The sequence below is a fragment of the Mesoplodon bidens genome (genome assembly GCF_964165515.1).
Source record: "Mesoplodon bidens genome assembly, chromosome: 8".
NCBI lineage: Eukaryota > Metazoa > Chordata > Mammalia > Artiodactyla > Ziphiidae > Mesoplodon > Mesoplodon bidens.
In genome coordinates this window covers 65,995,408-66,139,586 of record NC_138165.1, presented here as the reverse complement: position 1 = coordinate 66,139,586, position 144,179 = coordinate 65,995,408, and the positions used below count along the sequence as shown (strand labels likewise).

Genomic DNA, 144,179 nt, shown 5'->3' with positions numbered 1-144,179 from the left:
TCAGTAGCCACATATGGCTAATGGCTACCATATTGAACAGTACAGCTCTACCCAATTACACTCAACAAATATTTATTGTACTGCATATTAGGAACTCTACTAGGTGATTTTTTTAATAAATTGAATCATATGAATTGCCAATATTTTTTCATCTACAAATATAGCAATTTCATATGGATCAATCTAATACTTTATATCATATCCTTTGTGCTCTTGAAGGCAGAAACCACATCTTATTCTTTTTATAAATATCCATATAGTAGGAAATTTTTTAAATGTTTAAATTTGATCCTATATATTAATTTTGAAAAATTATATTTCCTACTAAAATAAAATATTTCTATACCTCATATTTAAAAGACGTTTTAGCTACTCAATGTTGAGAAAATCCTTTGTGCACAAATATTCAAAGAAAGTATGTCTCAATAATGTTGAAATTTATCATTTAAATGAAAGTTTGAAAATTAAAGTAATTCAAAGAAAGCTATAAACAATTATTCAATAATATTATGTAAAGTATGTACATAAGTGTGGAGAAGAAGGTAGTGAAGCAGAAGCATTTTGAACATCATTCATAGATTATTTTCTAAAACAAATCTGGAAACAATTATTTGTGCCCTAGTGTTGCATACAAGAAACCCGAGATTCTCTTTTATTTTTGAAGACCTATAAAGATGATTACATAGGATTTTTTTATAAAGATATCAGTTTTTGAACACTGAATATTATTTTCCATCACCCAAACAAATGCTTCCCAGTAAAACCTGGCTTCATTACCTAATGGTTTTTCCTAAATACAATGTCTAGGAAATGCCATCTTGTCCCTTTCTCAATTAAATATTTATGGATAAAATAAAAGCTGCATTTAGGAAAATTTTTTAAATACCCACCACAAAGATATAATAAACATTTTATTTTCTCTTTTCTTTTTTGACCTTGTATTTATGTATACCTAATAGTCTGTGGGAATTCTGTGTTCTGCTTTTGTCACACACTGTTACTTTATATTTTCAGTGCTATGTAGTCTCTCTCATTCAAGTCATCAGTGAATATTAAACTATGATATACCATGATAGTGTATGGTATATCATAATTTATTTAACATTCTTCCATTTTAGGCATTTAATTTACTTCTGACTACCTGTTATATTCTTTGTAAATGAAACTTTTTCTTCTCTCAATTATTTGTGTCGCCTGAAGTCTCATTAACTGGATCTTGCAGTAAAACTATTATTTTTTTACTGAGATATAATTGACATATAACATTATATTAGTTTTGGGTAAAACTTAATGATTCAATGTAAGTATATATTGCAAAATGATCAACACAATTAATCCAGTTAACATCCATTACCACACAGTTACAATTTTTTTTTCTTGAGATGAGAATTTTTAAGATTTATTCTCTTAGCAACCTTCAAATATGCAGCAGAGTACTATTAACTATAGTCACCATGCTGTACATTATGTCCCCATGACTTATTTATTTTATAAGTGGAAGTCTGTACCTTTTGACCACCTTCAGCCATTTCTCCTACCTCCTAGCCGTCCCCTGGCCCAACATCTGGCAACCATCAATCTGTTCTCTGTATCTGTGAGTTCGAGTTTTTTTTCCTTTTTAAGTATTAATATTTTTATGTCAGTCACCCATAGGTATTGCTTTATAGCAATACTTTTGCTGATTTATGATTTCAGCAGTATATCAATTTTCTGCTAGCTTTGCTTTTTGGATTCATGTTTTAGGCATATTTAACCATATTACTTAAGCATAAAATGGAAGACATTAACAGCATATTTAAGTCTCCAAAGAAAATAAAGATACATGGAAATATTTTGAAAAGCTAATAATATTTCTATAATATTAGAAAAAAAGACTAAGTCACACAAAGTGGGAAAAAATAACAGATACAAAGTTCGTAGTAATCTATTCATTCCTAGTAAATTAAGTAAGAAAATAGTTTTCATTCTTCCATACATCTAACATACCCTTAGGATCTAAAGTGCCCTGAAATAACTTTTTCAAATAAAAAGAGAAAATAACATAAGGCAAACAAGATGTAACATTCTATTTATTTATTACCTTTTATTTAGATTTATTCTGTGTCTGCACCTCATTTTGATTTTAACTCACTTTTCTTTTGATATTAATGAGATTGAACATCTGTTGACTTTAATATTTGTACAACATGTGTAAATTAAACTTTGGCTATTTATTTATTGGGATAAAACTACACACTCTTCCTAAATATAGGGATTACCCCTCTTTGCAAATGTTTTCCTAATGTCATAATTCTTTTTTATATGGTTTCATTAAATTTTGTTTTATATATATGTATATGGATTTTTGTGTGTTGCTAAATCTGACCATTTTTACTTTTATGTATATTGTTTTGGTACTTTGAAAGTTGTCTATCTTCCATAGTATTTTAGAGATTTTTTTTCTGCTAGGTTTTCTATTTTATTTTTATTCTTCTTTATAGCATCCATGTGTAGTTGTATTGATATAAATTGGAGGTTGGTATTTGGTTTGAAGTAATTTAATTTTCTCCATATTTCTACCTAGTTATCTCAATAACAGCTATTAAATAGTGCTTCTTTTCATCCTTGTTTCATAATTTTTATAGTGAGTTTTGTTTTTTTATAATACATTATGATATCTGATAAGGTTAGCTGTCTTACTCTCCTTTATGAAAGAATATTCTTTTATAGTCTCATACATTAATTTTTCCAAATTAATTTCAGAAGATTTTGTTTCTCCCTTTTATTCTCCAATTCATGTTATACCACATAGAACAGTTTGTAGCCAGCTCCTCTTATGAAGTTTTATGTTTCAGTATTTCTGCTGCTCTAGAGAATCTTTATCCCCCAAAGCACAGTCTTCTGTCTTCATTTTCCTCCTCATTTCTATAGGGAGCAGATGTTTCTGTGTCTCTGTGACAAATAGCCCTCATCCTCCAAAGTAATGATTAATTAAAATATGATATCCTCCCACATTCCACCTGCCATGCCACCTCAGACAAGGAACAGAGATTTCTGTATTGAAATGTAACTGTGATGTTTTCAGTATTGTTAATGTTTAATTGGTAATCTTTTTAGGGAAAACGGAGCTTTTCATTATCTTGCAAATGATTTTTTAATCTCTATGTATTAAAGAATATATAAAATGAATAGAACTCAAGGGACCAACAACAGCTGGCATTTAAATTATGTTAAAAAGAGGGAAAGAAGAGGGGCATGGGAATGGGCCAGAGAAAAAAGGAATCTAAGATGCCTTGATCAAAACTATATGCACTTAGTACACCATTTCTTAGAAGGACAGCAGGATGGAGAAAATTCAGAATTCAAAGACTGTGTATCCCAAATGTATAGGCAGTATAGTTCCTAACAGATTGTCCTGAGGAATACTGACCAAATCTATGAAGAATGTGGCTACCGAGACACTTGTGGGGACGTAAAACTAAGGAAAATAAGCGCAACTGTGTCTTCATCTCTCATTATCTATTTACTAATTTATTCATCTAACAAATGTTAATTACACTAACTACTCGAATCTCTCTTCTCCTTTCTGTATTTGTGCCCATTTCTTTTAATACTCCTGTATGATGATAAATATTTGTTTATGAACAAGAGAACAGATCAAAATGTAAGAGATGATTATAACACCAATCCAAGGAGGAACACTGTCATATAATTAATCTGAAACCTTTATAATGCACTGGTTACACTGACTCTTTTCAGTAACAGGAAAACAAGAGATAACTTCTATTCTTTTTATAAATGACTCTTTTCTGACCTTTTGGCTCTGAAAGGAATACGAAAAGTGGTAAATGTCAGTGTAATAATTCAATCTTTCTGATATTTGGGGAAAAAATCCTAACTTTCCGCCTAAGTTGTTTCTTTGTCTCCAATTTGCCACTGAATTTTAATACTTTGGAATTTATCGTTAGCTGCTTTGCGATTAGGTCTTGTGGAAAGAGAAATCAGCAACTTGCTTCGAGGGATACATCGAGTTCAAACTCCCCAACAAGGAAGGAACAATGAAAATGCACAGATTGAAGAAGATGGTTACATTAAACAGAAGGAAATTAGTTCAGATGATATATGCTCTATTTGTCAAGAAGTACTTTTAGAGAAAAAGCTTCCTGTCACCTTTTGCAGGTGACGTGATTTTTCTTTGGATTCTGGAAACTTATGAAAAAATTCTAGTTCAATATATTTGTAATATGTTATGAAACATGTTGATAGAAAAATAATACATATTTAAACAATTATACTTAATTGGCCTTCTTTTATTTCCTAACATGTTGTGAGAGGTCCTATGCTAACTCTAAATATTTCTGGGCTACATTTTAAAGGATGAAAGTTAAAAAATAACTCCACTTTATTTACTTTTTCACTTTAAGCTATTAAAGTAGATAATTTTCATGTTTCTGTTTTATACACATGAATAAATGCCACGGCTTAGAGTAGTTACAAACAGTTTTTCTGAAAGTGAAGATTATTTTACTTTAAAATGATAAAAATTCTCTTCAGCTTTTCTAAATTTTATCTTTAAATAATTCAAAATATCACTTATACATAAATGTTTATTGAGAGTATTGTACTTAACCATTCTTCAAAGGCACTGTAAATTTGGACTTGGAAAATTTGGGCAACCATTTGGTATTGAACTTTTCAATTCTTTTTTTTTTCCTGATTATTTACCAAAATTTTCATCCACATGTATTTTTTTCACATAGCTGCTTCTTTTGCATATTTTAAAATTACTATTTCCCCAAATATTATTTCTCTCAGCAGATATTTATTGGGTACAACCACATTCATATTGTGTGACTTCTAGAAAAATAAGGTGACACCCCTGCTCTCAGTGATGCTTCTTGTTTAAAAACAATAATTATTGTTATAATTTTCCTTTTTGTTAAGACTATATGCATTCTCACTTTAAAAATAAAAATATTATAATGATGCAAAATTTTTTACCACCATTTCACTGAAATGGAAAAGATTTTGTTTGGAATTCTGATGTACTAAATTAAATATGATAGATTAGATTAGATAGATAAAATAGTGTTTATGTGTGTAATCAAGCTATATCTGGAGAATCAGTTCAGAATCTATTTTTATAGGAAATAAATATGGTAGCACAGAAAAAAAATATATATATATATATAACTTTGCTGTATACAAATGGTAAAACTGGATTTTATTTCTAACAGGTTTGGCTGTGGCAACAGTGTTCATATAAAATGCATGAAGATCTTAGCTGAATATCAGGATAAGATATCACACACTTCCATGTTGAAATGTCCCTTGTGTAGGAAAGACTTTGCACCATTAAAACTTATTTTAGAGGAATTCAAAAACTCTAGCAAACTTGTGGCTACAGTTGAGAAAGAGCGACTAGACAAACACCTTGGAATTCCCTGTAATAACTGTCAACAATTTCCAGTTGAAGGGAAGTGTTATAAGTAAGTATCAATCAGTAATATTATAAATTTGTAGTCTAACTTTTTTTTAAATTTTAGGAAACTTTGAACATTAGAGTACTAGTCATTTAGGCTTCTTCTTTTCCTCCTCTATATAGTGTGTTTGCCTTAAAGATGGCTACTTATTTAGGATTTTCAGACTAGTGATCTGTGTCAGCCCAGTACCTTAAGAATTTCAGTTGTTTTATTTTCTTTACTCACACAGAGTATTGGCTTTGCATTCCAGTCTAGATTGAGAGTCTGAAGTAGCATTCTTTCTTGGAAGCTCTGAACACAGGCTTTGTAGTTTGGCCTAAATGAGTTTCCAAGATCAGAGCCCTGCTAGATAGACCTCTCACCCCCTGTAACTTTCTTTGAACCACCAATGAGGTCATTGCCAAAAACTCCTAGGACTGAGCCAGAGGGATATTGACTAGATCAACTGAACTCGAGTTCCCCAACTCCAAACTGCAATGATGCATGTTTTGTTTTCTTTCACATCTTATACCTTAACAAAAACAAGATACTTATTAGAGAGAGAAATTTTCATTACTTTTTGAGTATTCCTCAAACTTTCCCACAATTCCACACTAAAACATCAATTAATTGCTGTGCTTGGCATATTGTGCTTTCTTAATTGAAATCTTAACTGTATGTTAAGAAGAAAATATTTTGCTTCAGTCTTTGTTAAACTTTTTTCTAAAATGCATCAGTTTACTTTTCACTCTTCCTGGAATTACATTATGATGAGTCTAATTAATATTTTTAAAACCCTCTCATAAAAACATAAACCTGTTTTTAATCACCCCCAATGGTGAATGATACCTTTCTCCTTTAAACTGTTTTAGTCCTTTGTTTTCTCAATGTGTCACATAGAAGTAAATCAACCAGAGCACCATTAGCAAAAGTCTTTATTGAAAACAGCAAGCCTGAGAAAGCTCACTTGAGGAAGAAGGGCAGAATTTTTATAAGGTTTAGCAGGAGGTGTTCAGCTAGTTTCAGGAATGTTGGCTAAAGAGAATTCTAGAAAAAGGAAAGACGATATTTGGCATTAGCAGCCATTTTGGGGGCAATCTGAATTTTTTCAAGAGGGGTGGGTAAGAACAATAAGGGGCTAAGGTAACGTGTGGAAAGGTGGGTTGGGAGGAACAGCTGGGGGTGACAAGGACAGGTGAAAGCCACGGTGTAAAATTTTCAGTTTTTATAGTGCTGTATTCCTCAAATTGTTAATGCGTGGGTGGCTTTGGTAAATGATCTCAAATCTTGCTTTTAAGTATTTTGTTAATGACAATGCTCTCCTCTGTCCCTCTGACTGCTATTTCTGTCCCCAAGGGTGATTCTTCCTACTACCCCTCAATACAGGCATTCTCCACTGTTCTGCTCCCTGCCTGCTGCTCTGCACTCTGCTTTCAGAGTAACTTCTCTACACATTTGGCTCACAATTATTCACATCCATATCTCCTTCCACTCCCTCAGATGCTAACATTTCAGCCATTAGCCTGAAAAAACTATTTCTGGGAGTTTTAGTAATGGTTTGAGTAGGAGATAAGGTAAACTAGTAAGCTTTTCAGTTCCTCTTCATTAAAGTTTCATAATATAGCTACTTACCTTTTAAGAAGTTAATTCCAAAACTATCATATATATATATTAAAATATAGAGATACTTAACTTTTTGTAGCCCAGCATAATTTGATGTATTGAATAAACCGCACCATTGCTTTGATTGGTTGATGTTAATTATTAAGAATCTTCCATGTATGTATAAACAATAATAATGAATAAATTAATACTTGCTGCTTCTAAGATGTCTGAAGGATATATTTTCCCAGATTTCTCTTAGAAATAGTCTTCTAATTCTTTGATAACTTGAGTAAGAAAATAACTTTATTTGCTTGAAATGTTATTTTTGGTGAATATTGCTGAAAGTAAATTAAAATTCTCTGCTTGTGGCAAAATTTTTATAAGTGATACATGTTTAGATTGAGCTTTGTGGAAAATGAAGTTTTTTAGTATATCAATGATTTTTATTGCAAACTTTTTATACATATACCTTTTTCTATTTTGTGAGGACAGAGAAGGAATATAGTACAATTCCTGTTTTCAAGAACTATTCTGCTAAGTATAACTCTAGTATTCATGAAATATAGGAAAACACTGGGTAATCAAATGATAGAATGTCCAATAGACTGTACATCCTAAAGGAACTTAGAAAAAGAGATAAAGGAAAGATAAAGCATTCCAGGAAGACATCATGGTAGGGATATGTGGTAGGCAAAATAATGCCCTCCCAAATATATCCACATCCTCATGCCCAGAACCTGTATGTTAGGTTACATGTTGTAGGGGGATTAAGGTTGCAGATGAAATTCAGGTTGCTAATCATCTGACCTTGAAATAAGGAGGTTATCTTGGATTGCCTGGGCTCAGTGTATAATCACAAGAGTTCTTAAAAGTGGAAGAGGGCAACAAAGAAGAGAGTCAAAGGGATATGTGAATATGGAAGAAAGGCACAGAGAGATTCTGCATTGCTTGCTTTGAAGATGGAGGAAAGTGCCACAAGCTAAGCTAAGGAAGGTGGGCAGCCTCTAGAAGAAAAGGCAAAGAAACAGATCTCTATAACCTCCAAAAAGAAATGCCATTCTCTGGACCCCTTGATTTTAAACCCATTGAGACCCATGTCAGACTTCTGACCTACAAAACTGTAAGATAATAAAGTGTTGTTTAAGCTGCTAAATTTGTTGTAATTTGTTTCAGTAGCAACAGGAAGCTAATATGGGGTGAGATTTAAGATGGGCCTTGTCATATCTGCATAGTTCCCAGCAAATCTTGGCCAGAATTTTTCACCAAAAACAATCAAAATAATTGGATTTTTTCTTGTATGTTTTGGTGTTTTGCATTTTTAGGTGTACCGAATGTATAGAATATCACTTATGCCAGGATTGTTTTGATAGCTGCTGCCATCTTTCTCACTCATTTACATTTCGTGAGGTACAGTATCCATCTTGAACTTCATATAGTGTTTGTATTTTCCTATTGTAAATCTAAGTAAAATCTAAGAATAGGTAACCCTCTGGAATAGAGCTGACTGTGCTTGAATAAAAACCAAAGACCATAATTTTTGGAGAATTCTTTTTCATAAGGATTTATAGGCAATCAGTTCTTATATTGGTAATTTATAAAATCCAACACAATAACAAATATGTAATGATATCACACATAAATCTTAAGGACAGAAATTACAGCCATCAAGCTTGAAAATTCATTTTAAAAAAGATCTCAACACTACAAAATGACTTATAATGCTACTGACAATGATTTACGGTTTTAAAATTTCTTACATCATGGAATTTTATTGCTATCATTTGAATCTAACAAGTAAATAAGTATCTACTGATGCTGAGTAATAATGCTACCTTCTACTTACTACACAAGATAAAACATCCACAATTACCATTATTGATTAATAGATAAATATTTTTACCTTAAAAAGTAATGTTATAGGAGCTGTGCAACAGTATATTAGACTCACTAATAATTTGCAAATTCTTTAATGTGTTAAAAAGCTATCTTTTAAAATGATGAGTATTTATTTACATTATTTTGTTATTGATACACAGCCTACTGATTTAATGCACAAGATAAAAGCTTCCACAATTTGCAAAATAACATTTACCTTTTACCTATTACAGAAGAGAAATCAAAAATGGAGATCGTTGGAAAAAAGATCAGATGAAACTGTAAAATATATAGATATTAAAAATGAGATAGAAAAGATGCCACATTTTCAAGAAAAGCAAGGGTGAGATTCTCAGTGAAATTCATATTTCTTGGGATATTTAAATAATTTTTCAGTTCTGATAAGTTTTATTCATTTCTTTATTCAATAAATATGTATTGAGTACTTATTATATATACTAGGTGACATGGTATTCAAGTGAAGAGCAAGGCTCTGGAGTCAGAATGCTTAAATCCAATCCTAGTACAACCATAGGTTGGCTATGCAACTTTTGGGCTAGTTACTTCACTTCTCCTTGCCACATTTTTATCTTTAAAATGGGGATAATTATAAAAACCAGTCTCAGGAATTTTGTGCATATGAAATGAATTAATATACACAGTAAATATTCAAATAATGCTGTCTATTATTATTATTAATTCTACCAGAGATTGTACTAGGTATTAGGGATATCTAATTTCCTCAGCAATTAAGTGATCATCTAAATAAATGTAAAATTAAAACTGATATATGTTATGTAAAGGAAAAATACAGGGAGCTTTGAGATTTGCTTTGACGTAAATGACCTCTATGGGAAGGAAGGCTTTCTTTCCTTATTGCCCTCTATTCCACCCCGAGGGAAGGAGAATGCTAAGGGGATTGGTTGTATTTCAAAACTCTGACTAGTGGACAGTCATCCAGACCTTTTGCCATACTTCGTATCAATTAAAGAAAATTAAACATACCGTGTATAATTAACATATTAGGTACACTATAAAATATATACAAAGCTCATTTTAATAGGATGGGATAAAATTGAAATATTTTTTAAGGGACCATTTCAATGAATTAACCAAACAAAAATTGTGCTTGTTTATACATATGTATGTGTGTATATATGTATTTCTATCCCACATATATATAGTAGATAGGTAGATAGATAGATAGATAGATAGATTTCTGTCCAACCCAGTGGATATCTAGCCCATGCCCTGTGGGTGCTCCACACACTTCAGAGACCACAACTCTTGTGGAGCATAAAATGCTTTGTGGGTATGAAAGGAGCCTATACAAAGTCTCTCCATCTCCATTTCCCTTGGCCCTGGCTGGGTATCACACTTCAACCTATTAGAATGATATACTGTATAACTAATGGTTTAGGAGGTATTGTGGGAGGAGACAAGAGAATATTAGGGATAGAAGGACATTCTAGGCAGAGAAAATGGAATAAGTAAAAGGAGAGAGTTTCAAGATTTTTTTTAAAGTGATTAACAACCTGAAATAATAGAAACACACAGATTCTTTTTAGTTGACAATTAAATGACCTTGGTAGAAGCAATTTTTGTAGCATGATGAAAGTTTGTCTGAAGAGTAATGAGAAGTATAACGTTTTCTACAGAATATATTTGAACTTTATTCTGAATGACTTTTGAATAATAGGAATGCATCTAACCTTTTAACCAAGATTTTGTTTTTTAATATTGTTTTATCAGTTGCTAGTGGCATCATATTTACATTGTGTAATCTTAGTTATGTTTGTTGGTACTTTTGGTACAAAAATGGGGTTGGTATCTTTAGAGTTCATTAACGTGGTCTAACAATACAGAAGTAATAAGCATATACCCCAAGTGAAATGTCTCCTCATAGATTATGACCTACCAGTTTATAATAGTAGCCTGGAATATTTAATATGTTTTACCACGTATCTTACTTCCTACCAGATGACAGAGTGAATTGGGTTGTATTTTTCTAAACACAAACCTGTGTGTTGGCTCAATCTGAAATAATTTGAGTATATGGTTCTCACCAAAATTATGTTCTGGTTTCATTGATGTTAAAAAGTACAAATCAAAAAAATTCAGGTTAGTATTTTTATTTGAAATGACTAAATTAAATTTTGTTCCTTATGAAGTTGATGTTGAAGTTGGATCCATCTTGTTCAAGGTCAATACAATAGATTTTGTAACTTTATAATGTACGAGATTTATTATCTTCAGTTCTAGAAAGCACTGGGTTCATTCGCATTATTTATTTGGAGGTTATTACCTGTACTATTGATTACTTCCTTATCTACAATCACATATGACCATTCATGTCTCTCTGTTTATTCTCATTTAGCCAAGTTTACACACCAAAACACGTGGTAAGGTCACTGCCTCTCTTACTGATCACAAAGAATAATAAGCTGCTTGCTCCAGGCTACCAGTGTCGACTTTGTTTGAAGGCATTTCATCCTGGTCAGCATACAAGATTGCTACCATGTACTCACAAGGTAGAAGTCACATCATTTTAGTCTGACTTTCCCTGTAGGGCCAGTTTTCACAAATGAAGTGGCAATTTAAGTCTCTCCTTTTACTTTTTAGTTGAATTATGAGCAGAGATGTTCAAATTGAACAGTGTGTGCAGAAAGCTAGAGCGGAGACTATTGAGAAGGCAGCTCTGTCCCCCAAGGATGGATTCCTATTAATTAGGATTCATTTCTGTATAAACTATTGAGGAAAGATAAAATGGCACTTTAAGTTAGATTCTCTTATCTACTTTAGTTACCTGTAAAAGGAAAAGGCTTATAGAATACTAACTTTTTAATGTTATTTTTATGATTCTTTAGATGAAACAGAAATGCTTAATTTGACATAGTTTATTATTATTTCAAATGAACTTACTGGAATCAAAGTCTAAAGTTGCTGAATCACTATGTAGTGGTAACCAGGTTTTTTCTGAGATAAAGTTGTTTTAATAAATAAACTTTTATAGCTTTAGAGTCACCCTTACTTATAATGACTGATAATTTGTTTTCTTCCCTAGAAGGTGATTTGTCACGTTATGTCTTACCATCATCATATCAATTTTCAACTCTAGTTGGCTATGACATTTTTATTACTTAATCATTTTCATTCATTAGAAAGCAACAGTGAAATTAATGTCTTGAATAAGTAGTGAGTTTTTAATGAAATTGCAAAAATGGTATCCATAGAAGGCTTTTCATTTTAATGTGGAAAATGAAGATCAGTCTCTAACCAATTACATTTTTAAGAGAACTTCAAAATATTTCCATAAAACTTGATGAATTTTATTACCTTCCAATATTATGAAACAGTGTTAAAAGTAACACAATAATGAAAGTGGGGAAATTTTACATGGATAGTATACATTATAAACAAGATAATATATCTCTGATTAACATAACTTTTTTTTAAGTTTCATAGGAAGTGTATTGACAGTTGGTTACTCCACAAGTGCAATTCATGCCCTATTGATGGACAAGTTATATATAACCCTTTAATCTGGAAAGATAGAGCAGTGAATGGACATGCACATCAATCTGTTTCAAACACAAACATCATTCATCTGTCAAAACAGAAAGAACCAGAACTTTTTATTCCTGGTACTGGATTAGTATTAAAACAAAATGGACTTGGAATTTTACCTATCATACCTCAGCATAATTCTGAAAAGTTGACTACGCCTCAAAGTCCAATAGATACTTATCAGAATATAACAATAGATGATCTGTATTCTGTCAAAGTAGATGATTCAAATTCAAGAAAAACAATCTATGAATATAAAATTAGCCAACATTTCGCCAGCTATCTCCAAGATTTACCCACTGGATCCTTTGGAAAAATATCATCTGAAATGTTTTTTCCTTCTGTTGATCACAAGAATATTATATATCCAGCTGGAGAGGAAAACCCATGTATCAGTAAAAAACACCACGCCGGTCAAAGCCAGAAGATAAACAAGGACTGTAAACGTGTTAACCACAATTCAAAGAAGACTCTTGGTAATAAAATAAGAGAGGACAACACGAGACCAAATACTTTGCTTCCAGAAGATTTAAATCTTATTGTCAATTGGGGTACAACTAAGCTTGGTTTGTCTAAGAGGTATAATAATTGTATGGGGAAAATTAGACCAAATTGTAGTCATCTATCCAGAAGGCGTATATCTCACCCTTTAAGTACAAAAAGTACTGAGCTATCTTTAATATTGGAAGGAGTTCAGTTATAAAAATGTATTTTATTAAAATCAGAAAATATTTGAATATTTAACATAAAAATTTTTTTGTAGAACATAAAAATGCTATATACTCTTGACAAATATTCTCTGTTGTTATTTTGCCGACTTGTCTATGAATAATGACCTACAGCTAAAGGGAATGGCCTCATTCCTTATAAGACTTAAAGAATTAGGTATCTTAATGAGTATGTTCAGTATGTTATGAATTACAAATAATTTTTAGAACTTTCACATATGACTTTACACTAATTAAAATAATTGTTTTTAATTAAGGAAATAGATTTTCCATGCCCTGAGTCACTATTTTCAAACATTTCACTTGATGACATGTAACATACAGGGATTCTTTCCAGGTATTTTTACATTTTCTTGCACTAATAATCACCACAAACCTATAGGAAAATCCAGATGGTGGTTTTCTTTTTTACTTTATTCCTTAAAGGAGGTTTCTTGTAAAGGAAATGAAATAAAATATCCTTATAATGCTATAAGCTATGCCACATTTATAGTGGTTTTACTGGGGGTTTTTTTCATCAAGAAATATATAAGTACTACCAAATTCCCCCTTTCTTATTGAAGTATAGTTTATTTATAATATTGTGTTAGTTTCAGGTGTACAGCCTAGTGATTCAGTATTTTTGCAGATTATATTCCAGAATAGGTTGTTGTAAGATAATGAGTATAATTCCCTGTGCTATTCCATTATAGATTATTACAAGATAATGGGTATAACTCCCAAGTATAGCCTTGTTGCTTATCTATTTTATATATAGTAATTTGTATTTGTTAATCCCATATCCCTAATTTGTCCCACCCTGCTTCCTCCCCCCTTTGGTCACCACAGTTTGTTTTCTATATCTGTGAGTCTGTTTCTATTTTGTATATATATTCATTTTATTAGTTTTTAGATTCCACATATAAGTGATATCATGTAGTATTTTTCTTCTCTAACTTATTTCACTAAGCATAATATTCTCTAGGTCCATCCAGATTGCTGCAAATGGCAATATTTCATTCTTTTTTATGGCTGAGTAATATTGCATTTTATATATATACAGACACACACACACACACACACATACCATCTCTTATTTATCCAGTCATCTGTTGATGGGCACTTAGACTGCTTCCATGTCTTAGCTATTGTACATAGTGCTGCTCTGAACATTGGGAAGCATGTATCTTTTCAAGTGTTTTAATTTTTTCTGGATATATACATAGGAGTGGGATTGCTGGATCATATGGTAGTTCTATTTTTAGTTTTCTAAGGAATCTCTTCCACAGTGGCAGCACCAATTTACATTCCATCAAGTGTACAAGGGTTCCCTTTTCTCCACATCCTCTCCAACATTTGTTGTTTGTAGACTTTTTGATGACAGCCATTCTGACAGGTCTGAGGTGATACCTAATTGTGGTTTTGATTTGTATTTCTCTAATAATTAACAATGTTGAGCATCTTTTCATGTGCCTGTTACCCATCTGTATGTCTTCTTTGGAAAAAATGTCTATTCAAGTCTTCTGCAGATTTTCTGATTGGATTATTGGTTTTTTGATACTGAGTTGTATGAGCTGTTTACATATTTGGATATTAACCCCTTGTTGGTCATATCATTTGCAAATATTTTCTCCCATTCCTTAGGTTGTCTTTTCATTCAGTCAGTAGTTTTCTTTGCCATGCAAAAGCTTTTAAGTTTAGTTGGGTCATATTTGTTTGTTTGTTGTTGGATTTTTTGGATTGATGAATTGAATTTTATTTTGTTGGAGTAAAAAACTTTCCTTTGAAAGCATTTGCTTTTTGTTCAACATGCATTTGTCAAGTTTTCTTTTAATGTAAGATGTTGGAGTAGAAGGACTTGAGCTCACCTCCTTCCATGAAAACAACAAAATCACAACTAACTGCTGAACAACCATCAGTAAAAATGATTGGAACCTGCCAAAAAAGATGTTCTACATCGAAAGACAAAGAAGAAGCTACAACGAGACGGTAGGAGAGGCCCATTTGCAATAAAATCAAATCCCATACCTTCTGGATCGGCAATGCACAAACTGGAAAATAATTATATTGCAGAGGTTCTCCCACAGGACTAAGAGTTCTGAGCCCCACATCAGGCTCCCCAGCCTGGGGGTCTGGCATTGGAAGGAGGAGGAGAATCCAGAGCATTGAGCTTTGAAGGCAAGTGGGGCTTGATCACAGGAACTCCACAGAACTGGGGGAAACAGAAACTCCATGCTTGGAGTGTGCACACAAGGTCTTGTGTGCACTGGGACCCAGAGAAAAAGCAGTGACTTCATAGGAGCCTGGACCAGACCCACCTGCTGCTCTTGGAGGGTCTCCTGGGGAGGCGGGGGCAGGTATGGCTCACTGTGGGACAAGGACACTGGTGGTGGAGGTACCATGGAGTACTCATTAGCATGGGCTCTCCTGGGGGCCATGATTTTGACACCAAGACCTGGCCCCACCCAATAGACTATAGGCTCCAGTGCTGGGACACTTCAGGCCAAACAACCAATAGGGCAGGAAAAGAGCCCCATCCTTCAGCAGACAGGCTGCCTAAAATCTTCCTGAGTCCACAGCCATCTCAACACACCCCTTGACACGGCCCTGCCCACCAGAGGCATAAGACCCAGCTCCACCCACAAGGGGACAGATACCAGAAGCAAGAGGAGCTATAACCTCTGAAATGGAAACCACAATCACAGAAAGTTAGACAAAATGAGATGGCAGAGGAATATGTTCCAGATAAAGGAACAAGATAAAACCCCAAATGAACAAGTAAGTGAAGTAGAAATAGGCAATCTACCTGAAAAATAATTCAGAGTAATAATAGTAACTGATCCAAGATCTCAGAAAAAGAATGGAGGCATGGACCAAGAAAATACAAGAAATGTTTAACAAAGAGCTAGAACATATAAAGAACAAACAAACAGAGATGAACAATATAATAACTAAAATGAAAAATACACTAAAAGGAATTAATAGCAGAAAATATGAGGAAGAAGAACGGATAAGTGAGCTGGAAGACAGAATGGTAGAAATGACTGCCGTGGAACAGAATAAAGAAAAAAGAATAAAAAGAAATGAGGACCATTTAAGAGACCTCTGGGACAACATTAAACACACCAACATTCACATAATAAGGGTTCCAGAAAGAGAAGAGAGAGAGAAAGGGCCTGAGAAAATATTCAAAGAGATAATAGCTGAAAATCTCCTTAACATGGGAAAGGAAACAGTCACTCAAGTCCAGGAAGTGCAGAGTCCCATACAGGATAAACCCAAGGAGGAACATGGTGAGAAACATAGTAATCAAACTGACAAAAATTAAAGACAAAGAGAAAGGACTTCCCTGGTGGTGCAGTTGTTAAGAGTCTGCCTGCCAATGCAGGGGACATGGGTTCGATCCCGATCCAAGAAGATCCCACATGCCGCAGAGCAGCTAAGCCCGTGCACCACAGCTACTGAGCTTGCACTGTAGAGCCCACGAGCCATAACAACTGAGCCCACATGCCACAACTACTGAAACCTGCATGCCTAGAGCCCGTGCTCCACAACAAGAGAAGCCCCTGCAATAAGAAGCCTACACACCACAACAAAGAATAGCCTCTGCTCGCTGCAACTAGAGAAAGCCCACACACAACAACAAAGACCCAATGCAGCCAATAAATAAATAAATAAATAAATAAAATTTTTAAATGCCAATCAAGATATTTTTTTAAAAAGACAAAGAGAAAATATTAAAAGCAACAAGGGAAAAGCAACAAATAACATAAAAGGAAATCCCCATAACGTTATCAGCTGATTTTTCAGCAGAAACTCTGTAGGCCAGAAGGGAGTGGCACAATATATTTAAAGTGATGAAAGGGAAAAACCTACAACCAAGAATACTCTACACAGCAAGGCTCTTGTTCAGGTTCAACAGAGAAATCAAAAGCTTTAAAGACAAGCAAAAGCTAAGAGAATTCAGCACCACCAAACCAGCTTTACAACAAACGCTAAAGGAACTTCTCTAGGCAGAAAAGAAAAGCCCACAACTAGAAACAAAAAAATTACAAACGTGAAAGCTCGCCAGTAAAAGCAACCATACGGTAAAGGTAGGAAATCATCCACACACAAATATGATATCAAACCTAGCAATTGTGAGAAGAGGAGAGTACAAATGCAGAATATTAGAAATGCATTTGAAATTTAAAAACCAGAAACTTAAAACAATCTTGTATATATAGAGACTGCTATATCAAAACCTCATAGTAACTGCAAACTGAAAATCTACAATATATACACACCAAAAAAAGAAAAAGGAATCCAAACACAACCAATTTGTTTGGTTTTGCTTTTATTTCTTTTGCCTTAGGAGACTGATCCAAGAAAATATTGCTACAATGTATGTCAAAGAATGTTCCACCTATGCTCTCTTCTAGGAGTTTTATGGTTTCAAATCTTAAATTTAGGACTTTAAACCATTTTGAGCTTATTTTTGTATATGGTGTGAGGAAATATTCTAATCTCATTGTTTTACATGTAGCTGTCCAGTTTTCCCAGCATGACTTGTTCAAGAAACTGTCTTTTCTCCACTGTATATTCTTGCCCCCTTTATCATAGATTAATTGACTGTAGATGCGTGGATATATTTATGGGCTCTCCTTCTGTTCCAATGATCTGTGTGTCTGTTTTTATGCCAATATCATGCTGTTTTGATTGCTCTAGCTTTGTAGTATAGTCTGAAGCCTGGGAGAGTTATGCCTCCAGCTTTGTTTTTTTTCCCCCTCAGGATTGCTTTGGCAATTTGGGGTATTTGTGGTTCCATATAAATTTTAGGATTACTTGTTCTAGTTCTGTGAAAAATGTCATGGGTATTTTGATTGGGATTGCATTAAATCTGTAGGTGACTTTGGATAGTATGGCTATTTTAATAATATTAATACTTCCAATCCAAGAGTATGGGATATCTTTCCATTTCTTTGAATCATTTTCAATTTCCTTCATCAATGTTTTGTAGTTTTCAGAGTATAGGTCTTCCATTTTCTTGGTTAAGTTTATTCGAAGGTTTCTTTTATATGATTTTAAATAGTTTTCTTTTTACTTCCTGATATTTCATTATTAGTATATAGAGATTTCTTGTATTCTGCAACCTTGCTGAATTCATTTATTCTAATAGTTTGCAGTTGGAGCATTTAGGATTCTCTATATAGAGTATCATGTCATCTGCAAATAGTGACAGTTTTACTTCTTTCCAATTTGGATACCGTTTATTTCTTTTTCTTGTCTGACTGCTGTGACTAGGACTTCCAGTACTATGTTAAACAGAAGTGGTGAGAGTGGGCATCCTTGTCTCATTCCTGAATTTAGTGGGAAGGTTTTCAGCTTTTCACCATTGAGCATTATGTTGGCTGTGGGTTTGTCACAAATGGCCTTTATTATGTTGAGATATGTTCCCTCTATACCCACTTTGATGAGAGTTTTTATCATAAATGGATTTGAATTTTGTCAAATGCTTTTTCTTCATCTATTAAGATGATCATGTATGTGACTTTTATCCTTTCTTTTGTTAATGTGGTGTGTCCACTTTGATTGATTTGAGTATGTTGAATCATCCTTGTGACACTGGAATAAATCCAAGTTGATCCTGGTGTATGATCCTATAGTTGAATTAAGTTTACTTATAGTTTGTTGAAGATTTTTACATCCATATTCATCAGAGACATTGGCCTGTAATTTTCTTTTTTTGTAGTGTCTTTGTCTGGTATCAGGGTACTGGTGGTCTTGTAGAATGAATCTGGGAGTATTCCCCCCTCTACAGTTTTTTGGAATAGTTTGAGAAGGATAGATATAAGCTATTCTTTATATGTTTGGTCAAATCCCCCTGTGGAGCTGTCCAGTCCTGGACTTAAGTTTTCTGGGATTTTTTTTTTTAATTACAAATTCAATTTCACTTCTAGTGATTGGTCTGTTTAAATCATCTTTTCTTCTAGACTCAGTCTTGGCAGGCTGTCTTTTCCTAGAAATTTGTCTATTTTTTCTAGGTTGTTCAATTCATTGGCATATAACTGTTCATAGTATTCTTATGATTTTTTTGTATCTCTGTGGTATCAGTTATTATTGCTCCTCTTTCATTTCTTATTTTGTTTATTTGGATCCTCTGTCTTTTCTTCTTCATAAACCTGGTTAAAAGTTTATCAATTTTATCTTTTTTAAAAAACATCTTTTGGTTTCATTGATCTTTTCTATGTTTTTACCTCTATTTTATTTATTTCCTCTCTCATCTTTATTATTTCCTTCCTTCTGCTGACTTTGGGCTTTGTTTGTTCTTCTTTTTCCAATTATTTTAGGTGGTAGAGTAGGTTGTTTATTTGATATTTTTCTTGTTTCTTGAGTATCACTATGAACTTCCCTCTTCTATGCTTTTGCTGCATCCCATAGATTTTGGAAAGTTATGTTTTCATTTTTATTTCTCTTGAGGTATTTTCTGATTCCCTTTTTGATTTCATTGTTGATCCATTGATTTTCTAGTAACATGATGTTTAGTCTCCACTTTTCTGTTCTTTTCCCATTTTTCTTTCTGTAGTTGATTTCTAGTTCATACAGTTGTAGTTAAGAAAAATGCTTGATGTAATTTCTATCCTCCTAAGTTTGTTGAGGATGGTTTTGTGATCTAGAATGTGGCTTATCCTGAAGAACATTCCATGTGCACTTGAAAAGAATGTGTATCCTAGTTTTTTGTTTGCTTGTTTGTTTGTGTGGATGTAATGTCCTGTAGATATCTATTAAGTTGAACTGGTCTGTTGTGTCATCTATGAACACTGTTATCTTACTGATTTTGTGTCTGGATGATCTATTATTGATGTCAGTGGAATATTAAATTAAGTCTCCCACCACTATTATTGTGTTATTATCAGTTTCTCCCTTTATGTCTGTTCGTATTTGCTTCATGTATTCAGGTGCTCCTGTGTTGGGTGTGTGTATGTTAATGAGTATAATATCCTCTTCTTATATTGATCCCTTTATCATTATAGAATGCCCTTCTTTGTCTTTTGTTATAGCTTTTGTTTTAAAGTCTATTTTGTCTGATATGAGTATTGCTACCCCTGCTTTATTTTGTTGTTTCCATAGGTTTTTGATTGGTGGTTACCATGTTGTTCACGTATGCTAACCCATAATTATATGAACTTGCTTTAAACTGATAGTCATTTAAGTTCAAACACATTCTAAAAGATCTACATGTTTTACTCCCCTCCAGCACATTTTGTGTTTTTGATGTATCTTACATTTTCATGCTTATCCCTTTACTGTTTATTGTAGTTATAGTTGCTTTGCTATTTTTTTTTAATCTGTGTACTGGCTTATTTAAGTGACCTCAATCCTTACTAGGTATTTGCCTTTCCCATTAGGATTTTTCCCTTTCCTGTAGATTCTTATTTCTTTTCCATTTAGAGAAGACTCTTCAACCTTTCTTTTAGCATAGGCTTAGTATTGCTGAATTCTTTTAATTTTTGCTTCTCTGGGAAATTCTTTATCATTCCTTCTATTCTAAATGATAATTTTGTTGGGTAAAATATTCTAGGTTGCAGGGTTTTCCCTTTCAGGACTTTGAATATATCATGTCACTCCCTTCTGGCCTTCAAAGTTTCTACAGAGAAATCTGCTGATAGCCTTATGGGGTTCCCTTGTATATAACTCTTTGTTTTTCTCTTGCTGCCTTTATCTTTAACTTTTGCCATTTTAATTACATGTCTTGGTGTGGGTCTGTTTGGGTTCATATTGTTTGGGACCCTCTGTACTTCCACTACCTAGATATCTCTTGCTTTCTTTAGGTTTGGGAAGTTTTCAGCCACAATTTTTTCAAAAATATTTTTATTCCCTTCTCTCTGTATTCTCCTTCTGGAACCCCTATATTGTGAATGTTGGTATGTTTTATGTTATTTATGTTATTCCATAAATCTCTGTTCTCTGTTTCTTGTGCTTTTTTTCATTTGTCTTTGTCTGCTGTTCTGATTGAGTGATTTCCATTATTCTATCTTCTAGATCACATGTGCATTCTTCTGTGTCATTTAGTCTGCTATTAATTGCTTCTAGAGTGCTTTCTATCTCAGAAATTGAATTATCTATTTTTAATTAGGTCTTCTTTATAGTTTCTTATTCCTTGTTAAAACGGTCTGTGCTTAGATTCTCTTTCTTAATTCAGTTGACATTTTTATTACCTAATTTTTAAACTCATTGTCTCGTAGGCCGATTATCTCTTTCATTATTTTTTTTCAGAGTTTTTCTATTGCTTTTTCAATTGAAAAGGCAGGTAGTTCCTCTGCCTCTTCATTTTACTTAACTTCATCTGCCTTTATGAATTTAGGTGAAACAGTTATTTTTTTTGGTCCTGAAAGAGTTTTTATGTGGTAGCATCCCTCTGTAGACTGCTTGTGACTAATGACATTGGTGTGAGGGTTGGATTTGACATGGATGCCAGCCATGTCATTTCTCAAGGTGTACTGTCCACTATCACCTTGATAGGAGGTGTGGCTGGTGTTAGAGGAGCTGGAGTATGTTCTGGGTCTCAGGAGGGACTTCCTCTCTGGTCAGTGGCATTCGCCACCCTGTCAGGAGTGGGGTCTGCTCCCAAGTTGCTGGAATGGAAGCCCTGAGGGTCAAGCTTGAGCTGACTCTATTCCCTTTAAGTGTGTGTTTTTCCTTCTCCCCACATTGGGACATTTGCTGCAAAGGAGGAGAGTGCTGAAACAAGTGGGGCTTGTGCACTACAGAGTTCCAATGCACTGCCTGTATAGGCATCTGCAGCTCCACTCAGATGCAGCCCAAAGTTGCATCTTTTCCCGTTGTGGTCATCGAGTGTGAGGTTGCAGTGTAGAGTGGGTAGAGCCCGAGGATTTGCTCAGCTGAAGGTGGGATCATGGTGTGTTGGTCACAAGAGTTCAAGCAGCTGTGCTGCTTCAGAAGTCTGGGCTGCTTCTGAGGCACAGTCTGAGAAAGTGTCAACAATGGCCACAGCTGCCCAACCTGGACCACTCCCTGGCCCCCCAGGTTGCCTCTGCATCCCTAGATCAAGTCTTTTCTCAGGTCTGGCTGCCCTAGATCCAGTGCCAAGCTGTGCTGTGGAGTAAGTGGGGCCCGGGTATTTGCTCAGCTCAGATTGGGGAGTGCAGCAAAGTGGCAGCCACTAAGGCAGACCTCTTTCTGCCATATCTGGTGGCAAGCCAGCACTCACACACTTCTCACAAGTGGAGTCGAGGTTTCTCCAGCCTTTCTCTCTGTGCCAGCGGTTCCCCAAGCAGCCGAGGGTGCTTGTCTCCTCAGCATAGGGCCCCAGGACTGGGAGTCGACCCACTCACTCCTAGGGTGAGTGTCTACCCATGTGATCACCCTTTTCCTCTTAGTTCCTTTGCAGGGACACAGGTCTTGACCCAGTGCTTTTCTTCCCATCCTACACAATTATGTGGGAATCTTTCTTGCAACCTTGGTTGTATAGGAGTTCTTTTGCCAGTTTCCAGTTAGTTTTCTGTGAGAATTGTTCCACATGTAGATGTATTTTTGATGTGTTTGTCAGGGGAGGTGAGCTCCATGTCTCTTACTCTACCGTCTTGATCCCCTCCCCCCAAAAAATTTCTTATTATACAATGACTATTAAAGGATCTGTTTTTTTTAAACTGGCTCTATTTCCAAAATAATTAACTATTGTTTCAAAATGTTCATTTGAAAAATATAAGCCTTAGATTCTTTTTCATTTTTAAGTTCTGTGGCTCAGTAGCTTTTTAAATTTTTTTTTTTTTTTAAATTGATGATTTAACGTAAGGTAGATAGTTAGTGGGAAGCAGCTGCATAGCACAGGGAGATCAGATCGGTGCTTTGTGACTGCCTGGAGGGGTGGGATAAGGAGGGTGGGAGGGAGGGAGACACAAGAGGGAAGGGATATGGGAACAGATGTATATGTATAACTGATTCACTTTGTTATAAAGCAGAAATTAACACACCATTTTGAAGCAATTATACTCCAATAAAGTTGTAAAAAAAAAAGCTAATTCATAATAAACACACACACACAAATTGATGATTTCATTGATTTTATTATCTATAGCAAAGGAAAAAACCTCACATAACATTTGTCATGATGGTAATAGAATACATAGTTCTATGAAACAAATCTTGAAGAGATCAGAAAGGGAAAGTTCTTTGAAAACAGCATTTGAATTTAAAGAAATGATTGATTAAATTGAGGTTAATTACAAAAAAAGTAATTACTAAAATGTAGTTAGTCACAGTAACTAACTCTAATTAACATGAGTTAATTAGAGCATGAGCAGCATTTTTTTAAAAAATGGAAAGTTTGACTTGTTTCTGATATATAAAGGTAGGGCCAAAAATATACATTGTAAGAATTCTTTCTCACCACTGTCTCTTGAAGCCACTAGTGAGGCTACAGGGCAGTTGGCCCTCCATCCTCAATTTGTACCCACATATTCAGCCAACCCATCCAGAAACCAAGCCCAGATTTTTTTTTCTCTGTCGGCTGGTCATAGATATTAGCCAAAGGAGGGGCACTGGTCCAACATTATCTAACATTGCTGGCTAAAATGGCCGTCTGGGCCCTCTGTCATGCAGCTTGCCTTCTGATACTGCTCATGCTGTCTGGATGTACCTCTTCCATATTATGCTGGATTGCTGCTAGGCCTAACCAACTTTATGACATGATGAATCTGACCCACCCCAGTTCATGATTGGCTTTTGTGGATACATGATCAATCTATTGGTATCTCATGGTCAGGGGCTCCATCTCTATCAGGGCATGCTGTGAGTTGTTTTCCAAAAGGCAAATTTCATGCTTGTTCCAAAAACCTCAGGAACCCACATATGATTCACCCATGTGGGCTTGCCATGAGTTCCATAGGTCATCTGTATCATCACCAATACCTCTAACACCTCGAGACTGCATGGCCCTAGCAGCAGAACTGCTTACATTATACCCTAGACCTGTAGCAGAAGTCCTTCCTGCTCTAGGTCCCACCGAAGCTGGTAACCATTAGTGTCATCCAACATATGGGCCACCAGCAGTATTCTCAGGTTTGGAATAGTGGAATATGCTGCCTCCATAACTCAAAGATACTGACCAGGTTAGTTAAGCTTCCTTTTTTGTTGTGCAAAGTGCAACATGTGATAATTTGTCTTTTATTTTGGAGTGGATATCCTGACATGCCTCTGTCCATAGGAACCCTAAACGTTTTACTAATGAGAAGGCTTTGAATCTCTTTCAGTTTACCTCCCATCCTCTAGAACACATATATCTTGCCAAGGAGCATGATAGCAACATCTTGCTTATCTGCCCCAATTAATGTAATGGCATTGATGTAGTGAATCAACTAATAATGTTCTGCAGGATGTTCAAATGGTCCAGAAGGCAGGAGAACTAACATAGCCCTAGAGCAAAAGAAGAAATGTATATTATTACCTATTCCATGTAAATGAGAAGTCCTTCTGATCCTTTTTCCTCTCTGGAAGAGAAAGGATGCATTCACCATATCAATGTCTTTATATCATGAACCTGAGGACATATTGATCTTCTCTACCAAAAATATCACATCTTGGCATGGCCATGCAATTGGGATTATGACTTTGTTGAGTTTGCGGTGGCCTGCTGTCATCTTTCCAAGATTCTTCCAGTTTTGGCAAGGGTCATAATGGTGAATTAAATGGAGATTTGATAGGGACCAACACCCCTGCATCCTCTAGATTCTAAGGTTGACACTAATTTCCACCATCCCCCTTGGGATGTAACACTGTTTTTGTTTTATTATCTTGGCTGAGTTTGGGGAGCAGTTTTAGAAGCCTCTACTTGGGTGTAATTATCCTTATCCCATAGACCAAGAACTCAAAGTGGAGCTTGTGCTAATTATTTAGTATGTTATTCTCAATTATACTGTCAGGAACTGAGGAAAATAACTGCTGGATAGATTTGAAGAAATAGTGGACCCATCAAAAGCCAGATGTTTTTCAGGACTCAATTAATTACCTGACCCCCATGTGCCCTCACTCTAATAGAAGGACCATAATAGTGCTTCAAGCTTCCGGGTATCACTGTCAGTTCAGCCTGTGTCCAACAGTTCTTGAAATATTGGCTATTCCCCTTTCTGCAAGGTATAGTACTGAAGTGACCAGCTCATCCCAGCTTGCTCAGGATGTCCCAAGAAACCCCTGAATTCTGGGAAAACTGTGATTGTTAACCACTCTAACAGTCACCCAAGTGAACAATTTGGGGCAATAGTGGGGAAATCATTACTGAGCATATTTTCTGTGCTATTGCAATTTCCTTCCTATTAGGGACTTGCCTCCTCTTCAGTAGAGGGGTTCTGTGTCTGAAAACAACCTCAGATCCAGAAACTTGGCACTAGATTGTAACTTTTAATTAAGGCAATTGCCCTTGGCCTCCTGGTCATCTGTTCTTCATTTCTTACGATACTGCAAGCTGATTAGGATACCTTTGTTGGATTCCCATCTATTTTGCCCCTAGTGACAAAACAGACATTTAATCTGATTAACCATCTCCAACTATTGTGTCAGGCCTCCTAGATGCTACTTTGATGCTACCAGTTATTACAATATTTTTATCCACCTGGATTTTGGCAGTTAAGTGCTACCACCTGGACTTTATTTGGATCCAATCATCCCCATTGCTATAAGTGATCCTAATAGTAGGAGCCTATCCTACCATCAGCCTTGGATTATAGAGGAGAACCACCACTGAACTCTTAGTGATTCTAGTGCCCCACACCAACACATTATTTATGGCTTTGGTAAATAATGTATTGCCTTCCCATAGAACATAACCATCTGGTAGGGCTCCTAGACTTACAAAGTATATTCATTCCAGCATGCTGGCTTCCATGGGTTTTTTAATCCCCTATTCTATTGTCTACTACGGCATTCTGGCATATCAACTTCAATTAGCTTTAGCCATTGCTTTTTCTAGGCCTCTAGGAGTCATCTCAGTAGTGAGTATGCACCATCAGCTGGAGTCCTCACCAAACTGTTAAATCCAATATCGGTAGAAAGCTCCTAAGTAAATAAGCTCTCTTGATCAATCTTATTATCTAGTCCCCTTAATTAAGCACTCTTAGAATTCAGACCCACAGGTTCTCCTCCAGCACCTGACAATACACAATGGCTAAATTTTGTTTCTTCTTTAGGTTATTAGGTATCATTAACACCAGTGTATCACTGGCTGAGTTATGCTATGACTTAACCCTAATTATATACACTAACGGTCATAACAGAAGGTAAAGGCAAATCCTGAAAGGCAGGAGGCACATGATATTTCTTGGAGAGAGAACTCTGCTTTGCCTTCAAGCAAGGGGGGTGGGCAGGCTAGCCCTCAAGACAAAGGAAGGAAGGGTGGCTCACTTCTGCATTACAGAGTTCAGAAGAGTCTGGAGGTTCAAAATGTTCAGGATCATCCACCCAGATGTTCTCTTTCCAAATGTCAGGATCCCATTTTATCCCAGCCAGGCCCTGATCTTGTCATAACCAACCTGCCTTGATTGGGCATTTAATCTTATCTGAAGCTCTACCACTTCATTAACTCCTGGTCCTCAGCTTCTTCTGCCTTCCTGCTGCAGGAGACTGTTTTTGTAAGCTATCAGGAAGGTTGCTGCATTGACTTTCATGCTTGGTGATCAATTACCCACACCTTTCCATGATCTTTTTCTAGGGTATCAATGGGCTTAACAATAGCCATTCATTCACATTATTTTTAAAGTTTGTTTCCCAGTTCTTCTCAGAGGTCTGATACTTTACACCAGCTAATGCATACTCCCCTCCCCCAGTGGCATACATCATAATTCACCAATGGAGAGAGTTTTAATAACTGGACATCCACCTTATGTCCGGGCATGTCTGTGTTCCCCTTACCAATGACAGGGTCCTCATCGCCAGCTGGGCTGAAAGTGACCTTACTCCCAACCCTCATCTTATCATCTGTTTTCAGACCCCTCCCATTACCAACTGGCATAAGTTATTTCTTCCAAAAACAGGTGCTTAAATAGAATTTGATGTACAAGCTATTTATTAAGCATTAACACCTGTGGAAAGGAGGCGCCTGATTCTGTTTCTATTTAAAACATTGTTGTTTTGTTCATCATCTTTCCTCACCCTAGTCCCTTCCCTGGGGAAAGGAAACCAAATTTGTTGGAGAAAGAAGTAGAACTGTAAAGCCTTGGTCATACTCCTGCCACAATCAATCATGGGATGTTGCCATAGCAGGAAGGGTGTGCTCTTGGCCTAGGTCGTGCTCTGCAGCTGAGGCAGATTCGGGAGATGCTGACAGCTGCAGGCTGTCTTCTAACTGCAATCCCAGCAGCCCAGGCAACAAGTCCTTCCGGGAAGGCCGATTTGCGGGCAGTGCATCTCCTGTTTACTGTAAGTATAGATGGAGAAATTCCTGAATTAAAGAAACATTTAGAGGTTGTTGGTAAGGGAAAGGAGGAAAAGGAAGTCTAAAATAATTCTTTTTGTGGTAGATATTACTCATGCTCATCAATATCTGGTTCCTTTCTGGGCCTTTGGGAAACCTCACTCCCCAGCCCCATTGTAGTCAGGTACAGCTCTGTGACTAGCTCAGGACGAATGAAATGTGAGAAAAGCTGAAGTATATCACTGCCAGCCAGAGACAGTGAAAAGTTCCCTCACCATCCAGTCTCTCTTCCCCAGCTACTGTATTTGGGAAGCCACATATTCCAGGTGGTACAGCAACAAAAGAGTGGATCCTCCAGCAGCCTGCGTCCTTGAGGTAAGCACTTAAGTGTAAGTTTGGAGCTCAGAAGAGGTCTGGGTTGAGATTTTAAATTTAGGCGTTATAGGCATGTAGACGAAAATTGTGTGACATCTAGTGTGTCAGGATCAGCTATCAGCTAAGGAGTGAATACAGAGTAAACAGAGGTCATTGGACAGAGCTCTAGAGAGCTCCAACATTTAAAACTCAGGAGAAGACTGTAGCAAAGGAGGCTGAGAAAGAGTGAGAAATACTCTAATCTGGGATCTAATATAACTATTCTACTATTTTCATAACACTTTTGAAGACTATATGACATTACTTAATCCCTCCTCCCTTAAAATAAAAGGTACTTAGGGGCAAGGGCCTTGTTTTTTTTGCTGTTAACATGCTCAACATACAATGCTTGATATACATGGATATTCTATAATATTTGTTGAACTATTGAATTATAAAGAAAAATGGCCAGATAAGAAGTAGAGGGGAAAGAACAAATATGTGGTATTAGAAAACCAAAGAGGGCTTCCCAGGTGGTGCAGTGGTTGAGAGTCCGCCTGCCGATGCAGGGGACACAGGTTCGTGCCCCGGTCCGGGAGGATCCCACATGCTGCGGAGCGGCTGGGCCCGTGAGCCATGGCCGCTGAGCCTGCGCATCCGGAGCCTGTGCTCCGCAACAGGAGAGGCCGCGACAGTGAGAGGCCCGCGTACTGGAAAAAAACAAACAAACAAACAAACAAAGAAAATGTAGTTAGCTAGCAGGGCCTGGTCAATAAGAACAGCACTGAGAGCGATGCATTTTTGCTTTAGCCATTAGGAGGGCATTCCTGATCCTGGCTAGGAGACTTTTATTGGAGTGGTGGGAGCAAAGTCCAGGCTGGGTTGTGGTGAAGACAGAATGGCAGGTGCGGACACAGAAACAGGATGTATACATAACTATCATTATGAATAAAGGGATAAAAGTAACTGGAAGAGGGTGTTTGTTTCAGGGTTTTTTTTTAAAACTAAGACTCAAACATGTTTAAGAGTCACTGAAGATACAGCTGGTGATAATTGATACTAACGAGGATCTAGATAGAGCACAGGTGCTGGGGTAGCCTATGGTAGGATGCAGGGACGTATCCCCTATAACAGAAGGAAGATGGGGGGCAGGGGGAGGGTATTACAGATGTAGGCAGGTTTGGTTATTTGCTGGCAGGAGGTAGTAAAGTTGTAATCTAGGTCAACAGCGAGTGAGTAAAGAATGAAGAGGTTCACAGTCATCGAAAAAGATTAGAGAACCTTTTACTTTCCTCAGAGAAATAGACAGTGAACTGACTACTGACGAATGACAGAAATTCACGCGATTTTAAAGTCCTTTTAAGTTTGTTGGCTATGAATTTATATAGTTACCAATCCGACTTCCTTGGAAGATTTTTAGCTGCCAAACAATCTTTGTGCAAGCACAGAGAAGTTGAAGAGTTGGAGTCACAGTTGCAGTTTTGGTAGGCAGTTGGAATTAAAGGAAAATGGACAAGAAAGTTTGGGGCCTCAACAAGGGATTGATTGAAGAGAGAGACTCGAAATCTAAACTGGATTAGAAGAGAACCCAGAAGAAGGCTGACCCATAGGTAAAATAAATGAGTAAATGAATCCGAGGACAAAGATTGGTCAAAAAAGAGTACTTAGGCAGGCAAGCTGCAAAAATAGGAAGTTTGGACCAGAGAGGGTAATGCCTGAAGAAGAGGTTTCAGAGGTGGGGCAGGTTTGGGTGAGGTCCCAGGTGTGGCCATGGGTTGGGGGAGGTAACAGAGAGAGGGCTGCAGGGTGAAAACACAAAGGAAGCTGAGCAGCAATGGCGGTAACTGGGTCAGCCTCTTGGACATCACGTCCTTCCTGATAACAGGAGGTAGGGAGGAAAGAAAGTTTGTAAACACGTTGCCAAAACTCCTCAGTGATGGAATGTCTATAATGTCTACAGATGAGGGGATATAAACGGAGAGACATAAAAAATGGTAAACCCGGGCTTCCCTGGTGGCGCAGTGGTTGAGAGTCCGCCTGCCGATGCAGGGGACGCGGGTTCGTGCCCCGGTCCGGGAGGATCCCACATGCCGCAGAGCAGCTGGGCCCGTGAGCCATGGCCGCTGAGCCTGCGCGTACGGAGCCTGTGTTCCGCAACGGGAGAGGCCGCAACAGTGAGAGGCCCGCGTACGGCAAAAAAAAAAAAATGGTAAACCCCTCAAAGGAACTGGCTTTTTTTTTTTTTTTTTTTTGCTTACGCGGTCCTCTCACTGTTGCGGCCTCTCCCGTTGCGGAGCACAGGCTCCGTATGCGCAGGCTCAGCGGCCATGGCTCACGGGCCCAGCCGCTCTGCGGCATGTGGGATCTTTCCGGACCGGGGCACGAACCCGCGTCCCCTGCATCGGCAGGCGGACTCTCAACCACTGCGCCACCAGGGAAGCCCGGAACTAGCATTTTTATAAGAATGTCTGGAGCTGTGATCTGAAATAAGAGGAAAGAAGGTGGGACTTAACTTGAGAAGTGACGGAGAAATGGGAATTTGAGGCAGAGAGAACAGGTCATTTCAAAGATTATTAAGAGTTTTAGTCCCTGCTGGGTTGTGGCTAGGTGGAGAGATCCACAGGTGGGTGTGAGCTTTGGCACTGTATGCTCCTGACCCTCAGTCTGTCGGCAGCAAATCGTGTTGCCAAGTGTTACGGCCGAAAAACATATAGAGAGGCAGCAGGAGCCTAAGTGAACAGGAGGCAGGTGGTCAGCGGGGCTGAGCAACGGTGAAAAGGTCCAAGAGGGGATCACAGTAGGAGACTTGGGTGAAAGAAGACTGGAGGCCAGCGGCTGGCTCAAACCCTTTTCTGTGGTCTCCTGATTTCCCTTAGCCTTTTGCCAGAGTCACAGAGTTTAAGAGCTGAAAGAATTTTTGGAAATCCTGTTTTCTTTACGAGGAAAATGAAGTTTAAAAGGCTTTAATATTTTACCCAAGATAAGGAGCCAAAACTATACCCAAAAAATCCACATTTCCTTGCTCCTAGTTTGACGTTCTCTCTCTCTCAACTTTTTCCTTCTCCCTGTTTCAATCTCTCTCAGCTTTAAATTGAGGGAGTGTTGTGTTATCCCATTTTAAACTAATCTTTCTTACTATGGCTAGAGAATGTTTTCTGGAGTTTGTAAAGGCAAAATTTTGCTCTTAACAGTGGGGTGTATTTAACTTTTATAGAGTCAGTATTATAGTGAATAAATACCTTCATGAGTATTATCATGATTAGTAATTACATTATATATATATAGATGCTTGTACATATGGTAATAAATATTTTATTCAAATAAGCCATTATAATGAAATATTCAGTGACATGATTGCAGGAACATTTCAAAAAAGCAATTAGAGGATTCAAAACTGAGGGAAATGCTTTTTTCTAAGTGATGACTACTGTGAAACAAGTTCTACTTTTAATGTGTTCTTTAAAGAAGATGACCAATTTCTTTTAAGTTAAAATGTCATTATTATTGGGTGAATGACTGATCTCCCTGGAGTAGAGGAAGCATTTTCAAATTTGAATAGAAAACACTGATTCATCTAAAAGACAATTTGGCATACCACAGAGGTTTAAATCACTGAAAAGGCTCTCATGTTTAAAAGTTGGATTTCAGTTTCTAAATAAATTGTACTGTTTTGCGGCCATCTGTTTCATAATTAAAATACATTTCCAAAATGTATGCTTGTTCAAACATTAAAATCCTGAGAATAAGGACTAGAAGATGTAATACTAAGGATCAAATTGTGCTTCAGATACAACTTTAATTTAGTAGTTATGTACTAGTATATTATTCTTATAGTATAAAGGAGCAAGATAAGAAAGAAAATGTAAATTTTTTTAAGTAGTTGCTTTTATTTGAAAAATGCCAACCATGGACTAGAGGTATGTTTCAACGATAGTAATATCTGAGTAAAGCAATCAAAGTATACTAACAAAAATTCCTCTCTCCAAAAAAATACTACCATATGAGTTATAAATTTAGGAGAAACATGTTCAAGCTAGAAATAATAACATATGTTCCTTTTATACCTTATAAAAACACTAGACTATAATAGTTAATTTTCCAAAAATTTACATGCCTGTCACTGGTTAATTAAAACAGAAATAATTTGCTTATTAGTTTTTTCTAATTATTATGAATAATTAATAACTTTAAAATGATAAAATTCTAAATGTTCATTACAGAAGAAAAATAGAATAAGAATCTAATAGTTTTCAAACACAAAATTTCAAAAATCAGTTATTTTGAACAAAAGAAAATTATTAAAATGACTAGACGCTGATTATTTCAATTTGTAGTACTAATTATATAATTACTTTAAAATAAAATAATAAAACCATTATAAATGTGGCACAGATTTTGAAAATAAAATATGGAAACAGCACTAATTGGTATACTTTTGTTTATAAGAAAACTTTCAAAAAATGTAATTTAAAAAATCCCAGTTCCTGATTTTACTGTACACTGTAGACTGCTAAGGGATCATGTGTAAAAGAAAAAAACAAGAATATGATCATGATAATTCTCAAATGTAATATTTTTAACCTTCCATTGATTATTTTGGCAATAGAGAGTTTTAAAATGTATTTTTTTTGAAATACAGTCGATTGATTTACAACATTATATCAGTTTCAGATGTACAACAAAGTGATTCAATATTTTTATAGACTATAAACCTTTTAAAGTTATTATAAAATATTGGCTATGTTTCCTGTGGTATACAATATATCCTTGTAGCTTATTTATTTTATACATAGTAATTTGTACTTCTTAATCCTCTGCCCTTATCATGCCTGTCCCCTGGTTTCCTCTCCCCACTGGTAACTACTAGTTTATTCTCTATATCTGTGAGTTTTTTTCTGTTTTGTTAGATTCATTCATTCGTTTTGTTTTTTAGATTCCACATATAAGTGATAACATACAGTATTTATTTTGTCTTTCTCTGTCTGACATATTTCACTAAGTGTAATACCCTCCAGGTATTATGTGGATAGCCACATTGCTGAAAATGGCAAAATTTCATTCTTTTTTATGGCTGAGTTGTATTCCATTGTGTACATGTGTTATGTGCCATGTGGTATGTGTATCTTTATCCATTCATCTGTTGGACACTGAGGTTGTTTCCATATCTTAGCTTGGCTATTGTAAATAATGCTGCTATGAACATTGAGATGTATGTATCTTTTCAAATTAGTGTTTTCATTTTATTCAGGTATATATCCAGGAGTGAAATTTCTGGATCATACTGTAGTCTTATTTTTAGGTTTCTGAGGAATATCCATAATGTCTTCCACACTGACTGTACCAATTTATATTCCCACCAACAGTGTACTAGGGTTCCCTTTTCTCCACATCCTCACCAGCATTCATTATTTGTGTTCCTCTTGATGATAGCCATTCTGATAAATGTGAAGTGATATCTCATTGTGGTTTGATTTGCATTTCTCTGATGATTAGCGGTGTTGAGCATTTTTCATGTGCCTTTTAGCCATCTATATGTCTTCTTTGGAAAAATGTCTAGTCAGGTCTTCTGCCCATTTTTTGATTGTTTGTTTTTTTAATATTGAGTTGTGTGAGTTGTTTATATATCAAGGACATTAACACTATATTAGTTATATCATTTGCAAATCTTTTCTCCCATTCAGTAGGTTGTCTTTTCATTTTGTCGATGGTTCCCTTTGCCATGCAAGCTTTTTTCAAATTTTTTATTGAAATATAGTTGATTTACAATGTTGTGTTAGTTTCAAGTGTACAGTAAAGTGATCCAGTTATACAAATATATATTAATATATACTTTTTTACATTCTCTTTCATTATAGTTTGTTACAAGATATTGAGTATAGTTCCCTGTGCTATACAGTAGATCCTTTGTTGATTATCTATTTTATCGATAGTGTGTATATTTTAATCCCAAACTCCTAATTTAACACCCCATTTTGGTAACCATAAGTTTGTTTTCTATGTCTGTGAGTTCTTCACAACTATATGACTTATAATCTATCAGTTTATAATCTGACCTTAAGCTACTTGTTCTGCCTACATTGCCATCACTCATTTTCTCAATCAGCCTTTATTCCACTCCTGTTTAACATCTTAATATTTCCAAATATTCATTGTTCATGTTTTAGCATGTGCTACTCTCCAGGGTTTTCACTGCCCCTTTTGTTTTGTGTGTATATTTTAATCCCAAACTCCTAATTTAACACTTTCTTCTTCCCCTTTGGTAACCACAGTTTGTTTCTATGTCTGTGAGTCTATTTCTGTTTTGTAAATAAGTTCATTGGTATCCTTTTTTTAGATTCCACATAAAAGTGATATCATATGAGATTTGTCTTTGTCTGGCTTACTTCACTTAGTATGATAATCTCTAGGTCCATCCGTGTTGCTGCAAATGGCATAATTTCATTCTTTTTTATGGCTGAGTAATATTCCACTGTATATATATACCACATCTTCTTTATCCATTCATCTGTCGATGAACACTTACGTTGCTTCTGTGTCTTGGCTATTGTAAATAGTGTTGCAATGAACATTGGGGTGCATGTATATTTTCAAATTATGGTTTCCTTCTGATATATGCCCAGGAGTGGGATTGCTGGATCATATGGTAGCTCTATTTTGACTTTTTTAAGGAACATCCATACAGTTCTCCATAGTGGCTGCACCAATGTACGTTCCCACCGACAGTGTAGGAGGGCTCCTTTTTCTCTGCACCCTCTCCAGCACTTCCTTTTTGTAGACTTCTTGATGGTGGCCATCCTGACTGGTGTAAGGTGATACCTCATTATAGTTTTTTGTTTTGTTTCATTTTAATTTTTATTTATTTTTGTCTGTGTTGGGTATCCATTGCTGCACGCAGGCTTTCTCTAGTTGCAGCAAGCAAGGGCTACTCTTCATTGCTGCGTGCAGGCTTCTCATTGCAGTGGCTTCTCTTGTTGCGGAGCATGGGCTCTAGGCATGCAGGCTTCAGTAGTTGTGGCTGGTGGGCTCTAGAGCACAGGCTCAGTATTTGTGGTGCACAGGCTTAGTTGCTCCGCAACATGTGGGATCTTCCCAGACCAGGGATCAAACCCATGTTCCCTGCCTTGGCAGGCAGAGTCCTATCCACTGCACCACCAGAGAAGCCTCTCATTATAGTTTTGACTTGCGTTTCTCTAATAATTAATGACAATGAGCATATTTTCATGTGCCTTTGGCCATCTGTATGTCTTCTTTGAAGAAATGTCTTTTTAGATCTTCTCCCCATTTTTTCACTGGGTTGTTTTTTTCTTTTTTATATTGAGCTGTATGAGATGTTTGCATATTTTGGAGATCAGTCCCTTGTTAGATACATTGTTTGCAAATATTTTCTCCCATTCTGTAGGTTGTCTTTTTGTTTATGGTTCCCTTTGCTGTGCAAAAGCTTTTAAGCTTAATTAGGTCCCATTTGTTTATTTTTGCTTTTGATTCCTTTGCCTTAGGACACAGGTCCAAAAACAAAAATTGCTGCAATTTATGTCAAAGAGTGTTCTGCCTATGTTTTCTTCTAGGAGTTTTATGGTTTCCGATCTTATGTTTAGGCATTTAATTCATTTTGAGTTTATTTTTGTATATGATTGAGCAAATATTCTAACTTCATTCTTTTACATGCAGCTTTCCAGTTTTCCCAGTGCCACTTCTTGAAGAGTCTGTCTTTGCTCCATTGTATATATATATATATATAAAACATCTTTATTGGAGTACAATTGCTTAACAATGTTGTGTTAGTTTCTGCTTTATAACAAATTGAATCAGTTATACATATACATATGTTCCCATATCTCTTCCCTCTTGCATCTCCCTCCCTCCCATCCTCCTTATCCCACCCCTCCAGGTGGTCACAAAGCACCGAGCTGATCTCCCTGTGCTATGCGGCTGCTTCCCACTAGCTATCTATCTTACGTTTGGTAGTGTATATATGTCCATGCTTCTCTCTCGCTTTGTCACAGCTTACGCTTCCCCTTCCTCATATCCTCAAGTCCATTCTCAAGTAGGTCTGTGTCTTTATTCCTGTCTTACCCCTATGTTCTTCATGACATTTTTTTTCTTAAATTCCATATATATGTGTCAGCATGCAGTATTTGTCTTTCTCTTTCTGACTTACTTCACTCTGTATGACAGACTCTAGGTCTATCCACCTCATTACAAATAGCTCAATTTCGTTTCTTCTTATGGCAGAGTAATATTCCATTGTATATATGTGCCACATCTTCTTTATCCATTCATCCGATGATGGACACTTAGGTTGTTTCCATCTCTGAGCTATTGTAAATAGAGCTGCAATGAACATTTTCGTACATAACTCTTTTTGAATTATGGTTTTCTCAGAGTATATGCCTAGTAGTGGGATTGCTGGGTCATATGGTAGTTCTATTTTTAGTTTTTTAGGGAACCTCCATACTGTTCTCCATAGTGGCTGTACCAATTCACATTCCCACCAGCAGTGCAAGAGTGTTTCCTTTTCTCCACACCCTCTCCAGGATTTATTGTTTCTAGATTTTTTGATGATGGCCCTTCTGACTGGTGTGAGATGTTATCTCATTGTAGATTTGATCTGCATTTCTCTAATGATTAATGATGTTGAGCATTCTTTCATGTGTTTCTTAGCAGTCTGCATATCTTCTTTGGAGAACTGTCTATTTAGGTCTTCTACCCATTTTTAGATTGGGTTGTTTGTTTTTTTTGTTATTGAGCTGCATCAGCTGCTTATAAATTTTGGAGATTAATCCTTTGTCAGTTGCTTCATTTGCAAATATTTTCTTCCATTCTGAGGGTTGCCTTTTGGGCTTGTTTATGGTTTTCTTTGCTGTGCAAAAGCTTTGAAGTTTCATTAGATCCCATTTCTTTATTTTTGTTTTTATTTCCATTTCTCTAGGAGGTGGGTCAAAAAGGATCTTGCTGTGATTTATGTCACAGAGTGTTCTGCCTATGTTTTCCACTAAGAGTTTGATAGTGCCTGGCCTCACATTTAGGTGTTTAATACATTTTGAGTTTATTTTTGTGTATGGTGTTAGGGAGTGATCTAATCTCATACTTTTCTATGTACCTGGCCAGTTTTCCCAGCACTACATATTGAAGAAGCTGTCCTTTATCCACTGTACATTCCTGCCTCCTTTATCAAAGATAAGGTGACCATATGTGCATAGTTTTATCTCTGGGCTTTCTATCCTGTTCCATTGATCTATCTTTCTGTTTCTGTGCCAGTACCATACTGTCTTGATGACTGTAGCTTTGTAGTATAGTCTGAAGTCAGGGAGTCTGATTCCTCCTGCTCCATTTTTCGTTCTCAAGATTGCTTTGGCTATTCAGGGTCTTTTGTGTTTCTATACAAATTGTGAAATTTTTGTTCTAGTTCTGTGAAAAATGCCAGTGGTAGTTTGATAGGCATTGCATTGAATCTGTAGATAGCTTTGGGTAGCACAGTCATTTTCACAATGTCGATTCTTCCAATCCAAGAACATGGTATATCTCTCCATCTATTTCTATCATCTTTAATTTCTTTCATCAGTGTCTTACAATTTTCTGCATACAGGTCTTTTGTCTCCTTAGGCAGGTTTATTGCTAGATATTTTATTCTTTTTGTTGCAATGGTAAATGGGAGTGTTTTCTTTATTTCATTTTCACATTTTTCATCATTCGTGTATAAGAATGCCAGAGATTTCTGTGCATTAATTTTGTATCCTGCTACTTTACCAAATTCATTGATTAGCTCTAGTAGTTTTCTGGTAGCATCTTTAGGATTCTCTATGTATAGTATCATGTCATCTGCAAACAGTGACAGCTTTACTTCTTCTTTTCCGATTTTGATTACTTTTATTTCCTTTTCTTCTCTGATTTCTGTGGCTAAAACTTCCAAAACTATGTTGAATAAGAGTGGTGAGAGTGGGCAACCTTGTCTTGTTCCTGATCTTAGTGGAAATGCTTTCAGTTTTTCACCATTGAGAATGATGTTTGGCTGTGGGTTTGTCATATATGGCCTTTATTATATTGAGGAAAGTTCCCTCTATGCCTACTTTCTTGAGGGTTTTTATCATAAATGGGTGTGAATTTTGTCGAAAGCTTTCTCTGCATTTATTGAGATGATTATATGGTTTTTCTCCTTCAATTTGTTAATATGGTGTATCACGTTGATTGATTTGCGTATATTGAAGAATCCTTGCATTCCTGGAATAAACCCCACTTGATCATGGTGTATGATCCTTTTATTGTGCTGTTGTATTCTGTTTGCTACTATTTTGTTGAGGATTTTTGCATCTATGTTTATCAGTGATATTGGCCTGTAGTTTTCTTTCTTAGTGACATCCTTGTCTGGTTTTGGTATCAGGGTGATGGTGGCCTCATAGAATGAGTATGGGAGTGCTCCTCCCTCTGCTATATTTTGGAAGAGTTTGAGAAGGATAGGTGTTAGCTCTTCTCTAAATGTTTGATAGAATTCGCCTCTGAAGCCATCTGGTCCTGGGCTTTTGTTTGTTAGAAGATTTTTATTCACAGTTTCAATTTTAGTGCTTGTGATTTGTCTGTTCATATTTTCTATTTCTTCCTCATTCAGTCTTGGCACATTGTGCATTTCTAAGAATTTGTCCATTTCTTCCAGGTTGTCCATTTTATTGGCATAGAGTTGCTTGTAGTAATCTCTCATGGTCTTTTGTATATCTGCAGTGTCAGTTGGTACTTCTCCTTTTTCATTTCTAATTCTATTGATTTGAGTCTTCTCCCTTTTGTTCTTGATGGGTTTGGCTAATGATTTATCAATTTTGTTTATCTTCTCAAACAACCAGCTTTTAGTTTTATTGATCTTTGCTATCATTTCCTTCATTTCTTTTTTGTTTATTTCTGATCTGTTCATTATGATTTCTTTCCTTCTGCTAACTTTGGGGTATTTTTGTTCTTCTTTCTCTAATTGCTTTAGGTGCAAGTTTAGGTTGTTTATTCGAGATGTTTCCTGTTTCTTAAGGTAGGATTGTATTGCTGTAAACTTCCCTCTTAGAACTGCTTTTGCTGCGTCCCATAGGTTTTGGGTCATCGTGTCTCCATTGTCATTTGTTTCTACGTATTTTTTGATTTCCTCTTTGATTTCTTCAGTGATCACTTCGCTATTAAGTAGTGTATTCTTTAGCCTACATGTGTTTGTATTTTTTACAGATCTTTTCCTGTAATTGATATCTAGTCTCATAGCATTGTGGTCCGAAAAGATACTTGATACAATTTCAATTTTCTTAAATTTACCACGGCCTGATTTGTGACCCAAGATATGATCTATCCTGGAGAATGTTGCATGAGCACTTGAGAAAAATGTGTATTCTGTTGTTTTTGGATGGAATGTCCTATAAATATCAATTAAGTCCATCTTGTTTAATGTATCATTCAAAGCTTGTTTTTCCTTATTTAATTTCATTTTGGATGATCTGTACATTGGTGAAAGTGGGGTGTTAAAGTGCCCTACTATGAATGTGTTACTGTTGATTTCCCCTTTTATGGCTCTTAGTATTTGCCTTATGTATTGAGGTGCTCCTATGTTGGGTGCATAAATATTTACAATTGTTATACCTTCTTGGATCGATCCCTTGATCATTATGTAGTGTCCTACTTTGTCTCTTCTAATACTCTTTATTTTAAAATCTATTTTTTCTGATATGAGAATTACTAGTCCAGCTTTCTTTTGGTTTCCATTTGCATGGAGTATCATTTTCCATCCCCTTACTTTCAGTCTGTATGTGTCTCTAGGTCTGAAGTGAGTCTCTTGTAGACAGCATATATATGGGTCTTGTTTTTGTATCCATTCAGCCAATATGTTTCTTTTGGTTGGAGCATTTAGTCCATTTACATTTAACGTAATTATTGATACGTATGTCCCTATTCCCATTTTCTTAATTGTTTTGGGTTCGTTATTGTAGGTATTTTCCTTCTCTTGTGTTTCTTGCCTAGAGAAGTTCCTTTAGCATTTGTTGTAAAGCTGGTTTGGTGATGCTGAACTCTCTCAGCTTTTGCTTGTCTGTAAACCTTTTAATTTCTCCATCAAATCTGAATGAGATCCTTGCTGGGTAGAGTAATCTTGGTTTTAGGTTTTTCTCTCCTTCATCACTTTAAATATGTCCAGCCAGTCCCTTCTGGCTTGTAGAGTTTCTGCTGAAAGATCAGCTGTTAACCTGATGGGGATTCCCTTGTGTGTTATTTGTTGTTTTTCCCTTGTTGCTTTTAATATGTTTTCTTTGTGTTTAATTTTTGACAGTTTGATTAATATGTGTCTTGGCGTATTTCTCCTTGGATTTATTCTGTATGGGACTCTCTGTGCCTCCTGGACTTGATTAACTATTTCCTTTCCCATATTAGGGAAGTTTTCAACTCTAATCTCTTCAAATATGTTCTCAGTCCCTTTCTTTTTCTCTTCTTCTTCTGGAACCCCTATAATTCGAATGTTGGTGCGTTTAATGTTGTCCCAGATGTCTCTAAGACTGTCCTCAGTTCTTTTCTTTCTCTTTTCTTTATTCTGCTCTGAGGTAGTTATTTCCACTATTTTATCTTCCACCTCACTTATCCGTTCTTCTGCCTCTGTTATTCTGCTATTGATCCCAACTAGAGTATTTTTAATTTCATTTATCATGTTGTTCATTGTTGCTTGTTTCATCTTTAGTTTTTCTAGGTCCTTGTTAAATGTTTCTTGCATTTTGTCTATTCTATTTCCAAGATTTTGGATCATCTTTATTATCATTATTCTGAATTCTTTTTCCTTTAGACTGCCTATTTCCTCTTCATTTTTTAGGTCTGGTGGGTTTTTATCTTGCTCCTTCTCCTGCTGTGTGTTTTTCTGTCTTCTCATTTTGCTTATATTACTGTGTTTGGGGTCTCCTTTTTGCAGGCTGCAGGTTCGTAGTTCCCGTTGTTTTTGGTGTCTGTCCCCAGTGGCTAAGGTTGGTTCAGTGGGTTGTGTAGGCTTCCTGTTGGAGGGGACTAGTGCCTGTGTTCTGGTGGGTGAGGCTGGATCTTGTCTTTCTGGTGGGCAGGTCCACGTCTGGTGGTGTGCTGTGGGGTGTCTCTGGACTTATTATGATTTTAGGCAACCTCTCTACTAATGGGTGGGGTTGTGTTCTTGTCTTGCTAGTTGTTTGGCATAGTGTGTCCAGCACTGTAGCTTGCTGGTCATTGAGTGAAGCTGGGTGCTGGTGTTGAGATGGAGATCTCTGGGAGATTTTTGCTGCTTGCTATTACATGGAGCTGGGAGGTCTCTTGTGGACCAGTGTCCTGAAGTTGGCTCTCCCACCTCAGAGGCACAGCACTGACTCCTGGCTGAAGCACAAAGCCTTTCATCCACACGGCTCAGAATAAAAAGGAGAAAAAATAGAAAGTAAACATTAGTAGAAAGAAAGGAGGAAAGAATGTAGGAAAGTAGGAAGGAAAGAAAGAAGGAAAGAAGGAAAGAAAGGAGGGGGGAGGGAGGGAGGAAGGAGAGAAGGAAGGAGGGAAGGAAGGAAAAACAGAAAGAAAGAAAGAAGATAAAGTAAGATAAAATATATATAAAATAAAGTTATTAAAATAAAAATAATTATTAAAAAGAAAATCCGATGGATAGAACCCTAGGACAAATGGTGGAAGCAAAGCTATGCAGACAGAATCTCACACAGAAGCATACACATACCCACTCACAAAAAAAGGAAAAGGGAAAAAAATCATAAATCTTGCTCTCAAAGTCCACCTCCTCAATTTGGGATGATTCGTTTTCTAAAGGAGGGAAGGAAGGAAAGAAAGAAAGAAAGAAGATAAAGTAAAATAAGTAAAGTAAGATAAAATAAAATAAAGTTATTTAAATAAAAAATAATTATTAAGAAAAAAAATTTTTAAAAAAACAGACGGAAAGAACCCTAGGACAAATGGTGGAAGCAAAGCTATACAGAAAAAATCTCACACAGAAGCATACACATACACACTCACAAAAAGAGGAAAAGGGGAAAAAATCATAAATCTTTCTCTCAAAGTCCACCTCCTCAATTTAGGATGATTCGTTGTCTATTCATGTATTCCACAGATGCAGGGTACATCAAGTTGATTGTGGAGCTTTAATCCACTGCTTCTGAGGCTGCTGGGAGAGATCTCCCTTTCTCTTCTTTGTTCGCACAGCTCCCTGTGCTCAGCTTTGGATTTGGCCCCACCTCTGCGTGTAGGTCTCCGGAGGGCGTCTGTTCTTCGCTCAGACAGGATGGGGTTAAAGGAGCAGCTGATTCGGGGGCTCTGGCTCACTCAGGCCAGGGGGCGGGAGGGGTATGGAATGCGGGCAAGCCTGCGGCGGCAGAGGCTGGCATGATGTTGCACCAGCCCGAAGCGTGCCGTGCACTCTCCCGGGGAAGCCGTCCCTGGATCCCGGGACCCTGGCAGTGGCGGGCTGCACAGGCTCCCCAGAAGGGGGGCATGGACAGTGACCTGTGCTCGCACACAGGCCTCTTGGTGGCAGCAGCAACCCCAGCGTCCCATGCCCACCTCTGGGGTCCGCGCTGTTAGCCACGGCTCGCGCTCATCTCTGGCGCTCCTTTAAGCAGCGCTCTTAATCCCCTCTCCTCACACACCAAGAAAGAAAGAGGGAAGAAAAAGTCTCTTGTCTCTTTGGCAGTTCCAGACTTTTCCCAGACTCTCTCCCGGCCAGCCGTGGCGCACTAACCCCCTGCAGGCTATGTTCACGCCGACAACCCCAGTCCTCTCCCTGCGCTCTGACCAAAGCCCGAGCCTCAGCTCCCAGCCCCGCCCACCCCGGCTGGTGAGCAGACAAGCCTCTCGGCCTGGTGAGTGCCAGTCAGCACCAATCCTCTGTGCGGGTATCTCTCCACTTTGCCCTCCGCACCCCATTTGCTGCGCTCTCCTCCACGGCACCGAAGCTTTCCCCCTCTGCCACCTGCAGTCTCCACCTGTGAAGGGGCTTCCTTTCCTCCTTCATGGCTCTCTCCCACTGGTGCATGTCCCGTCCCTATCCTTTTGTCTCTGTTTATTCTTTTTTCTTTTGCCCTACCCAGGTATGTGGGGAATTTCTTGCTTTTTGGGAGGTCTGAGGTTTTCTGCCAGCATTCAGTAGGTGTTCTGTAGGAGTTGTTCCACGTATAGATGTATTTCTAGTGTACCTGTTGGGAGGAAGGTGATCTCTGCATCTTACTCTTCCGCCATCTTCCCCTCCTCCTCTGTATTTCACTCCATTGTATATTCTTGACTCCTTTTTCATAGATTAATTGGCCATAAGTACCTGAGGTTATTTCTGAGATGTATTTTCTGGTCCACTGATCTATGTGTCTGTTTTTTTGCCAGTACCATGCTGATTTGATTACTGTAGGTTTGTAGTATAATCTGAAGTCAGGGAGTATGATACCTCCAGCTTTGTTCTTTTTTCTCAAGATTGCTTTGGCAATTTGGGGTATTTTGTGATTTCATATAAATCTTAGAATTGTTTGTTCTAGTTCTGTTAAAAATGTCTTGGGTATTTTGATAGGGATTGCATTACATCTATAGATTGCTTTGGGTAGTATGGACATTTTAGAATATTAATTCTTCAAATCCATAAACACAGGATATCTTTTCATTTCTTTGTATCATCTTCAGTTTCCTTCACCAGTGTTTTATAGTTTTCAGAGTATAAGCAGTTCACCTCCTTGATTAAGTTTATTACCAGATATTTTATTCATTTTGATGCAATTTTAAACAGGATTGTTTTCTTGTTTTCTCTTTCTGATATTTCATTATTAGTGTATAGAAAAGAAACACATTTCTGATATTAATTTTGTATCCTGAGACTTTACTGAGTTCTTTTATTAATTCTAATAGTTTTGGGGTGGAGATTTTAGAGTTTTCTATATATAGTATCATGTCATCTGCAAATAGTGACAATTTTACTTCTTCCCTTCCAATTTAGATGCCTTTTATTTCTTTTTCTTGTCTACTGTGACCAGGACTTCCAATACTGTGTTAAATAGAAGTGGTGAGAGTGGGTATCCTTGCTTTTTCCTAACTTAAGAGGAAAAGCTTTCAGCTTTTTACCATTGAGTATGATGTTAGCTGTGAGTTAGACATACATGGCCTTTATCATGTTGAGATATGTTCCCTCTATACCCATTTTGATGAGAGTTTTTATCATGAATGGATGTTGAATTTTGTCAAAAGCTTTTTCTTCATCTATTGAGGGGATCATGTGATCTTCATCATTCCTTTTGTTAATGCAGTGTATCACATTGATTGATTTAAGTGTACTGAACTTTGTGTCCCTGAGATAAATCCCACTTGAATATAGTGTATGATCCTTTTTATATATTGTTGAATTTGGCTTACTAATATTTTGTTCAGGATTTTTTGCATCTAAATTCATCAGAGATATTGGCCTATAATTCTATTTTTTTTTTTTTTTTTTTTTTTTTGTGGTACGCAGGCCTCGCACTGTTGTGGCCTCTCCCGTTGTGGAGCACAGGCTCCAAACGCGCAGGCTCAGCAGCCATGGCTCACGGGACCAGCCGTTCCACAGCATGTGGAATCTTCCTGGACTGGGGCACGAACCCATGTCCGCTGCATCGGCAGGCGGACTCTCAACCACTGCGCCACCAGGGAAGCCCCTATAATTCTTTTTTTGTAGTGTCTTTGTCTAGTTTTTGTAACAGGGTAATTGTGGCCTCATAGAATGAATTTGGGAGTCTTCCCTCCTCTTCAGTTTTTTAGAATAGTATGAGAAGAGTAAGTATAAGCTCTTCTTTATATGTTTTATAGAATTCACTTGTGAATCCATCCAGTCCAGGCCTTTTGTTTATTGGGAAATTTTTTATTACTAATTCAATTTCACTACTAGTGATTGGTCTGTTCATATTATCTGTTTCTTCCTGATTCATTCATGAAAGGTTGTATATTCTAGAAATTTTTCCATGTCTTCTAGTCTGTCCGGTTTGTTAGCATATAACTGTTTGTTTTTTTTTTTGTTTTTTTTTTTTTTTTTTGCGGTAGGCGGGCCTCTCACTGTTGTGGCCTCTCCCCTTGCAGAGCACAGGCTCCGGATGCGCAGGCTCAGCAGCCATGGCTCACGGGCCTAGCCGCTCTGCGGCATGTGGGATCTTCCCAGACCGGGGCACGAACCCGTGTCCCCTGCATCGGCAGGCGGACTCTCAACCACTGCGCCACCAGGGAAGCCCTAACTGTTTGTTTTATTCTTTTATGATTTTTTGTATCTCTGTGGTATAAGCTGTATTTCTCCTCTTTCATTTCTTATTTTGTTTATTTTGGGCCTCTCTATTCTTCTTGATGATCCTGGTTAAAGGCTTATCAGTTTTGTTTATCTTTTCAAAAATCAGCTCTTGGTTTCATTGATCTTTTCTATTGTTGGGTTTTTTTGGGGGGTCTCTATTTTGTTCATTTCCTCTTTAATCTTTATTATTTCCTTCCTTCTGCTGAATTTGGGCTTTGTTTATTCTTTTTCTAATTCCTTTAGATTATATGTTAGGTTGTTTATTTGACATTTTTCTTGTTTCTTGAGAAAGGCCTGTATCATTGTAAACTTCCCTCTTAGAACGGATTTTTTTCACATACCATAGATTTTGGAAAGTTGTGTTTTTATTTTCATTGTCTCAAGTTATTTTTTGATTTCTTTATTAACCCATCACTTTTTTAGTGGCATATTGTTTAGTCTCAACATGTTTGTGTTTTTCCCTTTTTTTTTCTGTAATTGATTTTTAGTTTCATACCATTGTGGGTGAAAAGAGATGCTTGATATAATTTCTATCCTCTTAAATTTGTTGAGACTTGTTTTGTGGCCTAGCATGTGATCTATCCTGCAGGATGTTCCATGTGCACTTGAAAAGAGTGTGTATTCTGTTGTTTTGGGGTGGACTGTCATGTAGATATCTTTAAGTCCAACTGGTTTAATGTGTCATTTAAGACTACTGTTTCCTTGAATGTAAATTGATGCAACCACTATGGAGAACAGTGTGGAGCTTCCTTAAAAAACTAAAAATAGAATTACCATATGACCCAGCAATCCCACTACTGGCCATATATACAGAGAAAACCATAATTCAAAAAGACACATGCACCCCAATATTCATTGCAGCACTATTTACAATAGCCAGGTCATGGAAACCATCTAAATGCCCATTGACAGAGGAATGGATAAAGAAGATGTGGTACATATATACAATGGAATATTACTCAGCCATAAAAAGGAACAAAACTGGGTCATTTGTAGAGACATGGATGGACCTAGAGACTGTCATACAGAGTGAAGTAAGTCAGAAAGAGAAAAACAAATACTGCACATTAACATATATATGTGGAATCTAGAAAAATGGTACAGATGAACTGGTTTGCAAGGCAGAAATAGAGACACAAATGTAGAGAACAAACATATGGACACTAAGAGGGGAAAGCAGGGGGGCGGTGTGGTGGGATGAATTGGGAGATTGGGATTGACATATATACACTAATATATACACTAATAAGTATAAAATAGATAACTAATAAGAACCTGCTGTATAAAAAAATTAAATTTAATTTTAAAAAAAGACTACTGTTTCCTTGTTGATTTTCTGGCTGAATGATCTGTCCATTGACCTCAGTGGGATGTTAAAGTTTCCTATATTGTTATATTATTGTCAGTTTCTCCCTTTATATCTGTTAATATTTGCTTTATATATTTAAGTGCTCCTATATTAGGTGCATATATATTAATGAGTGTTATATCCTTTTCTTGTTTTGATCACTTTATCATTATAGAGTGCCCTTCTTTGTCTTTTTGTATAGCCTTTGTTTTAAAGTATGTTTTGTCTAATATGAATATTGCTATCCCTGCTTTCTTGTTGTTTTCATTTGCATAAAATATTTTTCCATCCCCTCACTTTTGTGTGTCTTTCTCTCTGAAGTGAATCTCTTGTAAGCAGCATATAGGATCTTGTTTTTTTTTTATCTAATCAGCCACCCTATGTCTTTTGATTGGAGCATCTAGTCCATTGACATTTAAAGTAATTACTGATAGCTTTATACTTATTGCCATTTTGTTACTCGTTCTCTTGTTTTTTTAATTCTTCTCTGTTCTTCTTTTAGTTTCTTCCCTTGTGGTTTGATTATTTTCTTTAGTGGTATGCTTCTGTTCCTTTCTCTCTGGTTTTTGTATAGCTATTTTAAGTTTTTGATGTGGTTAACATGGGCTTTATATATTTTGACATAAAACTATATTTGTTTTAAACTGGTAGTCATTTAACTTCAAGCATATTCTAAAAGATCTACATGTTTTTACTCCCTTCCCCCACGTTTTGTGGTTTTTATGTCGTATTTTACATCTTCATCTTTGTCCCTTCACTGTTTATTGTAGTTATAGTTGATTTTCAATTTTTTTGTCTTTTAATCCTTATATTAGCTTACTTAAGTAGTTGATCACAGACTTTACTGTATATTTGCCTTTTCTAGAGGGATTTTTACCCCTTATATAGATTCTTACTTCTTGTTGTAGCCTTTTCTTTTCCACTTAGATAAAACCCTTTAACCTTTCTTTTAGGGTCTGTTTTCTATTGATGAACTCTTAGTTTTCTCTTGTCTGAGAAGTTTTTTATCTCTCCTTCAATTCTGAATGATAATCTTGCCAGGTGAGTATTCTAGGTTGTAATATTTTCCCTTTTTCACTTTAAATATATCATACCACTCCCTTCTGGCCTTCAAAATTTCTGCAGAAAAATCAGCCGATACCTTCTTGGGGCTCCCTTGTATGTGACTCGTATTTCTCTTGTTGCCTTTGCAATTCTCTCTTTAACTCAGCCATTTTAATTATGAACGGTCTTGGTATGGGTTTCTTTGGGTTCATCTTGTTTGGGTCTCTCTCTGCTTCCTGTACCTGGATATCTGTTTCCTTCTTCAGGTTCAGGAACGTTTCAATCATAATTTTATCATATATATTTTCAACCCCTTTCTCTCTCTCTCTTCTCCTGGGACCCTGGTAATGCAAGTTTTGGTATGCTTGATATTGTCTCAGATATCCCTTGAACTGTTCTCATTTTTTTTTAATATGTTTTACTTTTTGCTATTCTGATTGGGTGATTTCCACTATTCTATCTTCCAGATCACTTATGTGCTTTTTTGTATCACCTAGTCTGCTGTTTATTCCTTCTGGTGTGTTTTTCATTTTGGTCATTGTATTCTTCAGCTCTGACTGATTCTTTTTCATATTTTCTAGTTCCTTATTAAAATTCTCACTGTATTTATTCTTTTCCCTGGTTCAGTTAGCATTCTTATTACTAATGCTTTGAACTCTTTATCTGGTAAATTATCTGTTTCATTAGTTGTTTTTCAGGGTTTTTTTTCTTTTTCTTTTATTTGAAACAAACTCCTTTGTCTTCTCATTTTGTTCCACCTTCTCTCTCTCCATGAGATTAGGTGAAACAGTTACCTATCCCAGTCTCAAAAGGATGTCCTTGTGTGGGTACATCCCTATACAGTCTGAAAGTGCCCAGTGTCTTTAGTGGGAGAGCTGGATCTGAAGTGAGCAAGAGACATGTCTTCCCCCAGGGTGTGCTAGTGGCTATCACCTTGTTGGGAAGTTGGGCTGGAGATGGAGGGGCTAGAGCTAGAACCAGGTGTGAGTCAGGACTTCTCCTATGCTTAGTGGCTGACACCATCCTACTGGGGACAAGGTCAGGTCCCAAGGTGGTGAAGCAGAAGCCCTGAGGGTGAGGGGCTGGCTCTGTTCCCTCTAGTTGTGTGCTCTCCCCCATCCCAACATTGGCACCTTTGCCCCAGAAGAGAGCATCATCTGGAGAAAAGGGCTGGATTGGGCACCCAGCACATGCTACTGCACATGCTGGGGTGGTCCCAGCACACCAGTCAGACTTCCAGACTGCTCCTGATCTCCTGCCTCCTAGCATGCCAGCAGTGGCCACCCCTGCCCCCTTCAGATGTACTGCCAGGTCCTAGACAGCACTGTCCCTCACAACTGAGCACTCTCATCAGCAGTGACAACCTTCACCCTAGTAGGGAGCTGCATCGTGGAGCAGGAGGGGCAAGACTGAGCACTTGACATGGGCAAGAGCATGCACTGGGGCTATCACAGGAAACTGGCCAGAGTCCCAGGCACTCTAAACCTGCTTCCTCCACCTTGTTTGGGGAACAAGCAACCATGTGTATGCTCTTTATGAATGAAGCTCATGTTGCTCAAGCACCCCTGACAATCCCACTAGTTGGCAAACTAGCCAAGGGGACTAGTTTCCTAGTGTTGAACCCCAGGGCTTGGGTACCTCATATGTGTTTCAAACTGCTCACTCCCCAGGAAGGATATCTGAGCCTGTGTAATCCCTCCTTTCTGTGTCCCCTCCTAGAGGTGCACGTCCCTACATGATCACTTCTCTTCTCTTCCTACCTGACTCCAAGTGGATATTTCTTTACAACTTTCTTTGTATAAGAGTCTTTCTCCCAGTTTCCAGTTTGCTTTCAGTAAGAATTGCTACATATGTAGATATATTTTTGATGTGGTCATGGGGGAAGGTAAGCTCAGCATCCTCCTACTCTGCCATCTTAATCTCCTCCACTAAAATATATTAACTTTATGCTGTAGCCAGTGTAAATTCACTCATATTACCTCTAGACAATTAGTATTTTATCTGATGTTTAAAGCAGTTTTAAAAACTTAAATCTGAAATGCATCATATCTGCATGTATTCTCTAACTATCCAAATGCCTTCAGTATTTTTAAAGGATGGTATAAAAATGACAATACCTGATTTCCTAGAAGCCAGGGAGTCCTGGACTTTAATGAGAGAGTATTACATAATTTAATGGGAAAGAATGTTGTCTAGAGAAAAATATAACCAAAGGAATATGCAAGAACATATCTTCAATATTCTGTATGAGAATTTAGCTATACAGTTCCTAGTAGTTCTCCACATAATCTCTAAAGATAAACTTTCTTATTTTTTCAGCTTTATTGAGATATAATTAGCAAGTAAAATTGTAAGATATTTAAAGTGTACATAATATGTTTGTCAATGTGTACGTATTGACATATACATTGTGATAGGATTCCTCCCATCTAGTAATACATACTTATATATGTATGTGTACATATATATATACACTTATGTGTATTTACCTATACACGTACATATATATATAAACATTTAAGTCCTACTCTCTTAGCAAATTTCAATTATATGATAGAGTTATCAACTATAGTCACCATAACATGTTATTTTTGAGGAACCTCCAAACTGTTTTCCATAGGGACTGCACCCGTTTAATCCGAAAACAGTGCACAGGGGTTCCTTTTCTGCCACATCCTTGCTAACACTTGTTCTCTTTTTGGTGATAGCCATTCTAATAGGTGTGAGGTGATCTCTCATTATGACATTGATTTGCATTTTCCCTGATGATTATTGATGTTGAGTCCCTTTTCATGTACCTATTGGCCATCTGTATGTACTCTTTGGAAAAATGTCTATTCAGATCCTCTGCCCATTTTTTTAATCATATTTTTTGTTTTGCTCTTGAGTTTTGTGAGTTCTTTATATATTTTGGATATTAACCTCTTATCAGATATATGATTTGCAAATATTTTCTCCCCTTTAACAGGTTGCCTTTTCATTTTATTGCTGGTTTCCTTTGGTGTGCAGAAGCATTTACTTTGATGTAATCCCACTTTTTTATTTTTGCTTTTGTTGCCTTGTCTTTGGTAGCAAATGCAAAAAAAATCATTGCCAAGATCAATGTCAAGGAGCTTACCACCTATGGTTTCTTCTAGATATTTTATGGATTCAGGTCTTATATTCAGGACTTTAATCCATTTTTGAGTTGACTTTTGTGTATGGTGAAATATGGTGTAACATAGTGGTCGAGTTTCATTCTTTTTCCCAACACCACTGATTGGAGACACTGTTATTTCCCCATTGTGTATCCTTGCTGCCTTTGTCATAAATTAATTGACAATATATGCATAGGTTTATTTCTGGGCTCTCTGTTCTGTTCCACTTATCTATGTGTCTCTTTTTATGCCAATAACAAACTGTTTTGATTACTATAGCTTTGTAATATACTTTGAAATAAGGAAGTGTGATACTCCAGATTTGTTGTTCTTTCTCAATATTGCTTTGGCTCTTCAGGGTCTTTACTGGTTTTATACAAGTTTTACAGTTATTAGTTTTATTTCTGTGAAAAAAAAATGCCGTTTAATTTTTATAGGGATTGCATTGATTCTGTAGAATATTTTGGGTAGTACGGACATTTTAACAATATCCTTCCAATCCATTTGCCTTATCTTCAGTTTCTTTCATCAGTATCTTATAGTTTTCAACATACAGGCCTTTCACCTCCTTGGTTAAATTCATTCCTAGGTATTTTATTCATTTTGATGCAATTGTAAATGGGATTGTTTTCTTAATTTCTTCTGACAGATTGTTATTAGTGTATAGAAATGCAACTGATTTTTGTATATTGATTTTGTATCCTACAACTTTACTCAATTTGGTTATTAGTTCTAACAATTTTCTGGTGGAGTCCTTAGAGTGTTTATACATAATATCATTTCATTTGCAAATTATGACAGTTTTGTTGCTTCCTTTCTGATTTTGATGCCTTTTACTTCTTGCTTAATTGCTCTGGCTAGAACTTATAATACTGTATTGAATAAAAGTGTTGAGAGTGGGCATCCTTGTCTTGTTCCTGATCTTGGAGGAAAAACTTCCAGCTTTGCATCAACAAGTGCGATGGTAGTTGTAGGCTTGTCATATATGGACTTTATGTTGAGGTATGTTGCCTATGTATCCACTTTGTTGAGAGTTTTAATCGTAAAGAATGTTGAATCTGATCAAAAGGTTTTTCTGTATCTATTGAGATGATCATATGATTTTTATCCTTCATTTTATTAATGTGATGTATCACATTGATTTTGTGGATGTTGAACCAATCTTTCAGCCCTGGAATAAACCCACTTGATCATGGTATATCATCCTTCTAATGTATTGTTGAATTCAGTTTCTTAATATTTGGTTGAGGAATTTGTATGTCTTTTGCCCAGTTTCATTGAGATATAATTGACATACAACACTGTATAAGTTTAAGGTGTACAGCATAATGATTTGACTTACATACGTGGTGAAATGATTACCACAATAAATTTTGATAACATTCATCATCTCAGATACAATAAAGGAAAGAAAAAGAAAAAATATTTTGTGCCTTGTGATGACAACTCAGAATTTACTCCCTTAACATTTTTCATATATACCATACAACGGTTAACTTTAGTCATCATGTTGTACATTATATCTCTAGTACTTTTTAATCTTATAACTGGAAATTTGTACCTTTTGACTCCTTTCATCCAGTTTCCCCTCCTCTCACCTCTGGTAACCACAAGTCTGATCTCTTTTTATGAGTTTTGTTTTTGTTTTCTTTTGATTATACACATAAGTGAGATGGCACAGTATTTGTCTTTCTCTTTTAGACTTGTTTCATTTGGCATAATGCTCTCTCTGTCCATCCATGCTGTCACAAATTGCAGGATTTTCTCTTTTATTCATGTTGGATTAATATTCTGTCATATATGTATGTGTGTGTGTATATATATATATATATATATATATATATATATATATCACAATCTCTTTATCCATTCATTTGTCAAAACACTTAGGATGGTTTCATGTCTTGAAAATTGGAAAGAATTTTCCTATAAACATAGAGGTGCATATATCTCTTCAACATAGTGTTTTTCTTTCCTTTAAGTATATTTGCAGAAATAGAATTGCTCGATCATATGGTAGTTCTATTCTTAGTTTTTTAAGGAACTTCATGCTGTTTTCTATATTGGCTGGGATTGGCCCCTTTACAATCCCTCCAACAGGCATAAGGGTTCCCCTTCTTCCCCATCCCCACCAGCCATGTTATCTCTCTTTTTTTTTTTTTATGTTATCCATTCTAGCAGGTATGAGGTGATATCTCACTGTGGTTTTCATTTGCATTTCCCTAATTTTCAGTAATGTTGAGCATCTTTTCATGTACCTGTGGGCCATTCATATATCTTATTTGGAAAAATATCAATTCATGTCCTTTGCGCATTTTAAATTTGTATTATTTGAGGGGGTTTTGCTGTTGAGTTGTGTAAGTTCTTTTTATATTTTAGATATTAAGCCCTTATCAGATATAGGCATACCCCAGAGATATTGCAGATTTGGTTCCAGACCACTGCAATAAGGCAAATATCACAATAAAGCAAATCACACAATTTTTTTGGTTTCCCAATACATATAAGAGTTATGATTATGATCCAGTAATCCCACTCCTGGGCATATACCTGGAGAAGAACATGGTTCAAAAGGATACATGTCCCCCAGTATTCACTGCAGCACTGTTTACAATAGCCAAAACACAGAAGCAACCTAAATGTCCATTGACAAAGGAATAAATAAAGAAGATGTGGTATATATATACAATGGAATATTACTCAGCCATAAAAAAGAATGAAATAATGCCATTTACAGCAGCATGAATGGAATTATCATACTAAGTGAAGTGAGTCAGACAGAAAAAGACAAATATCATATGATATCACTCATATGAGGAATCTAATTTTTTTAAAATGATACACATGAACTTATTTACAAAAGAGGAAGCAGACTTACAGATATTGAAAACAAACTTATGGTTACCAAAAGGGAAATGTGTGGGGTAAGTGTGACTCAGGAGCTTAGGATGAACATACTCACACTACTATGTATATGATAAATAACAAACAAGGATCTACTGTACACCACAGGGAACTCTACTCAATATTCTGTGACAACCTATATGAGAAAAGAATCTGAAAAAGAATGGATATATGTATATGTATAATTGAATCACTTTGCTGTACACCTAAAATTAACACAACATTGTAGATCAACTATAGTCCAATATATTGTAGTCTATTAAGTGTATAATACCATCATGTCTAAAAAAAGTATATACCTTAATTTAAAGATATCTTGCTAAAAAATACTAATCATCATGTTAGAATACAGGGTTGCCACAAACCTTCAATTTGTGAAAAAAATCCATATCTCTTAAGCATAACAAAGTGGAGTGCAATACAATAAGATATGTATGTACATGGGTTGCAAATATTTTCTTGCATTCCATAGGATGTCTTTTCATTTTGCTGATTGTTTCTTTTGCAGTGCAGAGGCTGTTTGATGTATTTCCAGTTCTTTATTTTTTATTTTGTTACTTGTGCTTTATATGTTATGTCTAAATTATCATTGCCAAAACTAATGTCAAGGAAATTTTCTTCTTTTTTTTTCTTTTTTTTTTCCTTTTTTCTTCTTTTCTACATTTTTTTCCAGGACCTTCATGGTTTTTCATCTAACATTTAAGACTTTAATCCATTTTGAGTTAATTTTTGTAAATGGTGTACAATAAGGGTCTATTCTGTTTCTTTCATGTGAATATCCAGATTTCCCAGCACCATCTATTGAAGAGACTTCTACTGAGTATTCTTGGTTCCCCTGTCAAATATTAGTTGACCATATATACATGGTCAACTAATATTGACTAATATTATTTCTGTGCTCTTAATTCTATTTAATTGGTCTATGTATCTGGTTTTGTACCATTACCATATTGTTTTGATAACTGTAGTTTTATAATATAGTTTGAAATAAGGAAGCATGATGCCTCCAGCTTTGTCTTTTCTTAGTATTGCTTTGGCTATTCAGGGACTTTTGTGATTCCATACAAGTATTAGAATTGTTTGTTTTATTTCTATGAAAAAAATATTGGAATCTTTACAGGGATTGTATTGAATATATAGATGGCTTTGTGTAGTATGAACATTTTAACAATATTAATTCTTCCAATCCATGAACATGGGGTAAATTTTTGTTAATTTTTGTCTTCTTTGATTTCTTTCATCAATGTCTTGTAGTTCTCAGTGTAAAGTTTTCACATTCTTGGTTAAATTTATTCCGAAGTATTTTATTATTTTTGATGCTCTTTTAAATGGGGTCATTTTCTTTATTTTTGTCAGATTATGTATTGTTATTATATAGAAATGCTAATGATTTTTTTTTGCTAATATTGTATCCAACAACTTTACTGAAATCACTGGGTAGATATAACACTTTTTCTGTGGAGTCCTTAGAATTTTCTCTAATAAAAATCATGTTGTCTGCACATAGACACAATTTTACTTTTTTCTTTCAAATTCTGACCTTTTTTTTATTTCTTACCTGATTAGAGGTAGGCACCCATGTCTTGTTCCTGATCTTTGCAGAAAGGCTTTCCTACTTTCACCACTAAATATGTTACCTATTGGCTTGTCGCATGTGACTTTTGTTATGTTGAGGTACATTTCTTCTATAAATAATTTTTAAGAGTTTTTACATTAACCAATCTTGAATTTTGTCAAATTTTTCTTCTGCATCTATTGAGATGATAATATAATTTTTTCATTTATTTCATTAATATGATATACATTGATTTTGTGAATGTTGAATCATCCTTACATTCCAGGGATAAATCCCACTTGATCATGGTGAATGATCTTTTAAATGTGTTGCTAAATTTGGTTTGCTAGTATTTTATTGACAATTTCGCATCTATATCCATCAGGGATACTGGCCTGTAGTTTTCTTTTCTGGTAGTGTCTTTGTCTAGTCTTGGTATCAGCTTGCCTTGTAAAATCAGTTTTGGAGTATTCCTTCCTCTTGGTGTTTTTCTATGTCTATGAGTCTGTTTCTGTTTTGTAATTAAGTTCGTTTGCATCATTTGTTTTAGATACCACATATATATGATACAAAATATCATATGATTTTTGTCTTTCTCTGTCTGACTTACTTCACTTAGTATGATCATCTCTAGGTCCATCCATATTGCTGCTAATGGCATTATTTCATTCTTTTTTAATGGCTGAGTAATATTCCATTGTGTGTGTGTGTGTGTGTGTGTGTGTGTATATACACACCACATCTTCTTTATCCATTCCTCTGTTGATGGACATTTAGGTTGCTCCCATGTCTTGGCTATTATAAATAGTGCTGCAGTGAACAGTAGGGTGTATGTTTCCTTTCTTTTTTAAAAAAATATTTATTTATTTGGCTGTGCTGGGTCTTAGTTGCGGCATGCAGGATCGTTAGTTGTGGTGTGTGGGCTCTTTTAGTTGTGACATGCGGGATCTAGTTCCCTGACTACAGATCAAACCTGGGAGCACGCAGTCCTAACCACTGGACCACAAGGGAAGACCCACATGTATCCTTTCAAACCATGTTCTCCTCTGGATATATGTCCGGGAGTGGGATTGCTGAATTAGATGATATCTCTGTTTTTAGTTTCTTAAGGAACACCCATACTGTTTTCCATAGTGGCTGTACTAATTTACATTCCCACCAACAGTGTAAGAGGGTTCCTTTTTCTCCACACCCTCTCCAGCATTTATTATTTGTAGACTTTTTTTTTTTTCTTTTTTTTTTTTTTTTGCGGTATGTGGGCCTCTCACTGTTGTGGCCTCTCCCATTGCGGAGCACAGGCTCCGGACGCACAGGCCCAGCGGCCATGGCTCACGGGCCCAGCCGCTCCGCGGCATGTGGGATCTTCCCAGACCGGGGCACGAACCCGTTTCCCCTGCATCGGCAGGCGGACTCTCAACCACTGCGCCACCAGGGAAGCCCTGTAGACTTTTTGATGTTGGCCATTCTGACCAGAATGAGGTGATACTTCATTGTAGTTTTGATTTGCATTTCTCTAATAATTAGTAATGTTGAACATCTTTTTATGTCTGTTGGACACCTGTATGTCTTCTGTGGAGAAATGTCTATTTAGATCTTCCACCCATTTTCTGATTGGATTGTTTGTTTTTTTAATATTGAGCCACAAGAGCTGTTTTTAAATTTTGGAGACTAATCCCTTGTCAGTCACATCATTTGCAAATATTTTCTCCCATTCTGTGTGTTGTCTTTTTGTTTTGTTTGTGCTTTCTTTTGATGTGCAAAAGCTTTTAAGTTTAATTAGGTCCCATTTGTGTATTTTTATTTTGATTAATCTCGGAGATGGCTCAGAAAAGATATTGATGTGATTTACGTCAAAGAGTGTTCTGCCTATGTTTTTCTCTAAGAGTTTTATAGTATCCAGTCTTACACCTAGGTCTTTAATCCATTTTGAGTTTATTTTTGTGTATGGTGTTAAAGAATGTTCTATTTGTTTTTTTACATGTAGCTGTCCAGTTTTCCCAGCACCATTTATTAAAGAGACTATCTTTCCTCCATTGTATACTCTTGCCTCCTTTGTCATAGATTAATTGACCATAGGTGATTGAATTTATTTCTGGGCATTCTATCCTGTTCCATTGATCTGTATTTCTGTTTTTGTGCCAGTACCATACTGTTTTGATGACTGTAGCTTTGTAGTATAGTCTAAACTCAGGGAACCTGATTCCTCCAGCTCTGTCTTTCTTTCTCAAGATTGATTTGGCTATTTGGGGTCTTTTGTGCCTCCATACAAAGTTTAAGATTTTTGTTCTAGTGTGAAAAATGCCATTGGTAATTTGATAGGGACTGCACTGAATCTCTAGATTGCCTTGGGTAGTATAGTCATTTTCACAATATTGAGTCTTCCAATACAAGAACATGGTATATCTTTCCATCTGTTTGCAGCATCTTGGATTTCTTTTATCAGCATCCTATAGTTTTCAGAGTACAGGTCTTTTGTCTCCTTAGGTAGGTTTATTCCTAGGTATTTTATTCTTTTTTATGTGATGGTAAATAGGATTTTGTTTTCTTTAATTCCTCTTTCTGATCTTTCATTGTTAGTGTGTGGAAATGCAACCGATTTCTGTGTACTAATTTTGTATCATGCAACTTTGCTGAATTCATTGATGAGCTCTAGTAGTTTTCTGGTAGCATCTTTAGGATTTTCTATGTATAGTATCATGTCATCTGCAAACAGTGACAGTTTTGATTCTTTCTTTCCAATTTAGATGACTTTTCTTTTTCTTCTCTGATTGCCATGACTAGACTTCCAAAACTATGTTGAATAAAAGTGGCAAGAGTGGACATCCTTATCTTGTTCCTGATCTTAGAGGAAATGCTTTCAGCTTTTCACTGCTGAGTATGATGTTAGCTGTGGGTTTGTCATATATGGCCTTTATTATGTTGAGATATGTTCCCTCTATGCCCAAATTCTGGAGAATTTTTACCATAAATGGTGTTGAACTTTGTCAGAAGCTTTTTCTGCATCTATTGAGATGATCATATGGTTTTTATTCTTCAATTTATTGATGTGGTGTATCACACTGATTGCTTTGCAGATATTGCAAAATCCTTGCATCCCTGAGATAAATCCCACTTGATCATGCAGTATAATCCTTTTAACATATTGTTGGATTTGGATTGCTAGTATTTTGTTGAGGATATTTTCATCTATGTTTATCAGTGATATTGGCCGATAATTTTCTTTTTTTGTGGTATCTTTGTCTAGTTTTGGTATCAAGATGATGGTGGCCTCATAGAATGAGTTTGGGAGTATTCCTTCCTCTGAAATTTTTTGGAATAATTTCAGAAAGAGTGGTGTTAACTCTTCTCTAAATGTTTGATAGAATTCACCTATGAAGCCATCTGGTCCTGGACTTCTGTCTGTTTGGAGTTTTTTATCACAGTTTCAGTTTCAGTACTTATTATTGGTCTGTTCATATTTTCTATTTCTTCCTGGTTCAGCCTTGGAAGGTTATACCTTTCTAAGAATTTGTCCACTTCTTCCAGATTGTCCATTTTATTGGCATGTAGTTACATGTAGTATTCTCTTATGATCCTTTGTATTTCTGTGGTGTCAGTTGTAACTTCTTTTTCATTTCTAATCTTATTTATTTGAGCTCTCTTGCTTTTTTTCTTGATGAGTCTGGCTAAAGGTTTATCAGTTTTGTTTATCTTTTCAAAGAACCAGCGTTTAGTTTCATTGATCTTTGCTACTGTTTTATTTGTCTCTGTTTCATTTATTTCTTCTCTGATCTTTATGACTTCTTTCCTTCTATAATACTAACTTTGGGTTTTGTTTGTTCTTCCCCTAGTTGCTTTAGGTGTAAGGTTAGGTTGTTTGTATGTGATTTTTCTTGTTTCTTGAGATGAGATTGTATTCCTATAAACTTTCCTCTTCAAACTGCTTTTGCCATGTGCCATAGGTTTCAGATTGTCATGCTTTTGTTTTCATTTGTCTCTATTTTTTGATTTCCTCTTTGACTTCTTCAGTGATCCATTGGTTTTTTAGTAGCATATTGTTTAGTTTCCACGTTTGTGTTTTTTACAGTTTTTTTCTTGTAGTTGATTTCTAATATCATAGTGTTGTAGTAGGAAAACATGCTTGATATTTCAGTTTTCTTAAATGTACCAAGGCTCATTTTGAGGCCTGGTAAGTGCTCAGTAGTGGAGAATGTTCCATGTGCACTTGAGAAGAATATTTTTTGGATGGAATACTCTGTAAATATCAATTAAGTTGATCTGGTCCAATTTGTTATTTAAGACCTGTGTTTCCTTAGTGATCTTCTACCTGGTTCATCTGTCCATTGATTAAAGTGTGGTGTTAAAGTCCACCACTATTATTGTGTTATGGTCTATGTCTCCTTTTATGGCTGTTAGTATTTGCCTTATATATTGGGGTGCTCCTATGTTGGGTGCATATATATTTACACTTGTTATATCTTCTTGGATTGATTCCTTGATCATTATGTTGTGTCCTTCTTTGTCTCTTGTAACAGTCTTTATTTTAATGTCTACTTTGTCTGATATGAGTATTACTACTCCAGCTTTCTTTTGATTTCCATTTGCATAGGATACCTTTTTCCATCCCCTCACTTTCAGTCTGGATGTGTCCCTAGATCTGAAGTGGGTCTCTTGTAGACCGCATATATATGGGCCTTGTTTTTGTATCCATTCAGCCAGTCTGTGTCTTTTGGTTGGAGCATTTAATCCATTTACATTTAAGGTAATTATTGATATATATGTTCCTATTGCCATTTTCTAAATTGTTTTGTTTTTTGTAGGTCTTTTTTCTTCCTTTCCTCTTTTGTTCTCTTCTCTTGTGACTTGATGGCTAACATTAGTGTTGTGTTTGGATTACTTTTTCTTTTTGTGTGTGAATATTTATTGTAGATTTTCAGTTTGTGGTTACCATGAGGTTTTGATATAGCAGTCTGTATATAAACAAGATTATTTAAAGTTGCTGGTCTATTAATTTCCAATGAATTTCCAATATCCTGAATTTGTACTCTCCTCACAGTTGCTGATTTTGATTTATTTTTGTGAAGATGATTTCCTACCTTTTTTTTTTTTTTTTTTTTTTTTTTGCGGTACGTGGGCCTCTCACTGTTGTGGCCTCTCCCGTTGCAGGGCACAGGCTCCGGACGCGCAGGCTCAGCGGCCATGGCTCACAGGCCCAGCCGCTCCGCGGCATGTGGGATCTTCCTGGACGGGGGCACGAACCGATGTCCCCTGCATCGGCAGGCGGACTCTCAACAACTGCGCCACCAGGGAAGCCCCCTACCTTTACTTTATGTTTGCCTTTACCATTGAGCTTTTCCATTCATAATTTTCTTGTTTCTAGTTCTGGCCTTTCCTTTTCCACTTAAAGAAGTTGCTCTAGCATTTGTTGCAAAGCTGGTCTGGTGGTGCTCAATTCTCTTGGCTTTTGCTTGTCTGTAATGCTTTTGATTTCTCTGCTGAATCTGAATGAGAGCCTTGCTGGGTAGAGTATTCTTGGTTGTAGGTTCTTCCCTTTCATCACTTTAAATATATTGTGCCACTCCCTTCTGGCCTGCAGAGTTTCTGCTGAGAAATCAGCTGATAATGTTATGTGAGTTCCCTTGTATGTTACTTGTTGCTTTTCCTTTGTTGCTTTTAATATTTTTTCTTTGTCTTTAATTTTTGTCAGTTTGTTTACTATGTAACTTGCTATGTTCCTCTATGGGTTATCCTGTATGGGACTCTGCTCTTCCTGGACTTCAGTGATTTTTTCCTTTCCCATGTTAGAGAAGTTTTCAGCTATTATCTCTTCAAATATTTTCTCAGGTCCTTTCTCTCTCTCTTGTCCTTCCAGAACCCCTATAATGTGAATATTTGTGCATTTAATGTTGTCCCAAAGGTCCCTTAGACCAGCAGACCCTAACCTTTTTGGCACCAGGGACTGGATTCGTGGAAGACAATTTTTCCGTGGACTGGGGCAGGGGGAATGGTTTTGAGATGATTCAAGTGCATTACACTTATTGTGCACTTTATTTCTATTATTACTACATTGTAACATATAATGAAATAATTATACAGCTCACCATGATGCAGAATCAGTGGGAGCCCTGAGCATGTTTTCACTTGCCACTCACTGATAGGGTTTTTATGTGAGTCTGCAAGCAATTGACTTATTATGGTCACTATGCAGTCAAACCTCTCTGCTAATGATAATCTGTATGTGCAGCCACTCCCCAGCACCAGCATCACTGCCTCAGCTCCACCTCCGATCATCAGGCATTAGATTCTCATAAGGAGCATGCAAACTAGATCCCTCACATGCACTGTTTACAGTAGGGTTTGTGCTTCTATGATAATCTAATGCCACCACTGATCTGACAGGAGGTGGAGCTCAGGCGGTAACACAAGCGATGGGGAGCGGCTATAAATACAGATGAAACTTCACTTGCCCACTGCTCACCTCCTGTTTTGCAGCCTGGCTCCAAACAGGCCATGGACTGGTACTTGTCCATGTCCCAGGGGTTGGGGACCCCTACCTTAGACTGTCTTCATTTCTTTTCATTCTTTTTTCTTTATTCTGTTCCATGACAGTGACTTCCACAATTCTATCTGTCTTTCAGCTCATTTATCCATTCTTCTGCCTCAGTTACTCTGCTATTGATTCCTTCTAGTGTATTCTTCATTTCAGTTATTGTATTGTTCATCTCTGTTAGTTTGTTCTTTAGTTCTTCTAGGTCTTTGTTAAATATTTCTTGCATCTTCTCGATCTGTGCGTCCATTCTTTTTCCAAGATCTTGCATCATCTTCACTATCATTACTCTGAATTATTTTTCTGATAGATTGCCTATCTCCACTTCATTTAGTTGTTCTTCTAAGGTTTTATCTTGTTTCTTCATCTGGGACCTATTCCTCTGCCATCTCATTTTGTCTAACTTTCTGTGATTGCAGCTTGCATTCAGTAGACTGCAGGATTGTATTCTTCTTGCTTCTGCTGTCTGCCCTCTGGTGGATGAGGCTGTCTAACAGGCTTGTGTAGGCTTCCTGGTTGAAGAGTTCCTCCCCACTGGTGGGTGTGGCTGGGTCTTGTCCCTTTGGTGGGCAGGGCCATGCTCAGGAAGACTTTAAGGAGCCTGTCTGATGATGGGTGGGGCTGTGTTCTCACCCTGTTGGTTGTTTTGCTTGAGGAACCCCAGCACTGGAGCCTACAGGCTGTTGGGTGGAGCTAGGTCTTGGGAAGGAAATGGCAGCCTCCGGAGGGCTCATGCCAATGAGTACTCACCAGAACTGCCACTACCAATATCTTTGTCCCCACAATGAGCCACAGTCACCCCCCACCTCCACAGAACACCCTCCAGTGCTAGCAGGTAGGTCTGGCTCAGTCTTTTATGAGGTCACTGCTTTTTTTCCCTGGGTCCTGGTGTGCACCCTCCAAGAGTGGAGTTTCTGTTTCCCCCAGTCCTATGGAATTCTTGCAGTCAAACCCAGCTGGCCTTCAAAACCAGCTTCTCTGGGGTCTCTTACTCCTGTTTCCAGAACCCCAGGCTGGGAAGCCTGATGTGAGGCTTAAGACTTTCACTCCTATGGGAGAACTTCTGTGGTATAAATATTTTCCAGTTTGTGGGTTCCCCACCCAGCAGGTATAGGATTTGATTTTATCATGGTTGTGCCCCTCATACCATCTCAATGTGGCTTCTTCTTTGTCTTTGCATGTAGGGTATTTTTTTTGGTAGGTTCCAGCGTCTTATTGTTGTCGTTGATGGTTGTTCAGCAGTTAGTTGTGATCTTAGTATTTTTGTAAGAAGGGATGATCTCACGTCCTTCTACTCCACCATCATGCTGGCCAGTGTAGCACATCTTCTTTATCCATTATGTGTTGATGTATATTTAGGTTGTTTCCATGTCTTGGCTATTGTGAATAGTGCTTCTATGAACATAGGGGTGCATGTATCTTTTTGAATTACAGTTTTGTCCAGGTCTATGCCCGTGAGTGGGATTGCTGGATCGTATGGTAGCTCTATTTTTAGTTTTCTGAAGAACCTCCAAACTGTTTTCCATAGTGGCTGTACCAACTTACATTCTCCACACCCTCTCCAGCATTTGTTATTTGTAGACTCTTAATGATGGCCATTCTGACCAGTGTGAGGTGGTATCTCATTGTAGTTCTGATTGCATTTCTCTAATAATTAGTGATGTTGAGCATATTTTCATGTACCTACTGGCCCTCTGTATGTCTTCTTTGGGGAAATGTGTCTTTAGGTCTTCTGCCCATTTTTCGATTGGGTTTTTGTTTTGTTGTTGTTGAGTTGTATGAGCTGTTTGTATATTTTGGAGATTAAGCCTCATTGGTTGCATCATTTGCAAATATTTTCTCCCATCCCATACGTTTTTTTTAATTGTTTCTTTTGCTGTGCAAAACTTGTAAGTTTTATTAGGTCCCATTTGTTTGTTTTGGTTTTATTTATATTGATTTGGGAGCAATTCCTAAGAAAACATTCATACAATTTATGTCAGAGAATATTTTGCCTATGCTCTCTTCTAGGAGTTTTATGGTGTCATGTCCTACGTTTAAGTCTTTAAACCATTTTGAATTTATTTTTGTGCATGGGGTGAGGGTGTGTTCTAACTTCATTGATTTACATGCAGCTGTCCAACTTTCCCAGCACCACTTGCTAAAGATAATGTCTTTTTTCTATTTTATATTTTTGCCTCCTTTGTCAAAGATTAATTTACTGTAAGTGTGTGGGTTTATTTCTGGGTTCTCTATTGTGTTCCATTGATCCTATGTCTGTTTTTGTACCAATACTACACTCTTTTGATTATTGTAGCTTTGCAGAATTGTCTGAAGTCTGGGATAGATATGCCTCCTGCTTTGTTGTTGTTTTTCTCTCAGGACTGTTTTAGCAATTCTGGGTCTTTTATGGTTCCATAAAAATTGGGGGATTATTTGTTTTAGTTCTGTGAAAAATGTCATGATCCCTAATTTGATAGGGATCACATTAACTCTACAGATTGCTTTGGATAATATTACCATTTTAACAATATTAATTCTTCTAGTCCCAAGAGCGTGGGATATCTTTCCATTTCTTTGCACCCTCTTTAATTTCCTTCATTAATATTTTATAGTTCTCAGCATATAAGTCTTGCCCCTTTGATCAGGTTTAGTCCTAGTTTTTTGTTTTGTTTTGTTTTGGTGCAGTTTTAAAAGGTGTTTTTTTCACATTGTCTTTCTGATATTTCATTCTTAGTGTAAAGAAATGCAACTGATTTCTGAATGTTAATCTTCTATTCTGCTACTTTGCTGAATTCATTTATCAGCTCTAGTAGTTTCTGTGTGGAATCCTTAGGATTTTCTATATATAGTATCATGTCATCAGCATATAGTGAAAATTTTACCTATTCTCTTCCAATTTGGATATCTTTTATTTCTTTTTCTTGTCTGATTGCTGTGGCTAGGGCTTCCAATACTATGTTAAATAGAAATGGTGAGTGTGGGCATCCTTGTCCTATTCCAGATTTTAGTGAGAAGGCTTTCAGCCTTTCACCATTGGGTATTATACTGGCTGTGGGTTTGTCATAAATGGCTTTTATTATGTTGAGATATGTTCCCTCTATACCCACTATGGTTAAGAGTTTTTATCATAAATGGATGTGAATGTTGTCAAATGCTTTTTTCTGCATCTATTGAGGTGATCATATGGTTTTTGACTTTTCTTTTTTAATGTGGTGTATTACATTGATTGATTTGCATATTTTGAACCATTCTTGTGAACTTAGGATGAATCCCACTTGGCCGTGGTGTATGATCCTTTTTATGTGCCATTGGATTCAGTTTGCTAATATTTTGTTGAGAATTTTTGCATCTATATTCATAAAAGATATTGGCCTGTAATTTCCTTTTTTAGTGGTATCTTTGTCTGGTTTTCATATCAGGGTGATGCTGGCTTCATAAAATGTCTTTGGGTGTGTTCCCTCCTCTTCAGCCTTTTGGAAGAGTTTCAGAAGGATTGGTATAAATTCTTCTTTGTATGTTTTGTAGAATTCGACTGTGAAGCCATCTTGTCCTGGACTTTTGTTTGTAAGGAGTTTTTTTGTTTGTTTGTTCATTACAGATTCTGTTTCACTTCTAGTGATTGGTCTGTTCAAATTATCTATTTCTTTTTTATTCCATTTTGGTGGGCTATATGTTTCTAGGAAGTTGTCCATTTCTTCTAGGTTGTCAAATTTGTTGGCGTATAATTGTTCATATTATTCTCTAATGGTTTTTGTATTTCTGTGGTATCAGTTGAGATTTTTCCTTTTTCATTTCATTTATTCATTTTCATTTATTTTGTTTATTTGGATTCTCTCGCTTTTCTCCTTGGTGAGCCTGGCCAGAGTTTTGTCAACTTTGTTTAGCCTTTCAAAGAACCAACTCTTTGTTTTTTTGATTTTTTTTCTATTTTTTTTACTCTCTATTTTATTTATTTCCTCTCTGATCTTATTATTTCCTTCCTTCTGCTGAATTTAGGTTTTATTTGCTCTTCTTCTTCTAATTCTTTAAGGTGGTGGGTTAGGTTGTTTATTTGAGATTTTTCTTCTTTTTGAGGAAGGCCTCTATCACTATTAACTTCCCTGTACAAACTGCTTTTGCTACATCCCATAGATTTTGTATGGTTGTGTTTTCATTGTCATTTGTCTCAAGGTATTATTTAATTTCCTTTTTGATTTCCTCCTTGACCCATTGGTTTTTTAGTAGCATGTTGTTTAGCCTCCATGTAATCGTTTTTTCTTATTTTTCTTCCTGTGGTTGATTTCTAGTTTCATGCCGTTGTGGTCAGAGAAGATGCTTAAAATCATTATATACTCTTAAATTTGTTGAGGTTACTTTTGTGCCCTAGTATGTGGTCAATCCTAGAGAATGTTCCATGTGCACTTGAAAAGTATTCTGGGGTTTTTTCAATGAAATGTTGTGAAAATATCAATTAAGTATAACTGTTCTATTGTATCATTCAGGATCTCTGTTGCCTTACTGATTTTCCATCTAGAAGATCTGTCCAATGATGTGAGTGGGGTGTTAGTCCCCTACTGTTATTGTATTCCCATCAATTTCTCCCTTTTTGTCTGTTAGTATTTTTTTTATGTATTTGGGTGCTCCTCTGTTAGGTTCATATATGTTGACGAATGTAATATCCTCTTCTTTTATTGATCCTCTTGTCATTATATAGTGTCTTTCTTTATTTTTCTTTATGGCCTTTGTTTTAAAGTCTATTTTGTCTGTTATGGGTATTGTAACTCCCACTTTATTGTGATTTCCATTTGCATGAAATATCTTTTTCCATCCTTTCATGTCTAATCTATGTGTGTCCTTTGCCCTAAGGTGGGTCTCTTCTGGGCAGCATATTGCAGCCACTTTTTTTTTTTTTAACATCTTTATTGGAGTATAATTGCTTTACAATGGTGTGTTAGTTTCTGCTTTATAACAAAGTGAATCAGTTATACATATACATATGTTCCCATATCTCTTCTCTCTTGCATCTCCCTCCCATCCACCCTCCCTATCCCACCCCTCTAGGTGGTCACAAACCACCTAGCTGATCTCCCTGTGCTATGCAGCTGCTTCCCACTAGCTATTTATTTTACCTTTGGTAGTGTATATATGTCCATGTCACTCTTTCACTTTGTCACAGCTTACCCTTCCCCCTCCCCATATCCTCACGTCCATGCTCTAGTAGGTCTGTGTCTTTATTCCCATCTTACCCCTAGGTACTTCATGACTTTTTTTTTTCTTAGATTCCATATATATGTGTTAGCATACGGTATTTGTTTTTCTCTTTCTGACTTACTTCACTCTGTATGACAGACTCTAGGTCCATCCACATCACTACAAATATCTCAGTTTTGTTTCTTTTTATGGCGAGTAATATTCCATTGTATATATGTGCCACATCTTCTTTATCCATTCATCTGTTGATGGACACTTAGGTTGCTTCCATGTCCTGGCTATTCTAAATAGAGCTGCAATGAACATTTTGGTACATGACTCTTTTTGAATTATGGTTTTCTCAGGGTATATGCCCAGTAGTGGGATTGTTGGGTCATATGGTAGTTCTATTTTTAGTTTTTTAAGGAACCTCCATACTGTCCTCCATAGTGGCTGTATCAATTTACATTCCCAACAACAGTGCAAGAGTGTTCCCTTTTCTCCACACCTCTCTAGCATTTATTGTTTGTGGATTTTTTGATGATGGCCATTCTGACCGGTGTGAGATGATATCTCATTGTAGTTTTGATTTGCATTTCTCTAATGATTAATGATGTTGAGCATTCTTTCATGTGTTTGTTGGCAATCTGTATATCTTCTATGGAGAAATGTCTATTTAGGCCTTCTGCCCATTTTTGGATTGGGTTTTTTGGTTTTTTGTTATTGAGCTGCATGAGCTGCTTATAAATTTTGGAGATTAATCCTTTGTCAGTTGCTTCATTTTCAAATATTTTCTCCCATTCTGAGGGTTGTCTTTTGGTTTTGTTTATGGTTTCCTTTCCTGTACAAAAGCTTTTACATTTCTTTAGGTCCAATTTGTTTATTTTTGTTTTTATTTCCATTTCTCTAGGAGGTGGGTCAAAAAGGATCTTGCTGTGATTTATGTCATAGAGTGTTCTGCATATGTTTTCCTCTAAGAGTTTGATAGTTTCTGGCCTTACATTTAGGTCTTTAATCCATTTTGAGCTTATTTTTGTGTATGGTGTTAGGGAGTGATCTAATTTCATACTTTTCTATGTACCTGTCCAGTTTTCCCAGCACCACTTATTGAAAAGGCTGTCTTTTCTCCACTGTATATTCTTGGCTCCTTTATCAAAGATAAGCTGACCATATGTGTGTGGGTTTATCTATAGGATTTTTATCCTGTTCCATTGATCTATATTTCTGTTTTTGTGCAAGTACCATGCTGTCTTGATTACTGTAGCTTTGTAGTATAGTCTGAAGTCAGGGAGCCTGATTCCTCCAGCTCCGTTTTTCGTTCTCAAGATTGCTTTGGCTGTTTGGGGTCTTTTGTGTTTCCATACAAATTGTGAAATTTTTGTTCTAGTTCTGTGAAAAATGCCAGTGGTAGTTTGATAGGGATTGCATTGAATCTGTAGATTGCTTTGAGTAGCAGAGTCATTTTTGCAATGTTGATTCTTCCAATCCAAGAGCATGGTATATCTCTCCATCTATTTCTATCATCTTTAATTTCTTTCATCAGTGTCTTATAATTTTCTGCATACAGGTCTTTTGTCTCCTTAGGCAGGTTTATTGCTAGATATTTTATTCTTTTTCTTGCAGTGGTAAATGGGAGTGTTTTCTTAATTTCACTTTCAGATTTTTCATCATTAGTGTATAAAAATGCCAGAGATTTCTGTGCATTAATTTTGTATCCTGCAACTTTACCAAATTCATTGTTTAGCTCTAGTAGTTTTCTGGTAGCATCTTTAGGATTTTCTATGTATAGTATCATGTCATCTGCTAACAGTGACAGCTTTATTTCTTCCTTTCCGATTTGGATTCCTTTTATTTCTTTTTCTTCTCTGATTGCTGTGGCTAAAACTTCCAAAACTATGTTGAATAAGAGTGGTGAGAGTGGGCAACCTTGTCTTGTTCCTGATCTTAGTGGCAATGCTTTCAGTTTTTCACCATTGAGGACGATGTTGCAGCCTCTTTTTTTATTGTCAGCCAGTCTGTCTTTTGTTTTTTTTTTGTTTTTTGGCTGTGCCACGTGGCTTGTGGGATCTTAGTTCCCTGATCAGGGAGTCAACCCATGCCCACTGCAGTGGAAGTGCAGAGTCCTAACCACTGGACTGTCAGGGAGTTCCCCACTCTATGTCTTTTGATTGAAGCATTCAGTCCATTGACATTTAAGGTAATTATTGATACATATGTATTTATTGGTATTTCAAACCTTGTTTTCCAGTTGATTCTATGTTTATTCTTTGTTTTTTTTGTGGTTTGATGATTTCCTTTTATTTTATGCTTGTGTTCTCTTATTTTTCGTTTCCGTGAATCTATTGCATGTTTTTGATTTGTGGTTGCCCTGTTTTTCAAGTATGTTAATCCCTTCCTATATCTCCTTGCTTTAGACTGATAGTCATATAGGCTCAAACACATTCTAAAAAAAGGAATCTATATTTTCATACTCTCCTTCCCCACACTTTGATTTTGATGTCATTTTTTCCCTCCTTATATTACTTCTTTTGCTGTTCCTTGTGTTTATCATCACTTTCACAAATGATTTTGTTTTGTTTTGTTTTTCTGATCTGTATACAGGCTTATTCAAATGATTTACTTTCCAACTGTGATTTCCTCCTTCCTATATCTTCTTGCTTCTTTTCTATTTAGAGAAGACATTTCAATATTTCAACAGTAAACCTATTAAGATAGGTTTAGTATTGTTGTATGTTTTTTAGTTTTTGCTTACCTGAGAAATTCTTTATTTCTCCTCCTATTATATTCTAAATGATAATCTTGCTGGGTAGAGTATTCTAAGTTGAAAATTTTTCCCTTTCAAGACTTTGAATATATTTTGCCATTCCCTTCTGGCCTGCAGTGTTTCTGTAGATAAATCAGCTGATAACTTTATGGGGGTTCCCTTGTAATTAACTCTTTGTTTTTCCCTTGCTGCCTTTAGAGTCATCTATCCTTAACTTTCGCCATTTTTATTATATGTCTAGGTGTAGGTCTGTTTGGATTCATCTTGATTGGGACTCTCTGTGCTTCCTGTATCTGGATATCTGTTTCCTTCTTTAGGTTTGGGTAGTTTTCAGCCAAAATTTCTTCAAATACATTTTAAATCCCCTTTTCTCTTTCTCCTCCTTCTGAAATCCCTGTTATGCATAGATTGGCATACTTTATGTTATCCCATAGGTCTCTTATATGGCTTTCATTTTTTTCATTTGGCTTTCTATTTGCTGTTTTGATTGGGTAATTTCCATTATTCTATCTTATGGATCACTTATTTCTTCTGCATTATTCATTCTGCTATTCATTGCCTTTAGCTCAGCTTTCATCTCAGCAAATGAATTTTCTAATTTTTCTTGGCTCCTCCTTTTAGTTTCTAGTTCCTTTTTACATTTCTGTTGATAGCCTTTCTTAATTTCTTCAGTATTTTCATTACCTCCTTTTTGAAATCGGTGTCTATTAGATTGAAGAGATCTGTTTCACTGTTTGTTCCTTCAGGGGAATTTTCTTGGTCTTTCATCTGGGAGTGCTTCCTCTGCTTCTTCATTTTGCTTATATTTCTTGTACTCTATGAGCTTAGGAGAAACAATTATCTACTGTAGTCTTATGGGCTATTTATATATGGGAGCATCCCTGCCTAACTTGTGTGGGTTTAATATTTTTTTCGCATGAGGGCTGTTTTTGGTTTGGATGCTGGCTGTCTCTTTCCTTAGCATTATTCCTTTGATAGGGACTGTGCAGGTGAGTGGCCTGTGCCTGCCCCCGGGAAGGTGGGGGCAGCAAGTGACACCTACTCACAGGACCCTTGGCAGTGGCAGCAGTCTGCACCCACCTCTGGAGTCTGAGATGGCAGCGGTGTCTTGCACTCACCCCTGGAGCTTGTGTAGGCAGTGCCTTCCTGCCCGAGAGTGCACACACACAGAGAAAGAAGCTCTTATGGTCGTCCCACCCCTCTCCTTGCACACCCTCCTCTCCTTGCCTCTCTGGAGGGCCCAGGCTTCTTCCCATACTCTCTTGGTTGGGGTTCATCGTACCCCAGGCCCCTCAGGCTGTCTCCACACAGCCAACCCCAGTCCTCTCCCCTGGTCTGACCTCCACAGCCCGAGCTTCAACCCCCAGCCCCCAGCCCCCACCCACCCCAGTAGATGAGCAAGCATCTCAGGCCAGGGAGTACTAGGCAGTGGCACAGACCGTCTCTGCAAGTCTCTTTCCCCTTTGCCTTCTGCAAACTGGTTGCTGCACCCTCCTCCGAAACTCCAAAGCTCCCCCTCTGTCCTGGCTGTTATCCCCACCAGTGAGGCAACTTCTCAGTGTGCAGAAACCTTTCCTCTTTCACAGCTCCCTTCCAGGGGTACAGGTCCCATCACGATTCCTTTCTTTTTTTTTTTTTTTTTTTCTTTTTTCTTTTGTCCTACCCAGTTTCATGAAGATTTTCTTGCCCTTTTGGAAGTCTGAGGTCTTTTGCCAGTATTCAGTAGATGTTCTGTGAGAATTGTTCCACGTGTAGATTTTTTTGTTTTTGTTTTTGTTTTGTTTTGTTTTTTGCGGTATGTGGGCCTCTCACTGTTGTGGCCTCTCCCGTTGAGGAGCACAGGCTCTGGACGCACAGGCTGAGTGGCCATGGCTCACGGGCCCAGCCGCTCCATGGCATGTGGGATATTCCCAGACTGGGGCACAAACCCACGTCCCCTGCATCAGCAGATGGACTCTCAACCACTGCACCACCAGGGAAGCCCCTGTAGATGTATTTTTGATGTATCTGTGGGAGAAGGTGAGCTCCATGTCCCACTCCTCTGCCATCTTGACCTGATCCAAAAAAGGATTCTTATTCCCACCTCATTTGGTGGCATCACAATGCCATCTCCCACAGTGCTTTCCCCCCACTTGCACTAGGACAGGACAGCAATCCAATCATAGAAAGAGATGTCTATGTCCCCTTATTGTAGGTACCCCCAAACTTCACTGGTGATCCTCTTGTCCTCCCACTGAAACTTCTGGGAGGAGTATCAGTAAAGTGCTCCTTTCACCACCACAGGGGGTGAGGTGAGGGGTAGCTCCCTTCAATGACAACCTCTCCCCAGAAAGGACACTTCTCTGCTTCCTCATCTTCCTCTTACATTAATGAAATGGAGGCAGGGGGGCTGAAGTTAGCATCAATTCTGCAAAAAAGCTGCTCTCAACAGACTCTTTGAAGAGATGGTTGACCTGATAACTGAGGGTTCTCTGGACTGAAAAATATTTTCTACATAAAACAAAAAAACTTTATTTTCCAGACTGAAATATGGGGATATATAAAATAAAAATTATTTTGAGATATCTACTGCACATTGCTTAATAGCTACAATTCTACTTTTCAATACAGTATTTAGGAAATGTTCTTAACAAAGATGTTCAAGTGTAATAAGGCCAGAGACTCCTGGGAATGTAATGATCTGGTTTGTTTTGAATTAGAATGTCTGCAGTTAGCCTAGTGTTTTAATAAGGTGTATAGGGATTAGAACTAGTCAACATATGAATTATGAAACTTCTAGTCAACCTGAAGAATATAAGTAGAAAAAAAAAGACTAAATCATTTGGAAAACTGGAGTATCCCTACCAGACTGTGGAATATTATTTACAATTGTAACAAGTGTAGGTTTGAAAACCAGGAAATATAGGGTTCAACCAAGAAGAGTTTTGCCACCAAAGGTTAAAAAAAATACCATATGCTTCTTCTCAACATGTGAACTTTCCCAACAGAAACAGGCAGATATTCATCTACTATAGCAAACACAAAGTGGAGAAAAGTTTTACTGCAGTGTTTTGACAAACACCACAGGTAATTTTAAAATGTGATCTTTAAGCTTAGCTATCTTAGGAAGAAGTACTTATCAAGAAAAATAGTTATTTTTCCCTTAAAACATTTTTCATATATATCTAATGCAAATGTTTCTCCATCATTTGTAATTGAGTTAACTTTTGGTATTTAACATTATAAATTGTGATTGTCTAGAAATCAATTTTTCTTTTTTTTTAATTTTATTTATTTTTGGCTGCATTGGGTCTTCATTGCTGCACGTGGGTTTTCTCTAGTTGCAGCAAGCAGGGGCTACTCTTCGCTGCGATGTGGGCTTCTCATTGTGGTGGCTTCTCTTGTTGCAGAGCATGGGCTCTAGGCACATGGGCTTCAGTAGTTGCAGCACATGGACTCAGTAGTTGTGGCTCACAGGCTCAGTAGTTGTGGCTCATGGGCTCTAGAGCTCCGCCTCAGTAGTTGTGGTGCATGGGCTTAGTTGCTCCGTGGCATGTGGGATCTTCCCGGACCAGGGATGGAACTCAGGTCCCCTGCATTGGCAGGTGGATTCTTAACCACTGCACCACGAAGGAAGTCCTAGAAATCAATTTTTATCTAGTCAAACTGAAAATGTTTTTATAACGAAAAAATACTAAGTCAATGGTGAGAAGTGCACAGTCCCAAATTAGAGGCCCAAAATAAAGGAAAAAGATAAGAAAACAAGTCAAAGGGAAAATATTTATTTATTTATTTATATAAATTTATTTTATTTATTTATTTTTGGCTGCGTTGGGTCTTCATTGCTGCGTGTGGGTTTTCTCTAGTTGCGGTGAGCGGGGACTACTCTTTGTTGTGGTGCGCGGGCTTGCAGTGGCTTCTCTTGTAGTGGAGCACGGGCTCTAGGCACATGGGCTTCAGTAGTTGTGGCTCACGGGCTCTAGAGTGCAGGCTCAGTAGTTGTGGTACATGGGCTTAGTTGCTCCGCGGCATGTGGGATCTTCCCAGACCAGGGCTCGAACCTGTGTCCTCTGCATTGGCAGGCGGATACTTAACCACTGCACCACCAGGGAAGCCCCCAAAAATATTTATTTTGATGGAGAAAACATATCCAGATCTAAGACAATAGAGCTGATTTTGCAAAAGAAATTAACAATTTATTTAGAAGGAGCTTACCATTGGAATTAAGCTATCTCACTGTAGCTTATGATAAAGAAATCCATCTATAAAAAGGCCAAAAGATGATTTTATGAAGTCTAGATAGACCAACACTACCATATAGTTTTAACATTTTTCCAGCAAAGGAAGGGTCCCTGATTAGCTGTCACAATTATCAAGAACTGATGAGTGAAGACTTTTGATAAACTTTTAAAAATACCTACTAACTCTATTCACTTTTTTTCCTGTAGTTCCTACATATCCATCTTCCCATATTAATTTCCCCTGAGAATGTGATGAACAGCTCATCAACTTCAATCTGTTTGGAAGCTAAATTTCTGATTGTGATTTATGAAATCTCTTTTCTGTTACAACCAATTCCATGTGAGTTTGGGTCCTGCATGACTCTTCCAGGGGCTGCATCATTTCTATTAAGACTCCAGACTCTCCTAGATGGAGACCAGGCCCTGACAAAGGTGGCCATAGCCTGGCTTGCACTTAGGGATCCAAACGGAAGTGTCTATTTCAACACCAGTGTTGAGGGTCATAATCTCCACTGTGTTTGTGAGTGGATTCAGAGCCCAATTCCCATTAGAACTGACCACAGGTATTTCTAGTACCGTATTTATTTATGTAAGTTGTACAAAATGTCTAAAAACATGGAAGTCAGGATAATCATTCTAAAAGATATTCTAAAGCCCCAAAATACAGACTGCATGAACTTGGGCATCGTTCAATTAACTGAGCAGAAGGGCTCCTGAAGGAGATCTAACTCTCTAAGCGTAAACAGCCTTTGTGTCATCATTTAGTCTTTGGTTTAAAGTCAAAAGAAATTTTTTTGCAGGGGCTGTGGGAGGGTGTATTGTATCATTTCTCCTTTAGAATATAAAACTGCAACTACCTAAATACCTATCAGGTTATCTTGAAAAGTATTCTCATTGAATGGAAAAATAATGTCTATACTCAGCTTTAGTAGTAAAAATGTGAACCTTGGAGAACGTGAAATACAAAGAGAAATCAAGTTCATTATATAAACAAAGGGTATTCAAATGTTTATTTTATTATGGGGAGTGTAATAAAGAAAAAAATTGAATATCCGCTAGAATAAACAACAGTTTAGGGAGGAATGTTTCATAGTTTACCCAAAATAAAACAATGCATCAAGTACATTTTTAGATTTATTTTATTATCTTTACTGAACTATGTTTAACATTTTTCAAATCTTCAGATTGTTAAGTTTTAAGCAGTAAATATCCTAGTAATGGCACTAAGTACACTGAAATGTGAGATTCCTCTGCTGAAAGAATACAAAAGATAGAAACACTTGGAAACAAGAGAGCAAAATGTCAACTCCAGGTCTGAGATGGATATTAACATAGTCAAATTCTTTACAACTCTAGTACATGGAGAAATTAGTACTTCATTCCCTATAAATGAATACGTAACTTTGAGCTTCACCTTCCTGGGAAGTTTTGAGGGACACAATTTGACCCACAGATCCCTAAAACTCTATACTATGTATTGATACCAGAGGATTCAAACACATAGAAAGTGATCTGAAAATGACTGCCAAAGCAAATAAGTGCTTTTATTCCTCAGTATTTGTGACCTTCGTGGTATACTGTGTATTATAAAAGGGCGTAATCCCTATACAACTGCATAAATGTCATAAAAATGGATTTTATAAATTCAAGATCATAATATGTATTCAAAAATACATATAGCTGTGCTTTAGTAAATGAATCCATCAGCTAATTAAGGGATAATTTTGCCTTTAAGATATATCCAAAGTATATATAAAGGATCCACAGATGTTAACAATTTGTGACCAAAATTCTCAAGGTTTTCATTTGCAAAAAACTGTTGGTTTTCAATTTAAAAATTTTAAGAAAGTTGTGAATATTGCAGGTTTATTATCACTTGGGTTAAGAAAAAGTAGATGGCTTCAGCTTTTTAACAGGAAATTTGTGGACTTTTTACAAATGAGAAGTTACACATTTTGGATCATTAGAAAAGATAAATTGCCTATACTTCCCAATTGAGAACAGAATGTGCAGTGTATAAAAAAATAAGATTTTATTCTGAAACCAAAAAAAGTATTTCTAGAAAAGCCCTTGGGGATACATCTTCTCATTTCCTTTACACAAGAATAGTAAGTGGCATACCTGAATGGTACACCCTTATATCAGTGTGTGTATTCCATTACCAAGATAAGAGATTAAACATTTTTAAGGGTGGGGAAAATATACACTTAAAATATTGAAGTGCAATATATTACTATATAGTTTCTAACTTCATTCCAACATAAACAGTGTATCAATATAAACTGGATTCAAAAAAGAAACACACAAAGATGTCACTGGCATGCAAAATTCATTGTTCCAACGTGAAACTCGAGGTCTATATTTTTAATTAATAAAAACTGCACATCTGTTTAATTTGGCTAACAGAAAGAAAATGCACATTTAAGAAAGATGTTATCATATCCTTCTAATAAAGCAAGTCTATATCAAAGGCACTTCAGCAGAGCACTAACTCCTTAACCTTTTCCAAATCATTTTCACTTATGCCGCTTTTACTACATCTTTCTGTGTAAACCAATAAGAAGCCGCTTCTAATTTTGGACCTTATCACTCCCCCCCAAAAAAATGTAAATCTAGATATTATCCAAAACATTTATATCTTTCATGGATTGGAGTAGAATATAGCAAACTTCTGCCTAGGTCTTACTTTGGGTTAATACAGAAAGGTAGGAGTGTTATCTGACAGGTTAGATGCTTCAGAAAAAACTGGCTGAAGTCTACTGTCTTGGGAAAAAGCTGTTGTCTTTTGTTGTATATCTATATAATTTGACTGAAGCTAATGTGGCTAATTTTAGTTCTTTCAACTTGTTTATGTGCCTTGGGTCTCTATGTTGCTTCCAAGTTAATTAGTAGGGCATGAGAAATAAAGCAATTTAGTTTCATTTTTTTCCCCAGGGGAAAGGGGAAGCTGCTTCAGACATCTGTCTTTATGGAAATTAAGAAAAATGGGATGAGCTGATTTTAATTAACAAAGAGCTTCATTTTTAGGACATATGAATGATAATTCGGAGTTGAAAACACATAATTAAAAACAGATGTTGAATGTGTTCACACTGAATTCTTTGCTATGATGAAAAGAATATGAATATATGATTTCCAAACTTGGAAAAAATGTTACATTTAAATAACTTAAAGCATTTAAGTGATTTAAGAAAAATCTTTTACTTTTCCCATGAAATTGAAACTGTTTTTCCCAAACATTTTTTATGAATGTCAACCGAAAAAAGAGATCTGGATATACACCTAGTATCATGAAGGTATTTTTGAGTCTCAGGGAAATGGCATTTTTTTTTTCTGCTTGACATTTCAGAAAATATTGAAATATTTACTTCCTTTAGCTCCACATATTTTAATTTTGAGTGTTCATAAGAAACTTTCAATTCATTGATTTTTAAAATCAAGTTTAATAGTGTTTAAGTGACTAAATTTTTTTAAATAGAAGAAATATCTTAAAACTGATTTTAGCCTACATTTATCAGTGAGTCTTAAACTAAAAATTGGGGAGGAGGAGGAATGTTTGGGTTTTTTTTTTTTTAGATTGGTAAAAAGTTTTCCTTGACAGCTAAGTTCACTTCACTTCTGGTGATGGGGAAGGGGTTAAGAAATTTTTAAATAAAAATTCAGTATCAGGGCATTCATTTCTCAGATTTCTAAATAAACTAACACCTTTCTATTCTGTGACAGTGTATCCAAAAACAACCAAAGAGCTGGCATTTCCCTCTCTAACAACCAAGTAGCTTCTTGCCCATCTTATGTGAGTATGGAATTTACTTTTGGGTTGATAACAATATACATGCTGTTTAAAAAAGAAAGAAAATGAGGTTTGGCCTTTGAACTCTAGAATAACATCAATCCAGAATATTTATCAAGTTATTTTCAAGTATAGGCAGTGGAGAACATAATAGTAACATATTTCACAAGAATATGATGCCTGAAGAATACAGTTTCATTTCTAAACATTTCACAGGGGTAGTCATCAAAGCAGAAGCAACATTTTTGGAAGCAACTTTAGGAGTACACTTTTCACTGTTATTCTTCAGAGTCAGGACTCAAATTGCTGACTGAGCAACATTTTTGGATAACTAACATCTTGAAGTTATTTTACATTTTGAATGCTTGGATACTTCAAATTCATCACCCAAAAATAAATGAAAAGAATAGGCCAGAAAAAGCATTCCTTGGTATCTTTCTCTCACTCCTGAATTACCATTTTACTATTTACTCTGCTTGAGACATGTCCAGGGACCATGAGATTGCTCAGTCTCAACTTCTGCAGAAGTTCATACGGCAGTTTACAACAACAAGCAAGAATAAACAGCACGAGACAGCAGAGACACAACCACTCTTGGTGTTAATTGATGGGAAGCAGTGGGCGTTCCTCTCGCTTCTTCCAGATATTAGTCTTGCTATCTTTTTTGACTAGTGGTGGTCTTCCCCTTTTTTTAGTGGGGGATATATTGGCTTCAAAATCTTCCACTGTGCTTTTTCTTCCTGGGGACTCTTCCCCAGGGTGCTCCATGATGGCTCCACTCCCTCCATCTAGGAAGTGCCTTAAAGCTGGGTCCTCGGGAGAGCAGACAGTGGTTCCACTCTCACTACTGCTCAGGTCTAAATCTTCTAAGTAAAGGATCTTAGGCTGATGCATACTTTTGATGAACGTTTTTTCCCTCTCCAGTTTTCTGCTTGAGTGGTGCTCATTCATGTCCACCCCAGAGTCCAGACTCGTGTCGTTGCTCTGGGCTCTCTTGCCCTTTTTCAGGTCTATGAAGGAGTGCCTCACTTGTGCGACTGGCTTTCCATCAAGAGACACAAACCAGGCTCTGGGATGGGGGGAGGGCTTTCCTTTGGACAGTTCTAGGAGGGTCTGTTCTGAAATTCCTTGAAGCTCTGATGAAAAGGGAGTCATTACAACAGCTTCATTTAGTGTTCCAGGAACAGAAACAGATTCTAGTAGGCTGTTTGAGTACCGGCTCCAATCTGAAGTTTGGGATGGCAAGCTCTGTTGACCTTCGAGCGGGATATTCTCTTCCCTGGCATCTGGAGGCTGTACATGAGAATGCATTGGCATTTTGGGCAATGTCTGTGTAAAGTTCTCTCTATTTACTGGTTCCATCAATTGGCCATAGACTAACTGTCCCTTTCTTGGCAAAGTAGCTGACTTGGCAGTATGTAACTGCTCTGGAGTGGAGAAGAGGTCAGATGTTTGCAGGATGGCGATGGGCTGGCTGTAGATATGCATAAGCTGCTCTGGAATGTGAGAATGCCCAAACACATCTTCACTACCAGTGAGATACCTCTTTTCCTCTTGGGCATCACCCAGAGATGAAGATATATTGTTGTTAATATGTTTAGGTTGTTTGGACCCTACATTGGGCTCCAAAGACTGAGCTGGGTTTCTTGAGTAATTATTTTGATTGACTGACAGAAATGAAACATCTTCATTGTAGATTTTTAAACTGTCCCGAGTTTTCACCATGGAAACTCTTTCTTCTGCTTCTACCTTTGATGGTTCCTTTTTCTGAGGGTTGTACGAGGAGCTTTTGGCACTGAATAACTGTGACTTGTCCTCAGTTTTTAATGCAACTTTGACTGAACTGATGTGATTTATGTGAGTTGTTGAAGTTGTCTGGTCTCTCTTGAGGACCTCAAGTTTAGTGATATTTCTTTCTCTTTTCTGTGGAGTACCACACTTATCCCTAGAGTAGAAGAGAAGGCAAACAAATGTTTAAAACTTATCTAGAAGGTTTCATTTAAAAAAATCATCTCATGTTTATTATATATGCAATGCTACCCTAAGGATATATCCATTTTTATTTTAATCTACATGTTTTAAAGATCAAACCATTGATTTCTACTAGCATTGTAATACACAGAACTGACATGATATTATAATCTGATAGTTTCTGTGTTCATACACATTAACATTGTTCTTACCTGCAATAACAAAGAAGTACAGCAAAAAATCCAATGACAATGACTATTGTTCCTCCTAATATGGCTGAAAGAAACACTGTGTGGTAGGCAGTTATGTCCTTTGAATCTCCATTTATACCTGACCCTAAATGGTTCAAAATAAACAAATAAAGAGAAAATATATTATTTTAGGTCAAATTTTCAATGTCCTATCCTAGGCAAGGCAGATTAAATATGTGTATACACAGTTGTATTTATTTGCTCCCCTCCCATGGCAGGCTTCCCTGTGGGTGGAGACTGCTTTCCCTACCCCCTTTGGGCTTAATCAATTGACTTGCTCTGCCCAGTGAAATGTGAGCATCTTAAATGAGGCCACCTGAATGGCCTGTCCTCTTGCTAAGGCCCTCTATTATGTGAATAGTATATCCCAAAGTTTTGCTATTCCTTCAACCTAGGTTCTGGAACGAGAAAAAATGTTGAACTGAACCAAGCCAAGCCCAACAGTCATGAAGTGAAAGCAACAAACAAGTGTTTGCTATCGTTAGCTGCTGAGATAACAGGTTTATTTGTTACTGATGGCTGAGTATTGCAGAAAGTGGCAGCGAGATGCTGAAGTGCTGCTATAACGAAACCTAAAATGTGTGACACTGGCTTCCAAGCCAGGCAGTGAGGAAACGGTTGCAGGAGGCAATAAAAATGGTGGCACAAGCCATGTGGTAGCAAAATATTTGCTGGAATAAACTGGGAGAAAATATTTCTAACGAGAGCTTTGTGCAAAGAGGTTTTGAGATAGAATGTAGTGAGTGTTGACTAGCTGCATTTGATTAAAAAAGAAATTTTAAAGATAAATTCAAAAAGAATTTGCCAAAATAAGCAGGGATGAAAGGACCAAAGAGAATGCAAAAATTGGGGGACCTGAAGAATTAAAAGTTGCAACTTTCAATTGCAGGCTGGACTCCAGAACAAGATGACACTATGATTCCAGCAAGCTAAGCCCAGCAGCGGCACAGGTGAGCTATTATTCTTCTTCATAAGCACATATATACAATGAGCATATATATACAATGCTGTTGTAATTAGCTTAACTGCAGTTAAAGCAGACTAAGCACTGGGATGATCAGCGCAGGCTGTGAATATTCTGCATGAAAATAAATGCAACTTATCTTGAGGTAATGTTTCAACGTCACTAAGACCTAATTTTGCTCAAAAATGTATATAACAACAACTCTACTGATCAGTATCAACTGGATTTTAGTATGTATTCAAGGTGATGAGATGCCCGAGTTTCTGGTCATCTTGACCACGAGAAGATGTCCAGCATGAAGCTTTCAGCTTCACCAAGGACACTGGAAAGACTAAGGATCATGAGGCCTTTAGATCCTTTAACTTTTGCATCATCTAAGTTGATTAAAGTAATAGTAATATTAAAGCATTTGGAGAAGCAGTGTTGTGGTTATGCATTTAGGCTTTAGAGCCAGAATGCCTGAACTGGAATCCTGGCCTCACCCTTTCTTCCTGTGAGGTATTGGGCAGGCTTCATTTGCTTGTGTCTCAGTCCATAACTGTCATACCTCACCCATGTGGGTTGTTACGAGGATTAAATGGGTCAATACGTATAAATATTTAGAACAGTGCTTAGCACATGATAAGCACTCAGTAAGTGTTAGCTATGTTATACCACTGTTGTTAAATGAAACGTCAAGGTTATAGAAGAACAGGCACTTCAGTATTGACCACGCTTTCCTATATGGTAACTGATAAATGTTTATCATATTGAATAGGCAACCAAGCACAGCATCGCATAATATGAAATTTCTTCAAACAAAAAAGAGATAAGAGTAACAATTCTACCTACAGATTCTTATTCAGGATCCAGAACTGCAACAGAGTAAAGTTCGGCTATTAACTGGGTGAAATTCAACTTCTTCTCCAAAAGAATATTGGATATATATTTCCACAATACAGTAATGCTAACAATTTTCACTCCACAGAATTCCAACAGAACTCACTTTTGGAATTAAGAGGCTGACATTGTCGCATTTGTCCCAAATTTTATATGTATGACAATAGCAAAAAAGCATACATCTGCATGTGTGTGTGGGCGCACTGGGTGTATATGCGCATGCCCAAAATGGGTTAGAAAGGTAGAAAATTACAATATATTTTCATTCAAATATACTTGAAAATGCATATTTAAAAAAGTAATGGTACCTGTTTAGTAAATTCTATACTCAGCCACCTACTTACCTATAGCAATCTGTGAAAAACCAATTGATTTTAATTTCTTGCACTTAAACAGATTTCTAGAATTCCTTGAAAAAATATTAAGATTTACTTTAAAAACAGCTTTAGTATATTATTTTATTAACCAAATTATAACTAAAGTAGCTCTAGCATACCAGATGCTAACTAGCCCATCATAGGACCAATTTTGAGTTTACGGTAACACTCGCATCCTAAAATGTTTAGGGACATTAGTGATCCTCATATCCAACTCCCGCAATTTAGAAAAAAGAAAACTAATACTCAGATGGGTAAGTACCTATTTCAAGCTCACCCTGTTAATTACTGTCAAAGCCAGAACTACAGTCAAGTTATCAAGTTATCCATATTTCTTGTATGGATTTTTCAAAACCATCACTAGAAGATATCTAATTCAAACTGAACGGGAATCCCACATTTCTATGTTAGTACTCTGATTCACACAAAATCATTCCTGACATATAAGCTAAAACAAAACTTCCACCTATTTTAGAAAATTATTTCAGCTTTTATAATTCATAGTCATCTTGTATAAATTGGTTGCTTCAGGTATATTTTCAGTGGAAAGCACACTTCTCTATAAAACTCAAGTGCCCCTTAGGTCATTTTTATTAGAAATGAAATAACTTGGATTTAGTTGAAGTATTAAATATTAATTGTTCTTTTTCATCTTTTCATCATTTTATAGTTGCAAATCTAGAATGGGATATAGTCAGATAGCTGGCAAGACTGTATGATATTTTGCACCATGAAAAACAAAAGTAATCACCCTCTGGTTTCTGAATAAATCTCATAAGCACTAAGTTCAAACAAAAACAGAACATCCTCTTGATCATAATGGTTAATATTAATAGCTCATATTTCTTCTACTGAAATACTAAATTTTAGCTTCATTGAAAAAAGTCTTGTTACCTTGCATGGTTTAAAATTCAAAGGTTGTCAAATATAAAATGAAAATATCAAACTATTTTTAAAATTGCAGAAAAAATCAAAGCCTTCGAATTATTAATAGGCAGCCATAACAAAGTTAGCAGATAAATTGCAACAGAGAAATGTATGTAAAATGTCATCCACATCCTGGATCAGGGTGTGCACTGGGACTATTCCTGAACAGCATGAAATTGAAATAGCCAGGTTGCAGCTGCCTTTCAGCTGGGAACCAAGACACTAGATAAACCAAAAGAATTTTCTCTGACACATGATTAAAGATGAAGGAATGACATATACATTCGGCTTTCACACTTTCCCTAAACTTTACTAAAATGACACACTGAAAGCTTTGTTTTGTTTTTTTTATATGATGTTTTTTTATCTTGATTGGAGTACACTTGCTTTACAATGCTGTGTTAGTTTCTGCTGTATAACAAAGTGAACCAGCTATGTGTATCCATATATCCCCTTCCTCTTGACCCTCCCTCCCACCCTCCCTATCCCACCCCTCTACGTGGTCACAAAGCACCGAGCTGATCTCCCTGTGCTATGCAGCTGCTTCCCACTAGCTAGCTATTTTACATTTGGTACTGTATATATGTCCATGTCACTCTCTCACTTTGCCCTTCCCCCTCCCCATGTCCTCAGTCCATTCTCTACGTCTGTGTCTTTATTCCTGTCCTGCCCCTAGGTTCATCAGAACCTTTTTTTTTTTTTTTTTAGGTTCCATATATGTGTGTTAGCATACGATATTTGTTTTTCTCTTTCTGACTGACTTCACTCTGTATGACAGACTCTAGGTCCATCCGCCTCGCTACAAATCTCAATTTCATTTCTTTTTATGGCCGAGTAATATCCCATTGTATATATGTGCCACGTCTTCTTTATCCATTTGTCTGTTGATGGACACTTAGGTTGCTTCCATGTCCTGGCTACTGTAAATAGTGCTGCAATGAACATTGTGGTACATGACTCTTATTGAATTATGGTTTTCTCAGGGTATATGCCCAGTAGTGGGATTGCTGGGTCGTATGGTAGTTCTATTTTTAGTTTTTTAAGGAACCTCCACACTGTTCTCCATAGTGGCTGTATCAATTTACATTCCCACCAACAGTGCAAGAGGGTTCCCTTTTCTCCACACCCTCTCCAGCATTTATTGTTTGTAGATTTTTTGATGATGTTTTGTTTTTATAAATAGACAAAAACCCATAGGTTAAAGCAGACTGAGATAAGAGACAAGAGCAAGAAGATGCTGACTGCTGGAAAGCTGACTTAGCAGAGCTGGCAGCAGGGAAAGCCAAGAATTTATACCAGTGAACACCCAGATGCCCTAGAAAGTGGTAGAAGGTCCATGATGCAACCAGTCTACACTACAGTAGGTTAGAGTATTTCTTTTTTTAAGATGAGTTAATGGATGAAACATGCAATGTTTGAGTATTTTGAGATAGAAATCCTACATCTTGAGTTGTGTTTAAGTACAAAGTAAATAGATAATTTGATACCACGATTTGATACCATGTTAAATCTAGGAAAAATGAAATACTTATTTCTCCTAGAATATGAATAGGCCATTCCTAGCAGACAGCTCTTGGTTTTTGTCCACCTTCTGTTCATATGTCAGGCCAATCTCCATTTGAGCTATCACTTGTCTTATCTCGGAAACAGTCTGGGGACATTATTATTCAACAGCCCCTCCTCCTCCCCACCACAGCCCCACCAAGGAGAATGCTCATGACCTAAGTCTGGGCCCATCTAAATCCCACATCCCTAGAAAGATCAGGAACAGTGTGAGGAAAGGACTGCAAAGGGTTAGTATCAGCTGTTATGAAGCAGCAGTCTTCCAAAGACAGTCAAGTAGGTCTGCTAACTGGGCCCTCTAGGATTCCTGCCTTTAATAATCTGCTTCTTCAGCTTTCCCTAGGATCCTTCAAACTCCCTATATCCTAACACATTTTTTTAATTATCTAAAATCTATCCCTTTTTTTTTGCAACCAAAAACTCTTAACTGATCTGGGTAGAATTTATTCATAAAAAGTAAACTAAGGAAATTCTTGATTTGAATACACTTCATACTTCTGATTCATCAGATATTACAGCTGTAAAGGACCTTTAAGTTCATGGAATTTAATCTTTCCTGATACACATGGAAAAAATAAAATAAAGCTGAGATCAAGAGACTAAAAGCTTTTTCCAGTGTCATACAGTAAGTGGCAATGCTCAGAATAAAATAGGAATCTCCTAATATCAATTTCAGCATGACTATTTGAACTTTTTAAAATTTACTCTGTTTCATTTTTACCATACCTCTAGTTTCTGGAAGTGGAGCTGCTATCCAGTAGCCCAAATGAGGTGCCTCGTATGACCAAATTAAATGATTGTTATATTCCTTGACCATTCCCCGGCCATGATTTACCCAAGCACCTAAAATGGAAGGCAAGTAAAAATACTAATCAATTAGTTTATATATCTTTAATGCTGATAGGAGTTTGCTGATAGTCATGTATAGAATACTTTGCAGGACCTTTTCAAAGATTATGAAAACTGTGGCAATATATTATCATGGGATAATATATATATTACATCATAATACAGTACATATTATAATATATTAAATAGAATGATTTGTTATGACTAAAGGAAATAAAATCAATACTAATAAACTAAGGATACAGATCTATTTAGGGAAGTCATGACTCCAAATAATGTCTACATTGTGCATATTGAGATATGTCTTAATAAGAATGTAGTTAAATCCAAATTTATCAACAGGTGGCTGTTACCTATTCTGGGATTTTGATTAAACACTTATAGTCTCTGTTTTATGGCCTTATTATTTATTAAATACTGTTTTGTTCTAGTACTGCTGGCATAGCCCTTTTAGAACTCAATTTTTAAAAACTTTTTAAAAAATGCTATTTGGATTCAATTAAATGTTATCCACAGAAAAAAGCATTCAGTAAAGCCTATATCTTTTATGAAGTCCAGCATAACAAAGCTATTTATAAGTTTGGTGTATAGTTGTATTTGGTTTATTGATTCCTTGTAATGATGTATATCTATAACATGTAAAACAGTTTTTAATAAGGTAGACAAACTTTAAATTATCAGAATAAGTCAACCTACTGCTTTTTAAATAGTCACATTAAAACTAAGCATTACATATGTGACAAATTAATTCAAAAATTCTACCACTGGAAGGTACATTAGAGACAAAGGGCTTTTTCAGGAGAAACAATCAGAAAGCAGAACTCAAAGCAGATATTCTTCTTTAAAGTGTCTTAAAACAATTCTCTCATTCAACAAATTAGGAAATTGAGGCCAGAATAAATTGATTTGTTCAAAATCACACTGCTGGTAAATGGACCAGAATCCAGGTCTTAGAGCTCTTAATCCAGTGTTTAACAGTAGTATACCACTGTGACATTGTGATTTATAATAAGAAATATATATGTGGTCTTAATCCCCAGTCCTGGCACAGAGCTCCTAAAACCTCGGAATTTCCTATGTGAAAAAAGGTGGAGAGTGTCTTTTGTTGTTCATAACAAGCCGCTTTCAATGACACCTAAGTTTATGTTAATGAGGTGAATTTTGGAAAGTCCCTGTGGATAGGAGGCTGGTTGCCAGGGGAGCCAACCACGTGATCAGAGGGTTGGACCTTTCATCCCCACCCCCACGCACCCCTGTAGAGGAGGAAGAGGGGCTGGAGCTCGAACTCAATCACCAGTGTTCAATGATTTAATCAAGCATGCCTACATAATAAGGCCTCCATAAAAATCCCTGAACTTCAGGGTTTAGAGAGCAGAGTTGGTGAACACGTGGAGGTGCTGGGAGGGTGAAGCACCCAGAGGAAAGAGCACTGAAGCTCCAGGCCCTTTCTCCCATACCTTGCCCTATGCATCTCCTCCATCTGGCTATTACCAAGTCATACCCTTCTATAACAAACCGATAATCTAGTTAGTAAACTGTCTTCCTGTGAGCTGTTCTAGCAAGTTATGAAACTCGAGGAGTGGGTCATGGGAACCTCCAATTTATAGCCAGCTGGGCAGAAGCATGGGTGACAAGCTGGACTTGCAACTGGCCTCTTGGGGGGCCAGGACCGAGCCCTTAACCTGTAGGATCTGACACTAACTCCAGGTAGAGAGTGTCTAAATTGAATGAAATTTTAGGACACTTATTAGCTCGTGTTAAGAGTCCTGCTTGGTACAGAAAAAACACCCTCACATTTGGTGACCAGAAGTGAAGTTTTGAGTGTAGAGTAGAGTTGAGAGAAGAAGAGTTTGTCCCTTACAACTACCATTGTTACTTATATAGTTTCCAGTCTTTCTTAAACAATAATATATCCATGTTTTTATCTTCTATAGTGAACATGTGTGTGTTTGTGTGTTTTTATCTTCTATAGTGAACATGTGCGTGTTTGTGCCTCACTACCTACCCTTCCAGTTACAGTGAAACCTCATTCCAAATCTCCTTTGAGGATCTACTGCTCCCTATTCTCAGTCCACATGACTAGTTTAGGGCTCCAATCCCAGTTCCAACACATGACTTAAGCCTAAATAAATTTGTGCAATCTATTTGCAGGCCACAAAGATTGGTTCCAAGATGGGCATGCAAACCCCATTCTACAAATGCAGTGAATCCAAGGGCTTATGTAATAGCTACTAGGAAAAGAATTTCTCTTTCCGTTGGACTTTAACCTGGGTAGTATAAAGTGAGCACCTACAGCCTTCTTGACACTCAGAAGGGAAGTCCTATTCCAGAAAGGTATTAACACAGGAAACAGATGAGAAAGAAATCAAGTCCTGCAAAACTATCTAGGCTGTATATCATGACTTAACCCAAGACAGTTCTACCCCTGGACCCAGTTTTGGACTGATCATCTTTTCTTGTTTTTGTTTTTTGGTAAAGATTCCCACCTTATTTACATGGAAACACAAGAAAACCAAGAGAAGCAGAAGGGGAAAAAAGTGCATCCAGCTGCTATTTAGGAGGCTAAACTCAGGGAACAAAATTGGTACGAAAGAGGTTTTTTTGGAAAATAATCTCTCTACTCTCTCTATAAATAAAATATACATACATATATACACACACATACATATAAAACAGTGTTTTTTCATGAAATTAGCATACATTTATCAATTGCTTTAGCCAAGCTTTTAGATAACTTCATATTGCCTATCAAAACAAAAATAAACTCATAAGAGCAGAAACAATTTTAAAAATTTTATTTCTGCTCAAAATATAAAAACATGGGAATGTGAGTAAATAATGCTATCTTAAAATGTAACAGTGATATCCTTTTCCCCACAATTGTATGATATTAATCAAAGTAGGGCGACTTTTGGTCATGAACAAAGTGCTTAAAACTATAATATTACTGATTTAGTACTCTACTAAAGATAAAACATTCAAATATAAATATTTTAATGTTTTAAATAAGGCATATTAAAATTTAATATTGTATATAAAATATAGAAATTTTTTTGTCAATTATACCTTAATAAAGCTGAAAATTTTTAATAAAAATATAGAAACATATATCTAAAATATTCAAATATTCAAAGTATTCAGAACCTTTTCGCCTAGCTCACATACCTGTGTCCATATCAAACGTCCAGGCAGGTAAGTGATCCCCTGCACTTACACCATTTGTACGTAGAAGTGGGAGAGAAATTTGAATAGAGCCATCCACCTTTAATTCTTTTCCTCCAGAATATATTTTCACACATATTGCAGCAAGAGGAGTCAGTTCATTGCCTTCAAAACCTAAAAACAGAAGAGAGTTCATTAAAATCATATATAAAACACAAAGTGTAGTTGTGTATTAACAACAGACTAATATGGGCCTAAAATATCTAGTTCCTCTATTTCACCCAGGGTTATCCATTTTAATATCAAATAGATACTGGATTCTACTTAAGGATTTTTAAACTATAAAATATATCATAAATAAATGCTATACTTATGTAACATTGACAAATCAGTATGAGCCTAAAGATCAAATTCTGAGTCCTCTGATTTAAGGTTACTGGAATCTAATTCAATGTTTTTAAAAACCTACAAAACCAACAGGAAGGCTGCCTCTCTGAGGGGGAGACATTTGAGCAGTGGCCAAATGAGAAGGTGCCATCCATGCAGAGACCTCAGAGAAGAGTCTCCCAGGCAGAAGAAACCAGCGCAAAGCTCCCAAATCAGAAGTGATCTTGGCATGTGTAAGAAAGAAAGAAGACTGGAGGTCAGAGAGAGATGGAAATAGCATAGCGCCTTGGAGGCCATGGAAAGGAATCCTTATTATTGCTGCCACTGAATCTGGTATATGTCTTCAGTTATCAGACAGGGCGACCACTGGCTTATTGGAAATTTTCTGTTAAATGTAAGAGAATTAACCTTTATAAACTTCCTGAAACTCTAACCATAAGGTAAGCAAAGTAATGCCATACATATTCTGTAGACTAGTTGCACTGGTCAGTAATGCACTGTAAAAAGTACTATGTAATCTGTAAGTAATTATAATCTCTTATATCAAACTATTTATAAAGCCAGCTGGCTTTCTTAACTCCACCCCTCAGTTCTATACAGTCGGTGGCTTCACATAGTGAATGCAGCTGAAACTGATGAAATCAGCATCCCACCACTTGGGATAAGGCCAACTCAAAGAAGAAGGAAAAAAGAGTCTGAAAAACAATGAGGAGGAAACTTTCACAAAGAATTTTCATACTCATAGAGCTCTAGAACTGTACAATCCAGTAGAGTAGCCAGAAGCAGCATGCAGCAATTTAAATTTAAATGAAATGAGCAATATAGTTTCTCAGGTTATGTGTCAAGAGCTCAACAGCCACATGTGGCTCAGCAGCTACCAGACTGGGTAGAGCAGAACATTCTCATTTGTCAGCACAGCTCTAGAACTTTGAAAATGTTAGCAACATTCTCAGGACAATTGAAATGTTTAATGAATAATCTCAAAAGCAGGTGGTAGAGGAATGCTGAAGGGCAGAGCACATTATGACTCCTTCCCACTGAATCTAATGAGTGTTGTTCATAAAAACCCTCCAATGCACCATGAGCTTCATTTCCAATAGTGTATATACTGGTACCATTCTTGTGATGCTTTTATTTTGAGTATCCTGTAACTTACAACTGGAAAACTTTGGCAGGTATCTTAGATTGGCTTCCTCAAGAAGCAAACCCTGAAATAACAATATGGAGGAAGCACCCACCACTGAGGGAATGGAGGAGTAACACAGAAGAAGGAAGCCAACACAGGATGTGTTAATGAACAGGTGTGTATGCGTTATGTGCTCTTTATCTGTCATTGGTTGAGAGCTTGCCCCTTGTGAGGGCAAAGTCTGCATCCTGGACTGGGGAATGCCCTTAGGCAGAGTCACAGATGTGTGCAGTAGGAAACATAGGCTTGTAACAGAAGACAGGGTCATCTGGCTGGGGTATCAACAGCATCAGCTACAGCAAGTTAGGGAAAAAAAAAAAAAAAGCCTATCTAACCATAACATCTATATGCTTATTACTCTAATTTCTGATTACTTCCCAAACAATATGGACCAAAAATTTGACTCAAGGGAAACCAAAAAAATTACATATTGTCTGAGGTGATTTTAAAAACAGTGAAATAAATAGAAGTTTAAAAAAAATAATTGCCAGGGGACATTCAAGATGGCGGAGGAGTTAAGATGTGGAGATCACCTTCCTCCCCACAACTACATCAAAAATATATCTACATGTGGAACAACTCCTACAGAACACCTACTGAATGCTGGCAGAAGACCTCAGACTTCCCAAAAGGCAAGAAACTGCTCACGTACTGGGCCGTGTGGCTGACAGGGTCTTGGTGCTCTGTCTGGGTGTCAGACCTGAGCCTCTGAGGTGGGAGAGCCAAGCTCAGGACATTGGTCCACCAGAGACCTCCCAGCCTCAAGTAATATCAATCAGCAAGCACTCTCCCAGAGATCTCCATCTCAACGCTAAGACCCAGCTCCACTCAACGACCAGCAAGCTCCACTGCTGGACTCCCCATACCAAACAACTAGCCAGAAAGGAACACAACCCCATCCATTAGCAGAGATGCTGCCTAAAATCATAAGGTCACAGACACCCCAAAACACACCACCAGATGCTGTCCTGCCCACCATAAAGACAAGATCCAGCCTCATCCACCAGAATAGAGGCACCAGTCCCCTCCACCAGGAAGCCTACACAACCCACTGAACCAACATTACCCACAGGGGGCAGACACCAAAAACAATGGGAACTACAAACCTGCAGCCTATGAAAAGGAGACCCCAAACACAGTAAGTTAAGCAAAATGAGAAGACAGAGAAATACACAGCAGATGAAGGAGCAAGGTAAAAACACACCAGACCAAACAAATGAAGAGGAAATAGGCAGTCTACCTGAAAAAGAATACAGAGTAATGATAGCAAAGAGGATCCAAAATCTTGGAAGTAGAATGGAGAAAATACAAGAAACGTTTAACAAGGACCTAGAAGAACTAAAGAGCAAACAAACAGTGATGAACAACACAATAAATGAAATTAAAAATTCTCTAGAAGGAATCAATAGCAGAATAACTGAGGCAGAAGAATGGATAAGAGACCTGGAAGATAAAATAGTGGAAATAACTACCGCAGAGCAGAATCAAGAAAAAAGAATGAAAAGAATTGAGGACAGGATCAGAGACCTCTGGGACAACATTAAATGCACCAACATTCGAATTATAGGGGTCCCAGAAGAAGAAGAGAAAAAGAAAGGGACTGAGAAAATATTTGCAGAGATTATAGTTAAACTTCCCTAATATAGGAACGGAAATAGTCAACCAAGTCCAGGAAGCACGGCGAGTCCCAGACAGGATAAATCCAAGGAGAAACACGCCAAGAGACATATGAATCAACCTTCAAAAAATTAATACAAAGAAAAAATACTAAAAGCAGCAAGGGAAAAACAACAAATAACATACAAGGGAATCCCATAAGGTTAACAGCTGATCTTTCAGCAGAAACTCTGCAAGCCAGAAGGGAGTGGCAGGACATATTTAAAGTGATGAAAGGGAAAAACCTACAACCAAGATTACTCTAACCAGCAAGGATCTCATTCAGATTTGACAGAGAAATTAAAACCTAAGAGAATTCACCACCAACAAACGAGCTTTACAACAAATGCTAAAGGAACTTCTCTAGGCAGGAAACACAAGAGAAGGAAAAGACCTACAATAACAAACCTAAAACAATTAAGAAAATAGGAACATACACATCAATAATTACCTTAAATGTAAACGGATTAAATGCTCCAACCAAAAGACATAGACTGGCTGAATGGATACAAAAACAAGACCCATATATATGCTGTCTACAAGAGACCCACTTCAGACCTAGGGACACATACAGACTGAAAGTAAGGGGATGGAAAAAGATATTCCACGCAAATGGAAATCAAAAGAAAGCTGGAGTAGCAATTCTCATATCAGACAAAATAGACTTTAAAATAAAGACTATTACAAGAAAAAAGAAAAAAAAAGGACTTATAAGAGACAAAGAAGGACACAACATAATGATCAAGGGATCCATCCAAGAAGAAGATATAACAATTGTAAATATTTATGTACCCAACATAGGAGCACCTCAATACATAAGGCATATGCTAACAGCCATAAAAGGGGAAATTGACAGTAACACAATCATAGTAAGGGACTTTAACACCCCCAGTTTCACCAATAGACAGATCAGCCAAAATGAAAATAAATAAGGAAACACAAGCTTTAAATGATATATTAAACAAGACGGACTTCATTGATATTTATAGGACATTCCATCCAAAAACACCAGAATACACTTTCTTCTCAAGTGCTCATGGGACATTCTCCAGGGTAGATCATATCTTGGGTCACAAATCAAGCCTTGGTAAATTTAAGAAAATTGAAATTGTATCAAGTATCTTTTCTGACCACAATGCTATGAGACTAGATATCAATTACAGGAAAAAATTTGTAAAAAATACAAACACATGGAGGCTAAACGTTATTAAAAAACCAAGAGATCATGGAAGAAATCAAAGAGGAAATCAAAAAATACCTAGAAACAAATGACAGTAAAAACATGACGACCCAAAACCTATGGGATGGAGCAAAAGCAGTTCTAAGAGGGAAGTTTACAGCAATACAATCCTACCTCAAGAAACAAGAAAAATCGCAAATAAACAACCTAACCTTACACCTAAAGCAAGTAGAGAAAGAAGAACAAAAAATCCCCAAAGTTAGTAGAACGAAAGAAATCATAAGGATCAGATCAGAAATAAATGAAAAAGAAATGAAGGAAACGATAGCAAAGATCAATAAAACTAAAAGCGGGTTCTTTGAGAAGATAAACAAAATTGATAAACCATTAGCCAGACTCATTAAGGAAAAAAGGGAGAAGACTCAAATCAACAGAATTAGAAATGAAAAGGAGAAGTAACAACTGACACTGCAGAAATACAAAGGATCATGAGAGATTAATGCACGCAACTAATTATATGCCAATAAAATGGACAACCTGGAAGAAATGGACAAATTCTTAGAAAAGCACAACCTTTCGAGACTGAACCAGGATGAAATAGAAAATATAAACAGACCAATCACAAGCACTGAAATAGAAACTGTGATTAAAAATCTTCCAACAAACAAAAGCCCAGGACAAGATGGCTTCACAGGCGAATTCTATCAAACATTATAGAAGAGTTAACACCTGTCCTTCTCAAACTCTTCCAAAATATAGCAGAGGGAGGAACACTCCCAAACTTATTCTGTGAGGCCACCATCACCCTGATACCAAAACCAGACAAAGATGTCACAAAGAAAGAAAACTACAGGCCAATATCACTGATAAACATAGATGCAAAAATCCTCAACAAAATACTAGCAAACAGAATCCAACAGCACATTAAACGGATCATACACCATGATCAAGTGGGGTTCATCCCAGGAATGCAAGGATTCTTCAATATACGCAAATCAATCAATGTGATAAACCATATTAACAAATTGAAGGAGAAAAACCATATGATCATCTCAATAGATGCAGAGAAAGCTTTCAGCACAATTCAACACACATTTGTGATAAAAACACTCCAGAAAGTAGGCATAGAGGGAACTTACCTCAACATAATAAAGGCCATATATGACAAACCCACAGCCAACATCGTTCTCAATGGTGAAAAACTGAAACCATTTCCACTAAGATCAGGAACAAGACAAGGTTGCCCACTCTCACTACTATTATTCAACATAGTTTTGGAAGTTTAAGCCACAGCAATCAGAGAAGAAAAAGAAATGAAAGGAATACAAATCGGAAAGGAAGAAGTAAAACTGTCACTGTTTGCAGATGACATGATACTATACATAGAGAATCCATCCTAAAGATGCTACCAAAAAACTACTAGAGCTAATCAATGAATTCAGTACAGTAGCAGGATACAAAATTAATGCACAGAAATCTCCTGCATTCCTATACACTAATGATGAAACATCTGAAAGAGAAATTAAGTGAAACACTCCCATTTACCACTGCAACAAAAAGAACAAAATACCTAGGAATAAACTTACCTAAGTAGACAAAAGACCTGTATGTAGAAAACTATAAGACACTGATGAAAGAAATTAAAGATGATACCAACAGATGGAGAGATATACCATGTTTTTGGATTGGAAGAGTCAACATTGTGAAAATGACTCTACTACCCAAAGCAATCAACAGATTCAATGCAATCCCTATCAAACTACCAATGGCATTTTTCACAGAACTAGAACAAAAAATTTCACAGTTTGTATAGAAACACAAAAGACCTCCAATAGCCAAAGCAATCTTGAGAAAGAATGTCGGAGCTGGAGGATTCAGGCTCCCTGACTTCAGACTATACTACACAGCTACAGTAATCAGGACAGTATGGTACTGGCACAAAAACAGAAATATAAATTAATAGAACAGGATAGAAAGCCCAGAGATAAACCCACGCACATATGGTCACCTTATCTCTGATAAAGGAGGCAAGAATATACAATGGAGAAAAGACAGCCTCTTCAATAAGTGGTGCTGGGAAAACTGAACAGCTACATGTAAAAGAATGAAATTAGAACACTCCCTAACATCATATACAAAAATAAACTCAAAATGGATTAAAGACCTAAATGTAAGGCCAGAAACTATCAAACTCTTAAGAGGAAAACACAGGCAGAACACTCCATGACATAAATCACAGCAAGATCCTTTTAGACCCACCTCCTAGAGAAATGGAACTAAAAACAAAAATAAACAAATGGGACCTAATGAAACTTAAAAGCTTTTGCCCAGCAAAGGAAACCATAAACAAGACCAAAAGACAACCCTCAGAATGGGAGAAAATATTTGCAAATGAAGCAACTGACAAAGGATTAATCCCCCAAATTTACAAGCAGCTCATGCAGCTCAATATCAAAAAAACAAAAAACCCAATCCAAAAATGGGCTGAAGACCTAAATCAACATTTCTCCAAAGAAGATATACAGATTTTCAACAAACACATGAAAGGATGCTCAACATCACTAATCATGAGAGAAATGCAAATCAAAACTACAATGAAGTTTCAGCTCACACCGGTCAGAATGCCCATCATCAAAAAATCTACAAATGATAAATGCTGGAGAGGGTGTGGAGAAAAAGTAACCCTCTTGAACTGTTGGTGGGAATGTAAATTGATACAGCCACTATGGAGAACAGTGTGGAGGTTCCTTAAAAAACTAAAAATAGAACTACCATACGACCCAGCAATCCCACTACTGGGCATATACCCTGAGGAAACCATAATTCAAAAAGAGTCATGGACTACAATGTTCATTGCAGCACTATTTACAATAGCCAGGACATGGAAGCAACCTAAGTGTTCATTGACAGATGAATGGATAAAGAAGATGTGGTTCACATATACAATGGAATATTACTCAGCCATAGCAAGAAATGAAATTGAGTTATTTATAGTGAGGTGGATGGATCTAGAGACTGTCATACAGAGTGAAGTAAGTCAGAAAGAGTAAAACAAATACCGTATGCTAACACATATATATGGAATCTAAAAAAAAAAAAAGGTTCTGAAGAACCTAGGGGCAGGACAGGAATAAAGACACAGACATAGAGAATGGACTGAGGACATGGGGAGGGGGAAGGGCAAAGTGAGAGAGTGGCATGGACATATATACACTACCAAAGGTAAAATAGATAGCTAGTGGGAAGTAGCCGCATAGCACAGGGAGATCAGCTCAGTGCTTTGTGTCCACCTAGAGAGGTGAGATAGGGAGGGTGGGAGGGAGATGCAAGAGGGAGGGGGTATGGGGATATATGTATATGTATAGCTGATTCACTTTGTTGTGCAGCAGAAACTAGCAAACCATTGTGAAGCAATTATACTCCAATAAAGATGTTTAAAAAAAAACAAACCTTGTAAAGTTTTTAAAGTTTTAGCAAAATACACTGTAACTCAAAGTGAAAAAATAATAATAAAAAAATAAAAACAGTGGAGTTTGTTAATTGCAACAACTGATAGAAATGGTAGAACAAGTGTGGATGTACAGAGGGAAGATACAGTTTTTATAGGTGTCATTCATAAGTTAATTGTTAAATAAAGTGTAAGATTCCATCATCTTCGTAATGTAGGTCACGACAGCCTTATGTAAGTGTACTAGTGCTGCTGAATATAAAAAATACTTTTCAATAGTACTGTTTTACTCAGAGGATATCAAATATATTTGAAAAATTTCCAGTTGCTTACTCTAATCTCTAAACTTTTTTATATCTAACAATTATTGACACTTCTGATCAATTTGATAAGAATGAATAGGTCAAATTATAATATATGTGTAAACTTCTTAATCAAATTTCCACTTTCAAATGTATATTTTAATTTGAAAAATTATACAATAATCATTACTATTTTCTATACCTTGTTTACCTCCTTTGGATAAAAATATCCTGTAAATTAAACTCTCTATTAATTTGAAATAATGTATGCAGAAGACTAGTATAATCTTTCTTTCACTGGATCAAAGGGACTGCCTATAAACACTTTAATAACTATATTTATGTTTCAAAAGTGACATGTCTCCTCCAAAGCTTAAATGAATTTCAGACATCGAAATAAATAGTACTTGATGAGATTTATGTACTGTTTTTATAAATAGATTAGATTATAAAAAATTAGAAAATACCTGACTTATTGAGAGTAATTCCAGTCGTATACAGAAAATTATCCACTTTCAAAAACTGTTGTAGGACTGTAAGGTAGCCTGTAACGTTGCTAATGTGATGGCTGTTGGGTAGTCTAATTAAGGCTTTTGAAAACTGAACACTTGGTTGAGATTTGGCATCTGGAAAAAGGAAACCTCATTAGCAAATAGACAAAACAAATGCATATTAAGCACAGCATTACTGGTCAGGACATTTTACTTTAAGTGAACCAGTTATTTCTAAAACATTACTGACATCTCCTAATTATAATTATTGTTTTATATTCAGATCTGAATAAGTAAGAAATGCCCCTTTCTTTAGATCATACAAGGCACCTTTAGCATAGAGAGTGCTTGATTCGCTTTCCCAGAATTTCTTCACCCTTTGAGTTTCACTCTACGGAACCACACATTGACCCATGTGGTCCACTTGGGCTTTCATTTCTGTCACAAGAGGTAATGGTGCATGCCGGAATGGGCTGAAACCCATCAAAAGCATCTCATTATCCTGTTGGCCACAGTGATTTGTTGAACTATGGGACTTGTGACAACCACAGTTAATGAGATGCAACGTGAGTTCTGCTTGGACTTCTAGGGGAAAAGACCTGCTATTTCCCACTAGATTTTATGTGGGCAGATATATGTCTGGGAGTTGCAAAAGCCATCTTGTGACCAAAAATGAGAGCTCGTTTGAAAATGAGACAATATTTAAGTACTGGAGAGTTGAGAAATGGAAATAGTAAAACTAGTTCTCAGTTATTTCAGCTGAAGCCCTGATCAAGCCATGTCTAAAGTTGGTCCCATCCCTACATTTATCAATCATTCGAGCAATAAATAAGTGCTTCCTTTGGGCTTAAACTAGTTTCGGGTTGGGTTTTCAGCAACTTGCAACAGAAAGTATCTTTGATGATAAGCCATATACTTAAGTGGGTAGGTTTCTGCATCAGGTAATTAAACACCCATTAAAAGTTTTTCAAATGCCAGGCATTCAATTTATAAATATTATCTCATGTAAATAACTTTGAATTGACTATCCTCTAATTTATGGAGAACCCAGGGACAATATTGATTTTTTTCTGTAATCAGCAGATCTTTAACAATTCAAGGATCAACTCATATCATTAAAACTAAAAATTATCAGAAACAATCAGTTAAGTTCTTAGGATGAAAAAAGTATCCATTTTTAAAGAGTTACATGACAATAAAAAATAAACTATACACTGACTGAGAATTATCTTACATTGTTTTATTTATCATTTATGTATGAATCTAGAAAAATGGTACCTGGAAAGTAAACAGTTAAGGGATATAAAGAAAAACAACACATCTATATTATCCTTGTTAAATTGCTTTGAGGGCACAATGTAATACCTTTTGATCCCTTACAGGTACTATCTACAACTTACTTACTCTTTTAAAATGTGTGGCTTAATTATGATGAAAATCCAAACTTCTTTACAACTGAAAACATGTACACTAAAGGACATGTCTAACTGAACTTCTCTAAGGTTTTACACATTCCTGAAGTTCCCAATTTTTCCTGCTCCTTTTACTACAAATATATTTACACACAGGCCTAACACAGTTTTTCACTAAACAAAATGAACAACTTCCTGATAAAATCTTAGAAGGAAAAATGTAAACGTTTTTTGGAAGTTAAGAAGTGAGGATGTGTACTTTCTAAGGAAAGATTTAACATCATCAGAAACATCCATCCTTTCTCGGTTGGCCTCACCAATAGGTCAACTCTTAGGGAAATGAGGCAGTAAAAGGAATTCCAGAGGGCTCACAGTGTTCTTACAGAGATGGGCACGTGGCATGGGCAGTGCCACCCAGACAGACGAGAGCTCACCACTGCTTGGTACAGTGGCAAAGGAGTGGTACATGGACATGCTCACGCTGATCCTTTTCATATAACCCAGTAGAAATTACAATTTGTAATGGGGTTTGAAGAATCCAGGAAGGAGTAGGATGTGTCAAGATAAAACCAAAACAAACAAATGAAGCAGGACTGTGGAGAATCTGATTTCACTAAGGCCCCAGCAGCATAAAATGTGGTCTCTCTCTGCAAACATGCAGTTCCTATTTACTTTCCACCCTTCAAACGCAGCGCTATATCCACCCATCCTGCCATGCACCGGCAAACTCAGCGCAAGAGTAAGAGCTTCTACGGCCTTGCTCAGTCAATTACTCTAAGATTAATCAAGCCCTAGTTAGTTTTTTCCAAATGATAGCATTAGGCTTTCTTTTTTAATACATTAGGACTAAGTAAGATAAGCTTCTGAAGATGAAGAGAACTTCAAAAGCAGTTCTTTTTACCATGACTCCTGTATTGGACTTTGAGGTTTTCTGCCTTTACCAGCCATTCTTATTATGCTTTAGTTCTAAGCATTAATTTCCCAAAAGAAACAAAAAAGCCAATTATTGTCATTTATAGAGGTTTTACATAATATGCAGTAAGAGTCACAAAATGCTGGGACTAGTTAAGGGGGTGAGGAGGTGAGGTAAGGATAAAACTATCATCTTCGTGGTTGGTAGAGCAGAGCTGGAGGACACAGCTTGAATCAGACCCCAAGTCACGCTTCCTGTATTCCTGCCCTTGGGATATGTGAGTGGGGCAAATCATGTCTGCCAAGCAGATACTTAACTCCCCAGCCTCAGACCCTTCCCACACAGGCAGCAAGATTAATGTCAGAGGCAGGAATGAAGGTGACCTGCAAACTAGAAAGCCCCAGAGGTCTGAGTCCTTTTCCCAATTTCACCAACCACTAAAGCTCAGTGAGAGATGTGATTTGGAAAGCAGTTCAGGGACTCTTTCCAGTATTTCTGCAAGTCAGATGTTCTACTGGGGGTGGCTAAAATGGTAAAAGAGAGAATGATTCACACACACACACACACAAATGCTATAGTTTGATAGTGAAATAAGAATCAGTTCAGATCAACTTATAGTTAGTACCAATCATCCCTGATCAATTTAGATTTTTCCCACCTTATAATCAACACTGATCCACTAGTGAAGAAGTACAGTTATACAATATAGTCACAATATAGTCTCTTTACTTACTAGCTAAGTAAGAAGTGGTGTACTTACCAGCTAATTTTCCAGTAATTAAAACAGTGTCTTCAAATAGCCATATATTTGCTTGGCTTTGCGGGAACAGTGAAAGTGTAACTGATGAATATACTGTGAAATATAGCATAATTAGGATATTTTATTAGACATGGGGGAAAGCTGGGACAAATATAGTTCTGCTCCAGCAGGTCCTGAAAATGTGGGGAAAAAGAAATTCTGTGATGGGAAAAGCAATTCAAAACAAAGGAAGAATGCATGTATAATATGATGGAGGAAAAAAAGGAACATAATAAAGTGAGATGATTCGGCATCACTATTTTACTAATTTTTTAAAAGTTTATACATTAGTTTGTACCAAGGTGACTAATAATGTTCTCTAACTAACCCCAGATATATTTGGTTAAGTTAAATGCTTAAACAACCCTCTGCTATTTTCTCTATATAATCGTTACTTATTTCCTTCTTTTTTTTTTTTTTTTTTTTTTTTTTTTTTGCTGTACGCGGGCCTCTCACCGCTGTGGCCTCTCCCGTCGCGGAGCACAGGCTCCGGACACACAGGCTCCGCGGCCATGGCTCGCGGGCCCAGCCGCTCCGCGGCATGTGGGATCCTCCGGGATCGGGGCACGAACCCGTGTCCCCTGCATCGGCAGGCGGACTCCCAACCACTGCGCCACCAGGGAAGCCCACTTATTTCCTTCTTATGTTGAATAGTTTTTAAGCCATTTTTTCCTGGCCCCATGATTCAAGGTTCTCTCAGATGGGGAGTACATCCACTATTCTTTTTTAACTTCCCATACAAAGGTGCAGTGCTCTTCTTCACAGTGTGGTTCACCAAACAGACTGTGCTTTGCCAAAGGAAGAAACAGTTTAACACATAAAATGATCCAGAGGCAACCTTTAGTAGTAGGGAGGATGGGGCTGGACCCACCTACCAGAGTAGGCACCTGAAATGCCTGGTGGGATGAGTAAGTGCAGATCCCCTGAAAGATAACTGAATTCTTTCAAGATCAGGAACAAGATGCAGGGACAAAAGACCATCGTTTTATAAGCAAGACCAAATCAAACAACCTGACCAATCCTGCAAAAGAAAAATAAGTCCTGAGGCATCACCTAAAGTACAACTTCTCACTGATCTCTCTCCTCCATGCAATGCAAGTAAATATCAACAGAAATGATACAATATCCCTAAATCACTTAAGAAAGGATAAAACACACTTGCACGAGAATACTTTCAAAATTTGGAGATATTTCAAAAAGCTGTAAAGGAAATACAGAAAAGACAGGATAAAATATTAAAAGTATACAATGATGTATGGGTGGATGTAAAATAATATACTTTTTTTCTTAAGTAGGAATAGAGGACTACCAAATGAAAGTGATTTTAATTCAGAGTACACTAACATTTAGATGGATTGTTAGACGTATTAGGTTGGAGAGGAGGTGGTTAGGGGAGTAGCTTGGACCCCGAGATGATTGTATCCCATATTTGGATACTTTCTTAGTCCCAGGTAGGTCAAAAAGGACTACCCTGACAGCTTTTTCTATTAAACCTGAGGAGAATCTTTCAGAAAGTCACTTAAACTTGGATTCAGATTTCCTTTGACTTTAAAAAATGTTTCTGATTATAAACGGGATATATATCCACTCTGGAAAAGTTGAGAAATACAGAAAAGGAAAGAAGAAAATGATGGTCATCACAATACCACCACAGAGACAACCACAATTAGTATTTCAGTATAGCTCTTCCTGGATTTTTCCTGTGATTTTTTTTTAAAAAGAGGGAGTATGATATTGTATACAGAACATTTTCACCCTGCTTTTTCACTTAAAATAATATTGTAAGCATTTCTGTCCCTCAATAGAAACTTTCATAACATTTTCAAGGTCACATATTTCTTAAAGTATCAAGATTCACTTAACCACTACACTGTACAATACTGTATATTTAGATTGTTTCCATTTTTACTATTACAAAATAATATTTGACTCAACATCCTTGTGCACAGATATCTGTCCACTTTATTTGTATATTTGTGTTTAGGATAGATTCCCACCAGTCAATGATGATGAAGACTTCGAAGACACTGACACACACATTGCAAAGTTGTTATCCAGATAACACTGCCGACTTCTCCCACCAGCAGTGTTTGAGGATGGCCATCTTGCCCAGCTTGTCAATATTGAGTATGTTCACTTTTTTTTTTTTTTTTTTTTTTTTCTTTTTGCGGTATGCGGGCCTCTCACTGTTGTGGCCTCTCCCGTTGCGGAGCACAGGCTCCGGATGCGCAGGCCCAGCGGCCATGGCTCACGGGCCCAGCCGCTCCGCGGCATATGGGATCCTCCCAGACCGGGGCACGAACCCGTATCCCCTGCATCGGCAGGCGGACTCTCAACCACTGCGCCACCAGGGAGGCCCTGTTCACTTTTTAAAAATGTTTCTAAAGTGAAAAAGTCTAAGAAATGTGTATTTTGGGGGCATACTTAGATTATTAGGAAGGTAAAATATTTTACCATATTTACTAATCATTTGTATTTCCTGTTTTGAAAACTAAGTCATGATTTTATCCATTTACCTTATTTAGGCAGGGCCTTGGTTTTTTTTACTGATGTGTATGAATTCTTAACACATTAAGAATATCATTCCTTATTATTTCATATTTTTTTTTACTACTTTTTAAAATTATGGGGAAATCTACCTTTTATGACATCTTTCATTGCTTTTCAGTTTAAAAAGACCATCCAAGGGCTTCCCTGGTGGCGCAGTGGTTGAGAGTCCGCCTGCCGATGCAGGGAATGCGGGTTCGTGCCCCGGTCCGGGAACATCCCACATGCCGCGGAGCGGCTGGGCCCGTGAGCCATGGCCGCTGAGCCTGCGCCTCTGGAGCCTGTGCTCCGCAACGGGAGAGGTCACAACAATGAGAGGCCCATGTACCGCAAAAAATAAAAATAAAAATAAAAATAAAATAAATTAAAAAACCATCCTAAAAAAATAAGATAGTTTATTAAATTTAATATAATTTAATTTTCCGTATTTTAACTTTTTGAGCAATGTATTTTGGAATATGGATTCAAATTAATTTACTCCAAATAGTTAACCAAAGTATCCCAATATTACTTATTGAATATTCAGCTTTTTCCTCAAAGATTTATGATTCCTATCATAGATTATATTTTTTATGCCTACTAGTATCTGATTTGTACCATAATACAAATCATAGTACAATATCACTTAATTCTGTAGCTATATATTTTAGTTATCTGGAATGGCAAATTGTCTCTAGTAAATCGTCCTTTAAAACAAGATTTCAGGTATTTTGACACATCTGTTCTTTAAGGGTTATTTTGCCAAGTGTTTTGTTAATGCATTAAATCTATAAATTAATCTGGGAAGAGTTCAAATCTTTACAATATTCAAGCTAAGAAAAAATATTTTTCCAGTTTCTGGTGTTTTAGTTGATTTGTTTTTGTTTTTTTTTTTTTTCTATCAGTAACATTTGGTAGTTTTATTTTCCCTCCCCACAGTTACTTCACTTTTTTTTTTGTAGGTTTCCCTGCATATTTTGTTTGTTCTTGTTGTTCTGAGAGGGATTTCTTTTCATTATTTTTCCTAATTGGTTATTACTTCTGGTATATAAGAGCATGTATTGATTTGTAGCAATACTAATTTGTAGTTTTCCAGGGATATGATCATAACCAGAAAAAATGGTTTTGATTCTTCCTTCCTAATAGTTATCCCCTTTTTTTATCTGTTAATATCTTTTTGCCCTGATAATAACTTCTACTACAGTGTAAAATAATATAGACATCTGTGTTTAGTTTCTTATTTTAGTAGGATCACCTCTAATATTTTACAGTTAAGTATGATTTTGAGATACCTAAGGATATCTTTATGGTCCTAGTTTTTAAAGAGTGTGTTCTTGGTTAGGAATGAATGGTGAACTTATAAAATGCATTTCAGGCAACATTTCAGGCAATTGTTGATATTATCACATATTAGTTCTAATTTGTTCTACTAATATGATACATAAAATTAATGAAGTTTGACATCCTTATAGTCCTACAAAGAAGAAAAATCCTACTTGGTCTTGACAGTATCCTATATTTAAATAATGGTGAAATTCTTTTCTGTATTGTTTAGGAATTTTGCATTTAGAGTTATAAGTATGACTGGTCAATAAAGAGGTGTGTGTATATGAGAGAGAGTATGCACACATGAGGGCATTTAATTTTGTATTACCTTTGTTAGGTCTCAGAATCAAGGCTGTACTGATTTGGTAAAATAATCTGGGGCACTTTTCCTTATAGCCTTTGAAGTTATTTTTACCCAGAACATTTTACCCATGGTTATTAATCTACCTCATCTAAAATCAATATACCATTTATATTATCACAAAATTGTTTGTTTTATTGGATTTTTAAGATTATTGCCAAATTTTTTGATAATTTTTATGATTTTTAAAGCTTTTATGTATTTTTATCTTTTATTTCCCTCATTTTTGTTTAAATTAGCTAGATGTGTGTATAATTTACTTCAAAGAACTAACACTTTGTCAATTATTTCTTTATATTTTTCTAATATATGCCAATCTACTTCAATCTTTTTATTTCCTTTTTTCCATTTTAGTTGGTTTCTTCTTTCATTATTTTTCTCACTTTTGTTGAATGAATAGCTGTACTTCGTTTCTGTCTTTAAAAAATTTAAAGCATTTGAGACCATGAATTCACCTCAAATACATCCCTATCTGGATTTTCCAGTCATTAGTTTTATTCACATGAGTCTTATTAAATTATCTAATTCATTTTTCATTTTCTTTCTCATTCTAAATCTAAATAGTTCAACAATTCAAATGTTTCCAATACGAAACTAAATAAAATATCTAAAACCTAACAAGAACCACCACAATAAAAAATAAAATTTTTAGAAAGATTGATTACCTAATGTATCAGCCTTCCAGTCAATCAGACTTGCATTCTGGTACCTTGTATGGCCAATTTTCCCAGTATTCAATTAGTTATAATAACTCCTACCAATTTTTTTCCAGCTTTATTGAGATATAATTGACACCTAACATCATGTAAGTTTAAGGTGTACAATGTGATGATTTGATATATGTTTATATTGTGAAATGATTGTCACAATAATTAATAATTCTTTCTCCAGTATGCCTCTTGTACTCTCATCTCTCCTTTCCATTTCCTTTCTTACATCAGGCTACTGTCCACCAGCACAACCACAGCTTCATAGCCAGGCTCCCTGAATCCATTTTAGCCCTGCTGTTGCCCTGTTCTTTATACACTGTAAATTCAGTTTCTAAACAACTTACTTTCATGAGCTCAAGAATCTACAAGAACTGCTTTATTATTTGTCACGTAAACCTAAACTGTTCATCTGATCTTTTGAGACTGTCCTTTAATTATCTGGCCCTTTACTTTACTTTGGCCTATCCTGCTTCTAACTAATTCTTTGGGCATGCCACACCCGTCTCTGCCACCTGCAGACAAGCTTTGTGCCAGAGCAGAGCTGTAGCTCGGGATTCCTTCAAGCTTCTGTAGAAGGAAAAAGACCTTCATGTTTTCTTCAAACTGGCACGCCTTTCTAACCTCCTTATATTGGCTTCACATAGTCTCATTTTTGGTTTATCAGAACAAGAGAAAAAAAATCATTTGCATTTAGTGAAGGCAAAACATTGTTTAACTGCTTACTTGGCATTCTTCCAGTCTTCCAAGGCAGAGGTGTCAAGACATAGCCATCTTTGTAAGCAATAATGGTTAGGCTGAGTCCTAACTTGTAGGGTACTCTTATCAACACTGCTCCATTGTTTCTAGTTACTGTGGAATTTGTCTTCGTGTAGTTTACAAACACTTCTACAACTGCTTGACTCAGGTACTGACGACTGATGATGTCATTCACCTGGACTTTCAGCATAAATACAGACACTGGAAGAGAAAAAGAAAATCGCAGCACGTTATATCCTAGAAAACATATGTCACTATACTTTAAAATGTCATTTAAGACACCTGAACCAACAGTACAAAACTGTTGAAAAATTTAGGAAATACATACACATGGATGGATAGAAAGAGGTGTTAAACATTCCAACAAATTCATTATTCTTCCTAAAACTGAATAAATTTGAATTTATTATTAATATGGCACAGTATTATCACTCCATTTTCTCTGCCATTTAGAAGGAGAAGAAGGGAGAACAGTGAATAATGGAAAGAGTTTCTGGCTTTAGGAAAATAATTTTTACTTTATGTTACTAATTTCTAATATTATCAAGTTATATAGATTTAATACTAATTTAAAATGCAGTCAAAGGTCTTAGAATAAAATGCCATCTCACCAAACCCATTAGTGCATGGCTAGCTCCTTTATTTTGTTCTGTTGTCTGGAAAGCAGGGGATGTGTTTTAGTTCCAAATTACAAAATATCAAAACAAAATCTCAGATGGACCTAGAGAATATTATGCTTAGTGAAATAAGTCAGAAAGATAAATACTACGATGTCACTTATATGTGGAATCTAAAAAATAACACTAATGTATATGCAAAACAAACACATTCACAGACACAGAAAATAAACTTAAGGTAATCAAAAGGGAGAGGGAAGGGGGAGGGACAAATTAGGGGTATAGGATTAACAGATACAAACTACTATCTATAAAATAGATAAGCAACAAGAAGGTATTGTATAGCATAAGGAATTATAGCCGTTACTTTGTAATAACCTATAATGGAACATAATCTGCAAAAATACTGAATCACTATGCTGTATACCTGAAACTAATATTGTAGATCAACTATACTTAAGTTAAAAAAAAAAAACTTTTTCTAAAATATAAAAAAACATTATCCATTAAATATACAGACACAACATGTGAAAATAATAAAGTCAAGAAAATAAGAACTAAAGCTTTTTCTACTTAAACCTCCAGCCTTATAGATCTTGACAATGTGTTCATGCATTTACCAATGATAATGTCTGGCTACAAAAGAACTTTTACCATCATGGAAATGCCTTTGCAAAGCCTGTATCATAACACCTTTGCTAAAGATGTCTTATCTTCTACCATAAATGCGCTCTGCAGCCAGTCAAGGTCCATCTCTGCCATTCCCTAGACATGTGACTTTGGGTGAGTTACTCACCTCTCGGTCCATTTGCTCATCTGTAAAATCAGGAGATAGCAACTATTTTGAGCTAATAAAATAAAGTAATGCAAATAATGTGCTCAGTACAGTGTTTGGTTGTCAAATCTAATGTTAGTATCGTTATTTATAACAAAAATTATTACTTCACAACTGGAGACCACTTCATAAACATGAGTACATCAATAAGAAACATCTCATAAGGATTAATTATGCTGCTATGCATTTGTGTAAACAAACCCATTTTTTTTAAAGAATTTTTAGCAAGAACATCACGTCAGGTAAAAAATCCTAGTCAACAATGATTGAGTTGCAATATTGCTACAAAACTGTTGTCACACCTTATCTATTTTTTGTTAAGATAAGCTAGACTTTAAATTGCTTTTGACCATACAAAGACATTTTAAGTACAAATAGAACCACTGTAACTGCCTAGTCCTAGGAAAGGTACCATTCAGCAAGTTATAAAATAGTCCTGATCCTTTTAAGAATCTAAAAATGAGGTTAAATGTTATCCAAACACAATTCTTTACATATTCAGACACAAACATATTTTTTGTATATTTCCTCATACATGATAATAATTAACTCTAATAAGAACTAAAATGTGTTGGCAGTTAATGAACCAGGCATTGTGTTAATTTTTAAGTTCATCATTCCATTTTCTCTTCAAAACACCCCCATTAGATACATACGATTGTCTTCATTTCATATATTGGTAACTGCAGGTTAGCACGGTTTGTAAGTCGGCCATGGAGGAAACCAGACACAAACTTGCCACAGTCTCTCCTCAAAGCTTGTGCTCTTATTGCATTACAACTGCCTGATTATACCCTTAAAAGCTACTCTAGTCCCACTTTAGAGCATGGAAATGGGAAGAACTGGGGGGAAAAATGACTCCTGTAGAGTCACACCTTAAAATGAGGTTCCATTAGTATATCTGAAAAATGGTTAATTTCCAAAACAACTTTGTATATATTCAAATGTAAATATGGAGAATAGATGAATAGGCAAAATATAGATAACTGATGTTCATCCACACCTCTACTTTCTCGGCATTTTTAATAATAAAAAGCCTTTGTGGGAGGTTAAATTATTTGTGAGCAGTCATTACTATCATTACTTTTAATAGAAAAATTCAGGAGCATCTGGTACTAAAAGGTCAACTAAGCCTTGGGCCGTAACTCCAAGCTTTCCTCAAATTATTTAACTACCTCCCCATCATATAAATTCACACTAAAATAAATCATGTTGCTAACAATTTAAAATCAAAATATGAAAAAGGGCTAGGAATAAATACATGTCCCTGTTGCCAAGCCTTGTGTGTATATTATCAAAAAAACCTCAATATACCTTTGTAAAATATAACATCAAGTTCATTTTGCTGATGAAGTGAGATTTCAAACATTCAGGCAGCTATGCTAACTGCCCCAAATCTCACAGTCATTAAGAAGCTGTGTCAATACAGCAGAAACTAACACAATATTGTAAAGCAATTATACTCCAATAAAGATGTTAAAAGAAAAAAATAAAAAGAAGCTGTGTCAGCCTTCAAGTGTCCCCCCCCCCATGAATGACTCCAAAGCCATCTTTACATCATGTTATAGTGAGTCCTGGGGTCACATTACTCAAGTTAATTCAAGAAATGTATGATTGCAATCATCATTGAGAACTTAAATTCTTATACAACATCAATTAAAAAGAAAAAAAGTAATCATACATACATGCTGATGCCAAACCATGGCTTCAAATTCAAATGGGAAATACAACTCTTAGGCAAAAAAGTAAAAGGTTGCCATATGTAAATAGAGCATGATGGGCTTCTAAACCAATGTCCTTGAATAGATCCACCTAGTACAAAACACTAGTTATGTGTAAAGGACAAGTAGCTGCTGCTCAATTCAAAATAATTCCCCCAGTCACTTGCCCCTAATCCCCTAGGCAAAATTTATTGAGCCACTGGCATAAAGCATCTAACTAATGCAGGCCAGACAGTCTGTCAGGCCCTCAAAATGTGAATAAAGATACACAGAGGCTAACAGTTGCTGGAGCTGAATCATCTGAGAGAGTCTATGAACTCCTACTCTCTGTGATTTCCAGTGTTTTCATGTCCCTCTCCTTCCAGAAACTGGGTTGTACTGTCCCTCTTGCTGATCTGTGAGCTATATCAAAATCCCTCCCCCGAATCTTGTAGCCAGAGTTGGGTTCTGTTGCTTGCTTCCAAAGCAAGTACCTTAAATGACATGGGATACAACTGTAAATATATGATATTTTATTTAATAGGCTACCCTATCTTTTATAAGATAAGGCAAAGGAGGGAAGGCTAATGTACCAAAAATATGAGAAACTACATAAGAGGGAGGCTGCACATAACTAGAAGATAAGAGAATTAACATTCCCTATTAAAATTTGGTAATGGGTCTTATTCAAATCAAATGTACCTACAATGGTTCCTTCAACAGCATTTTCAGGAATGGGACTCAACAGGGAATTTTTATTAATTTGTTTGCTCCAAAGATTTCAGAAATTCTCAGAGCCTTTGGATTTATAGACAAAGTCCAATGTGCAGTAAGATCTTAAGCTAAACTCATTAAAAAAACCCTGCATATTCCATATGTTTCATCTTTGTAAAAGTACAGTTGCCAAAATAAGACACCCTAAAACCTCCTGGCATTCTGAAGCCGGGTTTGATTCATAAAATGTTTTCTAATCCAGAATGGACCATTTTTTTCCACATGTACTAATAATGTTAATGTAATAAATTTGATGAGAAAATGAGTATCAAATTCAGAAAAAACAATTTGCAAAGGTCAAATCTTGGCTATCAAACTCATAGCCTCTCTGTGGAGATGCCCTATATCTGTACCTTAGATTGCCTAACAGACTTAAGACATACTGTAGGCCTGACCAGCACTGTCCTCTCTAGCTCAAATGGGAAAAACTAGTTATTTATTTAATACACACACATTCACACACACACCCTGCTCCCTCAGGCCCAGTTCTAGAAACTTTACACATGTTGTCCAATTACATCCTAATATAAACCTGCAAGATTTCCCCCTTTTAAGGCAAGGAAATCGAGGTTAAAGTTGAGCAGCTAATAAATTACAGGCAGGATTATTAACAGGTTCATTTTACTCCAAGTTCCATGTGTTTTACTCCACATTCTTTCTCATTGAAAAGCCTTAGGAATTTGGTTTCCATCATATTCACTAGCTCACTTATTTCCTCCCAACCGATGCAGAGAAGGAAGTGCTCATTTGCTGATTCTCTGAGCTGCTCATCCCCTCTCTCAGCCTGGTTTTTCTGGCCTCGACATAAGCAGCAAAAATAGCATTAAAAAAAAAAAAAAAAAAAAAAACCCGAGAAACAAAATCTTGGCTGAAAGCCTGGTACAGTAATTAAAGAGGCACAAACAACTCTTTTTCCTTCAAATAAAAAGTTATAAAGAATTACCTGCCATTGACTTAAACAGGATGCCTCTGACTTCTGTGATGTCAAGTTTGACCAGGCAAACAGCACTGGCAGCCAGAAATAATATATATCCATAAAAATCCCCCTCACTAGCTCTCTTCTCCAACAAAAATACTCTGGCATTTAGACTGGGCAGATTGTGTGATTAAATATATGATTTTCAACCAGAGGTGGGGGGAGGTGCTTTTGTCTCCATAATCTACCTACTCTTCTCCATTGTATTTTTCAGCTTTCCATGCCCATATTATTTTCTCTGTCATGTAATTATAATCATTATGTCTTGCCCACATAATTTTCTTTTCAGTATGTCACCATTGGTTTAAAAATGGTTCAATATCAAATGATTTCAACTGCACCCTAAGAAAACATTTAATTTAATGTTGAGAGAAACAAGGAAAAATAAAATACACACCCATGAGCAAGGTCTGAGGTTGCTGGCAAGGATTTAACTATTTAGCACATGATTAGAAGCATTAAGTAATGAGAATCACTAAAAGTCAAAAGACAACTGAATAGGTATAAAGAAATGTTCTTGAAAAAGCATATTAGAATCAACACTGGGGCTTCCCTGGTGGCGCAGTGGTTGGGAGTCCGCCTGCCGATGCAGGGGACGCGGGTTCGTGTCCCGGTCCGGGGGGATCCCACATGCCGCGGAGCGGCTGGGCCCGTGAGCCATGGCCGCTGAGCCTGCGCGTCCGGAGCCTGTGCTCTGCAACGGGAGAGGCCACAACAGTGAGAGGCCCGCGTACCACGCAAAAAAAAAAAAAAAAAAAAAAAAGAATCAACACTGTATTTACAGTTTTGCTACAGGATATAGATAGGTAAATCAAAGTCCAGAATAGCTATTTATTTGACGACATCTGGAGTGGGGTGGGCTGAGAAATTACAACCCCACTTCTTTTCAAGAGAATCTGACATCATCTTATTATGATGTTACTATAATGTAGGTTACAACTATACCCATGGAGAAACTTTTTCAGATTTCTCCAGTACAAAAACTAGCCTACTTTTCAATTATGTTTCAAGCGTCTACAATAATTTAATATAAAACTTTCTTCCTCTCTAGGAATATAGTGCTAAAATATACTAGGTAGATAAAGTTTTTATAAACAGATCACAGATAATAATAAAATATTTTAACAATGAAAATTTTAAAACTTTGAGGTTTATGCATTCTAAATGAGAGCTATAAAAAATAAAGAACACAAAAGTATAGTGAAATTAAATAATTGGTTGGGAACAATTAGAAATGTTTACCTACATTGATTCATTCAACAAATATTTATTGACTGCCTGACTTTGGCCAGATCAGCACTAGCTAGGTAATGGGGCTGCAAACATTAATAGGATACATTCTTACCTTGAGGAAGATTCTAAGGAAATGTGAAAAAACAGTACTGCAGAATTATCTGATATTACTATAGAGGAAGTTTTAAAAAGGCAATATTGAAACCAAGAACAACTTTCTACAGTACCTAATACAATCTTCTATGAAATTATGTAGAAATTCAGAATCAACATGTGTAACTATTCCTATAAGTATCAGTCTCAAAGAGAAATGCCTGCACTCCCATGTTCACTGCAGCATCATTCCCAACAGCCAAGATATGGAAACAACCTAAATGTCCATCAGCAGATGAACAGATAAAGAAAACTGGTATATACATGCAATGAGATATTATTCAGCCTTTAAAAAAAAAGGAAATCCTGCCACTTGCAACAACATGGATGGAGCTGGAGGACATCATGCTAAGTGGAATAAGCCAGACACAGGAAGAAGATAATGTATGATCTCACTTATATGTGGAAACTAAATAGTCAAACTCATAATTGCCAGGGGCTGAGAGGAGGGGGAAATGGGGAGGTGATGGTCAAAGGGTGTGAAGTCTTAGTTATGCAAGATAAATAATACTAGAGATTTAGTATACAGCACAGTGCCTATTGCTAACAGTACTGTACTATATATTTAACATTTCCTAAGAGGATTGATCTTACTTTAAGTGTTCTTACCACAAAATAATAATAATAATAATAGGGGAGGGAAGAAACTTTGGGAGGTGATGGATATGTCTAAGTTGTTTTTTTTTTTAATTATTAATTAATTAATTTATTTTTGCTGTGTTGGGTCTTGGTTTCTGTGCAAGGGCTTTCTCTAGTTGCGGCGAGTGGGGGCCACTCTTCATCACGGTGCACAGGCCTCTCACTATTGCGGCCTCTCTTGTTGTGGAGCACAGGCTTCAGACACGCAGGCTCAGTAGTTGTGGCTCACGGGCCTAGTTGCTCCGTGGCATGTGGGATCCTCCCAGACCAGGGCTCGAACCCGTGTCCCCTGCATTAGCAGGCAGATTCTCAACCACTGCACCACCAGGGAAGCCCCATGTCTAAGGTTTTGATGGTAGATATGTTTTCACAGGTGTATAGTTATCCCCAAACTCATTAAGTTACATACATTAAATATCTACAGCCTTTACATGTCAATCATGCCTCAATAAAATGGTTTTTAAAAAATGTGGATCTCATATCTATTTTGGAATCAGTTCACATTATCATTTTTTGAACAGGAAAACTGTGGACATTTTGAGCTCAGATCTCCAAAGGACCTACCCATTCATTCTCTCCTGTTTTCCATGATCTGACTTTTTGGTCTATTCCAGTGGAGACTTTATGGTGAGAACCCAAAAGATGTTATGACTCAAATCAAACTTTACTGGGGGCATTCAGAGGCCTAGAGTTTGTTCTCCACCCACATTTTCATACAAAATATTCAGTCAGAGAAATCTTGGTATAGAGCTAGCTATACAGATATCTTAGGATGTAAATAGAAAAAATCTGGTTCCACATTTAAATGTTAAGGTATTTAAAGCCTTTAGTAGAGACATCATCATGGTTTCACTAAAGAGAGTTTCAATTAATTCCCAAGTCTTTAGCCTAGCATTCAAAAGCTGACATCTGGCCACCACCTTCCACCTTATTTCCCACTAACCACTCTTTTATGGGGATTAGCAAACTACAGCCTGAAGGCCAACTCTGACCTGCAGCCTGTTTTTGTAAATAAAGTTTTATTGGAACACTGCCAATATACTCATTTATGGATTACCTATGGCTGCTTTTGCTTCAACAGCACAGGCCATATGGTCTACGAAGAAATTATTTGCTCTCTGGCACTTTACAGAAAAAGTTTGCAGAAATCTGCTCTATATCATCACATGAATGGGTCACTAGTCACTATCCAAGACCAACCCACTCTCCTGCTATATCATTCCTTTACTCTATCTGAAAAAAAATCTTAATTTTAATCTCTACCCATCAAAAATCCTAATCTATCCTTCAAAGTTTAGGTCAAACGATACTCTTCAAATAAATGTGGCCTTATCCCAGTTAGATGGGCTCTTTTCCTCTGTACTGACTCGTCTGATAGCACATAGTATATTATGGTGTATGTTTTACTTTCTGTGCATTTGTCTTCTCTGTGAGAACCATCTCCTTGACAGCCAATACTGTTTCAAACTCAGCCTTGTGTTTTGCCAGAGTTTAGCATGTAGATTCTAGATGAATGCAACAGGGGTGGGGAGGAAGGGAGGGAAGATGAGAGGAGCAGGAAAAAGAGAAGAAATGAAGGAAGAGAGGAAGAGAGGATCAGAAGTGACCACGAACTGGGGAAAGAATGATAACTGTAGGATTTCTACAGAAGCCACTTGAAATTACAGCCAGCTTTCCAGCCCCAGTATTTGGTGAAATTTTGAGCTTAATCCCACAGTTGCCAATGAGAAATATTTTACATTATTACAATAATCACAAAAACAAATATTAAGATTCCTTTTCCTTTTGGAAATTAATACGACTTTTCCTTCTTTCTAAGAATATTTAACTTGGAAATTTTGACTAGAGAACAAAACTAGAGTAGCAAAACTTGCTAAATAAATATAATGCAATTGTATTACATCAAAGATTACCTTTACTTTCACTATTACAAAACAATACCAACAAAGTAGTTTTAAAATTCTTTCTCCCGGGTACCAGCACAATTTCCCTATTTAATTGGAAGGAGGGGCGAAAGTTTAGGAAAGAGTGAGGACGACAAAGGGGCTTAAAGAAAGGAACATATTATTCCACACTCTGTAAAGCAGGGCGGAAAGGGCTTCAACAGTTTAATCTTTACAGAATTTCAAATATGGACACACAGCCTCCTTCTTTTAAAGGAACTAAAGGGAGCTGAATTAAAGAAAAAGTTCAATAAATTAGAAAAGCCTCCTTTTCATTGCTTAAGCATCAGATTGGATCCAAAATTCTTACTGGCTGTGGAGTTTAAGAGAAAAAAATCTGTGCCTGTTTGAAGCAAAAACAAATTTATTGCACTAATATTCATTACAGAGAAAATGTCCAATCTAAGAAGAAATTACAGAGATAGAATAAGGACAGGATCTCCAAAGGTGAAAAATGTTATAGACCAAGTAAAATGCACATTTTCTCCATTAGGATCAGAATCTTAAATGAGTGTGATTCACCAAAACTAATGAAATGAATGACATAAAAGAGTCCTTATAACTTAAGAACAAGCACATTGCAGATGACTGAATAGGGAACAAATGAGGAAGTGAACCATTAGTACTTGGACTCAGTTCCTTCTTGCCTACCAAAAGGGCCCCTTCCCTCAGTAGAAATAAATCAGTCTGATAAATAAACAAATCAAAATCCTAAAACATATTGCCCAAGCTCACTCCACAGGCATTTCTCATCCTAACTTTCACCTTGTCTTCTCAATTTTTCATCATTATCATGAATAATCACAATTATTCATTCACTCACAAATTTCACCCAACATGCATTAATCACGTACACTATATACGAAGGTGCTAAGTATGGAGTGACAGAAGAACGGACAGCCCAGTGGCATCACAGATGAAAAGACTGAGAGAAAAAAGTGAGATTTCTTTTCCTGAGAAAAATCAGCAAAAAAAAATTTAAAGACTGAGGAAAGAACAGTGAGGTTAAACAGAGTATGTGAAGTCTCCACCAAAACCAGAAATGATTGAGCTAAGAAAACGTGAGAGGCAGACATTCCTCCTTAGAGGAAAGGTGGGAATTTAGTGACTTACCCAGCAAGCGTATGCTGACTGACATCATCCCCTTCCCTCAAGAAGGTCCTTGCCTGAGATGATGTGTCCCACGGAGTCTGTGAGCCTAATCCCCCCCACTCCATCCTCACTCCTCTGATCCACATCAGCCCCTTGCACTTCCTTGAGCCAGGCAAGTGCCCACCTTTGGGTCTTTGCACAGGCTGTTCCTTCTGCCTAGAGTTCTCTCTCCCACCCCCCACCCCCCGCCCCCTCCCACATATCCAAATGGCTTACTCTCACCTCCTTAAAGTCTGTGTCAAAATTATACTTCTCATGAGTCCTACCCTCCCAGTCCTTCTTGCTCTATGTCTCAGGGGTCCCAAGACCACTTTCTCGTTCAGTGATTCAGCAGAAGGCAAAAGGTACCACTTACTGGCAGGTCATACTCACAACTAAGATTTGTAACAGCAAAAGGATAAAGAGTAAAAAACAACATGAAAAATAAACGCATCAGCCAAGCCCAGAAAGGTCCACTTAATAACTGCAAGGGAGGGTGCAAATGTGTGATATGAGGTAGATAAGTCTTGCAGTGGAGGGAGGGGAAAGGAGATAATGTGTAAGCAACCATTTCTGTGCAGAGAACATTCACAAGTTATATACTTTAAGCAAAGTACAGATTCTTTGATTCTTTACCAGTTCTTCTTTCAATAACTTCTTCAACAGATATGTTCACTCTCGTGATGTTGAGAAAGAACTTTAAAAAACAAGATTAGGGCAACCATTGTGGCTTTTCCTTAGAAGAGCAATTAAATGAAGATTAAGTTCTACCAATTATTACCCAATTCTAAATAATTAATTGGAAAAATCTCTGTAGCAGATCATCAAGGAGCCAAAATTGAAGTTGACAATAAAAATGGAAACAAGTAATATGGGTGAAAACAAGAGACTTCTATAAGGGAAAAAAAACCATTTGGGAAAATAATTAAAGAATTTAAAAATATAAAGTTGCTACAAAATCTATTTCACACAGACTTAGGTTTCTTAATAAAACGCTATTTAAAAGGAGCAGTCCATTAGGAATCTGTGAGTGGTAAATGTGTTTCCCTTAGGTATTTCAAATATATTAACGATAGTATATAGGAGAGAAGACCTTTAGAGAACCAACAATCAATGAATATTCCCTCTCGTGAATGTAACAATGGAAATCAGGTTAGATGTGTTAGCTGGTGTACGATACCCGCTTGGGGATGAATTAAGTATGAACTCTTTGAACTGAACACAGAGTACTCTAGCAACTTAATGACTCAATTTCCTTAAGTATCCCTAATTTAGTAAAATTGATGAATGAAGTCTGGAAAGGACTATGTCATCCAGGCCAAAAGGAGAATCAAGCTATTGCTATTTATATAATTAATATCCTGAAAAAGATTTAGCTTACCAAACTAAAAATGTCTCCCTCAAATTATCCCCCCAGAATATTCCCCACCAAGTTCCCAGAAAGGATGTACTACTCCAAAGAGCAAATAATTGTAAAGTGTGATTATTATTTTGGGCTGCACAACTCCAAGCCAGGGGACCTGGCATAAGAGAGAATTCATTCCTGGAGCCCACGTTAGCACGTTTCTCCAGAATGGGCTTTAAGGTAGGGTCATGGTCCATCCCAACTGGAATGGCCAGCACCCTCCACCTCCTGCCAAGAGAACAGTCAAGCACTACTGCCCAAAGACCACCATCTCTAAGCCCAACGCAACAGGACAGACAGCCTATTCCTCTCTGTCCTGCAGCAGGGAAGTTTTCTTTACCATTGTTCGTGAGATCGTTCAATTTCAAAAACATGATAGAATCAAAGAATATGATCCTATAAAGTACTTATTAGTACAGTGCCTTGAATCCAAGTGCTTTTTTTAAGTATCTGTTTTTAGTGGTTCCACATCTTAATGCTATAAAGAAAGACTACGATTAGTCTTCTGTTAGAATGTATGCATAGGCTTAGCAATTGGATATCTGAAGCAAACAACATAATCAACAAAAACTTAGTAGACAAATCCTCTGTCGTGCTTATAACAGAAGAACATCAAAAGCCCCATATTTGGGGCCACAATAATCTAAACTATGCTCGAAGCCACCAAAGGTGACACAACAAACTCAGAGGTGTCAGAAGATATTTTAAATTTTCATGAAAGCAAACTAATTTGAGAGTCCATAATTCAACATGCTATACTCAAATCAATGACATGAGATCTTTGTGAAGTTGAGTGCTCAGTGATTGTTCTGCTAAAAAGTAAACACTGCATGAAAACCAATGTTGAACAGAAATGAGGATGGCAGTGTTCCGTCTCACTCCAGGGTCAGAGAAGTTGTGCAGTGTCTAACAGACAAGTACATCCCATTAAGGAATTAGAAAATATGTATTATTTCTTTCAAATGACTACTAAGTTGTTAGAAGTTGCTGTCTGGCCACAAAAAAAAAATTAGAGGCACTAAAAGGACTGTGAACCAAGAAAGTTCCAGAGTCTGGGTTTGAGCAGTCATTTTATGCTACACATGCACTTACAATATGCATGATCTGTACTAGTCACTGTGAGAGATACAAAGAAATTAGTTGCCTTCAAATATGTACCTGAGAGAATCAAATGAAAAGAGTGATAGTACCAAAAAAAGTGCACATAAGATGTTTGAGTTAAGAGAATTGTATGATTAAATTATTCTGGTTAACAATGTTAGGCAAGAAATAAGTCGCGTGTGAACTCTTAGCATCCATCTTTCTAAAAGTGCCTGTTCACTTTGTCTTAGTAAGAACATTCCAGAAAACAATTGTTCTTTGAAAAAAACACATTTAGAATTGTAAACATGCATGTGTCTACTCAATTATTTTCTGAATGTGTGACTGATTGCTTGAATAAACAAATACATGAAATATTAAATGAAAATCTAACAAAACCTCAAAATTATCAATTTGCATGATGTGTTACTATTGTTACCTTTTCCAGCATGTGCAACTCTCTTTGCCTAGGACAGTGGTTCTCAACCCTGTGTAGACATCAAAATTACCCGGGGAACCTTTAGTATATTCCCAGGCCCCACCCCAGTCCAATTAAGTCAGAATCATTGCAGATGCAGTCCAGGGAATCAAATTTTCATAAGGTCCCAGATGGTTCTAATGTACAGCCAAGGTTGAGAACCACTGACCTAAACAATAAGTATATCCCAAGGGGATAGGGTCATGACCTAAAGCCATCCTCTTCAAGTATTCTGTTTCTTTTACTATAAAAGAATTTAAACTTCTTATCTTTGAAACGGGCATGCACATTTATTCCATGGCTCGCACGAGCACCCCAGAGAATCAGAGACGTGGGATACCGACACGAAAGAAAGCTGACCTTGGTGGCTACGTCTACTAATAGTTATTGTTGGTTGTTTTGGGTATTTTTTAAATCACTGATATCTGCTATTTTTTAATCATTTATCTCTGTGTCCTTCTCACACTCAAAATACCTGGTTAACTCAGATATGGCTTCACTCAGTGTTTTTTTAATGTTCTATATAGATAAGTTGGAAAATACAGAAAAATAAAAAAAATTTCCTAATCCAATTTCTCAGAAATAACTTGGATTCCATCCAAGTTACTTATAGATTTTTAAAGTACTGGATTCCATACGGTACTGGATTCCACCCAGTACTTTTAAAATCTATAAGTAGATTTATAAAATTAAAAACATACTGTATATACGTATATAATTGTGTATATGTTTATATAAGCATGAAGTAAGGTGTGAAGGAAACTGACCAAATTGTTAACACTGACTATTATTAATTGGGCCATGGGGTGATACTCTCTGACTTACTACAACATGTGATGTGACTTACTACAGTGAGCATGCATTATAGTAGGAAGAAAAAAGAAAATAGATAAAGAATGTTACATGCTGTGTTTTTCTGTTAAGATTGTGTTGTGAACATGTATCCATGCTATTAAATATTTTTCAAAATTACCATATTCATTAGTAAAGAATATTCTATGGGTTGTTATTCATTTACCTATTCTCCCATTAGTGTATGTTTAGTCATTTATAATTTTTCGCATTTGCAAACAATGCTTTAATTAAAATCCATGTACATATATCTCCATCTGAATTTTCAATTATTTCCTTGGGAGGAAAAATAATAGCCCAAAATGTATAAACTGTTTAAAGCTTCTTGATATGTATTATTAAACTGCTTTCCAGAATATGATACCAGTTTATAGTATAAACAGAAGAGTATTCATATTTTATTTCACTGTAGTCAATATATCAATATGACTGCTCCTGTCTCCCCAGGGAGTTACCATGAAAAATATTCAGTAAAGTTTTGAAATCATTTATTCTATTTTCCTTTTACTTTAAATTTCATTCCAACATTGTTAGTTGTTGTTGTTTTTCTTCACACCCTCGATAGGTTGAGAGAGCTTTCTTATGACCAAAACTAAGTAGACAAACAATAGCCTGACAAAGAGCCCAACATATACTACCTATTTTGTTGTTTTGAGATGGCATTGGTGAATTTATAGACTTTAGTCATGGTAAAATAAAGTGGAAAGGACTTAATAAAACATCCATTTTCCCTTTTTCAGAAGACATTCTCCTTGTTCTCTCTACATGCAAAATATGTCTAAATCAGTACAGAGAAAATGGAACTTATTTAGAACCTGACAGATACATGCTTCAGCATGGCTTTTTTTAAAAGGGTCTTAAACATACTGTCAGCATTTCGCTTAAGCAGATGAGACCCACCCTGTGGGGAGAGTGTTTAGATTTAAACAGAATGAGTACCAGAATTTTCTCCAATGCTCCTCTGACAACTTAGTAAAATGTAGCAATTTCCCTTTAATTAGACATCTGAAAGGAATACTGACCAGTAAACAGAAATTCTGGTGTTTGAAGAACGAGTGCCTAAAGCATGACCATAGCATGACTACTACAGCCTGAATGGGATGCAGTTTACAGTATTAGCAGAGAGGCAATATATTGGCCTGGAAATTTCAAGCAAAACAAGTCATTCATTAATTTCTTTTTTCAGTGAAAAAAAATAACATGAAATCAAAAGACCTTAAAAGGTAAAGCAGTATGCATTTTGTATGAAAGAAAGGTCCATAGGGAGCATCACAATATTTTCAAAACTGCAGATGAAATTCACTTGAGTAAACAGTTATTGAATATTGACCAGGCATCAGGTTAAATGCCAGATCCAGTGGAGCACATATCATAACTTTTATTTATTCAACACCATCTTTGTATCAGAAACTATGCTCTGCTAAATTTTTATGTTATTCTATTTAACAGTACCTAGTTTCAGGTCTGAAACAGTTCAAAATCTAGCAGGAAAGGCATACAAAAATGTTATGAACAGGGCTTCTCTGGTGGCGCAGTGGTTGAGAGTCCGCCTGCCGATGCAGGCGACGCGGGTTCGTGCCCCGGTCCAGGAGGATCCCACATGCCACGGAGCTGCTGGGCCCGTGGGCCGTGGTCGCTGAGCCTGCGCGTCCGGAGCCTGTGCTCCGCGACGGGAGGGGCCACAACAGTGAGAGGCCCGCGTACCGCAAAAAAAAAAAAAAAAAAATGATATGAACAAAGTATTATAGGTATGCAGAAAAGGGAAATATGAATTCTAAGTGAGAGGATGGAGGTATTTTCAAGTAGGAATTAACTGAGGTTAAACTCGAAAGAGTAGCTAAATTTTAAAATACAGACTTGACGCAAGGACACATCAGGAAGAAGGACTAGCATGAGAAAGGGCACCAAAGCTAGGGGCCTTCAGTTTCACAGAATTGGTTTGCAACTCCTTTAACCAATCAAACATTGACAAGTTGCCTCAGTGAGCGCGCCTCTGTAAGGCAACCACTCAGTGACCAACACTTCTGAGCATCAGCCAATCGGGAGCAGACTCACTCCAACGACTGTGCCTCTGCCCTGCCACCCAAACAGCAAAAGCCTCACCGGAGAAGCCAGATTCCACTGCCAACGTCATCCCACAACACCTCTGAAAGCCCGCCAATCCCAGAACTCAACACTTCCTCAAAAACCTCCATGTAAGGTCAGTTTCCTGCTCTACTGAGAAAAACTGTGCCCGACCAACATAGCTCTCCCTGTCAAGCATGCAACAAATTCAGCATTTTGCTTTTGTCTCAGATATCGAATGGTGGTCTCATCCTTCGACACAAAGCATGCTGTGTCAGGTCTAAGCAAACATCGAAAGTAATATTTACCACATTAAAAAATAATTTTGCTAACACCCTTCCAAGCCTAGCACCGCATCCTTACTAGGTATGACATGAATCGTTTTCCTTATGAATTGCTTTCATTTTGAATGCTTTGAAAGCAGTATTACTTCATAAATAAAGAGAACAGAATACATATTTAAATAATTATTATGCACCAAATACAAATAACTGTACATACTGAATAAAAAGTATAGGTGCTTTTTAAATTTTCTCATATTTCTTGAAGCTTATTGAAAACTGAAAAAACACTAGGTAAAATCTAACTGCTGGGCTTCCCTGGTGGCGCTGTGGTTGGGAGTCCGCCTGCCGATTCAGGGGACGCGGGTTCGCGCCCCGGACCGGGAGGATCCCACATGCCGCGGAGCGGCTGGGCCCGTGAGCCATGGCCGCTGAGCCTGCGCGTCCAGAGCCTGTGCTCCGCAACGGGAGAGGCCACAACAGCGAGAGGCCCGCGTACCGCAAAAAAAAAAAAAAAAAAAAAAAAATCTAACTGCCCATCAGTGTGGCTTTTTTATACAATGGAATATTATGTAGCAATTAAGCTGAATTAATGAGATGTTAACGTATCAACAATGAACATGATATTGAGTAAAAACAATCAAACTGCTAAAGGATATGTATAATATGTATGCACATCGGTTACAGTTTTTGAAACAGAAAGATTAACACCAGTTTCAGGATAGTGATGAATTCTGGATAATGAGGGAAAGGGGATGAAAGTGGGGCTTGATTTGATCTTTAATTTTTATTTCCTAAAAAAAGACGGAGAGAGAAATCTCAAACAAATAGAGCAAAAGGCTAATATTTGATTATTTTCAGTGATGAAATTATATAGACTATATTTCTATATGTTTGAGATCTTTTATAATTAAGATGAAATTTTAAAAAATAAAAACAGAATAGAAGTGGGAAAATGTATTCCTACAGTGAATAAGTGAGTAAATATAAAAACACAAACCAAAATCTTAGTTTCTATTTCCTCCTTCTACCATCTGGCCTTCTACTGAGAGACAATCAGCACAAAAAACATTCTCCTTATTGCTTTCCAGCCACCCCCTGTAATGTAGGCTCTAAAACTGTGGTGACGAAAAAGCAGTTAATGAAACCATAAGCAGTTGGGAAATCAGTCCCTTAATGATTGAAAGTTTGTCTCTCTTTCCCTTAGGTTCCCACAGCACTTTGAAACTCTTAATGGGGCATATTATGGCATCTTACGTTAAATTATATTTACATATGTTTATGCCCTCTCTATCGATTAAATGTTAAGTATCTTGAGAGCAAAAACCTTACTTTTCAAAGTTCCTTCAAAAAGTCAAAGAGACTCTGCATAGTAAATGTTCACCTGCAGTTGCTATATTGACTTTGTGTGTTATACTATATGCCCATCTCTATTTGACTGTTTGAATAATTTTCCATCTTAGAACTTCAGTATATCATATTTAATTTTGAACTGTTGGACTTAATTAAGAAACTACCATTTCTAAACTAAGTGCTTCTAATTCTTTCTCTTATGACAATGCCTGAGAAGATAGCATAAGCTGCTTTAGGTTAAGAACTGAGCAGTAGAGATCAAATCTTATATTTAGCCAGCCATCACTTTAGACACAGCTGCCTTATTAGCCTTTGCCACACTGGTCAATCAATTCCACCTAACCCATCAAGAAGCATACATTTATCCACTGATCCAACCATTCAGGAAGCTATTACTGTGAACCCAACACAAGGCCAGGGTTGATAATGCCTTCCTGCCACTTGCCAGGCTCTGAAAGTACAGAGAGAGAAAAAAAATCAGTCTGAAATAGCTGAATCCTTTGTTTCCACGTACATTCAAAGTGGACTAAAAATAATTCCTAAACTACTTGCTCTGATTTATTTTTGTCCTACGAACTTTGTAAACCTTCATCTGGTTTACTACTTAAATTTGAACACAGCTGTATCATCATGACTAGGAATTTTCAGTAAACTCCTGATGAATCCTATTTGGCCTTTACAATTCATGACTGTCTCCTGCTTCCTACTTATAGAGAGAAGAATGGCAAATAATTTCTGAACCCTTTTCTCTTAATGTGTAGTTTATAATAATTCTATTTCATTCTTTCATCCCATCTTTTAATAAAAACTCCTTAAAATGTTGTTTTATTTGTGAACATTGTTAACATTAGAAAATTTTAAACTGGTTAGATGCAACTGCCATACCAATTGAGAATTCAGTCAGCCTTGAATTTTACAGAACACAATCTTCCAGATCTAATCAATATGTTAATCAATCAGCTGGCTCCACTAGGATGTCAATGCCCTTCTCTGCTGTGGGGTAGTAACCGCAATACTACAAAGAAACATAATTTACTACTCCTCTGAGACACGTATTCAAAAATAAATTAAGATTTCATCTGCTTTGCAGAATTCTTTTCTAAAGAGAATGTTTCAAGACACACCATTTTAATGGACAGATCTGACTCCCCAGCACAATGCCAAGGCTAGCAAAAAGAGAAAGGAGGCGAGCTGCAAAACATTCCTGTTTGTTCCATAAAGAAGAAACACTATCTTTTCCATACAAAGTTTTCCAAAGGACCACAGCCAGTATCCGTTGGCTTATTTGTATGCTGAGAATATTCCAGCTCATGTTAAGATTTTCTGGACAGAAGAAAGAATAATAAAAACTACTGTTTGAATTCAGCCTTTCTTAAGAGCCAATTTGTCTTCTCAGCAAAACAAAAGGAATCAATCTAGTAGTGAAAACATGAAGCTCACAGATGAATACCCTCCCTCTGATTTTTGGCTTTCAAATATATTTTGCTTGCTTACTTGAGGTAATGTTCCAAAGACAATGTTGTTTCTAGGTTGTTTTAAAGGAAAAACAGAAATTTTATTCCACGATATGTTTTAATACTTCTTACTATATAAACATATTCTCTTGGAGTCAATTTATAGGAAACGCAATAAAGCAATGAAAAGAAATCCAGCCTCATTTACTAGAAAGTGGTAAAACTGACACGTTACCTTTTCTGTCTACTTATTCAATCCTTACCACCATAGAATATAAATCAAGACAGAATATTCATATTTCTGAAATATTTAATTTACTAAAAATCATCTCTAATACTAGCAGTAATTGATAGGTATCTGTTAAGTTCTAGATATTTCACATACATCAACTCTAATACCTAACAATGCTGCAAGGTAAGTATCATTATCTCTGTCTCAGAGAAAGTTTAATTAGTTTGCCCAAGAGCATACCTAAGAAGAGGCAGATCAGATTTTGAACTCCAGTTGCTCAAACTCCAAAGGCCATGGTCTAGCCACCAAACCACGCGCCCTAGAAGGATTCCTCTTCTGGTAAAGACATCAACCACAGAAGCAAGTAGGAGTGCACGGAAGCCAATGTGCTGCCATAACCAACCATACCTGAGCCCTGCATCCCTTTACCACCCCATCCCCCCACCCTCTCATCTCACTCTCCCCAGGGCAGCCACACAGGCCTTTGTCCACGGCTCAAACTCACCAAGGCCTTTCCCCTCCAAAATTACAATCATGAACTGCAATTCAGCTAGTGGCCCAGTTTTTTAAAGTGCCAAAAAAAAATCTTTAATGTCTGCCCTCATTTATTATGCTTTTTGTGACACAGACCTTTTATTTGATAATTATTGAGGATTAGATTAATTAAATGTACTTGTTTGCAATGTAGATTTAGAAATTTGCTTCTGTGAGTCAGAGGCCTGAGGGCAATATTCGGAGAAAAAAAGATCCCTTTATGGAAACCTAAGGACATCTAAATTAGTACTGTGAAGTGAGGGGGAAATGTAAGTGAGAAAAAATGGGAAGCAGGAGTGAGAGGCATGAGGTTTTTTCATCATGGACCAGAAAGTGAGAAAACTAAGTGCTAATGAGAGATAAAAAATAAAGGTAGAAGTAAAAGGAAACAAAAATATAGAAAAGGGAAAGAAAATGGCTCTGACAAAGTACTCTGGGTTTAAGAACTGTACATGGTTGACTGACAGTTCACAATCTTAAAGCATCATAAAGTATTATTTGAATCATCTTCAAATTCATTTTAATATCATCAGCATTTACCCCAAATTCATAAATCTAAGAACACATATTTTTTAATTAACATGAATTTTAAAGCACCTACCCTGTGTCTAGCACCGTGATAGGCATGAGGAGTAAATGAATAGTATGAATAACAAAAGATCCTTGGTTCTTAGATAGTTCTCTTAATATATACTATCATAGCATGTTATGCATCAACATGCCATGCTTTTATTGAGCACTTACTGAGTGGTAGGTATTCTGGAATGTAAAAACGAATGAAGGAATATATCTATGCTCTAAAGGAATTCAGAAGCGCAAGAAAGACAAAATAAACACACCAGAAACAATTAGGGACTAATTCTAAACACCATGTTATCAAGTACTGAATCACCAAATAGAGACTGACTGATGTAGTAAGAGAAAATAATTGTGGACTGAAAAAACTTCATGAAAAAAGTAGAGCTAAGTTGGTTTCTGGTGGAGTTAGAGATAAAAAAGAGGTAGGGCAGTGCCAATGGGGAGGGAAAAGAGTCGAAGGATTTAAAATTTCCTTGGAGCTAGGACTTAGCTCGGGAAATAATATATTAATAAGCTAGTTATGGGCTTCCCTGGTGGCACAGTGGTTGAGAGCCCACCTGCTGATGCAGGGGACACAGGTTCGTGCCCCGGTCCGGGAAGATCCCACATGCCGCGGAGCGGCTGGGCCCGTGAGCCATGGCCGCTGAGCCTGCGCATCCGGGGCCTGTGCTCCGCAACGGGAGAGGCCACAGCGGTGAGAGGCCCGCGTACAGCAAAAAAAAAAAAAAAAAAAAAAAGCTAGTTATGACTTTTTCAATTAAAGTTACAGAAATCCAACCAGAGTTTCCTGAGGCAAAATGGAAATTTATCAACTGATGGATACAAGAAAGGATTGTACAAGAAAACCACAGGGATGGCAACTATCCAGCTGATCTGGAGAATGACTGGGACCAGGAACTCCATTTCTGAATACTGGCTTCATCATTTCCATTCATAGGCTTTCTCCACATGGTGGGCAGCATGGCTGATGACAACTCTCAGGTTTTACCTCTTACCATTTCCAACATCAAATGTGGATGGATAAGGGCGGCATAAGCAGAAGAAAGGGGAAGAGAGGTACCAGACAGACAGTCCTATATACGTCCACCATAAAAGTTACAAGTAAAAATTTGATTAATGGGAATTGATCCTAGATTGGTGGGAAATGACCAAAAAACAAAGTAACTTGAAAGCCTGGCAGAACCTCCCATTTTGGAGCATAATGTAGCTAAATTGCTACCTTTATACAAAACTCAGTCTTATCACAACCTGGTGGATGTATAATATGTTATCTGCACAAATATAACAAGCCAAACTGAAACCTTCTTAAAAATTCCACATACAATCTATAAGATTCATTTACTCATTCATTCTTTACTTGAAGCTCTATACCTTTTCTTCATTGATTTTTACACAGTTCAATTAAAAGTTTTTAATAATTGTTTTACCATTTCAAAAAAAGTGTTATTGCCCACTGAATGTTCCCCAGATCTTAAGAGAAGCATGCTAAAGCTTTTAGGGATGAAAAGTCAAGATGTATAAATTTAAGTTTCAATTGGTTCTGCAGTACCGTGTCTGTGTGTGTGTGTGTGTGTGTGTGTGTGTGTGTGTGTGTGTGTGTGTGTGTAAAGACATAATAATAGAGATAAAGCAAAAATGACTAATTTTAACAACTGTTGCATCTTGGAGGATATATGGATACCCATTACACTAATTGAATTTTTCAGTATACAGTATTTCAAAGTATTCATTATAAAAATTTGGAGGGAAGTAGAAGCCTGACAGAAGACTTCAAATTTTAAATGACAATATAACGAAAGCATAAAAAATGAAAGTAGTGTTTCAGGATGATACATGTAGAAAGGGTATGGTTTGAATTAGAGGTAGTAAAAAATAGAGAGACCTAAGAGATTACTGTATAAATCCAAACAGATGGGGGGCAGGGCAGCAATGGGCTGGACTGAGAAAGTGGCTATGAAAATGAAACAGAAGGAATGGATACTAAAGACTGTGATGAATACTTAAAAGAACCCAGTGAGTGACAGGTGAGTGTGGGAGAGAGAGAAGACAGAATCAGTGATGATCTCTGGTTCCCCAGGTCAAATGATTAGGGAAGGGATAGAAATAGATAAGGTCTAAAGCAGGGAACAGATTTGTTGGGTTAAGACAATGTCTTTCATTAAATACGTTAATATATTGCCTCCTCCATGTAAATACAGTTCATATGCTGACTATGTGGTATAATCTCCTCCTAAAGTCTGTGAAAACCCAAAGACAACGTACCACACAAGCACCCTAAGAACGAGAGGCAGACACACTGGGCTAGAGCCTGGGGGAAAACAGCTAGAGTCGGCCCATATGCTCCCCCTGTTAAGCCACCTGTTTCAGTGTCTCAGTTCCCCTAGCCTGGAAGATTTACAGAATTTCAGGGATTTTTAAAAAATGCAAAAACTGCATGATAGGGTGCTTTAAAGTGGTAAGAGCAAACTTCGACTGTATCCACAAGAATACCTCAATGTATAAAGCTTCAAGTAAATGTGAGAACTTTTCTCATGCATTGGTAATTTCAGCTAAATGGCCTCTTGCTATGAGTACACCTCTAGATTAACCTTAATGGAGAAAAAGTTCATGAATATATAAAATTCCTATCTATTATTTTTCATATACTTTCTGATTTAGCAGAAAACCAGGCAACCGCTATGTGCAATTACATTTTTTTAAAGTCTCAATTTAGATGGTGCAAACACAATCATTAACAAAATAAACCTTAAGTCACTCACTGCCTTGTGGTGGGGTGTGGAAATGAAATTTGGGGTCACTGAGGAGGAAAGAAGAGAAGCCAAGTTGTTCCCATGATAGGGCGGGGAAGTGGCCAACAGGCTGGCCCAGATGGGAGAGAGAGGTTACAGGGACCTCAAGACACAGCTTTCTGCGCTGTGCTCATGTTGAGAACTGAGATGTAAGAAAACAGCACAATTCGGTCAAGGTGGTGATACCCCACTGTTAAGGCAGGGGAGAGTTATTTCTGCTATATATCAATGTAAAGGCAAGACACAGTCACTGCTAATTCACAGCAGACCTAAATTGATAGAAATGGGGCTTATGTTTGAATCCTGAATTCATTTCCTTTGTTTAGAAAGGAGTGGGCACATCTGGTGTCTTCAAGAAATGAGGAAACGGTGGAAGAACTATGTTATTTTTTTCTAACAGCATGGAATGATGAGCAGTAAAAGTATGAAATAAAGAGAAATTAAAGAAAAAAGAATTCTAGAGGATACTAAAGATAAAAGGAACAGAATTATTATACTGTTAATCGCAAAAGAAATGGAAAAAATAGATCTAAATCAAAAATAATAAATTATTTCCTTTTGCTTTTCTATATCACTTTGGGACACACTTTAAATGTTCATTCTTCCAGGAAACAGGCCGAATTATTTCCCCTCAAACCTGTGTTCCCACAGTCTCCTATATACTCCTCGAATAAAGCACTTATCACACTCTTATTTGTGGTCTCTCTATGTCCCCACCAAGTGTTCTCTGCAATTAGTGAGATTTGTTTAAAAAAAATTTTTTTTTAATGAATGAAATCATTTACTGTAGGAATCTTTATGTTATCTCTAGCCCCATATATAAACCAACATATAATGTGTTAAATCCAAATAAATACCAGTTCCTCTTTCAGTATATATTTTTTTCAAATCATGGAATTGCTCTTGATATAAAACCTGCATACTTTGGCCACTTCATTCTGCATGTCTTACAGTCGTTTCCCTATATAATATTCTTTTCATATATATATACTCTCTAGAGAAGCCTGCTCAAGCTTGGGGATGAAAGAAGATAATCAACTGCACAAATATCTATCTATATGCAGTCATTCATTTATTCACTCAACAACTATTTATACAGGAGTACAGTCCCAACCAAAACAGTTATCGCACCTGGCTTCATCTTGCTTCCGATCTAGAGGTGAAGACAAATATGGAATTATGGAATAGATGCCTAGCTACAGATCAACTACAGACCATGAGCAATTAGGAGGTTCTTACAAGAGCACATTAACAGAGGAACCTAGCTCAGACTGGGAAGCTAAAGAAAATCTGTTTAAACGAAGTGGCACTTAAGCTAATACCTGAAGTTTAAATGAATTTAGCCAGGGCAGAGAGAGAGAGTGAGTGTGCATGTGTGTGTGTATGTGTATGTGTGTGTGTGTTGCATGGATCAGGGAAGTACTGCAAGCAGAGATACAGAGGAACAACCTGTACAAAGGCCCTGAGGTACAAAACCTGTCACACTCAAGGCACAGAGAACTGGAGCTGAGACTGGGGTGGGAAAGCGTGCAGGCCCCTATAGGTCACTGGTTCTCAATGTCATGGGAAGCCTGATAAAATTTGTTCTTAAAAATAAACACTATGGGGCTTCCCCGGTGGCGCAGTGGTTGAGAGTCCGCCTGCCGATGCAGGGGACACGGGTTCGTGCCCCGGTCCGGGAAGATCCCGCGGAGCGGCTAGGCCCATGAGCCATGGCTGCTGAGCCTGCGCGTCCGGAGCCTGTGCTCCACAACGGGAGAGGCCACAACAGTGAGAGGCCCGCATACCGCAAAAAAAATAAAAAAAATAAAAAATAAATAAATAAATAAATAAACACTATGTGTAGGGTGTTGGGGGAGGATTCCCATAACTGGACATACTTCTTGGTGGATTTTTAGAGCACCAAGAATGGAACGAGGAGGCCAGTTAATACGCTAACCTGAACTAGAGTGTTAAGAGTGACCTGGGCTAGAGCAGGGGCAGTGAAGATGAAGAGAAGTTAACAGATGAGGAATATTTAGGAGACAGACTTGGTGGGTTTGGTGATGGACTACGAGAGGAAGGGAGAGGAAGCAGCAAGGGCAGCACCCTCACCTCTCCTTATTGGCCAGAGGGGCACTTTAATAACAGTGGGGTTTTTAGTAACAATAAGGAAGGATGAATGGTGAAGGTGGTCGAAAGCTGAAAACTGCCAGCTGTAAGTTCTGGAAGGTAATGTACAGCATGGTGACCCTAGTTTAAAAAAAATAAGAAGGGGATTTTTTTTTTATCCTGGACGGTCTGGTGAGAAATGAAGAGTCCAGACTTAGACATGCTTAAACTGAAATACCTGTGATCTATCCACATAAAGATGTCAAAATAATCAGTGGATATATTCAGGAGTGCACTCTGGGAAGTCTTAGCATATAGGTGGTATTTAAAGCAACTGGAGTGGATGAGATCACCTTGTGAGAGAGGAGAATGAGGAGAATGTAAAATTAAATGGAAAAAAATTTTTTCTACTTTTAGAATATAAAGATATTTTAATTACCTACCTATTACAGTATCAAATATTTTATGCCTATAATACTTAAGTATAATTTTACAATATAATGTAATTATTGCATGCAAATTATTTAAGAGTTACAGACTTTAGACTGTATTACTGACAAAGGATATTGATAGGGAAGAAAGGGGAGTAAATTGGGTCACCATATTTTCATCTTCCTTTGTCAGATGTATCTCTAAGCTGCTGGATCCATGAAGGGCCCCATATACAGTCCCTGCATACAGTTCCAGTCTGTGAGCCAGTCCTTGCATACAGTAGACACAAAGGCCACAGTAAGATGGATTTGCCAGGGGGAGCTTGTGTCTTTTTTTACCTCCCTGTCTGTGCCCCCATGCCATTCTCTGAAGCTCTAGCTTTCCAAGTCTCAACACATGCTATTATTTATCTTTGGAACATCAGAATGTGTTGAAATACAAACTTTTCCATTTGGACTTTCAAATGAAGGAAACATTTTGCAATATAAAGCCATTCCTCAAAACAAGGAATCACTCTGCTATTCACTCTTCCTAGCATCTAGCTTTTCCAATGTAGGCAGTTATTAGTGAAACCAGGAGAGGTGTGAATCAAAAAAAGTAAATAAGGAAAACATGAGTTTCAATGAGTTTAGAGATGATATTAATTCTGAAAGCCGAGAAGAGCGCTGGTGTTGAAAAGAGCAAGTTCGATCACAGACGTGAATCACAGTGGCCTGAAATTACTATTTTGACCCCAAAACTGTTAAAAAACCAAAGATTAATACTTGTTTCAGCAGGTGGGAAATGGCTTAAGTTTTTATAAATGCCTTCTCTGTAGGCTAATAACAACAAGGGCAAGCCCTCATCTGCTAAAATGCATTGAAGTTTATAATCAGGCCTGAGGGACTGGATGACTCACAAAGTAATCAGAGCCCTTATTAAGATTATCTTAATCTTAGTGACCCTATCCTTCAGGGCAAGAGCCAGGAGCCAAGATGCAGAGAGTTTCTGGGTTGACTGCCAAAAAATTCTGAACAGAGGGTTTTTTCAGGTATAAGATATCCCACTAGGTTATTATATAATGAAACCTGGATATGAAACAATTCAGAGTCATGTGGTTTATCAAAAGATAATTATTGCATTTTGGTAGACATTCTACAAACAGAATGGAAAAGCCAAAGGTTGAAAGAATCGACCAAGGTACGTGCATCCCACGCAGTCAGTTTCTTCAAGGGTTAGGCCTTCTGGCAGGACTGGTTACACTGCTGTCGCGCTTACTAATTTTACCCATCACATGTACACAACAACAGAAACCTCACATGTTAGGAAAACACAAAAATGTTATTTGAGTCTGAACGTTACCTTTGTTCTTTTCTTATTGAGTCCACTTACAAAGGCCTAATCAACCATGGCAGGTTTTCTTAACCTTTCGGGGGGTCAAGGATTCCTTTGAAAATCTTACAGATGATCTCAACACTAGATAACTGAGACTGTATAATTAATTTCAGGGTGCTCATAAACCCTCTACACCCTTCCACTGGTTCCCTAGAACCTCTGCCATATAGGGTGTACGGGACAGTGAGTCCCTTACACAAACAGGGGAGAAGAAGATTCACCATTTGTGAGTACTTTCTCTCCCTATGAACTTACTTGACCTCCCCTCAAACTTGTCACAGTGAATTATATTACCTCTCTCTTCTTTTCTTATGAGCCTCCGAAGTCTTCACCTTCTACATCTTGACACCCTATATTCACCAAGCTTTACGGATTCACAAGACTTCTTTCCTATTTGAAATACTATGGTACAGAAGCAATTTAAAAAGACACATTCTTTTGACTATTCTGATTCACAAAATTGAATCCATGGGTAGGGAAAAACTATTAAAAAGCTCACTTATCTTAGTTATATTTGCTATGAAGAAAATGATCAAATTATCCTTAAGTAACAGTTTTATCAAAATTTGTAACTGCCAGGTGGTACCACAACTTCTTTTAAGATGTGAATGTGGCACCTGGAGATTATCATACTAAGTGAAGTAAGTCAGAAAGACAAATATAGTATATCACTTATATGTGGAATCTAAAAAAATGATACAATGAACTTATTTACAGAACAGAAATAGACTCACAGACATAGAAAACAAACATGATTACAAAAGAGGAAAGGTGGGGGGAGGGATAAATTAGAAATTTGGGAATAACATACATAGAAATTTAGGAGTAGCACATAAACAACAAGGACCTACTGCATAGCACTGGAACTATAGTCAATATCTTGTTAAGAAACTATAATGAAAAAAAATCTGAAAAACAATATATATATATTCAATATATATGTATGTATAAATGAATCACTTTGCTGTACACGAGAAACTAACACAACATTGTAAAGCAACTATAGTTCAATAAAAATTTTTAAATAAAAATAAAACAAATAGTACTTCAGATATAGAGAACAAACTAGTGTTTACAGGGGTGGGGGGGAAGACAGCGGTAGGGGATTAAGAGGTAAAAACTACTATGTATGAGATAAATAAGCTCAAGGGTATATTGTACAGCACAGAGAAGATAGCCAATATTTAATAATTATTATAAATGGAGTATAATAACCTTTAAGAATTGTGAATCATTATGTTGTAACCTGAAATTAATATAACATTGTAAAGCAATGATACTTCAATAAAAAATAAAATAACTATCTTAAAAAATTTACAAATTACCAGACTAAAAAAAAATGATGTGGATGTGTTCCAACTTATGTTATATACTTTTAAAACACTGCCAGAGCAAAGCACTTAGGAGAAGGTCATTTCTACCTCATCCCAATTCCAAGAGCCTATGATTCCAAGTATTATTTTAATCTATGAAGTGAAAACTTATAGTTTTTTAAATTACTGCATATTTTAATTGATATTAGACATCATTTCATTATAAATAGCATTAGGAGATCACATTAGTTGTTTCTTACATTAGTACAGAGATACTTTTCTTGCATATGATTATGAATGAGACAAATTCTGGTTACTTTAAAGAAACACTGAAATTTGGGGAATTATTAAATCATAGCTTTTCTGCTAAAAGTCCAGAATCTAACAGCACAAAAATATTGTAAAATATGTTTTGGAAAGTACTTATTTTATGAGGAGAAGTTATTTGTTTTTAAATGCAAATATTTGGATTACACCAATTAATTTAAAAGTGACCAGACAGATTTTTTTTTTTTAACTTCAGGTACACAAACTGAATCATAATCTGTGTTTCATGACACACTTATTGATCCATGCATGGTTCATTTTACTTAGTAAAATAGTTAAATAAATCCTACTATACCCATAATCCTTGGTGACATTTTTCCCCTTACGCAAAAAGTGTGGCCTCCCTCTACTTCATTTTTACAGTAAATGGATGTTCTTTTGGTAATCCTGTCTCAGTCACCCAGACATTTATAAACAAATCCTACTCATACAAATATGAAAACATTAGCAGCATGTTTAAAGTTTTGAAGAAACATAATCCATTTAACTATATAGAGCCATACTTTGACAGCTTAATTTCTATCATTTTCAAAAACACTGGCAGTCGGGGGCGGGGGTGGGAAACAGGCAAGGGTGGAATGGGTCAAAATCCAGGACATTCGCAGCTTCTATTCAACTCCTGGTTATAGCTAACCCATTAGAAAAAACAAATAATCCATCTACCCATCCTGTTTCTGTTTGTGTCACATTCCTATTACAAAAAAGTGGCGGAACAGGTAGGTGTGAATAAAACCATGGACACTGGTCTTATTTTATTTTAGAAAGAACAATGAATATGGAATTCTACAACAGCCCTGGAGCACTTACCCCTGAGGTAAGCCAAAGGCCTTACAGCATGAGCCCCAGGTGAGGCTGGACATTTCTACGAGCTTCCAACTGATCAAGTGGTCACTGAAAGCCCAACTAGTATTTAGGTCCACAGATATGAACTGCTAATGGCTTAGCTCTATATGTGTTCTAAATTTTAGCAGAGCTAACAAGTGAACTAAAACTAATATAGTTTCTAAGTGCTGTTTCTCTAGTGAATAGGAACAAAACTAAGTACAATAACTGATAATACTGGCAAATGTTTAATTTTAAATTAGACCCTCATGTCATGATATAGAAACCTACTTGAGAAAAAGAAAACATTAAATAACAATTGAAATCTCTGTCACATATAAATAAAATTAATTTTAAATCTTGGTTTTTGTGCAAGACACAGAAACTTAACATGGAGAAATTAACAGGCATTACCAACTCAAAGCTTCAGAGAAGCCCAAGACATTGCTGAGACATTTTACAGTCTAGGCTCACTAGGTCACAGATTTGACACGTTATTAACGTGGAAAGCAATTGCCATTTCCTTGACACCCTCTACCCTACATGAAAGGGCACCCAGAAATCATTCCTCATTTCAGGCCCAAGTGAAGTGGCCTAATTATACTCCAAGACATTATCAACAAGTAGTCAAGAATACTGCCTAGGGCTTCCCTGGTGGCGCAGTGGTTGAGAGTCCGCCTGCCGATGCAGGGGACGCGGGTTCGTGCCCCGGTCTGGGAAGATCCCACGTGCCGCGGAGCGGCTGGGCCCGTGAGCCATGGCTGCTGAGCCTGCGCGTCCGGAGCCTGTGCTCCGCAACGGGAGAGGCCACGACAGTGAGAGGCCCGCATACCGCAAAAAAAAAAAAAAAAAGAATACTGCCTAGTCCTCATAACATAGACAGTCATAAAAAAAAAAATTTAAGAGGCACAGAATCTGATATGTCTTGGACATATGGGTTGTGCTTACACAAAAGGGCAATTAAAGAGACCTCTCCAAACAGAATCTTCAAAGCAAACAGAAGCTGTTTTCTCACGCCTATGATGTATTTCACTACAATGCATAGCTTTCATAGTTTTAGAATTTTCCAGGTAACTATTCCAAAGCATACTTTTTATCAATAGCAGATGGAAAATATTATGTCCATTTCCTAGCTAAGGCAACTTGGAGGAAAGGAAATTAAGACCTATCACACTAAGCCAAGTCAATGAATGACAACAATACTGCAGCTAGTACCTAGTCAGACAGAACGTTGAAAGAAAATTAAGTTCAATATTTATATACTTAGGGGGAAGAGTTTTGTTTCAGAAAAATATTTGGTTGTTTCTGTTCAGGCACATTAAGAACACTGAAAAAACACCATTAAAACAAACTGGACTGAAATTCAACACAATGGCATGTGTTTTCCAACCTGTAATCAACACCAAGAAATAGCTCCCTTTGGTTATTAAAATCCTGGAAAGAAATCATAATTACCCCATCTGGGAATACGGCCTTCAAAGCATGAGTACTTTAGATAAAACAGCCAACGTCTAGTCCCACTTCTATTGATTTTCAAATTCCTTGAATGGAAAAAAAGTACACAAATGCTTTCATGGATAGGAGATTTTCAATCAGGTTAGCTTAAATAAAAGTTTAAATCAAGTTATTTGAATTTAATAAAAAGTATACAGTAATATTCTATACTGAATTTCAGTATTTTTAAATTTTGCTAAGTAGGTCCCAGCTACATAGAATAAGAAAAAATCTTTAACTTTAAAAGTACAGGGCTTCCCTGGTGGCGCAGTGGTTGAGAGTCCGCCCGCCGATGCAAGGAACACGGGTTCATGCCCCGGTCCGAGAAGATCCCACATGCCGCGGAGCGGCTGGGTCCGTGAGCCATGGCCGCTGAGCCTGCACGTCCGGAGCCTGTGCTCCGCAACGGGAGAGGCCACAACAGTGAGAGGACCACGTACCGCAAAAAAAAAAAAAAAAAAAAAAAAAAAAAAAAGTACAAGAATGTAGCAGCTTCATTTACAATAGCTAAAACTGGAAATAACCCAAATATCCATCAGAAGTGATAAACCAAACTGCAGTAATTGATACAATGGAATACTGCTCAGCTGCTCAGCAGTAAAAAGGAACAAACTACTGAACATCCATGCAACAACATGGATGAAACCTATGGAAATTAGACTGAGCTGAAGAAGCTAGACACAAAAAAGTACATGCTATATGGTTCTATTTTATGAAGGTCTAGAAAACACAAAATTAATCAGTGATGAAAACAATCAGAACAGTTGTCAATGGGTCGGGGCAAAGATTGCCTGGGGGCATGAGGGAACTTTCTAAGGTGATATAAATGTTCTATATCTTGATATGGGTAATGGTTACACAGGTATATCCATTTGTCAAGAGAATACAGTTTATATTAATACCAGAATCTGAAGTATGGACATCCATTAAGTAGCTTTTACAGCTTTTCTTTCATTTTATGACTTTTGATATTTTTAAACCAATACTTACAAAATGTATATAATCATAAGCTCACTTGAAAATGACTTTTGAATATTTTTCTAAGGCAAACCTAGAGTGATAATAAAATTTTAACATTAAAATATATATATTTTTTTAATATTAAAAAAATATATATATAATGTGGCAACACTGTAAATCAAACACCACTTTCCCCACCCAATAAACTATAGTTTATTGTTTAAAAAAAAAGAGTACAGTTTAGGTATGTACATTTTAGTACATTTTAATGTATGTACATTTTACCTCCCCGCTCCCCCCAAAAATCCCACATAATGGAAATGGATGGAGGTGTGAGTGAAACAGTCACAGCAGAATTTGATCATTGTTAAAACTGGGTAATGGGTATGGACTTTTTTTAATACTATCCTGTTTACTTTCTATATATTTGACATTTTCCAAGGTAAAAGGTTTAAAAATATAGATCAGTGAAACGTACAATCAAAAATGTTTATACTGTGAAAATATATCCCTCAAGAGGCTTTCTCTGTATGCAGAAGACTTTTATAAAAATCCACGGAGATCCCCAGTGTCTGTGCTTCGCATGGAGAATCTGAAATGGAGCTCGTTATTTTCTCCAGCTCCCCTTGCCCCCATCCCCAGCATGCCTCCCATCTAATGGGCCATCAGACTGAATATGATATGGTTGTCTCAGCTACCACCAACCCCCAAATTAATTCTTCCCTCGTCCCTCGAATATTTATTTCTAACAAATACTGGTGCAGATGGAGACATCAGAGCTGCTGCAGACACCGGAGAAAACAGATCTCAGCCTTAGTCTTTATTCTCGGTACTCTCTAAGGATGGTGTTTTAGAAGTTAATGAGAAAATGAAAATTTACTTTTTTTACATCCTGGATTTTTTAAATCTCATATTCAACTTCTTTGAACCTTACTTTCTCATTTCTCAGCAATATGAAGAGACATAAATTTTCAAAATAATAAAATCCAGAGTCAGCAGAGTCCGCAGTCAGTTTCTCTACTATGGACTTAGGAGGCTCAATCATGTAACAGTCACTAAACAAGTCTTATTAGTTTTCTAAATATTGCCTGAGAAAAGTCCTATAGCTTTTCACAAAACATGTCCAAAGAATCAGAAGCACCATACAGAGGCAAAGAATGAATTAAAGCTCCTTCAGAGCTATTTAAAGGTATGTTAATACCCTCCTAGAGCTATTTAAAGGTACGTTAATACCCATAAGAGGATTATAAGTGCACCTGGGTAAAGAATCTTCTTGACAGAACCTAAAAAGTGGACTTAAGTATTGTATCTAGCAGTTCTCTGTAGTGAACATAAACACTGAAACTAGCTAAAATTAAAAGTCCAAAATATATATACTTTATAACCTCCACTTACAAATATTTCTACCTAACATTTCTTCATGTTTATATGACTCTGCTAAATTCCAATGAAGAATTTCACAAGATGTGAAATAACAAATACTCATAAAGTAAAGGAGATCCTTGGTGCTAGCATTTTTGTTCATTCATTCATTCAAAAAAATGTGTGCCTACGAATAGCAAGTGCTCTTCTAGGTGCTAGAAATATATGTAATAATTCAATGTAATAATGACCAAAGCAAAGTTCATGCCCTCAGAGAGTTTACATTCTAGTAAGGGGAGACAGGCTTACAAGAAGGGCTGAGGATAGTAAGTGCCATGGAGGAGAATCAGTACGAAAGGGCATGCAGATGGCTATTTAACACAGCTGTCAGGAAAGGCTTCTGTTAGCGTGATTGGAGCAAACCTGAAGAACCGAAGGTCCAGAATTCCAGGCAGAGAAAATGACAAGTGCAAAGGCCCCACACCAGAGCCCACTTGCAAACTGAAGAAACAAAGAGCCAGTGTGGCCCCAGCGCTGAGTTACTCTCAGAGCTGAGTTACTCTCAGAGCTGAGGGAGACGGGAGTGAGAGGGCCGCAGAGGATCTCAGCCTTTGTGGGCCATTTTCAGGGTCTGGGCATCTAGTGTGAGGGAGATGGGAAGCCATTGGAGGGCTGTGAGCAGAAATGATCCTATTTAATGTTTTTAAAAAGATCACTAGGGCTTCCCTGGTGGTGCAGTGGTTGAGAGTCCACCTGCCGATGCAGGGGACGCAGGTTCGTGCCCCGGTCCGGGAAGATCCCACATGCTGCGGAGCGGCTGGGCCCGTGAGCCATGGCCGCTGAGCCTGCGCGTCCGGAGCCTGTGCTCCGCAATGGGAGAGGCCACAACAGTGAGAGGCCCGCGTACCGCAAAAAAAAAAAAAAAAAAAAAAAAAATCACTAACTGTGTGAGGAGAATAGACAGTAGAGGAACAAAGGTTGAAGCAGGTAGACCAGTTCAACCTAGAGATCACAATGTGCTCAGAGGAACATTTTAAGTTCATTTGTTTATAGGTTATGTTTCATTATACAACCCAAATACTCCTGTAACTACAACAGCGGTCAATTGAATTGCTCCCTTGTTTGCCACTGGCTTGGAGGGTTAGAGTTTTTGAGGGAAATGCAAGAGTCATCTTATGTTACTTTTCAGGCTCTAGTTTGATCTGTTGGCTAGTGGTTCCTTTATCTTCATTAATCTAATAGGTAAGTAAGACAAAAACTGCTAGCTTCCCCCAAAATAACCCTTTTCAAAAATATTACATCACACATATCAGAAAACAAATATTTTCACCCGTACGCTGGATACAGAAGTTTCTCATATTATTTCCGTTATTCGTAACCTTCATCACAACCTATCTATATGGTAGTAGTCAAAACCCATTTCACTAATATTCCTGAAAGACGATAAATCGAAATAAAAATATACTGCAAATCCATCACCACTCTGACTTCCGTTTCATCATTTATGAAACCCCTCTCATAACGAAGACAGGCTCTCCATCACTCTCCTATCTCTCATCGCCTTCAGTTTACCCAACAGTATATCTAATCGCTGCCTCGCCAGTACCCTGTGGTTAGCCCTTTCAGTTATAAAAAGCCAGGTAGGAAAACCACCACACACAGCACCTCTTTCAGGACTTTCAGCCACGCTCACGTGTTATTAAATGGTTTGAGAGGGTGTCAGAAGCACATGCTTTCCGGCACACTTTGGTGATTTCATCCTGTGCTCAGAGCACTCTGATAAATTAAATCATTCTGGCTGTGTCAGGAATCGCAGCTGGTGTACCTGAGTATGTTTGGCTCTTTGATGAGGAGCAAGCAGTACAAAATAAGATTCCGAATCCTACTCTTTAAAATCTCATTTTCGGCATCTCGTATAACGTTTCTAGGCAGGATTCTAAAGCGAAAACAAATGTTATAATTCGCTTTGGTTTTGCAGAAACCTAAGCCCACTTGCCAAAAAAAACACTGATGGCTTTTTTTCTTTCCAAAGAGCAGGCAGCTTCTACAGTAGGGAAGGGGACTGGGGTTGGTGGGTAGGGAGAAGCTATTAAAATGGATAATCCAGCTTTTTGCTTACCGGTGTAGCTTTAATGGAGGGGAACCAGGCAGGAACTGAGGGACTGTTACAGCCACGTATACCGAAAGGGCTTTCCTCACCCTCAGCTGAATAGTGTGGAGAATCTGCCTCATTACCTTCTACTAACAAGTAAAGAGATTCCCCTCTCTAGGGGCAGGCTTTGCTGTGCTAACATCCGCTACAGCCTTCACCTCATCCAGCCCCCTCTCCTTTTCCCTTTCCTTCAGCCACAAACTCCTATTTCGTTTTTTGGTTTGTTTCATCTTATTATACTGAAGGCATTCTTGCAAGCCGCCTTCAACCATTCCCGGGATAAGAAGAGACAAAAATAAATAATCAAATAAATCAAGATTTCTTTTCTCCAGAGCTAAATTTAAATATATAGACGGAGCGAGATGGTGAAAGGGGGTGTGTGGGTGTCTACTGCAAGATGTTTCAGTCTCCAGGAGAGAAAAGGATAAAGAACAGAAGGCTAAAAGGATTTGAGAAGAGTGTGTGCGTGTGTGTGCGTGTGTGTGCGTGCAATCATTCCCAGGGCGGAGGGGAAAATTCAGGAAGGGGGGGAGAAGAAAAAGATCAATCCAGGCAGTCACTCCCATCCCTCCCGACCTCTCCCCACCTCACTGCAGTGCTCTGCGCTTCCCAGAAAGCTCACCACCGAAAGGGCAGATTCCCAAAACCAAAGCAGAGCCCGAATCCTGGTCACGCAGGCAGGCGTTTGGGGGTGGTGGTGTGTGTGGCGGGGGGTAGAGACAGGCGATGGGAAACCATCTGGCTAGGGAAGCGGCGAGGAGGCCAGGAAGACCAGAGCAGGAAAGGCAGGGCCGGGCTGCCGGGACCTACCGGGAGCAGTGACGGTAGAGGATGCCCCGGGCACCTCTGGCCTCTCCTCCTCAGCTTCTTCCCGCTGCCGTTGCTGCTGCCGTTGCTGCTGCTGCTCCTGCTGCTGCTGCTGGATGAGGCTGAGGTCGGAGCGGCTGAGCTCAGCTCTGGCGGCCGCAGGGACCAGCCTCGCCTTCAGCAGCACCGCGGCCAGGCCGAGGAGCAGGGTGCAAGGGACGCGCCGGCTGAGCCTCGCCATGGCCGAGAGCCAGAGGGCCGCGGCGGCATATTGCGGCGGAGGTCCGGGCGGCGGCGGCGGGCGCCAGGGCTGCGGGCTCTGGCAGCGCCCGCCCGCTCGGTCCCCCTCGCTCGGTCTGCCTCGCACACCCTCACCAGGAGGAGGAGGCTGGGGCGGCGGAGGAGACGCCGGGGGAGGAGGAGGAGGGGGAAGTTAGCATCCTCGCGCACGTGACGCGCGGGGCGGGGTGGGGCGAGCTCCGCGCCCGGCGCCGCGTCTACGCTACCACCCCGGGATCAGCTGCTCCGGACGCGCGCGCTCGGCGGGGTGCTGGGGCGCAGTGCTGGTGGTGGCTTCCTAGGGTAAACGGAAAAGGAGAGCCTTTCTGGGGGCTGGTAGACCTTCAGATCCTCTAGCCCCTACCTAGACACCGGGAAATTTTGCAGAAAGTGGAATAAAATTCCCTCCACCTGTCCGCAAAGTAGAAGAGAAGGTGGTGTATTGATTACGCTCCCACAGCACTTAACGCAGCATCGGCGGATCAAAAAGCCAGGATCTCTTAACCATGTGGGCTTTGGGGCATCACGGCCATCACTGGTTAGCTAGAAATTAAACTGCGGCTCTCCAGATTTTGATTAAATTCCTCTTTCTGCCCAAATTGGAATTTCTTTCTATATCGTAAGATATTCTTAATTACGTTTTGTCTAATTATAGTCTATACCTTTCATTTGCTCAAAAAATATTTTTCTAAATGCTTACCAACTGCCAGTATTTAGTCAGGTGCTTGGAATAAGCAACATACAATCCCTGCGTTCTAGGAGCTCATTACCTGTTAGGACAGAGGAACATATAAACAAATTATAATCCAGGGTGGTGCCTGCCACTGGAGAAACATTACAGCATGCAGAGATTGCACTGAATTGGAAGAAATTAACCATGTGGTATATGGAAGGGGGCTATGAAACACTAGGAAAGGTGGGGTTTAAAGAAGACTAAGAGTTCCACACATAGGTGGGTGTAACCAGGTCATCTAAAAAGTGTAGCTGTGTGTGTATGTGTGTGTGTATGCCCGTGCACACGCGCCTAGAGGTGTGTAACAGCACAGTGTGCTTGGAAAATTGTTAGCAATGATTGTGACAGAGTGACAGTGTTTTAGATTGAAAAGGAGAGTGGAGATCAGGTCATTAAAAAAATAATAGCAGGGACTTTCCTGGTGCCGCAGTGGTTAAGAATCTCCCTGCCAATGCAGGGGACACAGGTTCGGGCCCTGGTCCGGGAAGATCCCATATGCCGCGGAGCAAATAAGCCCGTGTGCCACAACTACTGAGCCAGCAGGCCACAACTACTAAAGCCTGCGCACCTGGAGCCAGTGCTCTGCAACAAGAGAAGCCCCCACTCTCTGCAACTAGAGAAAGCCCGTGCACAGCAACAAAGACCCAACGCAGCCAAAAATAAATAAATTAAAAAAAATAAATAATGGCAAACACTTCTATAGTACTTACTGTGTCCAGGCACTGTTCAAGCACTTTATATACATTAACTCCTGTAATAACCTTGGATGCTATATAAGGAAACTGAAATTTACATTGCAAGTGATTATGAAATAGTGAAAGAAATTAATCAGAGAAGGGACTTGCTACCAGTCTGTGTTTTCAAAGAATCACTTTGCTATCGGTATGGAAGAGGA

At 37.2% G+C, this 144,179-nt stretch overlaps 2 protein-coding genes across 2 annotated transcripts in view; one reads left to right on the top strand and one right to left on the bottom strand.

Moving 5' to 3' along the window:
• The window catches only part of ZSWIM2 (zinc finger SWIM-type containing 2), a gene marked incomplete at both ends in the record, with an annotated part of 18,359 nt that extends 5,168 nt beyond the window's left edge, over positions 1 to 13,191 (top strand). The window contains 6 exons of the mRNA XM_081242386.1: positions 3,948 to 4,158; positions 5,217 to 5,468; positions 8,369 to 8,453; positions 9,155 to 9,264; positions 11,299 to 11,452; positions 12,379 to 13,191. Coding sequence (XP_081098512.1) covers positions 3,948 to 4,158; positions 5,217 to 5,468; positions 8,369 to 8,453; positions 9,155 to 9,264; positions 11,299 to 11,452; positions 12,379 to 13,191 — 1,625 coding nt within the window. The remainder of the gene's footprint in view (positions 1 to 3,947; positions 4,159 to 5,216; positions 5,469 to 8,368; positions 8,454 to 9,154; positions 9,265 to 11,298; positions 11,453 to 12,378) is intronic.
• A 64,195-nt stretch (positions 13,192 to 77,386) lies between these two features.
• FAM171B (family with sequence similarity 171 member B) lies at positions 77,387 to 142,673 on the bottom strand. Its single transcript, XM_081242104.1, has 8 exons — positions 142,276 to 142,673; positions 106,004 to 106,237; positions 100,319 to 100,411; positions 97,210 to 97,368; positions 88,587 to 88,757; positions 85,299 to 85,415; positions 79,824 to 79,947; positions 77,387 to 79,585 (listed from the first exon to the last, which is right to left on the bottom strand). The coding sequence occupies exons 1-8, from the start codon at positions 142,511 to 142,513 to the stop codon at positions 78,241 to 78,243; spliced, it is 2,481 nt and encodes an 826-aa protein (XP_081098230.1). The 5' UTR covers positions 142,514 to 142,673; the 3' UTR covers positions 77,387 to 78,240.
• Positions 142,674 to 144,179: the final 1,506 nt, after the last annotated feature.

Excerpts from the sequence above, each read along its gene's own strand:
- FAM171B (XM_081242104.1), bottom strand. The coding sequence starts at position 142,513 with ATGGCGAGGCTCAGCCGGCGCGTCCCTTGCACCCTGCTCCTCGGCCTG. Across the intron at positions 97,369-100,318 it reads AATTACTGGAAAATTAGCTG|ATGCCAAATCTCAACCAAGT; the intron begins GTAAGTACACCA and ends TCCTTTTTCCAG. Across the intron at positions 79,586-79,823 it reads GTACTTCTTTGTTATTGCAG|GGATAAGTGTGGTACTCCAC; the intron begins GTAAGAACAATG and ends CTTCTACTCTAG.